Source organism: Vicugna pacos, chromosome 3 (genome assembly GCF_048564905.1).
Source record: "Vicugna pacos chromosome 3, VicPac4, whole genome shotgun sequence".
Lineage (NCBI taxonomy): Eukaryota > Metazoa > Chordata > Mammalia > Artiodactyla > Camelidae > Vicugna > Vicugna pacos.
Window position 1 is genome coordinate 113205205 of NC_132989.1, and position 144179 is coordinate 113349383.

At 47.8% G+C, this 144179-nt stretch overlaps 2 protein-coding genes across 2 annotated transcripts in view; one reads left to right on the top strand and one right to left on the bottom strand.

The window, feature by feature from the left end:
* Positions 1 to 400: 400 nt before the first annotated feature.
* Positions 401 to 60901, top strand: DAP (death associated protein). The gene is made up of 4 exons (XM_072958849.1): positions 401 to 587; positions 12506 to 12602; positions 59052 to 59094; positions 60644 to 60901. Exons 1-4 carry the CDS (start codon positions 533 to 535, stop codon positions 60755 to 60757), a joined length of 309 nt encoding a protein of 102 aa, XP_072814950.1. The 5' UTR covers positions 401 to 532; the 3' UTR covers positions 60758 to 60901.
* A 20966-nt stretch (positions 60902 to 81867) lies between these two features.
* The window catches only part of ANKRD33B (ankyrin repeat domain 33B), a 72494-nt gene continuing 10182 nt past the window's right edge, over positions 81868 to 144179 (bottom strand). Inside the window, exons 2-4 of the mRNA XM_015251329.2 lie at positions 107326 to 107455; positions 91884 to 92024; positions 81868 to 83748 (exon numbers count right to left, since the gene is read on the bottom strand). Coding sequence (XP_015106815.2) covers positions 82919 to 83748; positions 91884 to 92024; positions 107326 to 107455 — 1101 coding nt within the window. The 3' untranslated portion in view covers positions 81868 to 82918. The remainder of the gene's footprint in view (positions 83749 to 91883; positions 92025 to 107325; positions 107456 to 144179) is intronic.

Here is a 144179-nt window from a genome sequence, read left to right on the forward strand (position 1 = left end):
TGGGAGTGGTTCGCGGACGACATACACCAGCCCCCTGGGCGCTCATCTGCGGAGGCTGTTTCCCCACCACTGTCCCCGCCTATCGGGCGGGTTGGTCGAACACCGCCCATGGAGGTGGCACCCTCCTGCGGGGCTTTTTCCAACCTCCTGCGACTGCCTTCGCCAGCTCTTCTAACCGCAAATGCCCCACCCTCACTCCCCTCCCTCCTTCTCCTCCTCCTCCGCCCGCGGCCATGGCTTCCAACGTGGCGTGGCCGACTGCGCATGCTCTGTACACGAGGAGCGCGGGGGCCGGCGCAGCGAGCCGGACGCTGTGAAGCCAACGCGCAGCCGCGGGTGGGCGGGGCCGCGCCACGTAGGCGCGCGGCGGCCACGCCCCCTGCCGGTGGCCGCGGTCGGTTCCCCTGCGCGCGGCCCCGTCGCCCCGCGCGCGCCTCCCTGAGTCCCCGCGATCACGCTCGCGCGCACTTCCCTCGCGGCCCGCGAGCCCGCAGCCGCCGCCGTCCCAGCCCCTGGGAAAGCCGGTCGCGCCATGTCTTCGTCTCCCGAGGGGAAGCTAGAGACGAAAGCCGGACACCCGCCCGCCGGTACTGACTCGTTCCCACTTTCTCTCCTCTCGCGGGTCCCGAGGGCGGGCTCGAACCCGCGGGCACGGGGCGCGGAGCGGGGCGCCGGGCGGGGGAGGCCAGCCAGCCGGCCTGGGACGTGTCCCTTCGTGGGGTCTGGCGAGACCCTTGTCTTCAGAGTCTGTGCAACTTCGCAGCCTGTGGGAGTTGCATGCAGATGAGAATGACTTGAATAAGCCCAGTTGAGCAACTTCCCCGAAAAAGTTTGGCCGGTGAATACTGAGAATGGACAGATGTTTTAGAAAAACGAGTAGTCGAAACAATTAAGAATCAGTGTTTTTAAAGTCATAGTGATGATTAATGGTAGGCTGAGAGCATTTCGTACCGACAGAAGAACCAAAGGAGCGGAAGTCATTTTTATCATTAATCACTCAATATGACTTTCCCCCCCAAGTTTCTTTCGCATCCAGCTGTTCCTCAGAGGTGGCTTTGGCTTTTGTTTTTGCACATCCTAAACTTCTGAGCCATGGGAGTTAAATGCAGGAAAGAGTTATCTTTCTTAGGAAACAAGACTCTGAGCAGCCTTTACGTTCACACCGCGTCCGCGCCTTCCTGAGCGCAGTTCCTGTTTGCTCTTCTGAGTCTGCCCAGGCTGGTGGATGGCCATTTCTCCCTGCCTTTGGAATGAGGATCCATCCATATGGAAGGACACTGGGAGGGAATTCAAAGGTGCCCGGGTTCCAGAATCCGAGTCACTTCAGTCTGTGGGGGTTTTAGGGCTTAATGGCACGTGTTAGGTGCAATCCGCTCAGTCTGCTAATGGCAAAAGCCTCAGCCAAACATGGCTGATTTTTGTGGAACATTTGTGCCCTCTTCTTGTTAGAAAAAGATTCCCTCAGTTTCCATCTGCTGCCGTCCACTGTACGGCACTACTTCTTTGCCTCAACACGGTGCGCAGAGCAGTTCCTTATATATGCTGCATTCCAGAATAGCTAATACTTTCCCCTGGTGAAGCAAACTGTCAACAGCAAGAGAACTGACGGGCAGGAAGACAGAAAAATGGCTAGCTGATGCCTGGGGATTTAAGAGGCATGGGGTTTTAGAAAATCATTCCACTGTAATGGAAAGTAGACTTTGGGACCTCTGTGTTGCATTCATTCAAAATTAAAAAAGAACTTCAAAGGCGTTTCCTTTAATGATAACTCTGATCTTTAATTCCTACCGCTGCGGGTCCACGTCCAGCTTCCTGACCACCGGGGCAGCTTCGCAGGAAGGTACCCCTTGATTACACTGGTGGCGTGGATCACCCGGCGGTGCAGTCTGCATGTGGCTCCCCTGTCCCACGGTCATAAGTGGTATTAGATGTATGTGTTGGAATGATACCAAAACAGAGTGGCAGTAATTAAATTGCACATAGAGACAGCCATAGGGAGATTTTTAAGATTAGAGGTGTAAACTGTATATATGAACTCCCTGGGAGAAGTTTCATGAAGGACTCTGATTTTCTTTGAATTGTAAACATATAGGCTGTGTGAATTACAAATTAAACACCTTATTTATGCACAAGGAGAGAGGAGCCAATGTATTGTGCTGGTGTAGCCGTGAACTTGGATTCAAAGTTTTGAGGCCCATCACTTCTCTAGGGTTCGGTTTTCCTAATCCATGAAATGGGACATTTGGGCCAGATGATCTCTGGGAAAGGAATGGGCAGCCTGTGTGCTGTTACTGTCACCATCCATCAGGACTGGAGCCCACCGGCAGCTAATCCCACATGTAAACTCCTCAGGCACCTTTACGGCAGGTCCTTTAAGCCAGTGGGGCACCAGGAGCTGTTTAAGAAGCTGTCGCTGTCATTCTGCATGCGTTTCCCAAGGCCAGTCACACTTGGCCAGAGTTGGAGGAAAGATCTGGCATCCTGGCCCAGGGGTGCAGGTTAGAAGGAGACCTTTCGTGGCTGTGGGATTTTGTCTCCCAGTAGTACCCCCTCAGGTATGTTTCCCCCAGGATACAGAGGCCCCTGTGTGGAAGCCTTTTTGGGGGGCAGAAAGCTCAGGGCAGTCTTGTTTACCCTGGCATGACCAGAGAGGAGACGGTCTGCAGAGTAACTGTTAAAAAAAAATGAAAAAAGGCAACCACTATGATAAAGGGTAATCATTAAAGATAGCCAAGAGCCCAGCTCATAAATCAAGATAACAGCTTTCAACACTATGAGAATGCTTTCATTAAGTGCCCGAGCTGGGTAATAAAAATGTGTGCTTCAGTCCGCAATCACAAACAATAAAATTCTCCTCCCCGACTCTCTTCATGTTCTTTTGTGTTTTCTCGTTATTGCTGCCTCACCCAGCTGCTCTCCCTGTGCATCCTCACAGCATCCCATTTCCTGTGGCTCTTACCTCCACCTGTCTGCCTCTGTGCTCCTTGCACCCAGGGCTGGGTCAGGTCCTAGTGATGCACAGTGCCTGGCACAAAATACTCAGTATTAGCTCCTGACGTTGTCCAGAGCCTCTTACCACCTCTCACTTCCTCCATAGCACGTGGGGCCTGCAACTTCCCCCTCCCTCTGAGCCGTCTCAGCGTGTGCCAGTGGTGGGGTGGGATCTCACCAGTTCAGGTAGCGTCATCACATGGAAGTCTTGTAAGTAACACTTGCTGAGTGTTACAGTGTGCGGGGCATAGGGAAGGAGACGTAATTTTCCATTTACCCTTCTAGGTTCTTGGCTGAGGACCCCCCCCCATGATAAAAGACAGATTAACAAGAGAAAAACAAGTTTAATAACATAGACACCTCCTGTATACATGGGAGATAACTCAAGAAAAATGAGTAATTTGCAAGCCACCACCTTAAATACCATCTTCAGCTGAAGATGAAAGGTGTTGGGGAGAGGGGGAGCCGGTAATGGGAGGGTACCAGGAAATGCTCAGTCATGCAGGGTAAGGGTTTTATGCAGATGTAAGATTCTCTTGTGATTTCGTCATCTTTCTCTTCCTGGTACAGAGAGAGACATTTACAAACGGAGATTTTTCTGACAAATGTGAATGTTCCTAACAAAAGGGTAACTTCTGCATGTTGAGGTTTTCCTTGAATGCTGTTTCTTAGGTAGTATGTACGCATGTGCAGGGGCGGCACACGCTGCGCCCCTTCGCCGGCCCAGTTCTGGGCACTTGGTTAATTAGTTCGTTTAACTAGCAGTTACCCTGCAGTTGGGAGAAATAGGACAGCACTATTTTTAAAACTGACCAAAGTGTTGGGGGTGTTGCTGACTCCCCCAGGCCAGTGATTTCAGGGGGGCTGGCCTGTGAGGCCTTTGCCTCTTAGAACCTCCTTTTCAAAAGGGGGCTCCACCAGTCACAGGTGCCTCCTCCCAAGGTGTGAGATCAATGGGGCTCTGAATAGCCAGGAAGAAAGGTGACATGCAGAGAATACAGAGTCCCCTCACTGATGAGCGCGCGCTGGTGCCGCCCAGGGTCCGGGTCCCCTGTAAAAGTAACCAAGCCTTGGTGGTGGGGGGTACCGCTCAGTGATAGAGTGCATACATAGTGTGCACGAGGTCCTGGGTTCAATCCCCAGCACCTCCATTAAAAAAAAAAAAAGTAACTAAATCTTAATAATTTGAGACCTAACCACTGCTCTTGGCTACAAAATATCTGCGGAGAAATGGGGTGAGACTGCCTGATGAGAATTCTTGCAGATACAGATTAGCAAAGCTAGCAAGGTTCTGTTCCCTCTAACAGCAGCGCTTCTGATCCAGTGCAGAAGCGGGGATGTCATGACAGGCCGCGCTGTTACTCACTTCTGCCCGCGAACTCTTCTTCAGGAGTTTATGGCGGTGATGGGACCAGCATCTCTTTGTTAAATACATTTTGCTGGCTCTGTTCCCCTCCATTTCCCAGGGGAGCAAAATCATACGGCAGTCAGATTCTCATAAATCCCATCTGTGACAGCTTCGAGCATTACTAATTTTACATATGGTTTTCTTTGAAGGGTAGACTTTCCAGCCCTTCTAGAACTGTCACATGGAAGCATAAACATGATTATACTTATTAGAGTGAAATGGAAAAAGAGACCACTCTGCCTTTCTTTAGTAACTTCAAAATAATTCAGTTCTCTGCTCTGTTAATCAGTCAGGATGCATTTAAAGGGTCGTGGCTGGTACTTCTCCCTGAGTTATCTGTGCTCACAGTATGCAGGCCACTCTCTTGCTAGAAATGGAAGACTGATTTGGGTTTTATTGTATTAACCGTGCAGTCACAGATTTGCTGAGCATGCCCCCCAGTGTCCTCAACCCAGTCACTGATCAACGGTTGAAGATACAGGAGGCAGGTCCACCTTGGCTCCTGACTTGCCAAGAAAAAGAGAGACCCTTTTAGTAGCTGCACTTTTTTCAAAAGCCTCCAGTCAGGGTGGCCCGAGCACCTCTAAGACCCGTTGGATTTCACCTCTGTGCGTTGGTGCTGTGGGTGACGGACGGCTCCGCCCATCCTCTGTGCGTGTCCCGTTTATTTCAGACAGTCCTGGGCTCTCGCGCTTGGCTTTGTGAATCCTCTTCCCCTTCCCAACTTCAGAAATTCCTTTTTGTGTTTGGGGACTGTTCCTTTTTGTATAAAGTCCATATTAGTTACAGTTATATTATGTCATGCTCAGTTTTGTAACAGAGAACCCAGAATCTCAGTGGCTGCACAAGTCATAAGGTTCATTATTTCTCTCCCAGGTGGCCCTCCCACCAGGAAGAATGCAGAGGTCCAGGCCAGGAGACTCTGCCGTCCCCACTGGGTCTCGCTGGGCTAGAACTGGGGTGTTTGTAGGGTTGGTTCCTTTCAGAGGCTCTAGGGGAGTCTGTTTTCTTGCCTCTTCTGGTTCCCGGAGGCGGTGCACGTTCCTCGGGGCGAGGCCCGTCCTCCACGCTCACAGCGGCAGTGGCCGGCAGAGTCTTCCTCACATCAGACACCGTGACCCTGATTCCCCTCCTCTCACAGGGCAGGACCCTCGTGATTATAGGGCCCACCTCGATGATCCGGGCTGATCTCCTTATTTTAAGGTCAGCTGATTAACAGCCTTATGCTGTGACATTAATTCCCCCCTTTCTGCATCCCAGCACCCTCAGGGGCTCGGAGACTAGGGAGTGGACACTGCACTCACAGCCTCTTTGCGCCACGTTTGGCCACGTCGCAGGGAAACGGCCCCCACCCAAGTGCGGGAGAGGCTGGGATTGAGATTGGTGGACACTCTCATTGCTTGCCCCCCAGAGCCAGCTTTCTCTGGACTCCCTCCAGGCAAGGATCCTACTTTCCCTGGCCTTTTTGAAGTCAGCCTCCCTAAACTCAAGGAGTACCCCCGAGGCCCCCTCCTGCACTCCTGGGCTTTGGCCCAGTCACTGTACGTCAGGGCCCTCATCTTGGTCTGGGCACAGTGCGGTCAGTCCTCTGGGTCCCAGCCCGTCAGGGAGTGAAGCTGTGCTGTGCTGAAGGACGGGGCCTGGCCCGTCTAGTCCTGGGCCAGAGCTCCAGATCCCAGGCCAGCACGCCGGGTCTCTGAACCTCTGAACCTCATCTCTTCTGAGTGAATTCAAGTGAATCCCACCTTAACATTTAACAGTCTGTGACTCTAAGCACAGAAGAGCAGGTTCCCGTCATTCTTAGGGATGCAGCCCCCATCCCAGGAGGACGCTTTCTCCCTGCCCTTGGCCCTGGCCCAGGAAGCTGCTCTGCAGAGAGCCTTCAACATCAAATGCACTTTCTTCTCTGACTTACAACCTGCCCCGCAGTTTATCACTTGTGTCTGAAGAGCAGTGATGCTCTGTTTCCTGGAAAGTTAGGCGAGGAAAGGCCTGTGGGCGTGACTGAGGATGCAGGCTGCTGGGTAGGACCCAGCTCTGCGCTCACTAGTCGTGTGATGGGGCCACTGGCTTCCCCTCGTCGTGGGGGTATCTGCCCCAAAGAGTTGCTGGAAAGTGGCACATGGCCAGGGGTTAGAACAGTGCCTGGCTGGTTGCATACGCAGAACAGGCAAATTGGAGGATTATCCAGGACCTGGGGTTCTCTAGAAGCTTCCTTAGATGGTGAGGTACCGACAACAGGCCTGGTGAGGCTCAGCTGGCCAGGGCGGCGGCGCACACGGTGGGCGGGCACGTGGCAGGGTGTGCCACTTACTCCTGGCCAGCCCCACAGGCCTGCATCCCCGCTGTATGCACGCGGGAACTGCGGCCAGGAGGTGGCAAACCACCGAGGACGTGAGCGCTGGAAGGCTCTCGAAGTACTAGGTGCTCGTCGTAAAAAGCCGTTTAGTAAGAGTAGCTGACAGTTGCGCACTTGGGGGCCAGGCCTTGTTGGAGGCGTTGCACGTGGGCTGATTCAGGTAGTCCTCAGAGAGCCCCTGCGGGGACAGCACGGCCACCCCTCACAGACAGAGGGCCCTGAGGCACAGTGCCAGCAGCCTGCCCAGACACACACCACACACACACACAGACATACACACACACAGACACACACAGACATGCACAGACACACACACCACACAGACACACATACACACCCCCCACACACACAGACACACAGATATACACAGACACACACACCATACACACATCTCACACACACACAAAGACATACTGACACACATACCACACAGACACACATACCACATGCACATACCACACAGACATACAGACACACACACACCATATGCACACACCACCCAGACACACAAACATACACACCACACACACACATACAGACACACACACCACATGTACACACCATACAGACATACAGACACACACAACCCACACACAGACACAGACATACAAACAGACACACCACATACACACACACACACACACACCCCCCACACCACACCCAGGGGCAGAGCTGGGATTTGAACCCAGGGATCTGGCTCCAGGACCCCCACTCTTACCGTCTGCTCTTGCCTCCTGCTAAGAGGAAACTTGTTATTCTTTGAATCTGAAGCTCTCATTTGCATCACAAACCACCACAACAAAAACCTGATTTCTTTTCTTACTCATGCCTCTCAGAAAAATACTGACATTTACAAATAATTCTACAAAGATTTCTGCAGGGATAATTCTGCCTTTGTATTTTTTAACAAACGACGAGTTCTAGTGACAGTGAGAAAATCAGTAAATACATGCTGTCACGTTTTTGGCAGCAGGGCAAGTCGCCGTGAGTCTGCCTCAGCCTTGAGTTATTAAGATTATTGCCACTTTTTATTGCTGCATCAGTCACCACACATACTGTGAGCGACTGATGAAGTTAATTGTGTTTGCAAACTAACTGAAGTGCAGTGCGACTGCGGGGTGACCGGGCCTCGGCGTGTGCGCTTCCACAGGGTGGACCCTCTCCCTGCCAGCTTCCGGGGCCTTGAGTATGTTGAACGTCACCTTGGCATTCACTGCCTGTTCTCGGTGTAGAGAGTCAAACAGCACTTTTTACTTGTCGCCAGTTTATAGAAGACACCTGCGAGGTGTTGTTTTAGGGTTTGTGTCTGCCAAACTGAAATGATTCAGAGCTCATTTTTAGACGGGCATCTGTATGGGTCTGCTCCGGCTGCTGGAACAAAACACCGCTGCCTGAGCAGCTGAGACAACAGACACTCACTTTCTCACAGTCCGGAGGCCAGAAGGGCAGGCCCACGGGGCCGGCAGGCTTGGTTTCCCCCAGGGCTCCGTCCTAGGCTTGCAGACGGCCGCCTTCTCTCTGTGTCCCCGCGTGGTCTCTCCTCTGCGCAGTTGCTTCCCTGGTGTCCCTTCCTCTTCTTGTAAGGACTCCAGTCCTGTCACATTAGGGCCCCACCCTAACAGCCTCACTGTAACGTCTTTCAGGGCCCTGTCTCCAAGTCCAATCGTGTTCCTAGGTTCTGGGGGATTAGGGCTTCAACATAGGAATTTGGGGAGACCACCATTCAGCCTGTAACAGCGCCTTCATCAGCTCCTAATGGGCATGGGATGGGGTGGGGTACCTGCGAGGGGGACGAATTAGAACGAAAAATAGCGGGACAGTTCTTCCAGCCTCCTCTATTGGCTAAAAACATTCACAACTCTCTAATCTTGTATTTCAGGAGAGTGAAAATTTATCTTAAATGTATTACAGAATTTTATTTTGTCTCCATTTCTTAAGGCTTGTCAGGCGACATAGTCTGGGAAATCTTGATAACTTATCAGCCACCTGCAAATGGTATTTTTGTTTTCTTCTTAATTTTTTGTTTAATCTGAGCCCAAAGGGAGGGAAATTCCTAGGAGTCATACCCAAAGAAGAAACTAAATGCAGGAGCCTTGGGCCCACGTGAGACAGGACATGACGTGGTGTCTCTTCCTCTTCTCAGAAGAACACCAGCCATGTGGGATTACAGCCACACCCCAACGGCCTCATTTTTTTAATTGCTATTTTTTATTGAAGTGTAGTCGATTTACAATGTTAATTTCAGGTGTACCACAAAGCGATTCAGTTATACAAATGCATACATACATATATATTTTTTCAGATTCTTTTCCATTACAGCTCATTACAAGAAATTGAATATAGTTCCCTGTGCTGTGCAGTAGGTCCTTCTCAATGGCCTCATTTAACCCAAGACCCCAGCTTAAAGCTGGATGGTCATAGCCCAAACCCACGGAGAAAGGGCACAGAAAGAAATGTGCCTGACAACGCGGTGGGATGGTGAGGAAGCCACTCTGTTTCAGCCTGGCTTCTGGCTTGATAACAGAGTCTCCCTGAGAATTTGTAAATGTAGACCGACTTTCCACGGGTGGAGACTTCACACGTGTACTGTCTGCCTATTTTTGTTCTGAGAAATCTGACGTAGAAACGATTTCCAGGTGCTGTTACTCCTGGTTTGACAGAAGCACGTCCAGCATCTTCCCAGAAGGATGCCGCCTGCACCCCACACCCCAGAGTACCCCCACAGATCAAGCCTGAACTGAGGGCAAGCTCACGACCCAGACATGAGCGAGAATCAGCAGAGAAAAACGAATAGTAGGGTGAGACCCCCAAAGACCTCAGATCATAAAGTAATTAGATACACACCTATAAGATAAATATGCCTAAAATGATTAAACATATAAAAGAATTAAAAACACGAGCAATGAGTAAGACTATCAAATAAAGACCAGATGAATCTGAGGAGGGAAAAGCACTAGAAATGAAAAGTAAAATGATTGGAATAAAAATCAATTGATGGGATAAAACAACAGATTTTTGAGAGAATGACTGGACAGGATTACCTTCCCTTCTTTCCAAAGCAGAGTGTCCCCTCCCCACTGAAAAGAAATAGGGGTGGCAGCAGGGAGACTTGAGTCCCAAACCCAGGCTAATAGTGGGTCCTTAAACTCAGTCCTTTAAGTCACATGCCCTCTGCTTTGCCCTTTTCTGATGGGCTGATACTGGGTACCACGGACCGTGCGGCAGGCATCCGCAGCTCCCTGGATTGTCCCAGGGAAACTGAAAGCTAAGAAACCCTAAGTGTTCTTCAGCATCACAAAGAAATTGTCCTGGATTTCGTCATTCAGCAGGATCCAACCAAATTTGGAACACAGAGGATGCGGCCTGACAAGCTGACCGTACTGTGTGGTTGGGGCAGGTCTGTGGCAGAACAGAGTAGCTGCCCTGAAGAGGGAAGATGAGCCATACGTGAGCGCCGCACCACTACCCTGGGGCCAGTAGGTGCAGTTAACATGCTCTACCATCTATCCAGTGCCAGGAAGCTGCCAGGCTCCTCTGTCTTCGTCTGTTCAGCTGCTGTAACGGTGGACCACAAACAGCGTGACTTGTCAACAACAGACATTTATTTCTCACAGTTCTGGAGGCCAGAGGTCCGAGATCAAGGCAGATTCAATATCTGGTGGCGTCCTGCTTCCTGACTCACAGAGGGCTGTGTGCTCTGTGTCCTCGCCAGGCAGGAAGGCAAGGGAGCTCTCTGGGGTTCTCAGGCACAAATCCCATTCCTGAGCACTCCACCCTCGTGACCTAAGCACCTTCCAAGTCCCCACCTCCAAACAGCATCACCTTGGGGGTTAGGAGCCAACAGCCTCTCTTCTCACTTAAACTTGTCCATCTTAGGATGCAGTGCCCATCCTCTTTGGGGGATGAAGCGGCAAGACTCTGAGCAGCTGATGAATCTGGGACCATGTAGCTGAGGACCTGGAGGAACTTGCTGACCCCAGAGCACATGCTGGCGGCTGCCATGTGGGGCTGGCTTTTTAAATATAAGGCCAGCATTGCCAAAGTGTATCCCGTGGAACACTAGAGCCCTAAAGGGTAATTTACTAGCATTACCAGGGGCGGGGAGGTGGGTAGTTCTGTGGTCAGACACACTTGGGAAAGACAGCATGCCCTGTGCCCCATATAAAGCTTACCAGTCACGCTAAAGGCAGAGAGTCTGTCCCGAGGAAACCCATCAATTTGTTCAACCTAGCATTTCCCGCACCTTTTTGGGGTTTTTTTTTCCCCTTGCAAACCATTATTAACATATTAGCTGTTAAGGAAATACAAATCAAACTATAAGAAACCACTTCACACCCATTAGAATAACTAATTTTTAAATTGAAGTATAGTTGGTTTACAGCGTTCTGTTAATTTCTGGTGTACAGCATAGTGATTCAGTTTCACATGTGTATTCCCTTTCATATTCTTTTTCATTACAGACTAGTACAAGGCACTGAACGTAGTTCCCTGTGCTGTACAATGGGACCTTGTGGTTTATTTTATATACATAGTAGTAGAATAACCGTAATGTAAAAGATAGACAAGAACAAGTGTGGGCGAGCATGTGGAGAACTGGAATGGAACAGTGCTGTGACTTTGGAAAGCACTTGGGGATCCCTCAAAAGGGTAAATACGGAGTTACCGTGTGACCCAGCTGCTCCATTCCACGTGTGTACCAAGGAAAGGAAGGTAGCTGTGCCTGTGTCTACACAAAACTTGTACAGACACAGGTTGTTTGTAGCCGTGTTATTCACAGAAGCCCAAAAGTGGAAACAATGCAATTACTCATCAACAGATGAATGGATAATAATGTGGTCTCTCCACGCAGTAGAATATTATTCAGTCATAAAAAGGGATGAAGTAGTAATTGATACTTGTTACAACGTGGGTGGGCTTTGGAAACATTATGCTCAGTGAAAGAAGCCTGTCCCCAAAGCCCGCATGTTTTATGATTCCATTTATGTCAAATGTCCAGAACAGGCAGATCCAGGTGGCTGGTTGCTGGCAGCCAGGAGAGAAGAGGGATTGGAGAGTAAGCCTTGATGCCTGCGTCTGTTTAGGGTGATGAAAATCTTTGAAAATGATTGTAGCAATGGCCATGCGACTCTAAACACACTCAGAACCCTTGAATTGTATGCTCTAAATGGGTGAGTTACATTGCAGGTGAGTTACACGTCAATAAGGCTGTTTTTTAAAACTGAATTAACTGCTGCGGACACGAGGGTTTCACGGCACAGCTTGGGGAAGGCTGCCACCTGAGTGGGCTCTGTGGCTGTGACACAGTGGCTGCCCTGTGTCCCCACGGCTGTGTGGCCCCGTCAGAAGCATCATCGGCATTGAGAAGATGTCACAGGCAGGGATTCAGTGGGCCTTTGTGGCGTCAAGAAGCTGTGCAGAATCGAAACCGAGCAGCCACTCCCTCCGCGTGGTTTACGCGCTGGTTACACGGCTGCTCTTACAGAATATGCTTGAAAGGAGACCCGAGCAACAAGCAAGAGCCTTGGAAAGTTCCTCAGTGGGTCTGGAGTGACAGAGAGTGTTGAGCGCCTCATCATATTGAGCCCCACCCCGGCCCCCTGAACCACACTAACCCTCCGTACTTAGTCATGGTCACTGCTGGCTGATCCAGGCTGGCTGGTGGCGGGGGGTGGGAGGGGGCAACCGAGCACTGCCCTCTGGTGGTTCCCCGTCCACACTGATCTCACCCTGCTCTGTCTTCATTTCAGTGAAAGCCGGTGGGATGCGGATTGTGCAGAAACACCCACATTCTGGAGACACCAAAGAGGAGAAGGACCAGGACGACCAGGAGTGGGAGAGCCCCAGGTGGGAGAGTTCTCGCGAATCTCGAGATGCCTCACAGACGGTTATTCAGTTAAACGATCACCTTTGCTCTCAGCTCTGTGCTTCTGAGAACTCCTGGGCTGTGTGGGGCCCTGTGCTGTGTCCTTTTCCTTTCGTGACCAGTGAGTGTGGGTTCTGTTCCCAGATGGGGGAGAAATAGGGCATCCGGATCACACCCTCTGTTCTGGTAAGTCTGAGCTCATGCCATTGGCCGTGGGCTTCCGCTAGCATATGGAAATCACCTGCAGACCTTTGGAAAGGCCATGCTAGGCAAGTCTCTAGGGTGGGCCTGTTGTTCCGTGCCATCAGGACAGAGAACTTCTGATTTAAATAATGTTCCCAAGCGTTAGGGCTTTCCCAGTTTCAGCCAAACCTAGAACCATGGACGCCACACCCTTATGAGTGACCAAGTGTCCTTCAGTGACATCTCTGCCCCCAGCCCCCTGGGTCCTCGACAGCTCATCTTCTTGCGACAGCAGCATCTCTGTTTACCCCTGTCTTCCCTGGAGGTTCTGATGTCAAGTGTGGCGCAAGGACCCTGATACAAGTCCATTTCCTTCTGCCTTGTCACGCACAAGCATGCAGCACCACGCCTCTCCCTGAACTTACTCGTCCACGTAGAAGAAACTGAACACTACGCTTTCCACCTTGTAACTCGTCCCCAGACAGGTCTCAGCCAGAGGGAAAGAAAGTGGAGAGCAGCCAACCTGTGCTCCTGTATTTCAGTCCAAGCGTCCCGAAGAGCAGGTGGCATTCTCCCCAGTTTACACACGGGAAGCTGAACTCCAAGGACGCTGTACGCTTGCCACGCTGAGCAGGAATTTATACCCAAGTCTGGGGTCCAGAGCAGGCCAGGCTTCCAAAAGCGTTAGTCCCGACAGCAGGCACCCCCGAAGAAGGATGTGCCTGTGCTTGGTGACCCCACATGTCTGCTTACGTATGTGCTGTGCCGTGGAGTGTTTCCTAGGAAACTTTGTGTGGTATTGACAGGGCAGTTTCTTGAGGGGAGGACAAATTGGTGGCGAAGTTTCTGAGTGATGATTGCCCATTTTAAATCATGAGATCAGAAACGTGAAGGTTCAGCCCAAGTTCTGGTTTTAAAAGAAGAAGGCTGTTTAAAGAAAATTCTAGAATTATCTTTCTCGCTGGTTACTTTCACAAAGTTGTGTTTGGCACATAACAGCGTCAGGAATTCTCCTACTGGTCCACAGTCCTGTGTCTGAAAACCTTGGGGCCTGATTGGTTTCAGAATTGAGAAATGTTGATGTTTTAGGAGAACAAACAGGTTTTAGAAGAATAAAATGATACAAATTCCATACAGCGCCTGTAGTGGGGCCTCAGGCAGCCTATTCACGCCAGGGGAGATCCAGTTTAAAAATGTACGGACTCAAATCAGTTCAGGTTAAGTTTTGCCTGCCTAAGAGTTAGAACAAAACTTTTCAGTGTTCAGAACGTTCTTGGATTTGGAACTGAGGATAGGAGCACGTGGCCTGAAGTCATTTCCTCCACTAGGAAACCTGGGGTGTCATTTCCCTTCACATCCTGTGGTTCCTGAAGAAGGAAGAAAAAGGATGAGACCAAAAGGACAGAGAGCCTTGCCTGGAAAAAAAATCCTGGGAAGTTAATGAAACGTGCTTCTCTGCGTGAGTTTAAGTGGAATACAGGACAAATAGCTATTTCCCGGGATGGCACAGTATCAGTACAGTGACACATGATAATTTATTAGTGAGTTTAGAAATAAGGGCAGAACAGCCCATTAGTTTTCTTTCTATTGATTTTTTTCCTCATGAGGTAAAATACAGCATTTATCGAAGATGCACAATTTAAGTAAATATGCCAGAGGATGAATGATTGCAGGGGAAAGGGGAGAGCACCTCGCAGTCTAGATTTGAGCATCTCATCCACTGTGAAGGCTCGTCTGCCCTGGAACCAGGTATTTTGAAGCAAGCCGACCACAGGGCAGGGCTTACGTAACACGCGAGCGAGGGTCTGTTTGTTCCGTGCAGTCAAATTGCTGAAATATGTTCCTTATGGGTGTGTTAGCTCTTGTCCTCTGGACTTCGGCTTCTCTCTACTGCTGTGGGTTAAACCACCTGCCACGCCACTGACAGATGGGGTGAGCCTCTGTGGATTCTGAAGCTATTGGTCTATGTTGCCAATACAACGCCTTCCAAACCCCTGCTCCAGACCTGGCACCCCGTGTAGTAGTCTGTGTCCACCACCACGCACATCTCGTTTCTCTGGTGGGCTCACTGAATAATCATAGTTAATAATTATCACTGATAGTACTACAGAGGGCAGTGAACCTGGTGGCCCTGTTCTGAGTGTTCTGCCCATGTTGATTCATTTGATCCTTGCAAATAACTCTATCCCCATCCCTAGTGCAGAGCAGGTTGTTGATCATTATCCCCATTCCAGATTACTCCTCCCACTTCAACGGCCCAGAGAGGTTAAACGACCTTGCCAAGGACACACAATGAGTGAGTGGCAGAGCCAGCACTCCCGACTGGCAGCTGGGCCCAAGGTCCCCACTCTTAGCCCCTGGGCTGTGTGTGTGTGTGTTTTGTGCTGGGCACTTACTAAGTACTTCACGTCGGGTTTAATGCTTATGCCACCTAAAAGTTGGTGTTATTATGCCCAATATATAGATGAAGAAATCAAGGCGTAATGAGGTTATCTGACACAATGATACATAGCCAGTCGGTGGCCTGGCCAGGATTCAGTCCTGACTCTGTCTTGACTTGGAAGCTCATGTCCTAATAGGCTACAGAAACCCTCTGAATTGACAGAATGTCTTCAGAATCAAGACAGACTATAAATCCAGGTTCCTGTGGAGAATAAACTTGTTGATTCTGGGGTTGCCCGCAGCCTTTTCCATGTTCCTCAAGCTCATATCCCACCCATGCAGTGGGTGGCCTCATTACCATTGACAAGGCTTCAGGCACTGAGCTGGTTTTACTTTACGCACGGAAAGGGCTGTTTGTTTCCAGAATTTGTCAAACATTTAATGCTTTACGTTAATCTCCCTTGGAAATGTCATGGCATGTGACTTCACCATTCACATTACCCTAATCCTACAGTTTTATATTTTTTGATGTTTTGAACCCAGTGTTCTCCAAATAGGAAAATAAATACCTTCTCTCAGATGCTAGTTTCCTCCTTAGATTTGCGTTTGCAAACACTTGGCTTTCCTTCCCGATATTTAGAACTGTGTTTGCATTTACTGACTTACCTCTGGTGGCTTCCTTCCCCAGTCGGAAAATCAAATACTAATTACAGAGAAAATGAACAACTGGAGCATTAAAGAGGTTATTATGTGACCTCATCCCCCCCCCCAAAAGTAAAACACTTTCACTTGTAATTTTTTTTTGCAAATCTTTGTTACTTATTCCCCTTGATCTTGTAATTTTTCAGATATTTAAAAACAATCATTTCTTATGCTGCCAAGTTGTTTTGAGACGCTACATTAAAAAAAAAGAAAAAATGATACCATGGCAGATATTTGAAAATGTTTCCCAAGAATTCTCGTCAAGCTAAATTCTAGCTACCTGTGGTGCTCCATATCCGAGAAGAGTAGCAGGCATTATTATTAGCTAATATCCTCCTGAGTGGCTGCTAGATTCCATCTCAGAACTGACCCAATCAAGGAAAGCTATGATTTTCCTCAGAGCCTTCTGTTGAGCGTGTTAAGGCGAAATGCCCACTTTCATTATATAAAGGACTGTGGTACTGTTTCACCCCAAGATAAGCAGGCAATTCCAGTCATCCAGGATGTGGGAGAGACCCAAAGCGGAGTACACAGAGGAACAGGTGGACCTGATTGTAATATGAATGCTTAATATTACCAACTGAAAGGGGCGTGGCCGGGGTGGGAGAGGGGATGGACCTCACCTAAGTAACTTTGGGAGACAGTGTTTTGACTAGATACTGTAAGACTAAAGACAAAAAAAATCCGAAAACCTATGCATAAGGGCTACACTCCACTTAGTAAATGTTTCTTACAGGGGTTTGGGTTGGCAATTCTGAAATTCCTTTATGTGTATACTAGGACTGAACAAATAAGTAAATATTTTGTGGCTAAGGAGAGTCAAATTTTTCATTGTCAGAGAAAGAGGGTACAAATAGGAAAGGGGGGAGATTAAAATGACCTGCAGTGTTTAATTGGAATTGGAGGTAACAGTATGAATGCATAGTTTTAAATAGATGTATGGATGGATCGAAGATACGTACCAACGTGTACATACATACGAACACAAATACAGGTGGGGGGAGGGTCAGTGTGCTTACCTGTACTTCTAGCTGTGTTCACTGAGCGGGTATTAACCAACTGACACCCACGTAGCCATGAGCACCCCTCGGGCCTGGATCCTGGTTTCTAAGTACCATTCCCCAGTCAAGGGAACCAGGGTTCCTTGGGGAAATGGTTAATTCTAGCATCAAGACAGGAAAAATACTGGCTGAGCCAGGAACAACTTGTAGTGACAGAAGATGAGGGAGTGTTCCTAAAAGGATGGAGTCGTGTCAGAACAATACAGAAGCCAGCCCAGAGGCGCTCCTAATGGCAAAGCTGGAACAATTTGTGCTAAAATAAATAACAAGAGTATAGAGTAAAGTAGATACCCCTGAGTCTATACCGAAATTAATCATTGAATACGTAAGTGAGGGGGAACAGCTCTTCTGTAAAGAAGAGTTCCAATTAATAAATGCATAGGAAGGAGGGAGCTAGAATATCACCAAGAGGCTAACGGCACAGAGACCGTGGTAGACAAGATGCACCTATGGATGTTACAATTTGTGGGTGCAAGTTTAAGGAGAAACAGGATATTTGAATTGCCTCAAAGTATTTTCCCCAGCATATTTATTAATTACAAAACAAAGAGTATCTTTACAGCAGGGACCATGAAAAGGACACTTGTTTACAATATAAAAGCTGAAATCAGAAGGCAGAGCACCATCCTGTCAGACCTCAGACAGGAACCTGTGTATCAGGGATGTTAACATTGATGCTGCTCCGTGCACGTCTGTGAATGACCGTGACCGAGCTGGGAGCATTTGTTTCTCATCAAACTTTCACCTCCTGCTTTCAGGCATCACTGGTACTCTGGCCTAAAACCGTTGTCACTAGACGCCTCCGTGTTTCCCTAGGGCTGCTGTGACAGACACCACAAACGGGGTGGCTTAAAATAACTGAAGTGTATTATCTCACAGATCTGGAGGCTGGAAGTCCAGGATCCAGGTGTCCCCAGGGTTGGTTCCCTCTGAGGCTGTGAGGGAGACTCTGTCCAGGCCTCTCTCTAGTTCCCGCTGGTTTGCGGGCATCTTTGGTGACCCTCAGCGGGCAGATGCGTCACCCTGATCTCTGTCGTCACGGGGCATTCTCCCAGTGTCTCTTCACATCACCGTCCCTCTGTGTGTGTCTGTTTCCATGTCCGAATTTCCCCTTTTCGTAAGGACATCGGTCGTATTTGATTAGGGCCCACCCTAAAAGCTGCATTTTAACTCAGTTACTTCTGTAAGACCCTACTTCCAAAAAAGGTCAAATCCTAAGGTCGGGGTAAGGAGTTCACATATTGGGGGTCGGGGAAAATTCGGTCCCTAACAGATGCCACATCGTAATCCATGGCCATTTTTAATGATTCTCTCAGTTAAAGTGAATTCTTTTTTTTTTTTTAAGTTTAAGGCATACAGCATGATGGTTTGATTTACAAATATTGTGATCGAGTTAATTCTTAAGATAAGACATAGAAAATTGAAAATGTTGAAGTTAAGAGATGGCACAAATTATATGTCTGGGAATTTGTATCTTTAAGCCATTATCTGCATGTTTGAACTTTAATTAAAACCATGTAGTGAACCAATTTCAGCATCATCCTTACCTTCCAACAACATCATCTTTTATATCCAGGCTAGTTGTCAGCCGCCTTTTCAAAGAGATGTAGCCTTTTCCTCAGCGGGTGTGTGGATGCCAGTGGACTGGAGTGCTGAGGGCCGACCGGCTTCCAGCTCCCATGCTGTTTGGGTGGCCCGTGTGGGCAGGCAGGGCCCAGGTCGCGGCGGCAACAGCTGACCTGGGTGCTGGAGTGCGGTGAGCCGCAGACCCCTGCCCTTGGCCAAAGGCAGAGTCTTGATATGGTGGGAGCGCTGAGTGGCAGAGGATGCCCTGGTGACAGGGATAACTTGTCAGCTGCTCGTGGACCCAGATGCCTCCTCCAGGGAAAACCATCCTAAAGGTTCAGTGAGATCCTCAGAATAGAAAGCGTTTGAGACAATTTCAAGGCAGCGTGAAGTAGTCATGGACCTCTGCTCCGTGGCCCTCACTGTCAGGTTTGCCCCCGCGAGGCTCCTAGATCCATGTCCTGAGTCTGTAGGTAGCACAGGGTGTGCACGAAGGGCTACAGCTTGTGCACCAGGAAGGGAGTGGTGAAAGTTTTCATTTCACCTGGGGCCACTGGGGCAACAGAGAAGTTGACAGAGCTCGTGCAGGCCCCCAAGTCCCCACGTGGCAGCCCCCACCTCAAGTCAGCTGGAGCGTGGAAGGGGCTGCGGGGGAGGGGGCCTGTGTCTGTGTCCGGAGTCCACCGTCGCAGGCAGCGCATGTCTCCCCATCATTCTGCGAAGGCTCCGACAAACCCACTCTCATTTCCACCCGGGTCATCGAGGCAGGACTTCCCGCCAGGCTGGCCACCTCCCCACAAGAAGCAGTGAATCCGTTTCCTGGAGTTTCCATAACAAAGTGCCACAGACTGAGTGGTTTACACAACAGAGGTTTATGGTCTGAGTTCTGAGGGCCGGAAGTTTGAGATCAAGGTGTCAGCAGGGCTGTGCCCTCTCTGAAGGCAGTAGGGAAGGATCTGTTCCAGGCCCCCCTCCCACTTTCTCGTCATCCCTTGGCTAATGGAAAGGTAACTTCGGTGTTCCCCTGGCATTCTCCCTGTGTGTGTCTGTGTCCAATTTCCCCTTTTCATAAGGATGCCAGTCGTACCAGGTCAGGGCTCACCATCACGACCTCATCTTAGCTAACTATACAACAACTCTTGTTTCTAAATAAGGCCACATTTTGATGGACTGGGGGTTAGGACATTAACATAGGAAATTGTGTGTATTGGGGAGGGGGGCACAATTCAACCCTTACAAAGCAGGCAGCACCTCATGCCATGAGCATCAGTTGCCAGCTTCCAGCTCCAGTGACAACCCAACAGCAATGGCAGCACAATAGTTTATTCATTGTGGGGCTTCCTTGGCAAATGACTCTTGCTTCTGCGCTGGCATTTACAGTTGCCCAGGTTGAGCACTGCAACAATCTGTCTTCTGGCCAGGTGGCTGCTCTGTACCAGGGGTGTGGCCCCAAACTTTGATTGTGGACCCCATTCCTTTAAAAACTGCTTTTTGCCTGCACCCTCAACATTTGTATATTCTTTTGTAAATTCCACAGACATGTTATGGGACCATTATATAAACTGTAAAATGTAGTAAAATGAATACGGAATGGATATTAATGTTTTGATAAAGGTGAAATGAACGGTATTTTAAATGTCTTGCTAATCGTTGTGACTTTCAATGATCATTAGCTGATATCTCAAGGTCCAAATACCCTTGAGCTGATGTTTCTCATTAATGATTCAGGATGTAAATCTAAATTTCTAATGTCCTTCCCAGTGATTTCGGGTTTTGTGAGGAAGGGTGGCTTCCTGTCAAATCTGATTAGCTCTTCGGTGTTTGTAATGCGGTTCATGAAGTACGTGTACCAGGAGACGTGTGAGCGCTTCTCTTTTATGACGTGTTCACTTGTGCGTGCATTGGTGTTAACTTCAACCTCTGGAGTTTGTTTTGTTTTGTTTTGTTTTGTAGCAGTCTTTTTAAGCCACGTGTCCATTTTATGAGAGTTAGTTTACATTTATTCATTGTACATTTGAACACAGTTCTAAGTACTTGGGATACATCAAAGATAGAACTAGAGCATTTAGTTTGTTACCCTCTTAAGCAGACAGCGCCCTGTATCTGTTCCAAGACACTGGAACAAATGAAGCGGCACAGAGACCTATGGGTGGTGACCCTGCTCCTTCCTCCAGAGCCTTGAGGACCATGAGGCCAGGTGATGGACAGTCTGCCTTGCAGACCGGCAAAACAGTCCACATCATAAATAGTGGTCAAGCTTAATTCGTTTTGTTTTGTTTTGTTTTAGATGAAATATAACTGTGAATAGAATAGACTTGCATGTTTATCTCATTTTCCCGACTACATTGTGGTCTTCTAAAGCACAAGGAACTGTCTTCATCACTGATTCACTTGTGTTGGCTCCTATACCAGATCTCTTGTTGTATGTATATAAATTAAGCACGTCTTCCAAAACCCATGGCTACGTGTATTTTAGGATGATCAGGAGGAGTGCAACTGAGTGCATTTTAAGAAGTTCAGCCCAGAATTGCCCAGTGAACCCAGAGCAGCTTGTGTCGGATGCAGACACTTGGCGTACCAAACGTCAAGGGCAACGGCGTAGCCAGGAACTCAGCGTCATGTAGGAAGGCTCGAGTCTGGCAGGCGGTGATCAGAGCCTTGCGGAGCCGTGGAGGGAGGAAGGGCAGGGGCACCAAGGTGTCTCAGAGGCCTGGCTGGGCTCCATCCGTGTGAGGATGAGAAGGAAACCGCGGAAGGCTCAGCTTCCCTCCAGCGCCTGGTGCTGCTGGTGAGCAGCGTGGAAGCCATATTTGCACAACACCTTGTTCCATAATGGACGCGGAAACCGGGTGTGGTTGACTAGCTTCTGAGCACCCCATTCCTGTTCCCTCTCCCTCCGCAACCTCCTTACCAGACTGCCACCCTCCCCTCCACCCCAGGAAAGTGCCTTTTATCAGCTAGAAAGGGGGAAGAAAAGCAAGGAAGCTCTCAGCTTTCCTGTCCGGACGCAGCCCTGCGCACCTGCACTGGAGTCCGCCTCTTGGAATGGATAACCCTTTTCTTTTCATGCTGTTCCTCGAAGGACTGCACTATTTACCAGGAGTGTTTTCCTACTACGTAAACATATGAACTGAATTTAAATCAACTCTCCAGCAGTTGGAGTTTTTAGAATGCCATATGTAGTAATAACTACATAGAATAGTGCTGCACAGAACAATAACTGCATAGAAATGAGAACCCTTTATTGAGTTTATTACATTACAATTATTTTGCCTGAAATTTTTAAACCATCTATTTAAATAAACTCCACTGACTTCAACTGTGTCAGAATGCATAGCCCTCAGAAAGTACTCAGTGAATCAGTAATAATGAGCTTAGGGTTTGATTCTTTAAAGGAAAAATAGTTAATTAAATAGTTAATTAACTTCTTAATTTGATTACTTCCTATTTCCCAGCTGGGGGAAGAAGTGAACCAGGTAAGGTCAGTGTTGGGGAAGAAAACTCTCCATCCTTCTGGGCATATTCAAATGAGCCCTTGGCTCTCTCCACGGAGGACATTTACTTTGATTTCTGGTTGTGCACATCCTCAGGGGCAGAGATATACTCATTAGTGAGGACTGGAGTCATAAGGATGGGATTATACTCAAGAAATTCTTGTAGAATCATTGGGTTTAGAGCTGGACACACCTGAGAGGTCACCTGCTCCAGTGCTCCAAGTGGGGCTGTTGAAAGGCAAGCTGACAGGTTTTACTGAAGATCTGGGAGAATCTTGATACTAAAAGCAAAACATCCGTTGGGTAGAGAGCCACCAGATTTTTTGTGTTAGAAAGAAACTGTTGCCCACTTGTGGGCAATATATTCAAAAGAGTTGAAAACAGTGTCTCAAAGAATTATTTGCACACTCACGTTCATGGCAGCATTATTCACAATAGCCCAGAGGTGGAAGCAACCCAAATGACCATGAATGGGTGAATGGATAAACAAAACGCAGTCTATGCATACAGCAGAATACCAGGCAACCTTAGAAAGGAAGGAAACCCTGTCACAGGCTACAACATGGATGAATCTTATGCTAAGTGAAGTCAGCCAGTCGCAAAAGGACGGATATTATATGTTTCCACTTATATGAGGTCTCTACAGTAGTCAAATTCAGAGAGAAACAGGACGTAGAATGGTGGTTACCAGGGCCTGGGGGGGAAGCAAAAGTTGTCTGATGGTTTTAGAGTCTCAGTTCTGCAAAATGAAAAGTTTCTGAAGATCTGTTTCACAACATGTAAATAGACGACACTACTGAACTATGCGCTTAAAAATGGTCACGACGTAAATTTGATGTTATGTGTTTTTCACCACAATAAAAAAAAATTGTAAGAAACAAACAGAAGAAGCCCTTGCTGCTGTTGAAAGCAGTTTTGGTGGCTCCTCAAAAAGTAAACCACGGCATTACCCTGTGACCCAGCAATTCTGTTCCTGGGGGTGTTACCAAGAGACTTGAAAACAGGAGTTCAAAAACTTGTACGTGAATGTTTATCACAGCGTTATTCACAACAGCCTAAGTGGGAAAACCCACATGCCATGTGTACTATGAGGTCTACCCACAGAGTAGAATATTATCCAGCCATAAAAAAGAATGAAGGAAGGGGAGTGTTACAGCTCCGGATGAACCTTGAGAACATTACGCTCAGTGAAAGAAGCCAGACACAAAGGGCCGCACATCATTTGATCTCATTTATGTGAGATGTGCAAAGTAAGTGAAGTCAGAGAGAAGATTACTTTACATACAAATTACATATAGCAGATTCCTGGTCGCCAAGGAGCTGCGGAGAATAGGGAGTGACTGCTGAATGCGTAAGGGCTTTTCTTTAGGGATGATGAAAATATTATGAAATTAGATAGAGTTGGTGGTATTAAGAGATATATATTTTTAGATAGTTAAAATGGTGAATTTTATGATGTGTGAATGTTACCACAATTAAAAAAAAGTCCTTAGGCATGAAAAGGTGGAGACCATGGCTGTAATCCATCCAACCCCACATTTTCGTGGCTGGGAAAGCAGATGAGCCCTGTGGTGAATGACTTTGCAGACGGCCTTGGCTGCAATACGGGGGGACATCAGGACACCTCGGGGGGAGGTGGGGAGCGAGGCATTAGTTGGATGCCTTTCACTGCCAGCAGCAGCAAATCCCAGTGCAGAGGGGCCCAGGCAGCAAGGACTCGTACTGTCTCCTGCAAAGAAGTCCCAGGGTAGGTTTGGCTGCAGGTGAGGTGGGTCCCTTGGGCTCTTCCAGGGACATGGCCCTGCACCACTGGCAGCTCTGCCTCCTCCTGGAGCATCTTTTTCCTGGCAGCCAGTTGGCCACACAGGTCCAGGCTTCATTCACATCGTGACATACGGACCCCAGTGGAGGAAATGGGCATCTCTTCTTGTATCTTTTGTAAGAACAAGAAAAGCTTTATCAGAAGCCCTGTAGCAAACTCATTGGCCAGAACTGGGTCACGGGACACTCCCTAACTCATACACTGCAGTTGGAGGTAACGCGGATGCTGTGAATGTTGAAAAGTCAGACGATACCCTAGGTCATGTAAGCCAGGGAGGTCTCCAGGGAGATAGCAGGGAATGAGCAGGTGCCCCAGGTCTACACAGGAGAAGAGTGATGTCCAGAGATGGCAATGGGGCCAAAGTTTTGAACCTCAGTCTACAGCCTGGAGAACAAAGTTTGAACACCACAGCCCAGGGTTGAGGACCCGAGGCAAGTGAGGCTGGCAGCCGGAGGTCAGTGCCTAGACCAGGATCTGAGTTAAGGACTGACCCCTGGCCAAACCCACAGAAAGATTCCCCTCCCAAGGACACCCACAGAATCCCCCTTAAAGCCAGACCCATCCCCAGAGTGCATGTTTGAATGCAGAAGAGGTGTCCATACACATTTAGAACAAAAACTGAGGGATTTGTGAGTTAGGCTAAATCTTCTTCAGAATTATTCCCTGTCGGTACCATCAGAACTGGCCAAAGACCACTGGTTAAGTTCCTAGAGTTGCACCATCCACCATTCTTCTAGTGGATTTTTATGGAACAGAAAGTTATTGTGCCCCAGTAGCCCCAGTATTTTTTATTGAAGTATATTTGATTTACAATGTTGTGTTAGTTTCTGGCATACAGCATAGTGATTCAGTTAGACAAATATCATATGATATCACTTGTATGTGGAATCTAAAAAGGTGATGCAAATGAACTTATTTATTAAACAGAAACAGACTCAGACATAGAAAACAAACTTGCGGTTACCAAAGGGGAAAGGTGGGAGGAATAAATTAGGAGTTTGGGATTGGCAAATACAAACTACTGTATGTAAATGGATAAACAACAAGCACAGATCCCTGTGCTACAGTATCTTGTAATAGCCCCAGTAGTTTTTATAATGGTAGCCTTTAGCTGTTTCCCAGGACATCTAAGTCCTCCATCTCCCTGCTTGTGGCATTTCATTTACATTTTGTTCACCCCGTCTCTGAAAGCGCCTACTGTGTGCCATCCCAGGACACAGCTGTCCATGTCTTCCTAACCCACGAGAGCCACACCCTCATCCATCACCAGGATAATGGAGCACTTCTGCACCACTGTTGATGTGGGGTCACGGCAAAGGGTACACATATCTCTTCAAGATAGTGATTTCAGGGAAGGGGGTGGGAAGGGATAAGTTTGGAAGTTCGAGATTTGCTGATACTGACTAGTATATATAAAATAGATAAATAAGTTTATACTGTATAGCACAGGAAACTATATTCGATATCTTGTAGTAGCTTATGGTGAAAAAGAATATGAAAATGAATATATGTATATTCATGTACGACTGAAGCATTGTTCATGTATGACTGAAACATTATGCTCTACACCAGAAATTGACACAACATTGTAAACTGACTGTACTTCAATTAAAAAACAGAAGATAGTGATTTCATTTCCTTCAGGCATGACCCAGAGGTAAGATTGCTGGATCACATGCTAAAGCTACTTTTAATTGAAGAAGTTTTGTACTGTTTTCCATAGTGGCTGAACCAATTTACATTCTCACCAACCATAGACAAGAATTCCCCTTTCTCGTCATCACTCGTTATCTACCGTTTGTGTTTTGGAAGATAGCCATCCTAAGAGGTGTGAGAGGATCTCTCATTTTGGTTTTGATTTACATTTCCCTGATGATTAAAGATGTCAAGCCCCCTCTTATGTACCCATTGGCCATTTGGATGCCTTCTTTGAAAAAATGTCTGTTCAAGTCCTCTGCCCATTTTAGAATCATGTGTGTGTATATGTGTGTGTGTGTGTGTGTGTATGTGTATATATATATATAGCTATTGAGCTATTGAGCTATATGAGTTTCTTATATTTGGGTATTAACCCTTATCAGATATATGTTTTGCAAAAATTCTCTCTCATTCCATAGGTTACCTTTTCATTCTGTTGGTTGTTTCCTTTGCTGTGTAGAAACTTTTTCGTTTGATGTGGTTCCATTTATTTATCTTTGCTGTTACTGCTTTCACTTTTGGTGTCATATCCAAAAAATTGTTGCCAAGGTCAATGTCAAGGAGATTTTTCCCTATGTTTTCTTCTAGGAGTTTTATATTTTCAGGTATTACATTTAAGTCTTTAATCCATTTCAAGTTAATACTTGTGAGTGGTGTAAGATAAAGGGTACAATTTCATTTTATTGTGTGTGTGTATCCAGTGTTCCCAGCACCATTTAACAAAGAGACTATCCTTTCCCTATTGTATATTCTTGGCTCCCTTGTCAAATATTATTTGACAGTATATGCAGAGTTTTATTTCTGGTCTCTGAATTCTGCTTCATTGGTCTATGTGTCTGTTTTTATGACAGTACCATACTGTTTTAATTACTATGGATTTGTAATATAGTTTATATATATTCAGAGAATGTGATGCCTCCAGTTCTGTTCTTCTTTCTCAGGATTGCTTTTGCAATTCCAGGTCTTATTTGGTTCCATACAAGTTTAGAATTTTTTTTTCTATTTCTGTATAAAATGTCAGTGGACTTTTGATAGGGATAGCATTGACTCTGTGGATCACTTTGGGTAATAGAGACATGTGAATATTAATTCTTCCAGTCCATAAACACAAGATATCTTTCTATTTATTTGTGTCTTCTTCGATTTCTTTCATCAGTGTTTTAGAGATCACAGTGTACAGATCTTTCACCTACTTGGTTAAATTTATTCCTAAATATTTTATTATTTTTGATGCTATTGTAACTGGGATTATTTCTTTTATTTATTTTTCAGATAGTTCATTGTTAGTGTTTAGAAATGTAGCTGCTTTCTGGGTGAGCTGATTTTGTATCCTGCATCTTTACTGAATTCGTTTATTAGTTCTAATAGTTTCTTGGTGGAGCGTTTAGGATTCTCTAAGAGCATATCATCTGTACACAGTTTTACTTCTCCCTTTCCGATGTAGATGCCTGTGATTTCTTCCTCTTGCCTGATTGTTCTGGCGAGGGCTTCCAGTACTGTGTTGAATAGGAGTTTTGAGAGTGGGCATCCTTGTGTTGTTCCTGATCTTAGTGGGAAAGTTTTCAACTTTTCACCATTGAGTATGATGTTAGCTGTGGGTTTGTCCTGGAGATCTGTGGGTACACACACACACACACACACACACACACACACACACATATATACACTGTGGCCAGCTGACTGGTTAGCTGGCAAGTAAGGTAAAATGCAGACCCTTCACAGATTCAGATTTCACAGGAGGGATGGAGGGAGGAGGCATGGATGGTGGTGTGACTTGCCTCCGGGTGCTCAGCCAAGCAGAAGTGGCAACAATCAGGAGAATCCTGGTTTCCCGGGCCACCCCACTCCCCGGCTGACTCCCCCAAGTGACCAAGGAGTAGGCAGAGCCTCTCAAATTTCAAGGCTCTTGCAAATCACCTGGAAATCTTGCCAAAATTTGCAGATGGTCTGGGGTGGGGCCTGAGACTGCATTTCTGCCAGGCGGGGGCTGGGAAGGGAGGGGTGTTCATGTTCCCACCACACTCAGAGTAGTGAGTCCATCCCAGCCTCTGTAATGCTAATGAAGTGTATGCTTCTCAGAAATGTACTGACATTATGTAAAAGGTAGAAAATGTTATATAATTTACCTTTTAGCTGTTCCTAAGTAATTATGACTTCCTAATTAAATAACCACCATATTTATAAGTACTCCAGAGGGGAGGAAGCAGACAGTGTGAGAACTGGCCATAGGGCAGGGCTGAACATTTTCTCTGTGGGACTTGAATCTATTTAGGAAGTATCTGTCACTCAACCTGTTGAGTTTATGATTATGTCTCATCTGAATCAGGCCTTGGGGAATGAAAAATTTAGAAGATTGTTCCAACTATCAAACAAGCAATTCTTCGGTATTGGGAGAGTTTGTTAGCCAAATAAATCCGCCGTTAGACCAGGTGCTTTGTATACTTAGTCTTATTTTGTCTTCACAGCCGACAAGGGAGATGGTGGACCCTTCTTTTATGGATGAGGACATTTGCTCAGAAAGGCTCATGACGTGCCCAAGGTCATCCAGAGAGGCACTGATAGAAGTAGGATTTGAACTCGAATCTTCATAATTCCAAAGACTTGCCGCTCTGCTGTCCAGCCCTTGTATTCTGGCAACCAGCCCTCCTTTCACAAGGAATTGGAGAGGAATTATGGAGGAGAGAGCCTAAATTCTACTTAGAATTGTAAAGTTCAGAGACGTATTTTCAGCCCTAGGATTGTATTGCTAGATACTGGGGTCCATCTAAGCTCATTTAAACGGAAGAGTTTCTGGAATTTTCCTTCTACTCCAACTGTCAACTCAAGCTTTGCTGTTTCACCAGGTTCGTGTCGGAGTAGCTCTGCAGGTGCCTGGGCTCCCTTGGGGGCATGTCTCCCACCGCCACCCCCACCCCTGCTCCCTCAGCCTGAATAATCTGCCATCGCTGCTCCAGCAAGTCATGAAGTCTCTATGACAGGAGCCCCAGAGCCAGGAAACGAACATACACTTAGGAACCGCCCAGCCCCATGTGTGGGAGACACAGAGCACAGGGCTGGGTCCAGCTTTATTTGAGAAGCCATAGATCTGAGATTTCCAAAGTCAGCTGCAAAGAAAGGAAATCAGACCAGAAAAAATACAAATTAGAGGAAGCTGGCGTCAGGGTAAAAACCGATGACTCACGGCCACTAAATTCATTATGATTTGCAGTGGGAAAAAGAAATAAGTCTTAAATGGGAAGGGTGGTGCCACATGGGCCCAAAACAAATACTGCAAAAGAATGGAGGAGTCTGTTTTCATTTCACCAAAGGTTTCAAATGTGATTTTAGATCGAAAACAAATGCAAACCCTTCCCACCCTCAGAAAGGCTGAGCCTACGGGGTAGATTTCTACAAGAAACGCCTTTGTTGCCTTTGCTGGGCCAAAGGGGAGCCTGAAGGGGAGAGAGGCTCAGGTCAGCAAGGATCTACTGACCCCCACCCCACTCCTGGGAAGAGGAAGGAATTCCACCCCAAGTATCTTCCAGCAACCAGAGCTTGTGGCTTTTATTGTGTGGGATGAGAGACACTGAAAACCCAAGCCTGGGGGTGAGCATGAAGTCTCCCTGAGTTAGCGAGTCACATCTCTTAGAGGGCACAGAACCCAGAAAAGAGAAATGCTTCCCCTGGAAGCCTGAGTTTGACCCAACTTAGGCTTTTTTTTCAACTGAAGTACAGTCAGTTACAACGTGTCCATTTCTGGTGTACAGCACAATGTCCCAGTCATGCATATACATGTATATATATATATATATTCGTTACCATATTCTTTTTCATTAAAAGTTACTGCAACATATTGAACATAGTTCCCTGGGCTATACAGCAGAAACTTTTTTTAAAATCTATTTTTATATATAGTGCCTAACATTCATAAATCTCAAACACCCAAATTTATCCCTTCCCACCCCCTGTCCCCAGTAACCATAAGATTGTTTACTATGTCTGCGAGTCTGTTTCTGTTTTATAGATGAGTTCATAGTGTCCTTTTTTTTTTCTTTTTATTTTAGATTCCACATATGAGCGATCTCATATGTTATTTTTCTTTCTCTTTCTGGCTTGCTTCACTTAGAATGATGATCTCTAGGTCCAACTTAGGCATTTTATCTGTTAGTTTATCTGTTGGTCTTTGTAGCTTCCTTTTTTCTTACAGTTACGACCACGAAGTCAAGCAACTTAGGTGCATGTATGTGGTCCTCGAGAGTCAGCCTTCTGTGTCTGCCTGAAATGTGTGGAAAGCAGCTTGGCTCCAGGCTGGGATGGGCTGGCTCCCAGGTGGTCCCAGGTAGAGCGCTAACCTTCAGGGCCCTGTCTCCTCATCTGTAGCATAAGATTAGTAGACCAACCTGCTTCTCTTACAGGACTTTCACAGTAAAAACAGAGTGAGGGAACATGAGTATCTACAAGCTTCGAAGAGAACTAAATAGCACAGTGTGAATTAGTAAGTGGCCTGGTTACGGAGTTCTTACGACATGGCCGGAACGCCACTCGACTCTGGAGGAGATGAGAAAACATGAGTCCATCCTCCAGAAATCTGGGGAGACAGCTCAGTCCCCACTGCGGTCCCTGCATCCCTTGGTGGCAGAGTAATGCCGGGTAGGTGGTGATAAACCATTTCAGCCTTAAACAGGATTAAAGGTGTTGTGCTCTTAAATCTTTTTAAGGTTTTTACTAAAAATTCTTGGATGCCAGTTTTAGGATAGCACAAGGAAACAGACTTGTCTATGCTCGATGGCTCATTGAACAAATCTCTCAAGTTTACTTTTATGCTGTGTGTGTCTTTCTGCACCTGAACAAGGCGCCATTTGTATGTTGGCCTTTCCTCAATAATCTTCCAAATGGACGCCTGGCAGACGCACTCGGAGAGCACTCAGCCCCCTTAAGATGCAGGGCGAGGTGAACGAGCCTCCTTCTCGTGTATCCTGGGGAGCCCTGTCCACACCGCAGGTGTCACGCCTCAGCATTATAATGAGGATGGAGATAATGACATGCAATAAAACACATAGCCAACTCAGAACAAGATTTTTAATGAGACGGGAGCTTGGTTTTACACATTGGTTCTTTACTTTTAGTATCTGGCCCAGAGCTGCAAAACAGTCTCTCCTGGTGAAGTGCTACGTGTTAATTAGTGACTGTAGCATGCTGTCTTTTTCTTTACTAAAGATGCTCCGAACTGTTTTGTTTTCTCTCTTGCCTGGGCATTCTTAATGATCATTCTTACATGTGCCTCCATTTCTCGTCTGTTATTTTTTTTCCAAGCGTTCCTGTGAAATGGGCTTAACAGTAGGATGGCCCAGAGGAGCTAAGTATTGTTTCCAAGGTTCTGCAGCCACTGAATGGTTCTTACAGGGCATTAGAAGGACCCAGGGGGAGGACCTGAGTTGGGCCAGCTAGCTGAGTGACCCTGTGCAAGTCAAATTATTTATAGGCTAGGAGATACACACACACACATAGAAATACAGATATGTGTGTGTTTGTGTGTAAGGGGAACTGAATTAATTTCCATGGTTTTTGACATTCTTATATTCTATTATTTTTGTCTAATGAGCTGTTAATATAGTATCTTCCCTCTTTTGTCATTCAGTTTATTGTCATAATGCCGTTTCAGAAGGAGGAAGCGGTTCGCTTTTTTTCTTCCGTAAACTGCTTCCTCTTTTTAGAGGAGACCACGGTGCCGAGAGCAAGGCAAGGCAGCGATCTGTAAGGCATATCCGCCTATATTTCTTTGGCATTGACATTTCATCAAGGGACCTGACTCTGAAGAATGGCTGTCCCTTCTAAGGGCCTGGACTTGGCGGCGGGGGCGGCCAGGACTGTCAAGACGGGTTAAGAGGATTTTTCGGTACATCAAACACTGAGTGTCCTGCTAGGCAGCTTCTGTGATTGATCATCATTCTGTGGGCTCCTTCCTGACTTCATTCCTTGAAGGGTGGTCAGGAATAGTCATTTTGAGAAGGACTTAGCGTTCAGTGTCAGGCGCTGGGTAGCAGGTGTGAGCAGGGAGGGCTATCACTATCAGTGGCCAAGCATCCTCATTTAGATGCCGACATTGTCCCCCAGATGGTTTTCCTTAGGGCGACCTTCCATTCTCGTGGCATCTGGGCCTGATGGGGTGTGGCAGCCAGCAGCTGAGCCACCTGCCGCAGGGACCATATTGTGTTAGCAGCTGCCTGTAGGAGGGAGGAGAGGTAGAGATGAGACTTCCTCTGGCTGTCCACGGATGTCTAGACGCCAGAGGGTGTTTGCTTGGCACCACTGATGTGTTCCTGAAAAGTTCATCGTAAATCAGATTCCCTGATCAAATGTTCTTCCCTTTCCTGTCATGATGTCAGAGTTTATTCAGCCTTGTTTTCCCACTGACTCTCCGTTGGTGGCACTCCATTTCTGCTTCTGTTCCTCACTTCCTGTGTACCTCTGAAGACTGTGAATGATCAATAAGCAACCCTGGGTTACCATGCTTCCTAAAACTGGCCACAGCTGTCAGAGGAAGGGGCCACGTGGCCATGAGGTGGGCGCTGGGTTGAGTGCTACAGAAATTATAAAAGCAGCCCGGGTTGATCCTTGCATCTCTGCTGGAGAAATTAAAAGCAGTGTTCATCTCTGCTGAATCCAGGCATGCCATATCGTCAAGAGGCTTCTTGTCAGGTCCAATTTGGGATCATAAATTAATTGTTACATGTGACAAGCTGACATGTGAAGAAAGTGATAAATTCCATGGTGAGTTTTCACGGCCCCGGGGCATGGATGATGGACAAGGCAGGAGGGCGTCCCTTCCTGCAGTGGCCTGCCCACCCCTCTCCGTGGCATCGGCAAAACGGCCCTGTTTGCCTAGAAACCTTCATTAACCCACTCCTTTCCCTGATGGTTGTGTTAATTCTTCACATTTTTCTTTTGCTTCCTCCCCAGATAAACTCTTGTGAATTGCTTTCAAGGGGGGCTGTTCACCTAGAAGGGACCGAGCTATTGTTTTATATGGGCCTTTGCCTGGGGCCTCAGGGACTGCCTGTTAAGCAGCCTCCAGGACAGGCAGAGCACTGCCACTGGCCTGAGTGTCTCAAGGTCAGAGGATGTCACTGTGGGGACTCACAGGGTCAGGCGTTTCCTAATGTCCGGTGGGGAGAGTGGAGCGGGCCACAGCCGTGAGACTCGGCCACCTGAGTGTCACCTGGAGGTGGGTGCGAGCATCAGCAGAATGTGGGCTGGGAAGTTACTCCCCGGGGGGTTGGAGCCATTGCCATTACTTCACAGATTCCGTCTAGGACGAGACGCAGCCACATCCTCCTAAGGGCAGACCCAGGACGTCAGACTACGGCATCTAACCCTCTGCGGCACCTGCCCTGTGGGGCCTCCCTTCTCTCCCCTCTAAAAATAGCAGCTCGCCAGCTGTCCGCATGATTCCCCTCACTATGGGTGCGGGGAAGGTCACAGCCACATTGGAGGCTCACCTCTAGGAAGGACCCACATGGGAAACCCCTGCCCTCCTAACACGAGGTCCTGCCATCTGCACACCTGGGTTTCCCGGTTTTCAAATACTTTCAAATTTCTTCCTGTATATTTTTCCTGATTTTGTTTTTGGTTCCTTATAATAAAGGCTTTCTCAACCATGAGAGGTATGAATGCACTTATCAAAATATTTTAAACCATGATATATTTATTTGTTAAAGATTTTATCACCAGCTTTCAAGATAGCTCTGATCCCTGCTCTCACATTGAAGTAGTGATGAATATAAACTGTATTTCAAGGTATTGGTCAACAGCAGTAACAAGATATAAAAGTTACAGGTCCTGCTGATACTGCTATGGCTTGTTGCCTGAATTCATAGTGAAAAGAGAAGGAAAATAAAAATACAGGGTTTGTATTTTGTTTTGTTTTCCCCCAGCCTAGTTCAGGGGGAGCTTGATTTTTATTTCTGTGTCCCTTGAGTTAAAAACCCTTGTCCTCTTGTTGCAGCAAAGTGTGTTACAGCTCAGTGTTACAGCTCAGTTGTGACAGCAACCTGGATCCAGGCGAGAGACCAAGCAGCACTCGGAGGGCTGGAGAACTCAGGTTTATTACGCCAGCGGGCCCAGAGGGGTTAACATTTCAAGCTCTGGACCCCGTCTGTAGGTTTACACACACTTTTATAGGCTACCAGTGTAGACTTTAAAACATTTTGCATCATATGCAAATAAGGTATAACAAAGGTGACTAATTAGGAACAAGCTTTGTGTAAATGGACCAATCAGGAGTGAGAGAAATGGACCAATTATTAGGAGTGAGAAATGGAACGATCAGAAGTTCACTCAGGGAACCAACAGAATCTTAGGGGCAATTCCACTTTCCTAGAATTAAGCCATTTCAGAATTTAAAAAGCTAAATAATGCCGCTGGGCCAGGGAACTGAATGGTGCTGGCAGGAGGGTAGTGGCCCTGCCTGGGGGTCCTGCCGTCTTTTCCATGGGGCTTCCCACCTCGCTCTTAGAGTCATATTATATTAAAACATACATGTCTAAATTTGTATATCCATTTTCCTCTAATTTTCCATCACATCAGACAAGTGTTCAAAGGTCTGGATTTCAGCGTGATTCTCCCGATTCTAAACCCCACATGTACCTTCATTCAATGTGGGAGGGACCCACAGCTTAGAATAAGTGACTGGACAGCAAGTCTGCCTTCCTGCCACTTCTAAGTACCTTCTTCATTTTCAGATATGATGAGAACACACACAACTGTTGAGATTTCCCCTCGCACGATAAGCATTCCATCCGCTCAGCGCTCAGAGGCCTCTGTGCTGTTCTCTGTTCACTGCGCATTACAGTTCGCATGTCTTCCTGCCTTGGTCCTCACCCCAGCCGGGCTCCCTGCCCAGCCTCTCCCCCCAGCTCCGTGGCTCCCCAGAGCACACCAGGCCGGCCCGCGGGCAGCAGGACAGCACCCTAGGGTGTCCGTTCTCCCTCAACCTCTGCAGTGGGGTGGGGTGCAGGGAGCACAGAATTTGGGCCAGAAAACTTGGGTTTCAGCCTCAGCTTTGTGACCTGCTGCCTGAGTGACTGTGGGGGGAAAATTATAATTCTTAGAGCCTGAGCTTTGCGGGGGGAAAGGGGTTGAAGTAACAACCCCTCCCAGGAGGAGAAGACACCAGCTTGGCACAGAGAAGGCCCTCCGTGAACGGCGGCAGCGGCCTTCGCGGGGGCTAAGGGCTTCCTCAGCCGGGACGGCGGGGCTCGCGTGCAGAACGCTGGCCCACAGCTCCCTCGGCCGCGTCGGGGTCTTCGGCTTCCTAGTCTTTGTAACCCGCCACTGGAGGCCTTACCCAGTCTCACTCCATCCAACCTCCCCTGCAGACCCCGCCACGCCCCCTCTTCCATGAATCCAGGCCTGAGCCGAGAGCACCTGGTGCCCATTCTGCCCGCAAACGTTCGCACGGCCGCTCCTCACGTCTGGAAGTTTCTCTCAGCTCACCTTGAGGCCCCACGTGAGCTCCTTTCTCATAAAGCTTCTTGAATTACTGCAGCCCTGGGGACTTCTCCCATCTGAATTCTTTCTCCATGTGTGTCTCTATCACTTCTTGGGCTGCCAGACCAGTGCCACAGGCTGGGTGGCTTCACCATTCTGCCGGCTGGAAGTCCAAGGCCAGGGTGCCGGCAGGGCTGGTTTCTCTTGAGGCCTCTCCTTGCCTGTAGATGGCCGTCTTCTCCCTGTGTCTTCACATGGTCTCCCTCTGTGTATGTCTGTGTCCAGATTCTCTTATAAAGACACCAGTCATACCAGATTAGGGCCCACCCTAACAACCTCATTTTAATTTAATGACCTCTCTAAGACCCTATCTCCAAACAAGGTCACATTCGGAGGTGCTGGGGGTTAGAACTTCAACATATGAATTCGGGGGGCCCAATTCAGCCCCTAACAGCCCCTCATTTAGCACATGATCATCACCTGCCTGGGGTCCTTCCATGGTTGCCTGTGTGCTCTGTTTCCATGGAGATCGCCTCCTCTCCGGGGAGGCATCATCTCTGTCACTCTGCACCCCTGCGGGCACTCGGAGGGCTGTGTGCGAAGGATGTGAACAGGTGTCTCACCCTAAGTCAGCTGGTCACTGTCTAATCAGGCACATACACTCAGAGGCAGGGCCGCGGGGAATGACGACTGAGTGAGGGAGGAGGGAAAGCCCTGTACAAGGTCAGCAGGTTGTAAAGCCAAGAGAGAGAGAGCGCGGAGCTAGCGGAGCTCTCCAGGGTGCAAACGCCTGAGAGGGCAGTGTCCCCAGAGCACCAGTTGCGATGACTCTGTTAGGCGTGTGGTCAACATCCTGCCTTCCTCAAGCCGCAGTGATCGTGAACCTGGTCCCACCGTCTGCAGGGCTGGCTTTTGGCAGAGAACAAACACAGGCCCGGAGCTGTGGCTTGGGAGGTGCAATGAAGGGGCAAGTGTCGTCCAGCCCCCACTGGGTGGGAGGCCATCCGTCCAGCCAGCTGCGAGCTGCAAGTTCCTCTTGGCCCTGCTGATGCCTGGTTCTGCCTGCCCCTAACCTTCCCGCGCGGTGTGTGGAAGGGCAGGGCCCTTTGCTCTCCCCTCGCCCCCAAACCTGGAAGTGTGTACCCCAGAGCAGGATTTGTGGCGTGTTAGACAGTTTCAAATATTTCAAGAGATCAGGTTTTACACTCACTTGTGTTAGGGGCCCAGGCTTGTGAGTTTGGATCCTGGCTCCCCTTCTTACTAGCTGCGTAGCCTTGGGCAGCTTACTAAACCTCTCTGTGCGTCTGTGTCCCCATCTGTAAAGAAGCTGTGATTGATCGTAGGTCTTACCTGACCAGACCCTTGTGAAGATGACATGAGTTAATGCATCTCCAACACCTAGATTAGTTCCTGGCACAGAGTGAGAGAAATATTAGGTCTTATTAGCAGTATGTCCATTGGGACTTTTTACCGCAATCACCTTATCGTCAGAGTCCTAGAGCTAAAAGCAATCCTCTCTCTCTGTAAGTGGATCGATCTGGTTGTTCACGGAACAGGATGCTCAGGGACCACCTGCGCTGGTTCTCGAAGCGGAATGCCGCCCACAGTAAGGGCTGGCAGGAGGCGGGTGCTCAGGGCTGCTTCAGGGGCTGCCACTCGTCTCCTGGGCCTTAGGGCATCTTTGCAGCACTGCGCTGCTTGCTGTAAGTGCCGACGCTGAGTGAAGTTCAAACTCCTCCACCCAGAGTTTTAGAGAGAACTGTGGCTTTCTCGTCCCACCTAATAGTGAATGTTTGAAAAATGCTTTGTTTGGATCTCACACGTTTTTGAGGGCAATTGTACTATTATCCAAATGACGGCAAAATTCCTATTTCCCAAATGCATGTGACTTTGTTATAGTTCCTGGAACAAATGTTCCACCAATGATACCTGGTTCAGCTCTCCTCCCTGACTGAGAATTTCATGATTTCTAGATGTTTCCCAGCATAAAGATTTAGCAAGTTCTTCCAAAGAAAAAAAAGCAGAGCTCAAAGGTATGACTTCATGTGACCATTCAATCTGCATCTGTGCCCTGTCACCTTGCTCATGAAAGGGTATTTCTACATTGCTTGGAAAGGAAGATAGGAGGAAGCCAGAGTCTTAGACCAAAGGGCATTAAAAAGTGCCCATTGTCCAGCAGGTTTTGCACAGACAGCGGGTGCTGATGAGGGCGTTTGGCCCTTAGTGGGAGCACTCCTGTTTCACCACGAGTGACGAGGCGCTTGAGCATCTGTGAGCCAGATACACTGCCTTGCTTGCAGTCAGCAGTGGGGCGGCCAGACTTGTGCATCCAGTGACCCCAGCAGCTGGTGGCTGGAGGCGACTGGCGGTGGTGGAGATAAGTTCCTATTCTAGCCTTCAAGGTACAACACTTTACAAATGGTAAGCTTTTGAACACTGTTGAAACTGCCTTTAATCGGCATCCCAGAGTGTGTCGGTACTGATGGGAGTTCGACCCCAAAGGGTTCCATCTTCAGATGCATTCAGGAAATATCGTTAAATGAAGTTAATCAGGTTTCCTTATGACATCTCAGGGCCGTAATGCACGACTAGGCATTTAAATCTCCGAGTGGCAGAGAGAGACAGCAGTATTTCCAAATGTTAGTTGACCAGGCTTACTCAAATCACGTTACAAGACTAGAGCTGGCGGAACGTATTTGGGGCCACAGTCCTGAGGGCTGTGCCGGTGGCAGGGGTAAGAAGGACAGTTGGCCAGAGAATTTGAGGACCGAGGTTCGTGTCTAGCTCCACTTCCTCTCAGCTCGGGGACCACAGGCGACACGGCCCCCTGTGTCACTGCGCTGTGTGACACACCGCCGTGAGGTGGCTGGAACGTGGCGAGCCAGCTCTGAGACCAGCGGAAGCCTGCAGGTGTGAGTCAGGGTTACCAGCGCAAGTTCTCTGGGCCCGGAAGAGGCTGAGGCGGGCTGCCAACTTGGGAGGAATTCCCTGGCTGCGTTTGTTTTATTCTGCCTCTGCAGAGGTTTGGTTTCAACGCGTGAGTCAGATTTTCGTCTCTATTGATAAATGCATCGAGCTGACCGCAGGTCCTCTGGTCACCCCAGACCAACACTTCTGATTCTTGTCACCCCTTTACAGCTACATGGTCTATTCCAAATAGCTTCACAGCTGTTTGTTGATTCCAAATCCATTTCTCCTTCCTGGTGGTGGAGGGAGCGGCAGCCAGAGCCTTGCAGGAGGCAGTAAGTGGAAAGTGCCCCAGTGTCCCCAGAGTGAGCAAAATGCCCAGTCCGGAGGGCCTGGAAAGCTGCAACGGTTTTCATATTTTCACACTAAAATTCATACGGCGGCAGAAGCTGAACTGATGTGCGGCGATTTATAGTCCATACTCATCCTCCCTCGTGTAACCAGCATACGCTTTGCTGTAGAAAATATTACTGGGTTGACTACGTGGGGGCTGCCCCGGACCCTTCGGGAGTATTCATTACATGTGATTTATGTGCTGTGGTGCCTTTATAATATTTGCAAAGAAAAAGAAAAATGTCTGAATTCTGAAACCTGTCTGGCCCCCAGGGTTTGGGGTGTGAGATCAGGGGCCATAATGGAAACTCTGAGGCACAAAGGCACGTGTGAAGGTGACTGTCACCCACGCTGGCCCAGGGAGTTGAGGAGCAGTCTGCCCTGTTATGGGTTCATCTGAGAGGTTGCCCCACCCTTGTGAATGTCACTGCCACAGGCGAAAAGCCTCATCTGTGCTTCGGAGGCCCTCCCTCTCTCCTTCCTCCCTGCTTCCCTCTTAAAGCCACAGGCCACCAGGGCCTGGCTCCGGGCTGGGTGGTGATGTGCTGGGAGGCACATCACATCGCAGGGCCCTGCTCTCTGCTCCCCCAGGCTCCTCGGGAGGCCAGCCCAGGAGAAGGCTCCCTGAGCCTCCCACACCCCGGCTTCCAGGTAGAGCAGCAGTCGGCACGCATCCCAGGTGCTAGCCACCGCCAGGCTTTTACGAGTCTTGGAAACCTGCTTGCACCAGTCCACTTTGAGTTATCAAATTAACCCTCCCTATTTATAGCGACCTCTTAATAGTTTAATGATTCACTCATCCCTTATGGGTCCTTTAGTGTATTTCTTTTAATTGTTAGAGAAAAGAGGCCTTTTAGAGCTCACTTCACTGGGTTACTCCCTCGGCGATGCTTCCAGAACTCTAAACTAAAATCACACACAACTGTTCCTAAGGTCAGAGTGTCTGACACGCATCAAACTGAGCAGCCTGTCTGGAGGCCGGAGCTTACCTCCCTGCCCGCGTCCAGGGCTGCCACCTGCGGAGACCAGCCAGCTGGCCAGTCTCGTCTCTGAGCCCCAGGGCTCGGGACACTGGTGTTTAGCATCCTACACGTGGGTTACCTGGATGATGAGACAGTCTGGGGACCTACGCATCACTGATGTCACTTCTAAGGGGAAAGAGATCCTCCATCCAAACAAGTGACCGCCTGCTTCTGGGGCTCTCTCTTCTGGGAGGGGCGGGCTGCCGCCCGCAGGGGAGCCGTTCCTCACAGACCCCCTACCTCTCCCATGCTCTTGTGTGAGAAGTGGGAGTCAGCACAAGTAGCCAGATTCCTAACGCTCACTCGTAGTTCCCCAAAGCCGGTGATCAGGTGTGACCGCAGTCAAGGAGAAGTTTCGAAAGGGAGACCTGGGCCCTTCAGGCATCTGAGAATCCAGCTGCAGAAGCAAAATGTGCTAAAACAACAAAAACAACAACAACAAAACCAAAAACCAAACACTGCCCGTGCTGAGGGCTGGAACAGCAGCTGCACGTTTTTATCTTCCCCAAGCTCCAGAGAAAATGCCTTGGACCTCATGGTCCCTCTTCTATTAAATGAAGTCATATTTTATTTTAAAAGACTGGTTTCTTTATAAGGTTGGCTGCCTTTGAGCCCAAGCCTCAGTCTGGTCACCTGTAATTTCTTTGAACCATCCCTGATTTTTAGGGAAATATGGCAAAAGTCATGCGAAGAAACCCAGCCCTCGTTGGCATCTGCAAGGAATTGCCATTTGGAGTTGGGTTTTTTTCCCTGTTAATTCAGACTCTCAAAAACAGTCTGAGTAAGTCAGCGCCTTTGCCTCTCTTCCTTCTGTCCCCACCTAACTCTTCTTACCGTTTAAGACTCAACTCATGGTTCCGTCCCTACTCTCAGTTTGACTTGAGATGATGTGAAGACGCACCTCTTAGCCTGAGCTGTCTCTTAATTGGGAGAGAGACCATGTGCTGGTCTTCAAGATCATCCTGGCAAAAAACTGGAGGAAGAGTCCGTGTGCTCAGGAACTCCAGGTTGTCCCCCCAGCACCCGCAGATCTGGCCGAGCCAGACTGATAGGTGACAAAAAGAAGTCCACGTCTTGAGCCGCTCCTTTGCAAGCCTTTGGGGCTCTGGTGCAAGAGGAGTTTGGTGCATTCCTAAGACATCGGTGCCCCAGACAGCCCCACTGAGTCACCCAGGTTGATTCACTCCCTGCCGCTGCTACAGACCGTGCCTGAGACACTCATCTGGTGCTGACAGCATGCACTGAGCCTCTGTGTGCACCAGGCACTATGTCAGGTTCTGAGAACACAACAAGTTCCCCTTGTCCTTGAAGGGGAGTTAGACAATGCAAGAGCCTACACTGCATTGTGGTAAGTGGGAAGTTCTTATGGGAACGCAGCTGGGAAAGGGTCAGTTCTGGTGGGAGGGACAGGGAAAGCCATGGAAAGATAACATGTGAGCCGCCTTTAAAGCTGGCTTAGTTTAAGGTCATACAGGCAGAAGGAATACCAGCGTTTCTAACACGCACGATGGAACTCCTGAGAGCCCCAGAAATGGTGAGGGTCTTTCTAGAATTCTGTGTCTCGGCTTGGAGTGGCTGTGCAGTGTGTGTAGATTGGTGTGGTTCTGAGAGTGAAAGGAGGTGCTGTTGGTAATTACACTGCGACCTTGGTCTAAACCCCGACTGTCTCAGAGAGTCAGGGACACGTGACCATCTCCGGGACAACTGGGGCCGATTCCGTCTTCCCTCTACTGGTCAGGGAGGAGGCAGGAGGGGCTTGGCTGCTTTTTTTTTTCACTTCTGGAAGAAGATAGGAAGACAAATACAATGCCATCTGCCTCTGCGATCGTTTTTGAAGACTGCAGTGCAGAAAATGTACTGATAGCACTGAGCATTGTGTTAGGACTCTACTGCTACTGAGCCAGAGAGACGCTGCATTTTCCTTTATATTCAGATCAGCACCTTTCTGAGGCAAATGCCAAGAGACAGCAACAAATAGCATCTTGAGCTTAAGAAGAACTCCTCTTTGACTGGGGGTCTCTGTAGGGGATGGAAATTATGTTTAAAACCATGTTTCAAGGCAGGGGAGGGTGGTGGGAGGGTCTAGCTCAGTGGTAGAGCACGTGCTTAGCCTGCACAAGGTCCTGGGTTCAACTCCCAGTACCTCCATTAAAAATAAGTAAATAATTAAATCTAATTACTTCCCCTACCCCCCAATTTTTTTTTAAGCTCATGTTTCAGGTTAGTACTCCCATCCCATCTTCACCTGCTTCTGTGAAAGCAGCAGCCCAGATGCAAATGACTTTTATCTGGGTCCTCGACCACGTGTTTTACGTGGACTCCTGCCCTCCGTTTCCTTGGGAAGGCCCCGAGTGCATCTTGACCATTCCCCCCACACCCGCTGCCCAGCCAACTCCGTGCCCCACCCTTTCCAGGTTGCCTCCTGGATGTCACCAGTCCTTAGGGTCCTTCCCTCTGGTTGCCAAGGTGACAGCTCCATCATTGGACGCATTAACCGAGGTTGTGGGACAATGCAAACCCTCTACACCAGAGTCCATGTGGCCCAGATTTCCTGGAATAGTTCTGATTTCAAATATTCTCTCCCATTGTCCACACGAGAACTTCCACCTATCAGGCCACGTGTTCTAGTTTGGGATAACAAAATGCAGATCGACAGGGTTCACTTACCCGAAACAAGGCTGTGGGTCCACCTGCACGTAGGGCAAGTCTGTCTTGGACCCCAGCCCCCACTGCGGAGCCCAGCACCCAGTGCAGTCAGGCTGCGCTGGTGGCCCTGGGTCTCCATCACCCGGCCCGTGGCTGCACCAGTGGTTGCTCTGTGTTTATTCAGTGCCCGGGCACAGGCACTAGTGGCGGTGAACAGATCCACACACACGGTCCCACCGTGCTTTGAGCATCCGTGCCGCCCTGGGTCCCAACAGTGCCACGTCAAGCTCCCCCACCAGAAGCTGCTCTTCAGCTGAAAGTTGCTCCTCTCCTGACCCTAACGAGAATCCCAGCGGATGTTAAAAAGAAAAAGTGAAAAAGGCTCCCCAGATGCTCCTTTCCCACAGCCGTAGTTTGCATCCCAAATCCTTTACGTCGAGTGCGGGAGTTTTTCTGCTCCTCTGAAATGTGGCCATGCTGTTCTTACACTTTCCATCACTCCCTCGGAACGGGTGAGCCTTCAGTGTGGATTTATTTGCCCCACGACGGTGGAAGGCAGGCTCTGGTGGGTTTGTGTGTTCATGCATGCCACCCCAATGTGAGGCCTATAAAACATGCATTCTCCTTTCATTTCTTAAACATGAAGTTTAAACCCTAATATCTCTAGACACATGTCATGTCCAGCCTGCTGGGAGGTCAGCCCAGGATGTCTCATCCTGGCCGCCCTCTTTGTGGTTGTGGCTATGGGACCGTCTCTCCAGGTGCGACTCGGCTTGACCGGAAATTCCAGGTTACGGCTTGTCCAGTTCTTTCCCCAGAGCCCTGGCCCGGTCCATGTTGTGGTCCCCAAGTGTTGCCTCTGGTTACAGATGACAGCCGTCCTCCAGACACAAGGATGTGCTTCTCTGTTCTAATTTCTATAAGTATAATAACCACCATCCATTCCTTCCTCCCCACTTACGGGAATAAATCTGCTTCAATTTACACATTAACCCAACAACAGCCTCTCCTTGAGCCCCACTCCGTATGCAGCTTGCCTAATGCGTGGCGCTCACCTGAACTTCCCCAAAATCCTGTGAACTCCAGAGGAAGGAATCAGCTCCTCATCCCAATGAGGAAGCTGAGGCTCAGTGCCCCCGGCCTCCTGACCGTCAGTGAGAATGCGTGTTTTCCATCCGCCAGCCACTTTCTCTTCCAGCCCCAGGCGGCTGCCTCGCCACTGTCATCCACATCACTTGTTAATAAACTGGGCGTGCTGAGTACTTCGTTGGTGGCAAAAGTAGATTATCTGGCTGCCCCCATGGAAAGCAAGGTGCCCCAAGGAAGGAGACACCCAAAGGGAAGGGAAGGTGGTGGTGAGAGCTTTGGCTCGGGGTCCGGGGCGGCATGCCTGCTCCTGCTTTTCTGCTCTTAATCTGAAATCTTTATTTGCCAAGTTCAGAGAGATTCTCTGGCTCCCCAGCACACGCTCAGGAGCAGCCCTGGGAGGACTCACATCCCCATTGGAGGATCAGCTTGTCCATAAGGATGTGCTCGGTTTTCTTGTGGTTATCACAGAGACTGGCCACCTTGAACTAAGGAAGATCCTTTTCCAGAAAAATATGAGCTGTTTTCCAGCTGGTAGACCTCACAGGTGTGCCCCGTCAGCCTCCTGATGAAACTCAAGGGGCTGCCTGGGACGGGCTCTCTGATGGCATTTGTCTCCACCTGGCCCTGAACCAGAGCCCTGTCCAATGGGTGCTGGTGGCCTGGAGGAAGGGGGTGATGGTGATGAGAAGCAGGGACAAGTTCCCTCCAGCTCCTGCACAAGCAGGAAACAGGAGGCGCCCCACACATTAACGTAAACACTTCCTCACTTGGGGGCGTGTTTGGTACTTAGAGTGTATATTTATTTACATATATTTCTGTTGAGTGAACAAATAAATGAAACTGATGAGTCAACAAATAAACCTCAGGACCCTGAATGGTGATTTACCCAGACAGTGACCGGGTCAGAGGAGAGGGTCAGAGCTTTAATCGGCACTCAGGGTGCACCTCCCAAACCGCAGTGACTTTGACAGTCTGTCCTGCTGTGCTCCGTGCTATGAGAATATTCTGAAGCGTCGGCTCTAAACATGGGGGTGAGGGTGGGAGCCGGTGGACTGAATGGAAGTCACCCTAACTCACTAGTTGGTTTTCTTAAAAGGAAGCAGAATTAGAGGTGGGTTTGGTTTTCTGTGTACTTGACTTTGCTCCTCTTCTGCTGTTAATTCTGGAAGAGGCACGAGGGCGTGGTGTGACATGAGGAGGGTCCGCAGAGCCAGCGCTTTAATCAGGCAGCAGCTGAGTGTGCAAATCCGGAGGCCGCTGAGGACGGCAGCTTGTCGCTTATCGTGTGCGCCCGCTGCCTGGGGAGCGAGTGATGGCCGCTATCAACTCCCCAGATCCCTCCCTGCCGTGAGTTTGGAGGGTGGATTAAGGATGCAATTAGTGGTGAATCCAGCCACAGAGAAATCCAAAAGCTCTTGTCTATCACTCCATGTACTTGACTTTAACCTGAGCTGTGTTTAGTCCTTCCAGGCCATGTCTTGACTTTTGCAAGAAGCAAAGCTCCCACGGCCGAGAGAGACCAGGCTGATGGTCTCCTGAGAGCAAGCTAATCTGGTCTCTCCTCTTTCATTGCTAGATCCTCGCAGAACCATCCTAATGAGAGTTGGTCCCATGTAAGGTCAGCCCCCTGTACTTCCTACGATGGGAGTAGACCCAGAATAGACGAGTGTTTTGGTGACTATATTTGATTTAATATCAGCGTGCACTTCTTTCTAATGGCAATTCCATTAGTAGTTGTCTTCTCAGGTTTTTCCTACCTACATGGTCATTTTCCTGTTTAAGCCGTAACAACTGTCCTCTAGAAAATACATACTTTGTACTTTGAACCATGAATACCCTCCTCCCTCAAATTATACCATTATGAAACATGACCTGGACCCTGGAGACAGCCAACTAGATCTAATTTCAAGCTATGGACAATCAACACTCTGATTTTTAGCACCTGTCTCATCAGTATTAACTATTCACTGGCACTTCCCTATGCTGAAATTCAAAAGAATGACACTGAAACGAATGTGTTCAGAATCAAAGATGGGATTGTTTTTCAGTGTAAACGCCCCTTCCTGAAGTGAAGCAACATTTAGAATGTGGACTACATACATGATAGTTACACGGAGCGTCTGATGGTTACACAGCGTGTTCCCAGGCTAGGCGGAGAACATTTCCCTGTCGCATGTGAGGAGCTGAGCTGACCGTGAACTGGCACTTCCTCGGAGTACCTGGGAGCCTTTCAAATATCGCCAAATACTGCCTGAGTTAGCATCCACAGAAGCAGCCCGCCTACAGCCAGCGTATTCCGACGGCGTACCTTTGGAGCCAACCAACAGGCAGGTCCCCCTCTCAATGTCTCCTACACTGCCACATGGTGAAACACACAGATTTTTTTTTTTAATTTTAGAACTTAGCCTTTGCTTGTAATAATGATAACCTGTATTTTTTACGGAGTCCAAATGCATTCTGCTTGCCGAATGACAGGCCAATAAATCAGAAGGCGAGGTGCTGGGACAAGGAAGAGCAACTTTATTCAAAAAGTGGGCAAACGAAGAAGAGGGTGGACTCATGTCCTGGAGAACCATCTCCCCCCCCCCCAGTTAGAATTCAGGCTTCTTTTATATTTGGGGGGGGGGCGCTTGTTGCAGACTTCTCGGTGTTAGGATGCTTTGTTCTTGCAGCTGTCCGCGTGGGTCAGGTCATGGTGTCCCTGCAAACCTCCAACAAAACAAATGTTATTTTCTTTACATGAATGCAAAAGGGTTAATACCCTTAAAGGTCAGAGCCTTGAGAATGGGCCCTCCTGTCTATGTCAGGCTCTAGGCAGCACTCTTTTACAAAAGGTGCAGAACCAGCACGACTCAGCCTAGAAAACATAGCACAGGATTAAAGCCAAAAGAACAGATCTAATGTGGAGTCAGACTCGTCCTTTTCTATCACATGTTCTTCCTGGGACAACATGCCTTCCTGGGAAGGTGTGTCTTCCCTGGGACACTGAGCAACACAAAGGGTTTTCCTTGCCCCCCATACCGTTTCAATAGCACAGGATGCTGGGAATGATGTGGGGAGGGCAGACCAGGGTTCAGAATCTTTGGTGCAGGGAGATTTTCTCTCTGTGATGCCCTCAAATCCTTCCCACAGTGCAGCCTGGTGCTTAGAACAAGGAGAAAAAACTTAAGGTGGGTCCTTTGGCATTCTCAGAGAAGCTCTAAGAAGCCCTAAAATTCTCTAGTGAAAGAAAGAAAGAGGGAAAGAGGGAGAAAGGAAGGAAGAAGGAAGGAAAGAAGAAAGAAAAGAATTCTTAAATGACAGTTTAGAAGACAATAGCAACTTCTACACTGTCTTTATCTAGGGAACTAATTGAGTATTCATTACTCCTAAATGTGATTTTGTCAGTGGCGGCAGCATTCTGTCCTAAGCACAGTGTATACATTTTCTCATTTGAACCCCAACCTGTTCTATGAAATAGGGATTGTATCCATTTTACAGGTGGACACTGAGGCTCAAAGAGGCTATTTGTCTCAACTAAGATTTGAACCCAGAGCCGACTGCCTCCAAAGCCCAGTCCGCAAACGCTCCGTTGCCCGGCTTTCCTCTGGGCTTCTGAGTCTTCTCTGAGCTCTGCAGACAGCGGCAGAATCAGGTGAATTTCATACAGATGCCCGGCTCCTCCACACACTGTTGGGAAGCATGGCCAAGTTTCTCTCAAGCGTGGTCAGATTTGGCGACCACTCTGTATCGTGAAATTTCAAATCCGAGAGAAAGTAATCAGGAGCCCAGGAGTGGAGACACACACTGGCCCAGGATGACCCCTATGTTTAAATCCATAAGTAGCAAGCTAATAAGTTCTCATTGTTGGAATTACTGTATTTATCTTCTCTTCTTGCATCCAGTAAAGGGGAGAGAATAAGGTAAGGGCAGCGGGAAGTCGGAGAAGGGGAAGCTGGAGGTGACGCGAGGAGACCGTCCTGTACGTAGAGGGCACTGACTCAGGGACTAGCGTGGCTTTCTGGGAGTATGTGTCTGGAGGGAAGACGGGGTCCCCAGGCCCTGTTAGGGTAGCTTTCACTGTACCTTCTGTGTGTCTGTGGGACACATCATCTACGCAAAGGCCATGCTCGCCTGCACACCCAGTTCTCGGGGCGTCAGCCTTCTCTACAAGCGGTGGTGAGGGGCTGGCATCTGCATCAGCACTTAGCTGAATATCTGTGGGTGGAGCGTCATCTGGGAGTGGTCTTTTTAGAATCCCAGAGAATCTGTCTGCCCTCCCACACGGAGACACAGACCTCAGTCGTCCCTAGGACAGACTCAGAGGAGCAGGCTGGGCTGAGTTTTGCCCTAAAGGCACGGCCCCCTGGGGTCGGCAGCTCTGAGTCTGCGGACGAGAGACGCTGCTCCTTTAAACAAAGGTGGAAACGTGCGCGTTCAGACGTCCTCCCCCAAAGAGCACCTTGGCTCACACCCTTTAACAAGATACTACGAACTCCGTGTGCCAAATCCTGATTATTTTCTCTCTGATTTAGAATTTCATTGAAAGCACTGGAGTTGTGTTTGGTTTCCCTTTAGTCAGACTCACTGGACAAGGACCTGTTCCTTAGGGAGAGGGGACACACTTGTCCTGAGAGGCCAGGAGCCCCTGCCCACCAGGACGGCCAGCTTCCACTGAGCCTGGGCCTGGCGGAGCCGGCCAAGCCTCGCCAGCCCAAGAGCCCCCAGCTGAAAGGACCAGCAGTGCCATCTTGTGGTGGTTCTCGAAGCTCCTGCAATCAGGCCCAGGGAGGGAGGCAACACTGACTGTCACACTCTGAAGAATGACGTACGAAGAAATGTCCGGGTGCAGTCAAGTGAGGTGGGTCCCTCTGGTCACCAGCCACGCTGATTATTATTTCGGTGGGGAGGGTATATCTCAAGTGGTAGAGCGCATGCTTAGCATACACAAAGTCACGGGTTCAATCCCCGGTACCTCCTCAAAAAATAAATAAGTAAACCTGATTTCCTTCCATCTCAAAAAAATTTTTTTAACTCAAAAAATTATTATTTTGGTGTCTAGAAAATTAATAACCCAAATAAGCGACCACCAAACCAAAAAGATATTTCATGAGCTACAGTGGCTGGACAAGATTTGTTTCCCTGCTGTTTACTAGGAAATGTGTTTAAAATCACCCACGAGGGAATATATTTTTCCATAAACTCTATGAAAACACAAAACCACAGGTTTAGAGCAGAGTCAGAACGTAGTCACAGGATCTGCTTCTAGACAGCCTCAAGGCGCTGCGCGTCCTGTCTTGAGGAGGGTCGGCAAGAAGATGGTTTTCCCCAGGAATCTGTCATGGGGTGGTGGGGGGCCAAGCCACCCGACTCCATCACTGTGAGCGGAGAGGGCCTTCGACCCCCTTCACTTCGTGCTGACGGCAGCAGGTGGAACTGTGCCCCTTCCTTCTCACTGTGCTCTGGCATCGTGTCCCTCGCATGACACACGCGTGTGCACACGCTCACACGTGGATCTCAGCCTAAGCCCCGCCTTCTCGGGGTTTGCACTGACTCCCCTCCGTGGAGTACCCCTCCGAGACCCAGTGTGTTAGCTGCTTGTTGGAAAAGGAAGTCGAGACCCTGACGCAGCTCTCTGGGCCTGCGTGTCCAGGGGAGCACCCTCCCTGACTCACAGGGCAGCTCTGACTTCCAGGGAGATTTTTAGGGGCAATCCCTTGCTGAGCACTCATGTGCTTTCTTACCAGGAAGGGAGGGAGCGTCACCTGACGACAGCTCCCAGGTCCTGATGTAGCCTTGATGGCGCGGTGCACCCGCAGGCCGCTGCCAGCACCCCCGTCAGGCTTCTTTCCACACTCACCTCCCGTCCTGTGACCAGGAGCTGGGGATGAAGGAGGAGCGGGTGGTCGCAGACGGAGCCTCTTCCCAGTGGGGCAGCAGCCTCGCTGTAAGCTCACGTGGCCTCGTCACACATGTTCAGCCCTTTCTTCTCATCTTCTTTCTTCTCCTGGGCTGGGAAACCAACAACCAAGCCGTTCTGATGACGTCAGAATAGGAATCAAATAGATTGACAGTCCAGAGAGTTTTCCTTGAAGTCCATGGTTTGGTGACATCTGTTTTGTGTATCACAGACCCTCTTTTTGCTTACTTGGAATTTTCTGTCCCAGATAAGTAGGCTTATTTATTCTATGCAGCAAGGGAAGCTGAAGGTGAGACAACTGAACCAGTTGTGAATTAGTGGAACCGCACAGAGGGGTACATGGGAGGGGCCAGGGAGGTGTCATCATCACCCCAACACCTACCATTTGCTGAGTGCTAAGCCGTGTGGGTATGTACAGTCACCTGGTGAGGGAGAGTCCACTTTCACCCATTTTACAGATAAGGAAACTGAGCCTCAGAAGGTCAGACGCCAGCCCACCAGCCAACCACTGGCAGAGCCAGGATGGTCTGACATCAGAGCCCACAGTCAGGGGCGACCACCTGCCACCTTTCCTCCTGGTTTCCTTCTTAGACGGTGTCCACTGCCTTCTGAACTTGAGGGACAGTTTGAAACCTTCACTGGGCTTTGTTCCTGAAGCTCAGGCGCTGAGCTGTGGGTGGCAGTGGCACCCGTGACCCAACAAAGAGCACCGAGCTGAGCGAGCCTCTGGGCTTGGCCTCCGGGACCGCGGACAAGTTTCAGCCTCTTCCAGCAGCCATCCCTTCACCCATAAAATAGGGATAACACTGCTGAAGAGAATCAGATGAGTTAATAATTTAGGTGGAAGCGCTCTGTACCCTAGTTAAGGACTATAGACATACACGGTAGTTTTCAAGAAAAAAAAACCATTATCAAGTCAGAAAGTAAGTGCTTAGGCAGGTTTGAATACATCATACTGTCTGGTTGAATAAGGATTCTCTGGCTGCATTTAGATTACTTACTTTAAAACTCTGCATTTCTAAGTCATGTACAGAAGCCAGAACCTAAAATCAGAGGCTGCTCCGTGACCCACTTCTCAGCCCTGAAATGAGGGCATCAGGCCAACGCCCTGGGCCACCCTCATTCCTCGTCTGGCTCAGAGCCTTTATCTGCTGTGCAACCATCAGGCAAGTTGCTGAACCTCTCTGATCTACTGTCCCCTCATCTGTAAAACGGGGAGAATAGTTCTACTTCATAGGGTTGAAAGGGTTAGATATAACAATTCTGTGTGAAGCACTGAACTCGGTGCCTGGCCTCGGAGAAGTGATCAGTGAAGAGCAGCTCTTACCACCTAAGATCATTCCCATCCTTCAGAGAAACTAAAGAACAATGCATTGAAAGCTGTGTGTCCCCGTCTTCTGTATAAAAAACGCCCACTGGTATTTTCAGAACGCACTTACGTGAAGAGGAGAAAGCATTTGCAGGAGATGACTTGGTGGACCTCCTTGAACCCAGACCCAAACTGTGAACCTGAAAGCAATTCTGTTGAACAGAACTCTTGGCAATGCCTTGCCACCATTTTGATGACTTGCAATGGGACTGGTGACTTGCCTGTATTCCCTGTCTTACTGATTACTCTGTGCGTGTGTCCTCAGCTCAGAATGCTCCTGCCTGGCAGCCCAGTGACTCCAGTCCCTGTCGGGATGGCTGGGAAGGCACGGGCTGGCCAGCTAAGCGGTTGCTGGATCCTGCACCCACCCCCAGCCCCCACGGCCCCACTTCACAGGAGCCCATTTTTAGAGGAATAAAGAGCCCTGCCCTTTAGGGAGGGTGGAACCCCCTTAGAAAAGGGTTTCTAAGGGCTTAACCCCCTAGGGGTCAAGGAAAGAAGGGAACGCACCCCGTGTAATGACTGGGAAAGCAGGGTTGGTGCAGGACAGCGGGTACCTGTCTCTCTGACCACGTGGCACTGACAGCAGCCCAAGGGAGGCTGGCGGCATTCCGGTTCTTGTCAAGGAGCCCAGAATCACCTCCCCAGGCTGAGCTGCTCTCCGCAGCCCCCAGGAGGAGCAGCATCCGTGTTCTGGGACCAGGAACACGGGTGCTCTGCAGAAGGCTGGGCTGCTTGAGCACACAGAGAGTGCTGGCTGGGGTCCCAGGGAGAACTCGAGAAACTACACCAGATGGAGGTAGGGAGAGAGCCTGAGACCGTGAAGGAATCTGCAGTCATTCCCACTAGTCTGTCCAAGAGGCCTGTGGTCACCTTCCTCAAACATGGAGGGGCTGTCCCACGGAGGGGCCTTAGACTTGGGTTGGGGCCACTGGGTGAAGTGCAGGGAGCCAGAGACTGTGTCACCATGAGGCCACCCTGAGGGCCACGAGTTCTTCGCCTGCAGAGACACAAAGGCATGGGCTGTGGCTGAATTCCACACGAGAGGGAAGCTGGACTAGGTGTCCGTCAGGCTCCATCCAGCCCCGACTCCTGGGACAGTGGATTTCCATGTCTCAGAGCTGAGCAGAAAATGTCACGTTGCCCAGGACCTGCCTGCGCTGACAGTCCTTGTGAAGTCTTAGGACACAAAAAAAGAACGTCAAGTAATCTCAATAATTTTTCTACTGATTAGCTGTTGGATTTTGGATATGTTGAGTTAAATAAAAGAGATTGAAATATATTTCAATAATTGCTGTTTTAGAGTTCAGTGGAGTTTAAAAAATATGAATTCAGTTTTCTCAGCCCTGGGGACTTACATTTTTTTCTTTTTTTTAACATTTTTTATTGATTTATAATCATTTTACAATGTTGTGTCAAATTCCAGTGTTCAGCACAGTTTTTCAGTCATTCATGGACATATACACACTCATTGTCACATTTTTTTCTCTGTGAGTTATCATAACATTTTGTGTATATTTCCCTGTGCTATACAGTGTAATCTTGTTTATCTATTCTACAATTTTGAAATCCCAGTCTACCCCTTCCCACCCTCCACCCCCCTGGTAACCACAAGTCTGTATTCTCTGTCTGTGAGTCTATTTCTGTCCTGTATTTACACTTTGTTTTTGTTTGTTTGTTTTTGTTTTTTAGATTCCACATATGAGCGATCTCATATGGTAGTTTTCTTTCTCTTTCTGGCTTACTTCACTTAGAATGACATTCTCCAGGAGCATCCATGTTGCTGCAAATGGCATTATGTTGTCAGTTTTTATGGCTGAGTAGTATTCCATTGTATAAATATACCACATCTTCTTTATCCAGTCACCTGTTGATGGACATTTAGGCTGTTTCCATGTCTTGGCTATTGTAAATAGTGCTGCTATGAACATTGGGGTGCAGGTGTCATCCTGAAGTAGGGTTCCTCTGGATACAAGCCGAGGAGTGGGATTCCTGGGTCATATGGTAAGCCTATTCCTAGTCTTTTGAGGAATCTCCACACTGTTTTTCATAGTGGCTGCACCCAACTGCATTCCCACCAGCAGTGTAGGAGGGTTCCCCTTTCTCCACAGCCTCTCCAGCATTTGTCATTTTTGGATTTTTGAATGACAGCCATTCTGACTGGTGTGAGGTGATACCTCATTGTAGTTTTGATTTGCATTTCTCTGATAATTAGTGATATTGAACATTTTTTCATGTGCTTTTTGATCATTCGTATGTCTTCCTTGGAGAATTGCTTGTTTAGGTCTTCTGCCCATTTTTGGATTGGGTTGTTTATTTTTTTCTTATTGAGTCGTATGAGCTGCTTATATATTCTGGAGATCAAGCCTTTGTCGGTTTCATTTGCAAAAATTTTCTCCCATTCCGTAGGTTTTCTTCTTGTTTTACTTCTGGTTTCCTTTGCTGTGCAGAAGTTTGTAAGTTTCATTAGGTCCCATTTGTTTATTCTTGCTTTTATTTCTTCTAGGAGAAAATTTTTGAAATGTATGTCAGATAATGTTTTGCCTATGTTTTCCTCTAGGAGGTTTATTGTATCTTGTCTTATGTTTAAGTCTTTAATCCATTTTGAGTTGATTTTTGTATATGGTGTAAGGGAGTGTTCTAGCTTCATTGTTTTACATGCTGCTGTCCGGGACTTACATTTAAAGTCATCAAAACTCAGTCGTGAAGACGCCTGCATGTCACAGGGTCACATGCTTGCTCACTAAGCATTTCTGGTGTCTGTCCTGCCTTCTGCTTTTTCTGAGAATGTCAGTAAGGCATAAACCTTACTCATCAAGGAAATTTAGGAAAATAAAGAATAGGAAACGTTGTTTGTTTGTTTAGGTTTATTTATTTATTTTAATGGAGGTACCAGAGATCTCGCATGTGCTAAGCATGCACTCTACCCCTGAACTATGCCCTCCTTCTCTAAAGAATAGGAAACTTGTTAAGGAAAAATGACCCTGTTATGAATGTGCAGATACACACTACTATATATAAATAGATAAACAACAAGGTCCTACTGTCCAGCACAGGGAACCATATTCGATAGCTTGTAATAGCCTATGATGAAAAAGAATATATATACGTGTAACTGAATCACTATGCTGTACACCAGAAATTAACATAACATTGTAAGTTGACTTAACTTCAATTTTTTTTTAAACCATCAAAAAAAAAAAAAGAATGTGATGTGAACAGGTGAACACTGGAAACCTACGTGCACCAAACACTTGGCAGCTGCACAGGCAAGGTGTGATGAAGCAACGGTTTCTGCTGATGTGTAAGAAGTGTCACCAGGGCTCTGATCCCCACTAATTCCATCCTGCTTGCAGTCCCTCTCAATTTAAAGAAGTATGGTTTTCAGAAACTGGAAAGGCCTGGGGATGCGGGGAGGGCAGGCATGATATTTTTCACTGTCTCTGTTTCCCGAGAGAAAGTCATGTGGCTTCTTCAAAACCACATCTGTCAGAATGATTCTCATCAGATTAAATAAATCCTCAAAGCCGCTATCACAGTTTATAGAATCTTGGAAATGTAGGTTGCGTTTTGCACGGAACCCTAATGGAATTTATAATGCGTGTGTTTTTGCAAACACGGCTTCGAGGGTAGACGCTTTCCCGGGGCTCGCGAATTTATGCTGCCGTAGCTCAAGTTTAGAAAGTGTTTTCACTGTATAAATGTAATGAACAATCGTTTACCAGTTTTAGATGTTCTTAATTGTAGATGGAAAAGGCATTGAGCTCGGGGCCCTTTGGCCAAGCCTGATGAAAACCCACAGCACACACGCACTCTGCCATACCAAGGAAATAATCATTCTCGATTACAACGTGAGAGGCCAGCCTTCTGTCATCTTTTCCCAGGAAGCTGTCATATGTCCTTATAGTCAATTACGGCCTTGTCAGTTTTAGAGGCAAGAAAACTTTGGGAGGAGGAGCTTTATGTCATAAAAACCTTAAATGATTGGTACAGATCGGTATTTATTATTCTTTGCTGCAAGGAAGCTTATTCTTAAAATTAGTTGCTAAATCTAATCACAATGCGATAGCACTTCACACCCATTAGGATGGCTGCTATAAAATAATAATAATAATAACATGTGGTGAAGATGGGGAGAAATTGAACCCTTATGCATTGCTGGAGGGAACCTGCAATGGCAGACCGCCATCAGGGAGTCCTTCTAAAAGATGAGGACAATTATTATGTGACCCGGCAATCCCACTCCTAGAGATCTACCCAAAGAAATGAAGGTGTATTTCCATGTGTCCACATGAGAGCTTACGCACATGTTGCTCATAGTTGTACTATTCATAATCACCAAAAAGTGGAAACAACCCAAGTGTCCATCAGCAGATGAATGGATAAAAGAAATGTAGTCTATCCATATAGTGGAATATTATTCAGCCTTTAAAAAGCAAGTAAATTCTGACATAGGCTACAACATGGATAAACCTTGATGGCATTATGCAAAGTGAAAAAAGCCAGACACAACAGGGCAACTATTGTCTGATTCCACTCATATAAGGTACCTAGATCAGTTCAGTTCTCAGGACAGAAGGAAGACCAGCAGTTAGCAGGGGCTCGGGAAGGGGTAGTGGGGAGTTACTGTTTAATAGGTACAGGGTCTGTTGAGGATGATGAAAAAGTCATGGAAGTGGATAATGGGGATGCTTACATAACATAACAATGCGAATCCATTTAATGGCACTGAATTGCACAATTAAAAATGGTTTAAAAGGTAAACAATTTTTCTAAAAAATTAGTTGCTGAGCTAGCTGGGGAAACTTGGAAGGGAGGGGAGAACCTGGACTCTGTTCATTTACCTGGAGCCGACCACAGCTAACACAGGCCAGAGTCTCCTCTCAGACTGGATAAGACTTTGCACTTACAGCACAATCCTTGAATGTCTGTTTTTTTGTTTGTTTATTTGTTTGTTTGTTTGTTTTAAAAAAGGGAAAAAGTGCAACCTTAAAGCAAGAACCTCTCTTCAGACATGCTGGATCTGCAGGGCTTTTCCTTGTTTATTTCTCACTGGTACCCACGCTGGAGAGCAGAGACTGGCGATAAAGTCTTTGAGGTCATGCCTTTGTCCCCGCCTTGCCCCAGGTTAACTGGACGGAATACACGTTGATAAGATAACTGTGTATGTTTAAGGCACATACCGAAAGGAAAGGTTTGAAAAGAGGATAGTTGAACTTTAACTCTTAATTATTTCATATTTACTTTTTGTTTAATATTTATATTTATGTAAAATTTTCATCTTTATTCCTGTAGTTTTTGGTATTTACCATTTCCATATTCCTTTCCCAAGGGCCTCCCTGGGGTATATGGCCCCCCACGGGGAGACCACTGCTGACGGAACGTTGTCATCTGTTCCCTACTTTCACCCCCAGCCAAGAAGTCATTCATACATTTCAGGTATTGTGTTTCTAAAATCCTGCCCACCTCAAACTGGAGTAGCCACGTTGTACAGAATACACAAACCATAAAGCATCTGGTTTACAAAGCAAGCCTGCATCCGACTCGCCTCCACCCGTCACCCCAACTGTTATTAGCAGCATATTTCTTTCCTTTGGGTCAACATGTTCTTCGCTGATAGACTCTCCCTTTAGAAGCAGAATCCAACACACTGTCAAAACTTAACAGCTTAAGTAATGAGGTGTCGAAGTGCAGGGGTGAGACCAGGGGTGAGAGGGAGAGAGGTGAACCGGGGGAGGGGGCACCATCTTGCTGCGCCCCGGGGACCCTTCGGTTCTGCACCCACAGACCCTGGTCACCCCTTAGGGAATGAGCCAGGACTAGGGGGGAGGAGTCACTCTTATTTCAGGGATCTCCTTTGGTCCCCAGAGTGTCCATGGTCATGACGGGACAGGTCCTTGGGAGGCTCACTGGCGGGGAGACGCTGAAGTGGGCGCCAGGCAAGTAAACACTGTACCCAGCGGATGATTCCAGATGTGAGGCGGTTCCTTCACGTGCATTTTTGAACACTTGGGCTGGAGCTGCATCGTTATATCTTATCAAAGTCATTCATACACATACTTCCTGAGATGCATTCGAATCAGGGCCTAAAACACCGGTGTTAACGCAGGAGACACCCAGGATCTAACTTGGATGGAAAAAGCCGGAGTGTGGATGGTTAACTCTCGGACCAATGAGACCAGGGCGGCCATCAGGTTGGAGGAGGGACTCAGTGATGGGGCTCTTGGGTCTGAGGACCCCTCCTCGTGCCCAGGGGAGCGGGTACGGGAACAGACTCCTGATAACCAGCTTCCCAGGAGCCTCGGGGCAAGGGCGCGGTCCCGCGGGGACTGGGCGTCCGGGGGGCCCCGCAGGCTGGCGCTCTGCTGGGACCCGCTCATCACTCAGCAGCCTGACGCCGCACCTCCAGGAGCTGATGGACTGATTCGGCTGTGATTTTCTCACAGTCCAGTTCTGTGCAGAAATGTGTGTTTGTGAATCTTATACACATAGTAATATAGAATTACACGCGATTTTAACTTTTTTTTTTTGGTCTGCTTTTCAACAATGAGTGTATACATAGAGAGAGAGAGAGAGAGAGAATATATATTTATACCTGTAAAGACCCAAGCTTCCCCGGCCACCCAAGGGGCTCACTTTGGAGCGAGGGGGCGACTCTCCTCCGCTGTGTGTTTATTCTGATTAGATTCACTCTGTGTGGGTGACTTTCTCATCGCGTGCTTGCTGGGGAGAGGGGGCTGTCTCTATTTCTGCCTTTCAGAGCCTTGACTCAGGTACAAAACCAGTAAAAACTGGAGATGACTGAAGCCATCAGCAGTCTCGGTACCGAAAGGTGGCTGTGCTTTATCAGAAGGCGATGCTGCATAGTTAGTTATCAGAATGGAACCATCCCCACTCCACGCTCTCCCTAGATTTTTAAAGGAACATTCAAAACTTAAGAAAAATTTGTGCTGCCATTTTCATATTCCTTCCCCAAAACACTTAGAAAATGTTAGAATCCAGAGCACGGTTCTCAAGCTTAGGTTGTGATACCCTTGGCGGTGAATACCCTGGGGGCAGAGTTCGTGGTGATTTGGAACCATCAGGGCAGGATGTGCTTAGATTCCAATGAATCCAAACGTACTGCATCAGAGACTTACACTTGAGCCGAATTTATTCTTCCCTGACTGGCTACTGATCCCATAGTCAAGTCATATTTGTAATCAAAGGAAAGGGAAGGGAAGGGAAGGGGAGGGAAGGGAAGGGAAGGGAAGGGAGGGGAGGGGAGGGGAGGGGAGGGAGAAAAAAAAACACCAACCCAGTTAACCACACAACAAAAGCTAAATAAAACAAAACCAACGTCATGTAGGGAACATTTCTGTGCTGCTTAGTAAGACTTGAAATTTCTTAGCCTCATGGAGTAACAGAAATTACTTGGGGGAATTCTGGGTGGTTTTGCCTTACTTTCTGGGATGTAAACAGTAAACATTCTGAATATTTGGACTTTTGCCTGTAGCAAAACAAAGCGGAGACAGTGATTTCCTTTAAGGGACCCCCTGCAGCGGAGCAGAGCAGAGCAGCAGAGCTGGTGGGAGGCGGGCTGAGCAGCTCCTAGGACGTCTGCCCACAAGACCAGCCTTCAGCAAAACTGGCCACTCTTGGGAGCTGCCCACATCACGCTCTCGCCGCTGGCTGGCTGGCCTTGCATTGATCTACTGCTCCCAGGTCCCCTTGCCCCTGGCCAAGGTATCTCAAAGGTGTACACACCTATGTACCACCCGGAACTGTGTTCTGATATTTTTAAACTATGACATGTGCAGCCATTTTCTTAACTGCATAGAAGAGTATGTAATAACGTGGAAGTATGCCCACCAGACCCTAAGTGCAGAAAGCAGACTACCAAACAAGGTGACTCTCTGGTAAGAAAAAAAAAAAGAAATTTAATAAGAAAGCAAGTAAGTCTGTCTATCTATAGAAAGGAAGACTGGAAGGAGAACTCATGTGTTAACAGTGATTACCTCCTCGAGGTGGAACTACAAGTGATTTTAACATGCTCGGCTTGTCCGCTTTTTAGCAATGCCCATGTATTGCTTTGGTCCTATGTTCCATCCCATCCATATTGGTGACGGTGGGGGCCAGCTCAGTATGATGAAAGAAGCTAAGAAATGGCAGTAGCTTCACAAGGACTGTACGTTTTTTAACACGTGGGGTCCCTTAGGGGCCAGGAGCTTTGCACCGGCTCTGGGATCTCACCCATTAGAAGCTTCCAGAAGCCGTGAATTCTGCAAAGACTCTGGAAGAGGAACCCCTCAGCCTACAGGACAGGAAGCTCCTTGGTTGGAGTCTCTGCGTCCGTCCAGCGTGACCCTGCTCCTTCCCTGCTTCAGAAAGCGCTGATGTCCACCATCTGTTGAAACCGAAACTATTGGACTTGCCCATAGTTACAGTTTAAGAATTAACAAAAAAAAAAAAAAATAGAAAGAGCTTTCCAGCGACTTGCTTGTTGCCTGCACAGTCGGTCTCTCTCTTGGCCGGAGCTCAGCCTCAGGAGGAGGAGGACCCCCAAGCGTCCTGAGCCCAGCGGCCAGCGGGTCGTTGTGATGAAGAAGGTTGCTTCCCGCTTCCCCCTCCCCTCGGAGAGTCCTTGTTTGTCCCACTGCCCTGAAGCCAGTCTCCACATTCGTGTCGCCTGCCTCGTTCCTCTTCTGTGAGTCGTGATGTTCAAGGTCTTTTCCCTTCTTGTCTTCCAGTCCTCCTAAACCGACCGTGTTCATCTCCGGTGTCATCGCCCGGGTAAGAGCCGTTTCAGCAAATCGGGGCCTCAGCACGCGACCTCCTGGTTCCTCCTGTCCTTGTTCACTCGTCCACCCAGGGTCCAGGGGTCTCTTAGTTGTCCCATGTCTGTGGACGGTGCTTCTGTGGTCGGGGGTGGACGGGACGGTGGTGACACGGAGCCCGCAGCATGAGCTAGTGCTGCCTGGCCCTCCTGCATCCTCACCCGCCTCCCTTCTCTTTAGACTCAGCCAGGACCGCCAGACTATCCCTGGGCCAGACTATCCCCGGGCCAGACTATCCACGGGCCAGACTATCCCCGGGCCAGACTATCTCCCGGGCCTGAGGGCTTCTGGGTGATCTGTGAGCTGAGGATGTTTTTACATTTTTAAATAAGACTTATATGGAGTGATATGTGAAAATCACATGAAATTCACATTTCAGTGTCTGTGAATAGGGTTTTCGTGGCACACAGCCATGCCGTTCGTGGATGTAGCATCTGTGGCCGCTTTCAGGCTGTACTAGCGGAACCCAATAGTTGAGCAAAGAGTAATGACCTGAAAAGCCTGAAATGTTTACTCCCTGGCCCACTACAGAAAAGAGTTGCTGACCCCTGGACTAAACTCATGAGTTTTGGTCACATTCTTTGTCTTTCAAGAGCCCCGCCTTCTGGTGAGACCGAGCATTTTTTTGTAACTACAGACCTCCCCTCAGCAAACCCCCGTTTTGGGAGTAGCACACTTACTCCATCCACAGCTCTGCGGCTCACAGCCCACTCGAGCCCTTAGCATATGACTTGTACAGAAAATGCTGTTTTTGGGGACAGCTCATCACAGCCATCCAGAGACCCTGAGACAGACAGGTGGCACATCTACTACATGCGATGAAAGTAAATGCCAACACAAGTCCAAGGTCACCCCAGGCCAGTTGGCTCAGCCAAGAGCTCACCATGGCTCTCACCTGCCCTGGGATGGCCTGGGCTCCAGCCCCTTCACACACGCACACAAGAAGCCAATTCCTTCCTGAGAAACAGCCAGGTACCTTCTCCGACACTCAGTGGATTGATTCTGGCTAATCTCACAGCATCCAGCCCCTGCCCTGTGTGTTTCCTCCCCAACCAGTGCCCTGGCCCCACCTGCAGCAGTGGCAGCAAATCTGAATTTAAGACCCTGAATTTGGTTCTGTCTTGCCCCCCCAATTCAAAAGATCACAGGAACAGTTTTAACAGGAAAAAAAAAGCTACCCAACACCCAACTCAGCTCTGAGTGAGTCGTATGGTGACCTGATCCCATTGGCGTGGGGGCAGAGACAGTGAGCTTTCTCCCCTTCTGGAAGGTATGTGGGTCACACTGCCACATTAAGTTCCCCAGAGAGCTTGAGGACCCCCACAGTCCCACGAGATGGGCTGCTACCTGTAGACTGGTTCCCTTCTCCGTCACTGCCCACGGTACCCGCCCCCGGTGTCCGCTGCCCCACAGGGAAGCCAGGGGGTGCAGGGTTTGGGGCTTGCTCATGTGCTCACCCAGCTGCTCATGGCTGATGAGTCCATAATTTCCGTGTCTCCCAACAGGGTGACAAAGACTTCCCCCCGGCAGCTGCCCAGGTGGCTCATCAGAAGCCCCATGCCTCCATGGACAAGCATTCTTCTCCGAGAACCCAGCACATCCAGCAGCCTCGCAAGTGACCGGCGAGGACCCGGCGCCCTCACCAGCCATGCCTCAGTACCCCGACACTCGGTAGTTCCCCGGCAAAGAGAACTGGAATTTTCTTCAAAACGTTGCTCCATTGGGAAATCTAAGTCAAAACAAAGTGCCCCTTCCTTTGCCTTAAATGTCCATATCTAAATCAGAATCAGGCCCCAACCCTTGTTTCCAGGGAGTCCTGGCTGGTGTCCTTTGAGGATCATTGTGACCCTGCACGTGCCACTAGCAGAACTTGGAAAGACCTGCGTGAAATGAAGTTGTTCAGAGTTTAGCTTCAGTTCTGGTTCATCAGTTGCCCTGCCAGTGGTCTCAAAAACAGGCAGGCTCAAATTTGGGAGGGTTAGAATGAGGTCAGGGGAAAGCTCAGTCATCTCATGCTTTTTAGTAAAAGGACCTCGTGGGGAGAGAGGTGAAGGCATTAATCACAGAAAGTCTGAGTGGGGAAGACTTTTGAAACAGGCAACAGCATCCCTGAACCTCCCTCCCTTGTGTGACGAGGGATCACAGCACAGGGTGACGACAGGTACTCCGGGGAAAGCCAAAGAAAAGCTCCCAGCTTTGAAACGGCTCTTTTATTCCAGGAGTCCTCTTGCTGAAAAATTTGCCCAAAGGGAGGACTGCCAGAATGAGATCTCTCAGTGCGGGTCCCAAGTCCCGCACTGCCCTGCCATCCAGACAGACTTGCCGGGAAATCACGGCAAACCTGCATTTTTCAGTCATCACCTCTAGAGCTGCCTTGGAGTTCTGGGAGTGATCGCTGACCAGGTGGAGGAGTAGACACACTGCCAGTTCTGGAACCCGAGAGCAAGAGCGCTGAGCGTTTATGGAAAGACAGGTGAAAATCCACCCTTTGTCTCCCTAGGGAAAAGCAGAAACACCACATACCATTTGAAAGCATATTTGTCTGTCAGTCCGAGTGTCTGGAATTCCCCCTGCCCGAGGGCACACTTGCCTGCGCCCACTGTCATTTGGGCACCACAGCTGTCCTGCGCGCTCTGCCTGTGCTTCCTGCCCAGAGCCGCGCTAGACTGCTTGCCGGCTCACGGCTATCCAGTGCCCGGCTATTCTGAAAAGCCAAAGGGCTCTTTTACTCAAATGTTCAAATCGCCCAGAGCAGGTGCTTTGGGAGAGGGTACGGCCCAACTGCCCAGCTCACCAGCATGGCGTTTGCCGCAGGTCGGCAGTGTGAGCAGCCCGCACCTAGCTGACCCACCTCGCGCCCTTCCCTGTGGGCAAAGCCGGCACTGCTTCATATTCTAAAGATGAGGTTTGATTTCCCATCTCCTTGACTTGAAGAAGCTCGGGTCTCACCCTCAAGGCACCGTGTAGTCACACCCTGTATTTCTTAATTGCTGAGATATTGCTGTAGACGGAGGCTGGCTTTTGGTGATGCAAACTGGGTGGGCAGCCGGCATCTCACAAGGATGCTGAGAGAGGGCGGCGCTAGGTCAGGTCTGCGGACTGTTGCACCCTCCGCTGCAGAGGTGAAGACGCATCCTTGACACTCTTCAGTGTTGCAGCCAGGAGCGCCGTGCTGTTTCCCAAGGTGCATTTTTCATGTCCCTTCAGCTACATCTGGTGTGTGTCTAGCTCACTAGAAAGCAAAATGTTCTCCTGAATGAGTTTGTCAGTCATTAACTTCAAGAATAATAATGATTATAATAAAGCTCCTGCATTTCTTCTCATGGTTTGTTTCTTCTTATATTTCAGAGTTTCTCCTTCTCATTTCACTAGGGTTGCCAGATGCTTTCAGTAGAAATATGAACATGCAAAAATGAGGCGTATTTTCACAAATTGTTTCCCAGACACAAAGCCGAACTATTGGACACCTGGCACCTCGAGTCTAATCGTCTGCTATCAAATGTCACAACATGGAGACGCTTAATGCAGGTGATTAAAATGTAGTCCTTGGGCCCAGCAGCTGGCCCTGCGCTGGGAAGGCCCCCGGGAGCAGACTAAGACGGCGTTGTTACTCGGAAGCCCAGGGTGGCTGCGAGCAGCGTCTGATGAATAGGACACTCATCCAATTTACCCAAAGTGCTCCTGTAACCCTTATGAGCAGAATGAGGAAATAATCTCAATTATCAAGCCTCGAGATCCAGAATCAGACCACAGATTTGAACTGGGAGGGCCCCCTGAGGTGTGCTCACCCCAGGAGGACCTGGTGCAGCCCTGGGGCTTTGAATAGAGCGGGGGTCCAGGTGTGGCCGGAAACTGCGTGTCTCAACAACCCTGGCCCTTCCTTAGCCCTTGGTGTCACCTCCGGATGCTACTGTTGGTACTCATGTATCCATCTCCATTGAGGACAGAATGAGGATCTTGCTCACTTAATGCCACTTGGTAGAGATTCATCCTCGGTACATTAATGCTGGTGAATAGAAATGCTAAAGATGCAAAAAACGTGGAGCAGAACTGCCGCCCAGGGCTCCCCCATTGTTACTAACGTCGCTGTCACCTGCACAAGTCTCCTACTGCTGCCACAGCAGAACACCACTCATGGGGTGGCTTAAAACAAGGGAGATGTGTTACCTCATGGCTCCAGAGTCTAGAGGTTCACAGTGACGGTGTCGGCAGGGCCATGCACCCTCGAGGGCCCAAGGTGATAGTCATTCTCTGCTTCTTCCTGCTTTTGGCAGCTGCGGTTAGTGCTCAGAGACCTCTGGTTTCTTGCAACATAAATCCAGTCTCTGCTTCTGTTGTTACATGCTCGCCTTCCTGCGTATCTGCGTCCAAATCTCTTCTTGTAAGGACAACAGTCATTAGACTAGGGTCCACCCAGATCCAGCATGACCTCATCCTAATAAATTAAATCTGCAAGGACCCTCTTTCCAAATCAGTTCATATGCAGAGATATTAGGGCTTAGGACTTGAGCATATCTTCTTGGGGGACACTCTTCAACCCAGGACATCAACCAGATACTGAAAATTCAGAAACCTCACTCCCAGGTCACACCATTTGAATGGCTGTTCATTTGGTAAATTGCTTTTCTGAGTAAACTTTACCGTGACAGCACTTCACCCACCGCAGATTTTATAACAGTGCTGCTGACCACGGAGCGGTGAAAACCTGTGTGCAGTGGGGCAGGGAGGAGAGTGAGGCAGAGGTGTGAAGAGATGGGTGTCTGCGGGCTGCAGGGGGCCGTCCACCCTCCGGTTCCAGGAGGTCCCAATTGCGCTTATCCTCAGGTCCGAGTCAAGTGTTTCTAGAGCCCACATCTTGTCTTCTGTAAGACTGCTCCATGGGCAGTGGTCATCCCATTTTACAGAGAGGAAGACTGAAGCTCGGTGCCCAGGGACAAAAGTCACTGTTAGCAAAGGTTCGTCCAGGGAAGATGTACAAGTGGCCAATAAGCACCTGAGAAGATGCTTGATATCACACATCCCCAGAGACATGCCAATCAAAATCCCAGTGAGATACCACTTCACACCCACAAAGGCAACTAGAATCAAAAAGTCAAATAATAAGCAGCGTTGATGGGCACGGGGAGAAATCCAAACCCTCAGACAGTGCCTCATGCAGAGAATGTAAAATGGGGCAGCCACTGGGGAAACAGTTTGGTCGCTCCTCAAACAATTAAACAGAGAGTTCTCACATGACCCAGAACATCTATTCCTAGCTATCTACTTGAAAGAAATGAAAGCATGTCTATACAAAAACTTGTACACAGATGTTTAGGGCAGCATTATACTTGATAGCCAAAAAGTAGAAACAACCCAAAGATGTCCATCCACCAAAGAAAGAATAAACAAAATACATATGCACACACAAAATGTGATACAATGGGATATTATTTGGCCATTAAAAGGAATGCAGCACTAATATATAGTACAACACGAATGAACCTGGAAAACATGCTCAGCGAATTAAGCCAGCCATGAAAAGACCACATATTATATGATTCCATTTATATGAAATGTTCAGAATAGGGAAATATCTAGAGGCAATGGGTTTTCAGGACTGGTGGGGGGGCAGGGAGGGTGGGGGGTGACAGCTAAAGGAAAGAGGGTATCTTTTTGAGATAATGGAATGTTCTAAAATCAACTGAGAGGATGCTCACACTAGACCCGTGGAATGGTTCACTTTAAATGGGAGCCACACAAAAGGCACCGGCTGGAGCAGTTTCACCAGTAACTGTAAGGTGGTGAGGGGGCACTTGAGGAAGGTTGTGGGGTGGTGGACATCGCACGGGGGCAAGCTCCCACCTGCTCAGTTCAAACCTCGACCTTGCTAGAGCCAGAAGTTCCTTAATTAGCGTCTCTGGACCTAAGTTCCCCACCTGTCTAATTGGGCCATCACGTAAGTTTTGTAAGGATGAAAAGAAATTGTGGGCATTACTCTCCTGGTTAATGTAATATCAGTATCAACAGAACAGGGATTCCAACCTGGACAGCATGCTGGGAGGGTGCAGAGATATTTGGCTGGCAGGGAGAGAAGATTCCAGAAAGGGATGGTTGGTGCAATGCCAATCTAGACTGTGTGCAGGAGCAACAGCGAGGAAGCAGAGAGGAGGCAGGAGGCCTGGTTAGTGGGCAGTGTACAGGGATGGGCATCCTGAGGACCCAAAAGACCCCTAGAGACCACATGGGACCCAGAGGTCAAGGCTGGCTTTTGCCCCTGGCTCCTGCAAAAAATTGTACACGAATGTTTGGACTCAAGTGACCCCAGTACAAAGCCTAGCCCTTGAATGTTTTCAGCAGGAAATCCCTTCATAACTTACAAGTGTTATCGGATGGATTCCAGCCTCATGAGCTTGTGGAGAGGAACACATCGTCTTCCTGTGCCTCTACCTCATCCAGCTGCTGCCCCTAGAGCCCTGAGCCCTGTGTCGTCCCCCCCCCCCCCGCCCCCATCGCCTGAGAAGCAGACACCTTCTGGCCAAACCCCTGCTGTGTCACGTGTGAGGCCCTCCACTGCCCTGGCCAGACCTGGGGAGACCAGTCCCTTTTCAGAACGTCCCCTCCTGGTGGGATGAGAAGCCCTGAGACCTTTCTTCCCTGCGTCCAGGGAGAAAGACAGAGGCTGAATTAGAACTTGTGCTGGTCCCCAGGCCCACGCTTGTAGCATCAATGCCTGTCCGTTTCTGGGGACCGCCCTAGCTCCACTCCTCAAACCAGTCAGCCCCAGTGAAGCTACGCCGGCCGGCAGCGCAGCCCAGGAGTAAGTGTGGCCCTCAAAGTCCACGTCCCACCTGGTACCTGCAGGACTTGGGCAGCTGGACTTTGCTCTCTGGGCTCAGCTTCCTCACCACCAAGAGGACCCCTTGGGAACCTCCCCGATGGGGCTGTGTGGGCACTCAGGCGATGTTAATTTGTCATCATTACTGAGGTTGCTGTTAATTTATGATTCAGGTCCAGAAACACCATGAGATTCCACCCAATTAAGGCAAATGCCAGGAAGAGGCTAAGGAGCGGGTGCAGAGAAAACCAGGCGCTGAGAGGAGCTTTTTGGGCACGCTTGTAGGTTACGCTCGCCAACGCTGCCTCAAGTGTGCGCAAGCGCACGCCAGCCGGGAAAAGCCTGTGCCCGAACTTGGTCTCGGTTGTTCCACAAGTTGGGTGCGGACGCTGTGAGCGCATGTGTGCATGGGAGCAAAGCTGCTGGTGTGACAGGCCCACATGACGCGGGGGGCACCGCCTGGCCCCGATAGGCACCGGGCTCCGGCACCTGCAGGAAGGGCAGGGTTGGGGGAAGGGGCTGGGGAGAAGAGAATTACTGCCAGACCCAGCGTGTTTTTAATTAATGAATTATTTTTAAAACGTCTATCTCCTGCCTCGGCAGCCTGTGATGTTCTTCTGCTGTTCTGAGGCTTTTTTCTAACTTCACAGCTGCCGTGCTGGTTAAATGCTTCTTTTCGCAAACCCCAAAGTCAACTTTTTTCCCCCAAGACTTGGCAACCTGCTGGCCTCTGTAGCATAAAGACAAAAAAAAAAAAAACACAAAACAAAAAAACCCAAGCATTTCCTAACCCTCCCAGGAGGCGTCTACAACCATATGTTCCAGAAGAATGGAGTGGGGATGAGTGGGTGGTGGTGGTGAACCATGAAATTTGGAATTCTTGAAATATCCTTAGTACTTGTATTAACTGGGGTTCTCAGAGAAAAAGAACCAGCAGGAGAAAGATGATGGATAGCTAGTTAGCTGGACAAATAGATAGATAACATGGATATAAAGAAATACGTAGCCGATAGATTAAATAGATAGATAGACAGATAGATAGAGATATTTGCTTTAAATTCCTTAAACAAACAGAAATTCCTGGCCCAGTGATTATGGAGGTTGGCAAGTCCAAAATCTTCAGGTGGGCCAGCAGGCTGGAGAGCCAGAGAAGAGCCCACACAGGTCAAGTCTAATAAGCTGCCCGCTGGCAGAATTCTGTCTTCTTTTGCGTTCTCTTCAGGCCTTCAACTGATTGAATGAGGCCCACCCATGTTACAGAAGATAGTCCGCTTCACTCAAATTCCACTGATTTACATGTAAATCTCAATCAGAAACACCCTCACAGAAACATCCAGAATAATGTTTGACCAAATATCTAAGCACCATGGCCCAGCCAACTTGACACATAAAATGGACCATCTCGAGAGTTTGTTGAAGTTCACTTTTCTTGGGATCCTCAGAGCATCTTGGATCTGTTTTCACTACGACCACGTTGAAGCATCTGCACGCCTTCACAACATTCTGTCTAACATTTAACTTGCTCTTCCAAACAGACATCCTGAAATTCAATTAAGGGCAGGCATGACAAGAGAAAATAATTTTTCCCTCATCCTCCCCTTTAATCCTAAACATTATTATAAGTCCAACTGCCATGCTTTCAAAAAAAAAAAATCCAATTTGTCAACTGGAAAGGACCCAACATGATCTGGTATAATGAACCGATATAATCTGGAGGATTTGGGACTCTACCCAGGAGCCCTGAATGAGGTTTTTTTTTAAATCACATTTCAGCATTGTCATTCTGTGCTGCCGTGGGTCACCTAAAAGAAAGAGTTTGACACTTGGTAGCACAGGGCTCAGCTTCTGCACAAGTTCCCAGAAACCTGTTTGTGTCGTTCTTTAAATAGAGATGCATTGAGAGCATGAAATGTGCCTAGAGCATCAGTAACGATCTTCATTATCTCTAGGGCCGTGGTTTTCACTGGGGGCAACGGTAGCTCCGGAGAACGCTGGGCAATGTCTGAAGATGGCTTTGGTTATCACACCCGAGGATTACAGAGGAAGCGGGGGACACTAGTGAGCAGAGGCCAGGGATGCTGATAAAAACCCCATCATGCACAGGACAGCCCCACAACAAAGAATTATCCAGACCAAAACGTCAGCAGTACCGAAGCTGAGGGACCTTCATGGTCCTGGCCTTACAGTAATGCAATGAAACAATTAAAGGCAAATTTCCCTCATCTTGGAATCTTGAAAAAAAAATTATATGTATGTCAGTGACAAGGGCACGTTCAGTAGAAGCAGCTACAGTCGCTCAAGCTTGTGTGTGCTTTTCAGTCCCTGGAGCAGAAAAGAGCAAATTGCTACGATGCAGATTTGCTCCCGGATACAATGGAAAATTTTAGATAAAGCAAGCCTTTTCCTTCAGGGAGAGCGTGCAACGCTCTGCGGCTTAAGGGTTGTTTTCTCAGTCACCGATACAAAGAAGTGCCAAGATAAACGTCCCTCGTGGCTTCTGCAGCAAACTCACCTAGGACGGGTGGGACGGCACGGGCTTTTGGCTCAGCTACTTAAATATTCTCCAAAGATCTGGTGGGTGGACAGAGCTCGATGGTAGAGCGCATACTCAGCGTGCATGAGGTCCTGGGTTCATTCTCCAGTTCCTCCATTAAAAAAAAAGAAAAAGAAAAAGAAAGAAAAAAAAAAAGAAGAAGATCTAGAAACTTCTCTCCAAACGATTGCAGCCTGTTTTCCCAAATGGACCATGTGTCTCAAGCTGATTAACCTCAGAGTCATCAGTACACGTGACTGGAACAGGATGAGTCTTAACCCATCCGAAAGTGCTGCTTTCAGGAGAAGAGGGAAACGTGAGCGATTCTGCAGGGGAGCAGCTAAACCTGATGTAGGGGGAGGGGGAACTCGTGTAGGTAACGATCGCCTTCAGCCCGGGACTTAGCCTAGTCTTGTATCGCGGTCTCCTAGCATAGCCCCCACCCCGCAGCCCCTGCACAAATCCTTTCTTTATCTCAGAAAGACGAAGGCTACTGTGAATTCTTGGGGAATGTGGCCATTTCTTACCTCTGGAGCTTACCCATAACTCCGCACTACTGAGATTGTAGACGTGGACTGCTGGCATCCTTTACGTCTCTCGGGACTGAAAATGTTCCAAGACTTGGTTCTACTTTTAGCTGCAACGTGGACCCCTAGATTATGGCACAAGGTATATGAAAAATAAATTTCATCACAGAGATGGAACAACAGCTTGCAAAAGTCACGAGCTTTATCACACAATTCTCTATCTCGGGTACCAATGATGCTCCCACCTCTGTCCATCAGTTGGCCAGAAACTTTCAGGTTCAGTCACTTCCAAAAAGCACTACTTGTCGGGGTACCGTCACTAGCAGCGGAGGCCACGTGTGGCTACAGAAGTCACTCAGTGTGAATAAGCAGCTCTTTCAGCTGAGTTAAGACTCATCCTGTTCCAGTCACCACAATGCACAAGCGTCAGATGTCTCAAAGCAGAACCAGGAAGGCTATGAGGGTGTTTGTAGCTCTTGAATCTTCTCAGTCTAGCTGCAATTTGGAAACCAGATCACTGTGGGTGGACACCCATCCTCACCTCATGGGACCGGAGTGAGAAGCGTACATCCTGAAAAGTGCCAGCTCTCAGCCAAGTACAAACTGGACCTACGAAGGTAGATTTCAGGAGCAGAAAGGATCTCTGAACAAAAACAACAGTAACCCAAAAAACAAAACAAAACATAAACAAAATCTAAGAAACAGTGCTTGGGGTAACCACAGTCAGATTTCCATAAAGTACAGTAAGGGCATCCCCTCAAATTACGTGTAATGTCAAGCCCTGTATCTTTAACAGCCCTAAGATGGTGCTAAGCCCATCACTCCAGTTAACATAACTAAGAAATTCCTTCATATACTTATTGTTTGGGTTTCACAGCTAAAGGTTTTTCTGCCTTAATACTAATTTTTTTCAAGTTAATAGGTTACGTTATTTAACAATTCCCATAGAGTCTCTTAATGTATCAAAAGCTTCCCCCCTCCAAAAAAGTTTTCCTTGGAAATGAGGGAAATACCAAGGTTATTAACGTGCAGGCACAAAACTGCAGTGTCTAAGAAAGAGAAGTGGCATTAGGTCGATACACAGAGTATTTTCTTCAAGGACAATTGGATAACCTGAACACAAGACAGCAATGATAAACGGGTATTTGTTAATTAACACTTGGTTTAAACTATCTAAACTTAACCAGAGTTACTATTTTTCATGAATCACAAAAGCATCCAAGTAGAGAGATCACCTACAGGAAGAGATTTTGACCCTAAATCACCATCATCACCACCATCACCGCCACTGTCATCCTCCTCCTCACACTTATTGAGCGCTTCCTAGGTACCAGGCACTTATAGCAAGTCTACTTGGTAGATGTTGATATTATTACTGTTACACAGATGAGGAAACTACGGCTTAGTATGATAAAATAACTTAGTTTACACAGCTAGGAGGTAGCAATGCTAAGATCAATCTGATGCCAAGTTCTATGCTTTTCACCACCAATTTTTTTTACTTTTTACTGAAGTATAGTTGATGCACAGTAATGTTATAGAAGTTATAGGTGTACAGTATAGTGACTCACAATTTTTATAGGTTACACCCCACTTACGGTTATTATAAAATATTGGTTCTATTCCCCATGTTGTACAATACATCTTTGTGGCTTATTTTATACCTAATAGTTTGTACCTCTTAATCCCCTACCCATATATTGCTCCTCCCCGCTTCCCTCTCCCTATTGGTGACCACGTTTGTTCTCTGCATCTGTGAGTCTGCTTCTTTTGTGTTATATTCACTAGTATTTTTTAAGATTCAGCACATAAGTCATATCATACAGTATTTGTCTTTCTCAGTCTGACATATTTCATGCAGCATAACACCCTCCAAGTCCATCCATGTTGCTGCAAATGACAAAATTTCATTCTTTCTTATGGCTGAAGAGTATTCCATTACATATACCACAGTTTCTTTATCCAGTCATCTGTTGATGGACACTTAGATTGCCTCTACATCTTGGCAATTGTAAATAATACTGTTATGAGCATGCAGTGCATGTACCTTTTCAAATGAATGGGTTTTTTTTTTTCAGATATATACTCAGGAGTAGGATTGCTGGGTCATATGGTAATTCTGTTTTTAGTTTTTGATAAACCTCCATACTAGTTTCCACAGTGGCTGCACCAATTTACATTCCCACCAACAGTGTACAAGGGTTCCCTTTTCTCCACATCCTCCCCAACACTTGTTATTTGTGTTCTTTTTGATGATGGCCATTCTGACTGGTGTGAGGTGATACCTCATTCACCACCTTCTTGAAAGACCAGAACACTCCACTGTCATTTCCACACTCAATTCATCCCGTACCCATCTAATTCTCACCCCCACCCTCTGACCACCCAGGCCGTCTCTGGTGTCCTCTGTCTCCTCAGAGAAGAGGTCAGATGTCCCTCTGCTTACACGGCTCCTGTCAACCAGCAGACGTCATCCCAGGTGGGGCAGGGCCCCCAGAGCTGGAGGAACAGTCAAGTCCTCAGGCTGTCAAATGCTGGTTGGCACCTCAGAGATGTCTAAGTCTTGCTCTCAGGATGGGTAACCCTAGGAGACATTTGAAACCCATTCCTCTCGAAGGTCTTTACTGGGCCAGATTACAAAAGGGGAGAAATCCTGAAGGACTAGATTGCACTTTCACTGCATGGAAACACAGTTCTAAGTTCTCCTCTCAGAAGGCCTGAGGATGGACTCTTAGCCAGTCTTCATTTAGGCTCTGGGGAGAAATGTATCGTTTATCCTAGGGGCTACCCTTCTTCCTTCTTCCATGGTTGGAAAGATCTTGACCAAGCTGGTCTGGGACACGGTCCCAGGCACTGAGGACACCACAGCAGCTAAGCCAAGTACAGAGCATAGAGTCCACCAACCATGTTGGTAGTGCGGCCCTAGGGGCCAGGAGCTGAGGTCACCTCTCCACCTGTTTGGAGACTCTGCATGGTCCAAGGCCAGAACTGCGGCTCACACGGGGCCCAGGGCTCAAGGGCTTGGGCCTGATTCTTCCAGGGGGGATGTTAGAACTCGGAAGGCTTTTAAAACACACGTCTCTCCTCACCCCACTGCAGACCATAGTATGCTGATCTACCTTCCATTGAGAATCACTAGGGTTCTTGAGAGACATTCCTGATCAACTGGAGGGCATGGAGGCAGAGAAGAGATAGAGAATCTCTGAGGACTGTCAATCAAGGCAATGAACACAGAGTATGTGGTCAGAGTGGCCCCCAGCATCTCTCTGCCCAGGACTGGCAGGGGTGGGCAGCGCTCATACAGAGACCCATCTTCTGTAAGGAAATGACTCACACTGCCAGCATCACAAAGAAAACATGTAACAGAGCCAGGGGCAGACCTTTGTCTGTCTGTCTCCAAAGACCTGTCCCCACACAGCTTAGAATATGCATATTGTCATTCGGTTTAATTAAGCAAGCCAGCCATCTTCTTCCCCATATGCTTTTCTGGGAGAAGAGCCAGGCTGGTCTAATAAAGCAGAGTATTTTCCACATTGCTGTTTCTACCAAGCTGATTTAACTGGTTTTCACTGTCGTATAACATCCTTCTAGTCAACACCAGCACCCTCATCAACAGGGTCTAATCAGTGTGTCCTGAGAGGCGCTTCGTAGCCGGGAAGCAGCTGGTGGCAGGTCAGTTCCTCGACTCCTGGGCGGGTGAAGTGGGGGTGTGGATGGTGGGCTGCCCCAGGGTGTTTCGAGCTTCCTTCAGGTCCTGCTCATCTACAAAGCCTGGGCCCCCGGAGTGACCTCCAGAGACGCACACAGAGAGCAGCATAGACGGCAGCACAGCCCAGACAGGGGGAGGGGAGCTCTGAAGCCTTCTAACCTTGAGGGACTGGGAAGGCACAGGGGGCAGGGGGATGGGGATGGTAACGACAGGACACCAGTGGTCATCGAGGTGGGAGGGCTGATGCCTGAGTGTCGGGGAGAGGGCAGAGTTTGGGTGGATGCACTCCCAGGCTCCCGGCATCTCTGACTCAGTAGTCTGGTGGTGATGCAGGTTGAGTTGTGTCCCCCGAAAGGAGTTGCTGAAGTCCTGACTTCGGGTACCTTTAACATGGCCTTATTCAGAAATAGGGTCTTTGCACATGAAATTCAGTTAACACAAGGCCGTGCTGAATTCGGGTGGGTGCTAATGCAATGACCGGTGACCTTATAAACGGAGGGAAATATGGACACAGACGCACAAGAGGAGGCGGGCCGTGTGGTAGTGGAGGCAGGTAGGCGAGCGGAGGCTGCCACAAGTTAAGGAACGCCGAGGACCACTGGCCACCGCCAGCTGCTGTATTAGTCAGGGACTGGTCCTCCCCTGGAGCTTCCAGAGGGAGCTTGGCCCTGCTGACACCATGATTTCGAACTTCTGGCCTCCCCATCTGCGAGGCAATACATTTCTCTCCCTTGAAGCCATCCAAGTTTGTGGTAATTTGTTCTAGCGATCACAGGACACTAATACAGGTATGACCCGGGAAGGTGTATTTCTGACAGTTTTCCAAGCGCTGCTGCTGCTGGTCCTGGGGAGTGGCCCTTTGGGCATCACTGCTTTATGCAACTGCAGAGGTCCGTCTTGACTTGAGGAGAACATGAGGGGTGCCCAGATATCTTAAGGGCCCCCTGGCCTGAGTCCAGGACCAGAAGTGTGTTGAGTTAGAGAAACAGCAGTGGGAGGGAAGGAGAGTGATTGCTTCTCAGCCCCCCAAACTGTGACCTCTCACCCCACAGAAGGCATCATGCACTTCAACCAAGGGCTGCCCCTTCCAGTGGGGTTTGGTCAGGGAGGACATCACGTCCGCATCTTTCAGTGACCACTCAGGTTGGAAGGTAACAGCTGGTCATCCCACCCCCAGGGACAGGGGTGAAGTGGCCCTGGGATGGCTCAGGGCTCCCAGCCAAGGGACTCCTTTGCCCAGGGAGTGAGGACCTTTTGCAACCCTTTCCACTCTCAGGTGACAGCTTCCCCACCACAGTCCATGTCCCCGAGCCCTCCTGTCTCTGGTGGCCCAGAGAGGGGCTTTTCTGGTCTAGCTTCTCAGGTAGGCTCCTGGCACTAATAAAGCCGCTTTTTCCAGTAAGAGCTCATGAAAAGTTGACATCATATTCTTGCTGCTCCCTGATTCCTTGATTTTGTGTTTCGAATAATGCTTTTGAAATAGCAAGGTGGATTTGGGTGTGCTTGATATACTTAAATTTTTTAATCCAGAAAAATGTGTTAACATTTTGTTAGGTTTTTGCTGTTTTTTTAAGTGAGCACAGTAGTGAGCTCAGACAGGCCGACCGGGAGATGCGGGATGGGCAGAGGTGGCCGCCCCATGCCTGTGATCGGTCAGCCTGCTGCAGGGACAGTCTGCCCGCCCTGGGACTGGGACCTCTGGGTCGAGCTGACTACTGACCTGAGCAATCTGCACATCAAAGGTTGTTCTGTCAGCCGACCTGGGATTTCCAGCCGCCTTTTATGTCCCTAGCTGGAACCCAGTCCGGTCAGTGCTCAGCATCAAGGAAAGCAGCAAGAGTGACCTGCTGGGAGCCAGTGACTATGTGAAGGGCGTTTGTGAGGGGCAACCAGGGCTGCACACAGAAGCCTCGAGGTTTCAGGGGTGACGACATTCTTGACCACACGGCTGCCCAGTGCAGAGGCTGGCGGACAGCTGAGCATCCGGGGAACGCACTGCCTGAGGACCATCACCTTAGACCCTCATGGAGCGAGAAGCAGGGTCAGTCAGGAGAATAAAGGCAGCAAAACCACTTGCCTCCCTTTTCCTGTCAGTCCTCTGCTAGCTTAATAAGGACTGCCCCTTGTATGTTACCTTCCCGCCATCTGCTCCTTCACAAACCACAAATACAAATAACCTCCAATAAGACTCTTGGCCCAGAACAAAGCTTTATCTAAAACTGGGCTTCCTATTTATGTCCTTCCTTAATAATTATGATTTTGGGGTGAGTAGAATTTAATGAGGATTATGGTTTTTAATGCGTTAGACTTTAGATTTCCCAAAGGCAGAGTAGAAGTTCCCAAATAAATAGGAGCTGCTTGGTTTTGGGTCCCATCAAAAATAGCCTAAGTGATGAATTGGGCACGAATGTCTTTTTTTGAGCTAAAAAGAAAAGTACCCACAAATCATTAGATGAAACTGTAGAAGAAAAACGTTGCTGGTTTGGGGTAGGAAAAGCTTTCTTCATTAAAAAAAAATGCAAATATAAAGTAAGAAGTTTGGCAAGTTTGACTAAATGATAATTTAAAGCTTTTATACCAGATACCTCAAAGATTAGTGATACAACGTGAGGAAAAGAGACACAGCGTGTGTCAAAGACCTGTGACCTGAAATGCATAGCAAACTACAAACCAGCAAAAAAAGACACCAAAAAGTAAAATCCTTTAAAAATGAGAAACAAATAAAAATAAATTTTAAAACAGGAAATAAAAACTCAAGTGAGATTCCACTTTTAACCGGCAGGTTGGCCAACATTAGGCTGTCTGACAAACAGCAGGTTGTTCTGTTGGCCGACCTGGGACTTCCAGCTGCCTTTCATGTCCCTGGCTGGAACCGTGGCTGCAAACCTGTTGCTGCAGGCAGGAAGTGGCCTTTTTTGTCCACTGCCAGAGGGAAATACTCAGCAGCCTTTGAAAAGGGCAACACAGCAGTGACTACTGAAATTAAAACGCATCTTCCCTTCCATCCAGCAAGTCCCACCTCTACACGCCTGTCTTGGGGAAGCATTCACTAGTGTATACGCATGTATACAGTTGGGTAAGTTCAAGTGGTAACTTGCAAGTGGTAAGAACTGGAAACAGTGTTAACAGTCCATAACAGTCCATCGGGAGGAGATGCTTTAATGAACCAGGGTGCAGCTCTCCAGAGAAACGCTGCACAGCAATCAACGAGAACGGAGGGTGAGACTGTAGACAACACCATCTCACCTGTGTACACACGAAGGGGAGAAGACATCTAAAGTACATTTCTAGAAAGACACAAACAGCATCTGAGGGACTGGCCCGGGAGAGGGTGGGTCACTTTTCATCTTTTACGGTGTTTGGTGTATTTCTCCTGTGTTGCAGCATTACTTTTTTTTTAGCTGTGAAAAGAATATGAAACTAATTGTTAAGCTCTTTGAAAAGCTTTTCAAGGACATGTCTGGAGTAAAGAAAAGAAACTAAAGAACAACATTTATCCTGTAGCACTTAGGTAAAAAGAATACATGGAGAAACAAAACTAAATGTCTTTCTATAGACACATGTAAATAAATGTGCGGAGACACAGCTGAAGGAAGCTTCCCTCCCAACGGGTACTTCTGAGCAGGAGGAGACTGTAACAAGATTATTGTAACCTGTGGGAAGTATTCAAGGGTAACTCATGAATTTAAAAGTCTTACCTTTGAGGCAGGAGAGGGTATAGCTCAAGTACTAAAGTGCATGCTCAGCATGTACAGGGTCCTGGGTTCAATCCCCAGTCCCTCTTCTAAAACTAACTAAATAAATAAACCTAATTACCTACCCACCCGCAACAACAAAAAGATAAACAAACAAAAAAGGACAAAAATCTTACCTTTGAGAAATAGAAGCAGATCAGATAAAGCACACATCTATTTTGATCAAAATAAGTAACATTAAAAATATTGGTGTATTTCACTTATCATTTTTCTAATTTACACACACTTAGGTTTATTTAAATACCACACACCATTGTACCATAAGAATGTTTATGTCACAAGTGATTTTTAATTCTGTAGCCACAATTTCCCCACATTTTTACATTCACACATCTTTTTTTCTCTACTTTTTAAACTTTAGATACAGAGTTTGTTAGGAGTTAAAAGGGAAAGACACATTCTTTCTGCTGAATAATATATCATATTTAACTTAAAGATGATTAACCTTTTGGATATCAAGGATTGAAACTGCTGGGAGTCATTTATTTCTAGGTCCCCAAATAGCCCTGAGGTCTAAATAGGAAAATATCTTTTATAAACTGTAACAAAACTCTCACCTCAAAATAAAGCACTTTGAAATTTACACAATTATATCCTTATTCAACATTTTTGTAATATCCAGAAGCCTATGGGACTTTTAGAAATGTCAATGAAAATAGCTTTACATTCAGAAAATAGAGCTTATTCCCGCACGTCATAAACTGGTACCTGGCACCTGTGCAGAGTCCATTCAATTCTTAACCTGTCACAAAGTCACCCTCGTTAAAAACATACATCCTCAGACACCTGGTATATGCCAGGCAGAACAAGGATTCACATAAAAAAAAAAAAAATTCCAGTGAGATCAGCTTGACCTGTTCATTTGAATGGGGCCTGTTATTCAAATTCCTTAGGGTGGCCCAAAGGCTCACGGGGTTACTGGTAACACCCCCAGGTTTACAGCATCTTTTTCTGGTTTTCATCCAGTTCAACAGATGAAACCAGTTCATGCAGTTCCAGCTTCTAGAACTTCTGCTCAAAAACTGGTGTTAAAGTGCTTCAATGCGACCTCCCAAAATTTCATAAAGCATCACACCAACACAGGCCGCGCTGTGCCTGCGGGTCCTGGCTGCATTTGGTTTCACTCCTACATTTTCTTCAAAACCAATATAAAGGTGTCACATGATGATGAACCAATTTCTCTCAAAAACCAGGTTGTGTTCACTTTGATGAATTACAGTATCTGATACTTTGGCAGACTTGGGGGACATCCCGGTGCCTCTTCAGGGTAAAATGCTGATTCTGTGCTTAGCCTGGCACCAAACTACGAGAGATTCAGCTCTCACCCTGTGGCCAGGGGCTGAATGCCTGGTGGGGCTCCCCGAGCCGAGAGTCCACCCCGGACTCGGCCACTCCACCCCAAGGATGTGCCATCAGCAGCACAGAGGTGGCCCAGCTGGATGGAAATGGTGGTCCCACAGGAGCCGCCTGGGCCAACAACACCTTGCAACAAGAAGACCTGGGTTGGGACACACTGGCTGTGTTACACGTCACACTGGACGGAGGGCTCCCAGTGGGTCTTGGGCTGGTCCATCCTTCAGTACACGCCATCCAAGCAGGTCACACCTGACATCACCTGGGAGACACAGCAGCAGTCACTTTTGTGAGCACAAAACCTGGACTTCCAGTTTGTGTGTGTGTGTGTGGGCACGTGTGTGTCCGTGCACACTCACATCACATCACACACATCCGCTCGCCGCCGAGGGCTGTCAGAGCGCTGCAGGGTGTCAGCCTGATCTCCCCCTGGCTCGGGGGAGGAGCTCGTGCACGCGGCACTGACATTCAATCGAGTCCCTTGAAAACTAGCTCAATCAAACCAGGCAGTGGTGGGCTTTTTTTTTTTTTTTTTGCTCCGCCCCCCATTTCTTTCAAAAAACCTCCAGAGGAATTTTTTAGTTGCTCATTTTAAATGTTAATGAAGAAACATGTGAATTCAAGGACACAGAAATGAGGAGCTGACTCAAGAGGTACAGAGACGCTGGAAACAAGTTTTCAATCATTGAGAGACACAACGCTGAGAGGATGGCTGTCAGCGTTTCAGGAAGAGCTGTTTTGTTGGAAGTTCTTTATGGCAACAGCACCCCCGCTGCCACAAGGAGGTACCCGAGGTCAGCTGTGGTCGTGAGCAGGACTTTGTGGTTTTATAAGTGTCGGTGGTGAGGGTTCTTCTGCCTTTTCCTCCCCAGAAGACCGTGGTCCAGCGGGCAGCTGCCTGGCTCAAAGGGGCCCAGCAGGAACCTGCTGTTGAGGAAACAAAAACCAGACACACGGACCAGGGCTCTAAGGGGTCCTGTGTGCAGGGCACCCACAGCCCCGGGCAGAGCCCAGTTACTCACAACAGGACAAAAAGGCTCTCGAGCAAATGCTTGGACGGCATGTTAGGATTTCCGCAAATACTGTAAGAAAGAAAAAGTGCCAGCGCTTCATCCTAGAAAAGACTGATGGTGACTAGGAGCTTGCAACAGTCCCTGATAAATCCCAGCAGTGCCGGGAACAACAGTCCGGCATTAGGATGGGAAATGAGCGAGCGTGAGTCTTCAGGGGAACCTGCGGGTAGGAACACCCGACAGACGTCAGGGCTGGACCTCGTCTCACAGAGCAAACTGGGGAAATTATGAGAAGCCGGTCTTGATGTAGTGTGTGCAGATGAGGGTGGGGACAGTGCTCCTGCCGGAGGCTGCACGAGACAAATCATACCTACTGCTGAGTCTTGGCTCATTTATTCACCTTTTCTTCATGATAACTCGGTACCCATGGTTCTTCCCTGGAGACAGCTGGCTTTGCATCCACTTCAGGACTGGTGTCTGGCCCCACCTCACGGGATTCAGTTTCACAGAAAACGGCCTCAACTCTGCTCTGACAGGGGACTCCCAGAGACCTGGTCGCCCACTGACACTGCAGAAGGAGGTGGGCAGGGGCAGCCCGGATGGCACTCCGCATCCATGAGTCCCATTTGCCCACGGACATCGTGAACTCTCTCCCTCCTTCTCTGCAGCAGGAGCGAGTCTCAGGAGTGCCCGAAGTTGAGATGACGAAGGACTGCAATTTCTGATTGTACTTCTGAGGTATCTGGTGCTGCCAGGAGCCTGTGGGCAGGCACTTCAGAAGAAGTCATGAACATCCATAATCGTATGGGTTGCGTTTCTCCAGTGGAGCCAAAGACCTGGAAAGTTTATGGCCTCTGAACACTGAGGTCCTTCCAGAGTGACTTTCTCCCAGTTTTTCCCTCATCCCTCCCAGCAAGGAGCTCGGTGCTGGGCTGACTGGGGAACATGAGATTCACAGAAGCAAGCAGAAAGCACTGTCACCGCATAAGATGCTCCACAGGCTCAGACAGGGAGCAACCAGTTCTCGAGGCAAAAGCGATGAAGAGTCTACCTGCGTGTCACAGTCACCTCTACTTACAGAGAGGCAAATTTTTGTTTTTAAATACAAGGGTTCATATCCACAAGAGGTAACTGAGAGGTTCAGGAGTGACTTCACATCCACTCCAAAGCCATTTCAGCTGCCGGAGTCCTGGGCTTCCAATAGTCAAATCTCAATGTGAGGGGTAGTTCCCAGGTATCACCCTGGCAAAGAGCAGCACTGACACTGTCTTAGAAATAGTTCTTCTGTCCAGTTTAATCATAACTCACTCAAATGCTAAAAAATATTAAAATAGACATCGACTCTCCCCCCTAACTCTGTTTATATATAAATCCCTGAGAAGGTACCTGTCAACTTGAAATTCACTATTTACAGTTAATAAACGTCAGGAGAGCAAGCAGACACCAGAGCCCCCCGCTCTGTACAGCGGAGCCGTGATGTCATTGGTCAGGAGAGCAAACTGAGCCTCCCTCCCTAAAAGAAAAAAAATGGGGGTGGGGCGAGGTAGGGGGACTGTGCCAAAATTCTACACAGAAGCAGCTGGAGAAATCTGCCGTCCGTCCACCCTTGGGGGTTTGGAGGACATAACGGGACAATCCAACATGGACACTGTTGATCTCCCTTGATTGCCTTCCTTTTCTGCCCTTTTCAAACCTCAGAGTAGTGGAGCCAGGGATGATCAAGGCATTTAGCCAAATCTGGAGCAGAAAATAGGCAGAAAAAAAGGAAAGGAAAGGAAAGGAAAGGAAAGGAAAGGAAAGGAAAGGAAAGGAAAGGAAAGGAAAGGAAAGGAAAGGAAAGGAAAGGAAAGGGAAAAGAAAAGAAAAAAAGAAAAGAAAAGAAAAGAAATGAAATGAAATGAAAGAGCAAGCAAGTGAGGAGGAAAGGAGACAGAAGGGACAGTAGGGACCATATGTGGTGACAGAGCTGAGGGGACACGTGGAGAGAAGGAGGTCACCACCCATCAGTGCCCCTGTCTGTCACCGGCACTGGAGGAGAGGGGACAGGGAGTGACCCCTTAATGAGAAAAATACAGCCAGCCATTCAAAGCAATGAGGGTGTATCAACACAAAAAATATCTCAAAGGACTGAACTGCCAGGGAGACAAGGGGTGTTTCTCTCCATCTCAGGGACCAGCTCTCATCTCACCCAAGAGTTCTTGGCCAACCCCTACTCATAGGCAAGTGGGTAATTCACAGCCAACTGACTGATACCAGTGATGCTCAGAGTGGGTCCTGCCCTTTGTGCCACTCTTCTTGTGTCTTTCTGGGATGAGGGAGGAACTCACTAAAATCTGGCTTTAAAAGCTGTGTTATCATCACAACCTGTCTCCCAACAGGCTGGGTGCAGCCTGCCAGCCAGTTTATTGAGGTTTTTGGAGAGATGAGTGTGAGACACTCAACACCTGTGGGTGGGAGGAGAGGAGGGGAGGCTGGCGCCACCCACCCACATCACAAGACGGGCTGGCACTCGTCACCACGTGGCCAGGGAGCACGATTTTCCCTGCGAATCCAGGGTTATAATAAACAGCTTCCAAATCAGTCTATAATATTTTAAGTCTATGGCTTCCAAGGAGGATAATATTTAAATAAAGTGCTGTTGGTAGTGCATATATGACAGATACTCTACAGCCCAGATGGGCAGAGATTCATTAGAATTTCTCAGTGCTTTGGAGATAAAAGGTAGGGACAGAAAACTCCCTCGGAGAGCACAGGGCCCAGGGCAAATCACACATGTGCGCTGCGAAAGTCCCACACCTTGGGAATTCTGCAAAGCCTGCGTGAGGGTGAAATGAACATCAAAGGCAGTCATCAAAGGGAAGTAAAAGCACTTCCACACCAGGGGTTCCTTTGGAACTGAGTCTCGAGGAGGAAACAACCAAGCTCACTCCAGGAGAATCTGCCTGAAACATGTTTGCTTAATATTCAATTCTAAGCCCCCACCCCCTAAGAATTTACCCCCACCCCCTAGTTCAGTAGTTTGCAGAACTCCGGGTTTCTTATTCTTCTTGCATCTTTTTTACATTTTGAGATATCTGAATTCAATTTACCTACATGTATATATGACTTAATTTTATTATTCCTAATAATTCATTAAATTTACCCCCATTTTATTAAACAAGTTTTTTTCTCTTTGTCTATTCTTGAATGTGTTCAAGACTTTGTATCCAGTTTATCAAAAGTCCCCTGCTTAAAATGAACTTAATTCTAGCAATAAATATGTGCTTCTCTTTGCACTGTTTCATACTTTGATGATTGGCTTTTCTTCATTATTACCACTATATGGACAAGAGAGCTTAAAAACTAAGATCCAAGGAAATCTGATTCTTCTACCTTACTTGATCATTTTTCTGTAAAAGTAAACTGCCTCCATCAGGCAGAAATAAACATTCAGCATCACTTAATCAAATTCAGAACATGCAGTGCTCATGGGCACCCACAATGAGATGAAAAGGCAGAGACCAAAACAAACAGCAAAAAGGGGGGAGAGTGTCACAAATTTTGTGCAAAATCAGAGATATTACAACTAATTATTGCTAGAAACGGTATTTTAAACAAAAGGTCTTCAGGCAAATGTGTTAAAAACCATCTTAAATACACTGGTAAAATGCTGTAAATCTGGTTGTGATTAAAAATACAAAATTACGCAGAAAATGTTCTTTTGATAAACTGCTCCTAAAATTTTCTTAATTAAGGTTCTAAAGGTAGACTTTCAGGCAAAATGCCCACTAGGTGTACTGATGCTAGCCGAACTGATTTTACGCAGACTGATTTGTGTTTATGCCCAGTTCATTCTTGGTGCGGCCCAACAGACAGGAACCGGTTTCTGGGCCCCTGAAGGAGCCTGTGGGCGCAGGGGTGCGCGGCGAGTGAAAGGCAAGCCCGGGGCGGGGGGCGCCCGGAGGCGCATCCTTCCCGGGACGGAGCCGCACGGCCTCCCCGCCGCCGCCTCTGGGGCTCCGGGCAGCAGCACCTCCGCGGCGGGGTGGGCGTCCTGCCTCCCCGCGCCGGACGCACCTTCCGGGCGGCTGCCCCGCTCACGTCCTTCTCCTCCAGGACGGTGTCCGCTTCTCCTTCTGCGCCGCCGCCAGCCGCTGCTTCTCCGCTTCTTCCGCCTTCCTTTTCTCCTCCTTGGCCTCCTTGTACCGCCACTTGGGGAGTTGCAGGTGGGCGCTGTCCTTGGTGCTGCCCCTCGCCGCCCTCTCGGGCTGGAAGGTGGGCGCGGGCGCCTTGCTGATGCGCACTTTGGGGATGACCACGCCCGGCCGCACGCTGCTCCGCCGAAGCAGCTGCAGGGGCAGGAGGCTGGCCCTCCGCGGGGCAGCTGGCAGCTGGGGAGACGGGAGGCTGGCTCTGGGGGTCTCCTCTCTGGAGACCCCCGCCGCCGGGGAGGTCCGGAATGGTTGCTCGGTGCCATCAGCCTTGTCCCTTTCCTGAGCTTGCGTGTCCGGGTCCCCCCGCGCCGCCAGGATTTCCTGAACCGCCAGCCGCCTTTTTCCCACACAGGGGGGGTCCTCGGGGCACACGGTCTGGCAAACAATGGCCACGGCGGGGTTGTAGAGGCTCGTGGTCATCCTGACCATGTGGTCCATAACCCCTCCATCCTCCAGGCCTTGGCGCGAGCGGGAGGTCAGCGCAGACCGCACAAATTCGGTGAGCCTCTGCAAGCAGTTTTTGGAGCCCGGAGGCTTCGGACCCGCCTCGAGGGGCAGTGGCAGCTCTGGTTTGTACTTTTCCCCAAACTGCTCCGCGCAGGGTCGCTCCAGCAGCCTCTGGAAGACACGGACGGCTTCGAACCGTCCTGTGAAAGCCGCCCACTCCTGGGATGTCATCCCGCGGCGGGAGTCCCTGGCCTGGACGTCTGCCCCTGAAAACCACAGAGCAGAGACAGGAATGGATGGATGCAATGAAGATATTTTCCTTCCACAGGCAGAAAACGAAAGTCAATGAAATGGATCAAAGGCAAAACTTCCAAAACCTAGCAACCTCCTCCACCCTGGAACTGTGCCACCAGGATGAACCCACATCTGACAGTCACCTCACATGTGTTTACTGTTATAACACAACCTACCTATAAGAGCTCCACTTAATGGTTTATCTTTCCTAAATATAACCACCTAAACTCAGCACCTAAACCGTGGGATTTTTTTTTTTAATAGAGATAAGATTTCTTGGCTTTTCAGCAATGGAGTGATGGCCAGACCACAAAGGTACTTTGTAGCACTTGGCTGATGCTACTAAAATGTTCTAAAAATACTAACAGTAACTGTCACTGGCAAAGCACTTGGTGTCTCACTTATTTATCATCTCCCGTTTTCCTCCGAGATGTGTTGTAAGGACAGCTATGGTTCTTATTTTGCAAGAAATGTGTGGTCCTTCACTTTTCGTGCTGGTGGTTAGTTGGTCATGAGTCTGTCATCTTTACCAGACTATGGGCTTCTCCAGGACAGAGGCACATCTTAGTCATCTTTGCTTCCTTAACACATATCATTCTGGCTGGTAGAGGCGTGCATTTAATAAAAGTTTATTACAGAATAGATGGTAGTCACAGTGGAGGAAGGGATGGCTTGAGGCCCCAAAGCTGGTAAGAGTGAAGTCCTCACCTTGGGTCTCCTGGCCCTCAGCACCCACACACTTCCCACCTCCCTGCAGGGGGCCTCTTCCTCTATGACAGTTTTCTGTGTCAACATGGCCAGGGTCTAGTACTCGGGGATTTAACCAAACTCTAATCTGGCCGACAGTGAAGGTATTTTGTAGATACACTTAGCATCCATAAGCAGTTGACTTTTTTTTTTAAACATTTTATTGTGGTATGGTTCCTGTAAACTACATATTTCAGATGGACAATTTGATGAATTTTCATAGATATACACACCCATGAAACCACCACCACAATCAAGCTAGCTAACATTTCCATCACTCCCCACAACGAGGAGATTATCACCAAAAACATGAGCTGTATCCAACCAGCTGAGGGCCTTAGGAGCCAAAGCTGAGCTTTCCTGGAGAAGAAAGAATTCAGCCTCAAGACAGCAGCATCCGCTGCTGCCCACGTTTCCAGCCCACTGGCTGGTCCTACAGATTCCAGGCTTACCCACCCCCCAAATCACGTGAGCCAGTTCCCTCAGATAACTCTCTTAGTATGTGCCTCCCATTGGTTCTGACTTTTGGAAAACTGACTCCTACATCCTCACAGTCTCCCTTACAAGAGTCGTTTCCTTCATAAATCTCCCCCGCACCACCCCCTACCCTCTCCTAACATTGCAAAGGAAAACTTCAGCCCAGCCTGACGAAATGTCCGTACGTTTCAGCGTGGCAGTAAAATAGAAATTAATAAGGAACCGCTGTTCAGTTCATCCTGGTCCAATCTCAGCCCCATCTACAGTTAAAAATCATTCAGGATTTCAAGTCCCACTGGTCATACTTCCACTGGCAAAGCAACGTGGGGAAGCAGGGCAATTAGCTAGTCTGCAAATTCCAGAGGGCCAAGCCCGGCAGAGGCTTCTGCATTTACATCCCGCTCAGCCCTGGGTGTGATGACTGGTGAGAACGTGCTGAACCAGGGGAGGGGAGTGGGGGGGCTCAGGCTTCCCTGCCCCGCAGCCCCCAGTGGCCCCATGGCCCAGGCAGACCCACAGCTCACCTGAGTTCACCTGGTAATGCTCTTAATTCTGTGACACATTAAAGAACAGCCATCTTAGGAGAATAGTAATTATTTGGAACTGGAAATCAGGATGGAACTCATTAGCTAGAGGACAATTTATAAACTGACTAAAAGGGAAAGGGGGCAGTAAAAATGTCATTGCAAAAAATAGATGACACATTAAACCTTAATTAATTGCATGTCACTTAAAAAGGAACAAACTGCAAAATTAAAATCTTAATGAACATGGCTTGAAAGAGACATTTTTCAAATGCTAATGGAAAACTAAAGGAACAGCTGTCAAAAGTTTAGCGTGCCTCTTCCTTTCCAAAACAACCTCGGAAAATACAGAGACTCTAAGGAACAAAGGCTGTTCTGACTGTAATGCGGCCCGAGAATCTGAGTCAGGATATAAATAAGGGGTTCACTTCCTTAAGAAATTACCGTTAAGGGTAATATGAAAGGCCTGGACACAGTCATTAAATCATGAAAGACAAGCGCCAATGGTTAGCACTTCATACACATACCTTTCAGAGAACATGGAGCATCTCTAAAAGGCCAGCGTACACGTCTTCTGCCCATGAGATGGCTGGCATCCTCACCCCCCCTCCCTCTGTTGTTTCACCCAGGGCTCCAGCCACACAGACAAGAGCTGGGCTCCTGCCAGTGAGTCCACTTGCTGCCATGCTCAGCGCTGTGAGCCGTCTGCACAGAATCCTCTGTTTCACGCAGGGTGCAGTTCTAGGCAATGCACCCTGACAGGTCTAATCCTGAGTTCCACAGTCTCGGCACTGCGGACATTTAGGGCCAGATCACCATTTGCTGTGGGGGCTGTCCTGTGCACTGGGGGACTTCCAGTGGCACCCCTGGTCTCTGCACACTAGATGCCAGTAGCACGTGACCAGCTGTGACAGTCAAAAATGTCCCCGGGGAACCACACACATCTCCACCCCAGTAAGGATTATTCATCTAATCTGCATGACTTGCCATCTTGTTCCCTGCTTTCCCAGCCTCCCTTACAGCTGGTCAGCGAGCCCCAAAGAGAAGGCTGCTGCATCCTGATCAAAGGGACCGATGTTGGCGATCATGAGGTGACCAGTCAACAAGCTGGAAGGTGGGGAGTCAGAGAGGGGCATGTGGGAAGCTGGGTAGACAAGAGGAAGAAACCTGGGTCTGTGGTGTCCTCATGGAATCTGGGGTCAGGTCTTCACGGTGACTGCCAGCCTCAAGACTCCTAGCGAGCTGAGACAAATAGACAGGTGATTATATTCTTTAAGCCACTGCCAAGTCAAGGTTTCTGTTACTGGAAGCAGAAAGCATTCTAAATTCTATCACTCATTCATAGGGTGCTCCCCCCAAGAGTCAAGGCCGGGTCCACGCAGGACCAGCTGGAGGCAGGCAGAGCCCCGGATGCATCACTTCCTTTCCTATTTCTCTGCAAGCCCTCACCCCACCCGGCTTACCTGCCCTTCCAAGCCCAGCTCTGGTCCCTCCCTTTCCCGCCAAGAGGCCTTCCCGGTCACACAGGACCCCTGTGGTCGACTGGTCCTTGCAGGCCTCCTGTGCCACCTCTGGCCTGTATTTTGGGCATGTGGGGTATATCTACTACTTCTAGCCCCACCCACACCACCCCCAGGCATTCCAGTCTTTCCCAGGGTCTCAGCCAGGCTGACTCCCACTTGCCCGCAGGGTAACGGGCTACTGAGCTCACTGTAGTTAGTTTTCCAGAATTCCTGGTCTTGCTTCCTCATCCCTCGCCGGCTTCCCAGCATTGCTTTCCAGAACGACTCCTTGCCCCTAGTCTGGTCTCAGAGTTTGCCTTCATGGGGCCCAGGCTAAGACAGTGCCCTCAGTAGGATGGAATGCCTGCCTCTGAGCCCTTTCTCTGCCTAATAACTTAAAACTATTCCAACATGGCGAATTCTCAGGTCACAGGAAATTCATGTTTTCTTTTATAAACAGAAAGAAACCTCTGGAGTGATACCATATCCTTGGGGCTTTCCAGAAACACACAGTCAGGGCTTGCCTTGGACAAGGATGACCACACAGTCAGCAGTGGGGGTGCCTCTGCTCTGTTCATTACACAAGCCGCTTACACCTTCTTTTCTGTCTGCTTTGTTCCCCGAAATCACGGGGAGATTCAGGGTCTCTGTTTGCTCGTTTGCTTCCCAAATGTGGCAGCACGCACACCACACTTCAGGTTGGGAAGCCAGCTCTCTTGAGCCAGTGTGAAATCTCCCAACCTTCTCTGAGTTCTGCTTCCCTTCAGAGGAAATCTCATCCACACAGCTTCTCAGAGCCACTTTATTTTAAATAGACTTTGGGATGTTAATATTCCACTGAATTAACAAGCCTCTGCAGCTCTCCCGCTGCAACCCCGCACCCTTGTGACTTTTACCAGCAGAGTCGACATTATCCCTTGTGAAGCCAAAAACCAAAGAGCCAGTAAGTCAACCTTTCAGAACCTGGTTTTAGTTTTATTCAAAGCCTAAGCTCTGGTAATTCTAACATTGTTCTGTCCTGCCTGACAAGGTTAGAGAAGAGCTGATAAGCACATATAGATTACGAGCTATTGGAAAATCTATAGATTTTAGGAGGGCATCCAACTCAACAACTCATCGTCCCTAAAAGGAAATGGTTCTTGCTGACCATAATGAAATCGCGACTCGGAAATCCAACCCAGGTGCAGAAATACACTCAGGTACAGAAGAATACTGCACTTGAAAAAAAAAAAAGAGAGGAGACGGTGATACAGATTTTACCCTAAGCATTAATATGTTATCATGCTGTGCCTTTTGATTTAGAATGACCACGGGATGACACTCTGTGACTTGCTCTCATAGTACCTTTCTCAAGTGGACGTAAAAGAAATTTCCAAAAGAAATGCCCAGATTTGGGGATCTTTACAGGCTTTAGTTTTTCTTAATATTGATATATTCAAATGGAAATAAGACTTCAAAACATTGTTTAATGTTTTTATTAAATTGTTTAAATATGTCAGGTGTCCTTATTGCTATGTACCACGCCCAGGGAAGACATTCACTCACATGTTGTTTTTTTCTTTTAAAACATCTACACATCTACTGAGAAAGGAGAATGTAATGCACTTTCCTGGGAAAAAGTATAAGCTAAGGCAATAGTAGAAAATGAAAATATTCTACGAGCTGGACAAGGACAGCCTGAGTGGGCAGCTCAAAAGCCGCCTGAGAGAGGTGTCAGATTTCTGTTCTGAGAAGGAATACGGAACAAGCTGGAAGGAGGGCTGCGTGTGAGAGGGACGGGTTCGCTTTGCACTTCTTCCATTGTTTCCCGTCTCCATTAGTTACATCCGCGGTTTTCAGCAGGAGGCGACTTTCCCACCAGGGGACGCTCTACATCGTGTGGAGATATTTTTGGTGGTCAAAACTGGGGGGTGCTACGTCACCTAGCGGGCAGAGTTCAGGGGTTCTGCTAAACACCCTACGAGCCCCCGGAAGAATTATCTGCCCCCAGACGCCAGCAGTGCCAGGATTAAGAAACCTCACCTTACACGTTTGCTATCCCCCTTGAGAAACATCTCATCACAGGATATTTTTCAAAGGGAAAAACATACCATAGGTTTTCGTTCACATAATAATCATTGAACACCGAAATCCCCCCGTAACAATAATGAGAACAACACTGACTGAGCGCTCCCTCCACACCAGGCACGCGTCCGAGGGCCACACACCCGTGAACCCATTCAGCCCCCGGCCTGACCTCCTGCGCGAGCTACTGACATTCACCGCATTTCAGAGAAGAGGGGCGCAGCCCAAGCAGGAGGGGACTGGCCCGGGGTACAGAGAGGCTGAGTGGAGGAGCTGGAGTTTGAGACCAGGGGTCCTGATTTCCAAGTTGGTTGTATGTGTCCTTCTGCTCTGACCACGTGCAGCTCAGGGATGGCCGCCCAGGGTCTGCACTCGTGTGGGTACTTCTAGGCTTTGCTGGGGTTGTGCTCACAGAGGAGGACACAGAGGAGGGAGGGCATAGAAAACCTAATGCCAAATTTGTTACCCAAATAACTGAGTGGGGAGAAAACCCGTTAGCACTGGACGCTGCCCCTAAGCAGTGAGACCACCTCTTGTGAGATCTGAAAGGTGGTTCTGTGATCCTGTAAAGGCCTGAAACCCCCACCAGACCAGGGAAAAGAATGACAGCAAACCCTGCGCGCTTCCAGAGTGACTGGAAGGCCACTGGCCTAGAAACAGAAGGGTTCGTAATTCAGGTTCTCGGGGGAAAACGCCTGGATTGACATCGTAAGTTTTGGTTGTAAAAGTAAATTGCTAAAGATCTACACTCAATTATAATGAGATCCAGAAGCAGCAAAAGCAGGGGAAGCGCCTCTCAGACATAAAAGCGGCAGAATCCCCTAGTCGGGAGGCACCGCCCCTCACTGATGCTGCTGATTCAGGACCCGCGGGGCCTCAACTCCCCGGAAACTGGCACCCGCTTTAAAGAAAATGACACCATCACTGAGTCAACAGCACAATCAATAGGACTAATTTTAATGAAGATCTTTTTTTATTCCCAAGAAGGTTTTCCTCTTCGAAGCCTCCATCTTCGCTTACTGAATTTGTTTTTCTTACAGCATCCCCTGACGCCCTCCAGTTAAAGCAGGAGAGAAAAACAACCCAACGCAGGCTGTGAATCCTATATCCTGATCTAATCAAAAGTGAAAGGACAGATGGCCTCAGACTAGGGGACACGACTCACTGGCGGGTGTCAAAACCCCGTCATGAACAAAGAGTAAAGACTGAGAAACTTTCGGGGACCGGAAAAGACTGGGGACATGGGACAACTAAATGTGGGAGCCAGGCTGTGATGCTGGAACAGAAAGGGGGCACTAATGGAAGAACTGATGAAATCTGAATAAAGCCTGGGGTTTACTGACTAGTCGTGTGTAGCTTCGGCCTCTGGGTAAGATGTTAACACAGGGCGCTGAGTGAGGGCTGAGTGCGTGCTCTCTCTACGGTTCTGTCATTTTTCCATATACCTGAAGTTATTCCAAAATAGATTTTGTTTTAAATAGAAGATTCTATTTTTAATAAAATAAATTTTATTTAAAAAAAAGCAGCAGCAGCAAGTTGCCTAAACAGAACTGTTGGTCTAGACTGATGCCTGGAAGAATTTTAATTCTGTCCTCAAGATACTGAGATGGGGGAATGCCACCCCTCTGGGAGCACATAGAATGCCTGCACCCAGCGCCAAGAACAAAACCAAAATAAATTAAGGTAATGAAATTAAATACTGTGACATCAGCATCTCCCACTGAGTGAGACTGAGGGGTTAGATGCTCCCGCAGCGCCCAGCCCTTCACGTACGCTTCCGCGTTTAATTCTCAGAATAACTCAAGAAGGTTGTGCTGGAAAGATGATCACTGATTCCACTTCAGAGTGAAAGAGAAAAACTAGAGAACAGTCGCGGGCAATTCAGCTTCATAATCCATTCACTCTGTCAAGCCCCAGAGAGTTTACAAAGTGGTGTCGTGGTTCATCCTCAGGGCGGTGGGAAGAAGTCACTGCCCCCATTTCACAGATAAGGACAGGGAGGCTCAGAGAAGGAAGGGCTTCCTCCAAGATAAGGAGGCCGCAAAGGGCAAAGGGGGGCTGCAGCCCCAGAATGTTCCACTCGGTGACGCAGTGCAGAAGGAAACGGCCACGCATTGAGACTGAGACCCCTATTCCACGAGTCCCCCTGCCATCCCGGCTTATGATTAACTTCTCTACCCAAAACTGTAATCCTTTTGTTGTTCCCCAACCCCTGTTCCCTCAGGACTGATGGGTATCAAAGAAAAAGGGGGACTGAAACCTAGCAGGACCCTCCCAGGTACAAAAGCCCCTCCGTGTCCCCTGTTTCTTTTTTGTAGAAAAAAGGCTTTATTCAGTGTCCTAGACCTTCTCAAAGCTTCAAAGAGCAGCCTGGAGAGTTAATGGCTAGCACCAGTCACAGGACTCCTGGTCCCTCCGGAAGGGGCAGGCGTAACACTCTGACGCACATCTTTGACTTGTTCTACTTTGCCCACCTTCAACAGGACCGTCTTCCACTCAGAGCCAAGACCAGACCACACAGTTCTGAAGAAGAACAAATACGGGCAGGAGGATGAGGAAGAAGCCCACAGGGGACAAGGAGGGCTGTCCTGTGGGGTGACCAGTGCTGCGACCTCCCACCCACCCTGGAAACAGGTGCTTTCGCTTTTGTTTGTTTCAGCGCGAATGATGACAGCCATACACTAGGCTGGTTCTAGGGGGTGATGCCTCCCTTCGACACACATTCATTCCTTAAAGGAGCAAACCCGGCACTTCCCGGGACCGCAGGGCCATGCGGGACAGGTGGGGGCATACCTGCTAGCATCAGGGCTCGGATGCACTCTGTTCGGCCCTGCATGGCGGCTTTCATCAGGGCCGTGAACCCAAAATCATTCCTCCTTTCAAGGTCAAGGCCGGGGAAATAGTTCAACAAGTAGTTGGTGATGGTGACGTGTCCTGCGAAGAGAATTGCACACGTGCATTAACCACACTCCACAAACAGCGCGCCTTCCAGAGAGGCCTTCCTGCTGAGAGAGAGAGAAATGTTGCATGGCCAAACCGGGGCCAACCTGTCTGGGGGCGGGGCGAATGTGTTTGCTTCTCAGGCTGCAAGAAGTAATTCTCATGAGTGCAGGAAACACAGGCCCACCCCGGCCATGGTGTGGCTGCCTCCGGTTCTTTTTTGTTCCCTCTGCCAACCCACTTGGAAACCCAGCTGTCCTGTCAACCTGTTACAGAGGGAACGTGGTGGGCAAGGATGCTACAGGGATGGCATGTGATAATGCAGAGCTAGCCCCATGCAGACACTGCCTGGTCAGGGGTGTGGTCCTGGATGCTGTCAGCTCCCTGGAGATGCCAATGCAAGCAGGTGCAAAACGGGAAATGAAACCCGGAGTCATTCCCCGAAACTCTGGGGCTTCAGAGATTCAGGGAGGAGAAAAGACATCATCTCATCATAATAGCAACACGGTATGCCAGTGCATGCTGCCACCCTGCTACTTACCTCTCTCTCTCTCTCTCTCACACACACACACACACATACACACACACACACACAGAGGCAGGGAACACAGGCAGCGTGACTACCCAGACCCTCAGCCATAAACCCAAGCAGTTAAGAACAGTCATTTGAGAATACGGATTCCTCCCCTTCATCACCTTGCACTTCCAAAAGGGCCTGACTTTCTGCTCATCCCCAGAGGCTTTTCAAAAAGCCCATGTGCTCTTAGACAGCAGTGACTAAGGAGAACACATGTGAGAGCAGTGTTCCCAGATTCTCCAGCCTCGCCCATGCAAAACCGAAATGGAGCAGAGAGCTCCTCCCACAGAAGGCCCTGGGCCACGGGAAGAGGCTCCTGGGTCAATTATCCACGCTGCCCGAGGCCCACTGGCCACACTGCTCAAGTCCTCATGTGAAATGACACGCCACCCTCCCCTTAGACCCTTCAGTCCCTCAGAGGAGGGTTCTGCCCCCGGCATTGCTGACACCCAGAGCCGCACTGTTCCTTGTCGTAGGGCTGTCCTGGGCACCGCAGGACAGACAGCAGCACCTCTGGGCGCCATCCACCAGATGCCGGCAGCTACTGTGCCCTCCCTCCCTCCCTCCCGGGTCTGACAACCAAAAGCACCTCCAGACATTGCTGAGTGTCCCCTGTGGGCGTGGAATCACTGCTGTTGAAACCATGGAGCTGGAGGCTCAGATCTCACTGTTTCGGGACCAGGAGGGGAGAGGGAGCTCCCCTGCTTCCCTGTACCCTGGCCCCTGCACCCTCCAGCCTGCCTCCTGGCTGCCTTCTCCATCCTGACCCCTCTCGTGGTGGCTAACACACCCTTTAGGGTCTTAGCAACCTGCAGAAGTTCTCTCCTGAGCCCGGCTGGAGGGCCTGGCTGCCCAGTCTCCATCCTCATATGCTGAGGATACAGCTCCAAACTCCGCCCCCCAACCCCTACCCTGTGCACGTGCCTTGGAAACACCCACAGTCGGGGGTGCTGGTGCGGAGCTGGTGGACAGTTCATTGCACTCCCTGCTCCCCGCAGGGAGGCCTCTGCCCCACAGGGAAGCCAGGGTCCCTAAGGCTCCTTTCCCAGCTGGTCTCGGGAAGGGTGCTGGGTGCGATGTGAGACGTGGCAGAGGAGGTGAGGCCTCCTCCAGAGGGCGGGGAGCCCCGAGACACGAGGGGCCTCCCAAGGCTCGGCCACCTTGCTCTGCAGACTGGCCGAGGGAGCCGAGGCCCTCAGCACAGCATCCAGTGTCTCGGAGAATCCCCTCCCTGCTGCAGCGATGCCTCCTGGGCCTTCGATCCCCTTCCTGCCGGTGCCATGCATGCCCCACCTTAAGTCCTCCCAGGGTGAGGGCTGTCCTCTCATCACACTCTGGCGAGACGACCATCAGGCAGGGACCCAAATTCCCTCCTTGCATGGCACCCAGACACCACCCAGCAAAACTGCATCTTTCTCATCAACTTCCAAGTTACAAATAAGTGATAAAAATTAGCATGTGGACTCTTCCAGAAGCAGTGTCATCTGCTCATCACAGACCTCAGCCCATCTCCTAAACTCACCGCAAAAATTCAAAGCTACACAAACATGTAGCTTTCTCACTTTCTGAGAGAAGCACTGACTCATGTGATTGTGTTGCGGGGTTAACAAGCCAGACACAAATGGGTGTGACCCTCTGGCCCCATGACCCACAGGTTTGAGCAGCAGCTGATGCATTTTGACTCATTCACATCACTTTGCCTTCTGCTGTCATCTACAGCCCCCCCTCCCCCCGTAGCCGGATGTTAGCTGTGGGGCCCCAGAGCCGCTTATCTGCTCTAATCCGTGTGTGTGTTGTGGGCTGGGTGGGGGTGGGGCTTTCATTTTGGGCTCATCATCCAGCTAAACACTTTGTGGCATCTGTCACTTAGATCAAGCCAGGGTCATGGTGCAACGCATCGCAATTCTTTTAGAGCCGTTTCTTTACAATCGTGAAGGAGCGTGTCCTTCGCAATTTTCAGCAGGATTTCCTCTGCACTGACATGTCCTAAACACTGCGAAGAGGTGGGAGACGAAAGTTGACAATCCACAAAGCTAACAGCCCATTATACAGATCAGTCCCGCATCTTACGTTGAGGTCAGAAAAACCAGCATGCAGCCCACCCATCCTGACTACTCTGACCGCCGGCTTGAGCTGTCAGTGACCCACGGAAGCATCCTCGGCACCACTGTCTTTCCCAGGATGACAGAATAATACCGCTTATTCTGCAGACGACCTCGTTCAACAGAAATGAAGAGTGGACCCAACGCTGCTAAGAATGAATAGGTATTAACCTTTCTTCTTAAAAACCGTGACAATTAACCAAAATGAGCCTTCCTTTTCTTTAGTGAGACAGCTAGCTAGCTGGATGACAGATCCTAGAGAGAACATAGCCTTCCTCGTGTAACAGAACCCAAACGTGCCGCATTCTGAAATCTAGCTTGACTCTAGTCCAATTTTGACCTTATGGAATAGGATTTGGCTCCTGAAGTCCTCAGAGTGGACTTAAAGAGTGGGCTGACCATACTGAGCCCCCAAACACCCACCCCAACCCCATGAGCCGTAACCTGCCTAAGAGAAGGGCACAAGTGACCCAGGGAATCAGTTAACTCTTGATGAACTAGCTTCCGTGTGGTAATTCCATGGCAGTGTAAATGGAGAACTCAGTACTTCAGAGAGTTGGCCCTGAGAACTCCCAAGTTCAAGTTCCCAACCCACCACTTAAAATCTGGATGACCCTAAGAAGGTAAGTCAACTGCACTGAGTCTCTACTGACTCATCTGGAAAATGGGGGATAATATCAACCTCACCACTGTGGAAATGACAGGAGATAGGGGTTGTATAAAAAGTGCCTGATGGACAAATCTCCCGGCAGAAAAATTTCAAGGAATTTAGGTGTGTGCTCTACTCCCAAGGAGATGAAACACAGCAACTTGCTCCTTAACTCTGGGCTGTGCACAGAGACCCCCCCCCCCTCCAAAGAGCGGACCGGAGGAAGGAGGGAGACGGGAGTCATCTTACAGCAGAGAAGCCTGGCCAGCACGACCTCAGCCCGGTGGTCCAGGCCCACAGGGATAAGGCAGGCCCACAGCATGTGTTGGTAATGATTCTCTGCTCGATCAAACTTTAGCTGGGCTCCTGAATTCCTCCCAGGCCCATCTATGCACTTCCTGGTAAAATCTCATTTTAGCAAGAACCCAGCTCATAAGTCAGTTTAACCGGAACACTCCACCCGTGGTATCTGATCAGTTCCTCACCCTCCACCATCCCCCAGATGATATCTGATCACCCTGGCCTGTCTTCAGCAAGAATCCTGTTAGGTCGCTTCGGCCAGAATCTCCCTGATGTTTCCTCTTAGTAATTTTCCATCCACAGACCCCTACCCTGCCCGTTGGCTATAAATCCCCACTGGCCCTTGCTGTATTCAGAGTTGAGCCCAGTCTCTCTCATCCACTGCCAAGTCCCATTGCGATGGTCCTTATACCGATGGAAACGATTCTGAATCAAGTCTGCCTTACCATCTGTAACAGGTGTCATTGGATATTCTTTTTATTTTAACAAAATCCTTCATATGATGTCAGAAGAGTGGTCCTTTCCTCTGTGGTCCTCCTTTGAAAAACCTGTAACTCCAGTCTAATTATCAAAAAAATGAGACACACACAAATTGAGGTAGACACCCCACAGACTACCTGACAAGTTTTCCCCAAAAGTCTGAGAAACTGTCACAGCCAAGAGGAGCTAAGGGGACATGACAACTCAACATCACGTGGGATCCTAGCTGGGATGGTGGAACAGAAGAGAGACATTGGGAAAAAACCGAGGAGGCCCAAATCAAAAACGGACCTGAGTTAATATTAAAAATGCATCAGTGTGGGTTGGTTTGTTTTGTCAAATGTATCCTCCAAATATAAGACCCTAACCACAGGGGAAGCCCGGCGTGGGGAACACAGGGATTCTGTGCACAGTCTTTGCAGTTTGTAAGTCTGAACTGTTCTAAAACTGAAAGTGTATTTCACGAAAGGAGGCTCAGGGTCACTCGACAAGAGTGAAGCAGAGGGACAATAATTCTCAGCTGGCTGCCGGGGGTGGAGCCTCTCCACGCCATCCACAAACCTCACCAGTGGTGCAGGAAGCTCACCAGGAGGCTGTGGTGGGCACAGACGATGGCGGCTGGACGCCAGGATGGACCCTGGGAAGGCCAGGTGGATGGGAGGAGATGCTGACACAAAGCACTCATAAACAGACAGGCCTCGGTGACTGCCTGACTGAGCCAAGTAACAGACAGAGAAAACGATGACTCCTGGTACCACCATAGCCCCAGGGTTCTGGCTTCGCTTTGGATGGTCAGTGGCATTTTCTCTAAGAGCCGACGCGGGTAGAAACCCATGCTAGCCACGCTTGACTACCTATCCATCTACCTATGTTACCAAAGCCAAGGAAAGCACCCTTTGGTTAATTGTCATGGTTTTCAAGAAAAAAGGTTAATGTCTATGCATTCTTAGAAGCCTCAGGTCCACCCTTGATTTCCACTGAGTCACTCTCCTCCAAACCCCACGTGGGAAATTTCAAACTTTCCCACCCTTAAGTCACCCAGCTCACAGCAAATCCCTCTCCCAGGAGATGACGCAACTCCCTCTTCACAGACAGAACTGAAACCGCAAGAAGGGAACCCCCTCAACTTTCCCCCATCACCCCCCACAGTCACCCACACCCATGCTAGTGAAAAGGAAGGTGACTCCTCTCCTATTTAAAGACGCTCATCTCTGCTCACCCTCCGGGGCTTTAAAGCCATTCCCCGTGACTTCTGAGGAATGTATTTGTGCTACAAACTACTTCCTCTTTCTTTTCAACCTCTCCCATCACATTATATTCGTGGTCTAAATTCTTCCCCTTGCCCTTTGCCATGCGACCTCAAAGTCCTGCAAGAAGAACGCTGGCCAATGGGACGTCTGCAGGCAGAAGGTTGACACACACTCACTCGGCGGGACTCCTTCCGACACTGGTGCCTCAGCTATCTGCCTAAGAACGTGCCCGGGCTGGCACGCTGGTCCCAAGAAGAGGGTGAGGACACACAGAGCAGAGCTGCCACGGCTGGAGGGCCCCGCTCACCCCAGACACGTGAGCGGAGGCCATCTCGGTCAGCTGGTCCCCAGCCCAGCCACAGATACATCAACTAGAAACATTTTAAACTAGAGTTTGGGAGCTACTGTGCAGCAAGAGGCTGGTAGCTGTGCTCAAGGGCCACCCATCTTAAAATAAACATGACTGTCAGTCCACTTGGGCTGCTGTAAACTACTGCCACTGACTGGGTGGCTTGAACAACAAACATTTATTTCTCACAGTTCTGGAGGTTGGGGAGTTCAAGGTCAAGGTGTCAGCAGATTCAGTGTCTGGTGAGCATCAACTTCCTGGTTCATAGACAGCTGTCTTCTCACTGCGTCCTCACAAGGTGGAGGGTGATGGAACCCTCTGGAGGCTCTTTTACAAGAGCACTAATTCTATTCATGAGGGCTCCACCCTCGTGACCTATTTACCTCCCCAAAGCCCCACCTCCTCATATCATCACTTGGGGTTTGGGAGTCAACATCTGATTCGAAGGGGTGGGGGAACGTAAACATTCAGTCCATTGCATGACCAACAAGAATCCCCGTGGACCTGTCTTTGCGTTCCAGCCACCGGCCATCAGTCAATTGACTCCTTTTCAGTCTAACTTCCAGACTCATCCACTCTCACTCTTGCTACTTACACCCCCGCCCCACACACAGTCTCCTGAAACCGTCTTCCATCTGACCCAGTGACTGCCTCGTGGCAAAATTCAATGGCTACTAGTCAGCTCTCATCTTACTAGACATCTCCATAGCATTTCCCACTTGTCTGTCCCACCCTTTTGGAAATACTCTCTGCAGATATCTGGCTAGTCCGTCCTTCTGAGTTTCTTCCGATCTCTCTGGCCACTCTTCAGTTTTCTTTGTGAGGTCCCCTGTTCTCTCCTTCCAGAAATGCCGCTGTTCCTCAGATGTGTGACTACGCCATCTCATCCCATCCACTCTCCCGTGGTGACCCCATCTACTCTCACAGATCTGGGAATCGCCCTAAAATTTCCAGATCACTTATCTCCAGCTCAGTCTCTCTTCCTGACTTTCTTATCTAAGTATCAGTCTACTGGCTATTTCATCTTGGGCAACCCACCGTCAACTCAAACTCAACACATCAAATCCAAAGCATGGTCCTTCCAAACCCATTCCTCCTGCCCACATTCTTTATTCAGTGATGAACACCCACCAGTCACCAGGGTACCCAAGCCAGAAATCTGGGCTTTCTCTTCAGCCTTCCCTCATCTCCTCCCCATCCAAGTATCAGTGAATTCTGCCAAGACCACTTGGTAAATATTTTCCATACCTGTCCATGATTCTTCATCCCCACTTCCACCCCAGAGCTGGGCCACCACATCCTTACTGGGGTCCACCCCTCTCCTAAATGTCCTCCCTGGTCCCACTTCTGCCCTTCCATTCATTCTTCAAGCTATCCGCAAGAAACTCTTCTGACCAACACAGCTACTACCTAAAATCCTTCATGGTTACCACATTTTATGTAAGTCTCAACTCTTTACCAGCTATCTCCTTTTTATCTGGCCTTGCTCTTTGAAGGGTAGCAGAATATGCCACTCCAAAACATGCCACTTTGACATAAAAATTATTTTGAGCTGAAGGCAACTGAAAAAAGCAGATGCAAGAAAAGCTCCCTCCCCATTTGCTTAAAAGCAAGACAAACATCCTTTTTCTTTTTATTCTACCCCAGTTTTATCGAGGTATAATTAACACAGAGCATTGTGTAAGATTAAGGTGTACAACATAATGATTTGAGTTACGTGTATTTTGAAATAGTACCACAGTAAGTTTAAACATCCATCATCTCATATAGCTACCCAAAGAAATAATGGTTGTTGTTCTTTGTGATGAAAACTCTTCAAACTGCTTTTGTTTATCCTGTCATTTCTCCACAAATTCATTGTTCTTTATGGAAGATGACATTTAAGCCAGAGTTCTAAGCCACCTCCTTGAGTTACTGTTTTTCCCACATGTCCCCCATGTTTACATGAGGTACAGGTGTTTATAAACGTCTGGTTTTCTCGTTAGTCTGTTACTACAGGGGTCTCAGTTGGGAACCAGAAGGGTAGAAGGAAGGTTATTTTTCCTCCCCAACATCTGCTTTCCACCCTCAGCTCCTGCACCAATGCCCTTCTGGTCTACTCTGTAATCACACAACTCTCTTTTTAATTTGCCCAAGCGGCAAGCTTTCTGGGATCATCTGGTGGCCTCTGCACAACCTAGTCCCATTCTCCTTCCTTGACTTTCTACCCAGCTACCTGACGAGCCACCCCTTCCAACGCAGATCTGCCCTCCACGCCTGGACTAGGCACCTGGACCGTGATGCCGCACGGTCCACATTTCTGTGTGCCCGTGGATCCCCACAGCCACCACAACCCTCACGACCCTTGTTCGTAAGTCCAAAACTTCCAACTGACTGCAACCTCAATAATTACATAGTAAGTAAAAAGACTGAAGGATTCTTATTTCTCCCCTGAAAAAAGTTCACTTATCAAAAAGGTTGCTAATTATCAAGCCATAACCCGCATTATCTAAGATGGCACAGCCATCACAATTATTAATTACTGATTCATTCAACATGTAACTGGGTACCAATTACGCGCTAAAAATCTAAGGAAACAGACAATCAACCCAAGCTGCTCTAAAAATGGGAAAATGTTACAGAATTAGGGTTGTCTCAAGACCTGATTTTTCTGACACCGGGTACACAAAGTGTAGTTCTCCAAAGCAGGCCAGTAGAGGGAACTGTTGATTGGAAATAACAAATCCCACTAGCGCTGCAGAAGAAAACAGATTCTCCCCGTCCAGGAGAGGGGGGACGTGCAGATGGGGAGGGGGGTGTGTCCAGCAGGCCGTCCTCTCTCTGATGGAGGAGCAGGGCTAGCTGCCTTGGAGGAGGTGGCACTGCTGTGCTTAGCCAGAAAGACTCCGAAAACTGCAGTTTCCAAGAAAAGGCAAGGCTAGGAAACCTCAGAGATTTGCCAAGTTCTAATTTATTTGAAACAGTAGAAACCTGGTAAAAGAAAAACACCTCTTGAAAAACCATAAACCTCACAGTGAAGTCAGACTGAAATCCTGGCCGGGTGGAGTAATAATAAAATAAGACGAACAGTGGGGAGTGTTTATCTCCGGCTCAGGCCACGTCATACATTCTCTTCTGAAGTGGGACCCTCTCCAAATCCTCCACGAGCCGGGACTCGTCTGGGCAGCCTGCGCCCGCCAGCCACCCCTGGGAGCCTGACTGCCACTTCGTCCCCAGCAGCAAGTGGCGTGAATAATGCCAGGCTGGTTCTCAGGGCACCTCCTCCGCATTTTTAAAGATAAGTTCAAGGAATAGCAAGTTTCAAGGCTGCACCAGAGGTTACTTGGCACGAACCAACTTGATATTATCACCAGTTCAAAAGGACCCCTGCCGTGTGCTGAGTGCACCTCGCTGCTGCCGTTCTGTTAAAGAAGAACTAGAGATGGAGAGAGTAAGCACGTAATGGCCATCCCTGGCCTTGTAATTCATTGCTTTGGTTATCTTGCTTTCTACTTTACTTTTGTTAGGGGACGTATGAGAGCGGCTGAAATCACCAGCTAAATGAGATTCAGGGATTAACTGAGGCTTTAGTTTCTTACAGTCTCTCCATTGTAAAGGCCGAGTTCAGATTTGGCTGTATCTCGATTATGCATAAGTCCCTGGGAGGCTAGGCTTTTTAGAGAACACCCCACAGGCAGATCAAGGCATTTGCATTCAAATTTACACTCACAAGTGCGGAGGGGGCCTTGTAGAAAGCCCTGCTGGGCAGCTGCAGTATCAAATGATACACATACGTGGTCGCTTTACAGTTTTTCTTTAACCACACAGATTCTGCAGGGTCCGATTCTGACTCGACCAAGTCAGCTGAGGTCACTCCACCGCCCTGGCCAGCAACTTGTTTGGGCTCGAGGCGGGACGTGTGACACAACCCCGGCAGATGTAAACAAATCTGTGCTGGAGGCTTCTGGAAATGTTTTCCCATCTTAGAAAATAACACAGGAAGGGATTTGCTCGTCCTGCCTGGCACCTCCTGCGTTGTAACTTGAAGCCACGGTGCTTGGAGCTGCCAGGCCATCTCGGGATCATGTGGGAAAGAAAGGTCAAGAGCATTTCTGAGAAGCTCAGAACACGACAAGGCCACGCAATGAAGCACCCCTCCCCTGCCAGCTGTCGCCTTCAGACAGGTCATGTTGCAAGAAGAGGCAGCTTTCTCACTGTTGAAGCCTGTTTTGTTGGGTATTCAGGAAACTGCACCCAAAAGCATCATGAGAGATCCTGGGCTCCAATAAAATCAGGGAAACACAACAGCAAGTACTAAGAAAAGTCAACTTTGAGTTGACAAACACTGAAAAAAGCCCTTTACCCAAACAAGAACACCCTTGAGAACATAGTGGGAAGTGTAAATTGGTACCCGCTTTTCCTAAGAGCCATTTGGCAGGGGCTACAAAAATGTGCACATTTAAAGTGTGCGTGTCCTTTGATGGAGCAACTGAGTTCTGAGAATCTGTCCGTGCATTTCGCGCTTTCCTTCTCTGCCCTGCTTTCGGCCCTGGAGGCTGACCTCACCAACCGCCCCTGCCGGGCTCCTCAGGCCCGAAGGCTCAGGGGGGCTCAGCAGGGCCGGTGAGGAGGGGAGAGGGTGTGTGCCTGCGCCTCCACATCCATCTCCCACCCCTGGGGCTGCGGCTCGGGTGTCCCAGGTCCCCTGGGTGCCCTCCGCTGGGCTCTCACCCCAAGGCCCACCCCTTAGCTCTGCCCTGACCTCCACTCACAGTCCCCCGGCCAACTCCTCAGTCTAGCCCTCTGGGTGCACCTGTCGCTGCACCAGGATGCTGATGGGTGCACCCTGTTCAGAAACGTGCCCCCCAGACACAAACGTCTTGACGACAGTGTTGTCTCTAACAGGCTCATTCAGAAACTTGCAGGCACTGGACTTTCAATTTGGGAGACAGAATTCTTGCCTGCCCTGTAGACCCAGCACTGAGCATGGCCCTTGGACATGAAGTGACTACTGGATAAATATTTTTTCTAAAAGAGGACCTTGTACAGAAATATGAGCCACAGTTGATTGAACTGCCTCAGTTACGGGACGCGTGGCAGGGGGTGCGTGCCGTGAACACACCACCGCTCAGCGGTGCCGCTGCAGGAACCGGGTACACCGCGCGTGCTCCGGGCTGCACAGAAAAGCCTCCTAGAGCTACTGCGTGAAGAAGTTAAAATCACAGTCTCTACAGATTTATCCCATTCATGTAAATAAAAGGTGCGTGAACACTCTGTGTCTGAAAATAAGAGAGTGAGGTCAGGGACGGTAACCAGCTGGAACGTGGTCAATGGACAGACAATTAGGGAGAGTGAAAAGGGACGTTTCTTCTTCTTTCTCACTGATACCTCTGTAGTGATTTTTCACGGTAAGCACAGATTGCTAGACATCTTTGAGAATTAAGAAATCATCAAATAAATAAAACTGTTCATGGAATTGGATGAAAATGGGACATCATTTGATTCTACCAGCTAAAAGCCCAAACATCCTCTCTTTGGTTAAAATAGTACATAAAGGCTCAGTCACTTCCCTTTATTCTCACTGTGATTTAGTGATGGGTCTGTGTCCCTCTGACGACATCTCACCCGGGTCCATGAACCACCCCTGCCCTCAGCTCTCATGCCTGCTGAGAGGCCACCTGCCACCGCCCTGCACAGGAACCTCTAAGGGCTCAGTTCTCAGAGCGAGGCCCCCAGGCCAGCAGCCCAGCATCAGCTGGGAGCTCACTGAAGCGAGCATCCTGAGCACAAGCCCCGAACCCCGTCACCCAGACCCTGGGGGCCGGGCCCAGCAAGCTGCATGCCGCCCAGATCGGGGCTGAAACATGGGCCACCCGCCTGCGGGTGACGGCGACTCCACCTGCGCCCGAGCAGGACCCCAGGGGGCCTTGCCAGGACAGACCGTGCCCCACCCCACTCACCCCCCCACGCCCTCCACCTGCCTGCTTGTAGAAAAGCTTTAGCCAACTGCAAAGAAGAATTTAATCAGAGAATCGAGAGAAGTTCAGAAACCAAAGAAAACAGTCAAGCAAGACAAAACAGCAATAGTTTAGCCATTAAACAAAGTCAAAGACCTTCTCAAGAGCTAAAGATAATATTCTGAGCCACGTCCTTTGAGCTGTTTTGCAGACACTGAGACCCCCACCAGGTAGAAGAAGGTAGCTGTGTGCTGCCCACAAGCACGCAGACCCCAGAATCAAAAAGTTGATGATGCTGACTCGCGATGACCTCACCACCAACCAATCAGAAGACTGTCCCTGGGCTGATCACAGACCCCACAAGCCCCTCCCACACCCTGTCTGTAAAAGCCTTTCCCTGAAGGCCGTGGGGGAGTTTGGTTCTTTTGAGCACCAGCTGCCTGGACTCCTGGCCGGGCGCCTGCAATAAATGCCACACCTCCCCTCACCACACCCTGGGGTCAGCAGTTGTGAAGCGGGCATAGGGTTTCCCTTTAGGTGTAAATCTAATCTTAGGTCTAATCTATACTTCCTGGTACCCCAGGAAGAAAAAAAAAAACAAGGCAGACGCAATGTTCAAAGAGATAACAGGAAAGTGTCCTTTAAAACAAAAATATGACTAACGTTAAGTCAAACAGCCACAGAGAGAAGGAACTGACACGTATGACAGCGTTGGTTTGAGGTTTTTTGGTTGTTGGTTGGTCGGGTTCTTTTCACCGTTAAGGATGCAGGGCGGGAGGGGGAAGGCAGGAGATCTTTACACGTGTAAGAAATATCAGGATATCAACAAAGACAAAAATCATGCTGGACTCTGCACTTGTTACCTGGACTGTTCTTCTGCAACATGAAATGAAATGGCAGGGGGGTAGGCAAAAAACAAGTTGTTTTTTTTTTCATTGTGAATACAAAATAAAAACATTATCAATGAGGCAAGAATTCAGAAAGCACTTCTCGGGTATTAAACCACAAGTACTGTCCTTACATATGCAAAGAGCTCTGGCAAATCAGTAAGGCAAGTCACCTCTTCTTCTCATAGTTTCATACTCTAGTATGACACGCAGGCTCTTGTCCAGGCCATGCACCTGCTGCCCAGGAACGCCTGGTAACAAGCATCTGCATTCTGGCAGGGACTGATGTCGGTGCTCCACACTCTCCACCTGCCATGGAGACCTCTTCACTTAGATGTCTCAGCATTTCAAAGGCCTGAGGACCAAATGAAGGTGATGTTTCTCTAACCACCATCCTGTGGTGTCTATCCCTTTGAACTGGCATCATTCCCTGACCAGCAGGCTGAAAGCCATTCCAGACCCACCTCTCCTCCATCGCCCACATCACAACCACCGGGACCTGTGCTTTCGGCCACTGGTGTCTTGCTCCTCTCTGCAACTGCCCCTGTGCGCACCAGTGTCATCTCTCCCGTCACTACACACCCACCTCATGTCACTCAAATGCATCCCCTCGTGTTGTATCTACACCCTTCGTGACCTGGTCCCTGCCTCCTCCTGGGGCCACCTCTCCCCCATCCCAGACACATGCAGTCCTTGGTCATTGCTAAGATATGCGGGGCTCCCTCTTGGTCCCGTGGCTTTGCAGCGCGCCGGCTGGAACGGCCCACCTTTGACTTCAGGACCCAGCACAAGCCCCTCCTCCACGATCCCTGTCCCAAACCACCAGGCTAGATGGGGTGCTCTCACCCTGAAGCTCCCAGCGCACTCTCCATCAGGGCCCATCAGAGGCTATTTAGCTGGAGAATCACCCAAAGGAAGAGCTGCCCTTCACTTCCCCACCCCGGTCCCGGCCAGCGGGAGGCAATGAGTGATGAGGGTACGATCACTGGACGCCTCTCATGATATCCTTTTACGCTTCTGCTGTTCAGGACATTGTACACTACACCGGGGCTTTCCAAGCCTGAGGGGCCTCCACGGAGGGGAAGCTCCACGCCCTGAAACCTGACGGGGTGGACATGTGTAAGCACAGCCCCGACACCTGGCAAAGTGTGGGGGTTCCCCACCTTAGGCACCTCAAGTGAAAAGCAGGTGTGAACAGACTGCTTCCCATTCCGGGGGTGAAACTGCCAGACGCTGGCGTCTCTGGTTTCTCTGCGTTCCCCAGTCAGTCCGCCACGCTGGCTTTGACACAGGAGCCTGTGATGCAAGACGGGACAGGGAGGTCCCCTTCGGCGGCCGTGGCAGAAGTTCCCTTTCCAGAATCAACATGCAGTGTGATTTGGGGCTTTTTCTGCAGCTTCCCCGGCCCTGAGTCCGAGTCTCAACCACTCTCAACAACATCGTCATGTGTCCCCACATTCCCTGAATAAACAAGCACCTTTTCTACCACATTCAGTCGGAAGCAGCTTCTTTCCTGGACACTGAGAAGCAGCGCGATACAGCAGATGTGCCCTGGAAAGCCAGGAATTCTGAAAGCGGTCAGTTACAAACGCGGTTCATCCCACGGTTACAAATGAAATGTGGCTCTGAAGGGATGAGCAAAGTTTCGTGCTTGACTCAAAGTCTGTCTGACATCAATTCTAGAAGAGGACTGGGGAGAACAGTGCGGCTGGCGATGCCGGTGGAAGGACCACCTCTGGAAGTGACCGTCTTTGGCGGAAGGACACCGTATTTACAAGGTGTTCTCACTAACGGCCCCACCTTGTTACACTGATACATGCTCAGCAAGAAGCCCCTGGTTTTTCTTTACATCCCCAAGCAAAACGCAAGGTTACCTTGTAACTATGTCCACTTTCATACATTAAGTGTCACTAGTGTCCCTTCCACTCACTGAGGAGTCCACCAGCAACTTCCCGATCCCCGGTCTCTAGAGGAGGTGCCAGCAGAGGCTGGGTTTCCAGTGCAGCTTCATGTTCGAAGACTTGGGGCAGTTCCAGAGCTAGTTCTGCCGCACCCTGCGTCCTGCACTGGTAGGTAACCTGCACTGTGAGGAGAGAACAAACCCGACCCCATATCGGGTCTATTCCTTTAGCTCTAGCCCTGTGCCCCGTGGCCTGGGCTCAGTCACACTGGCTGTGCGTCTTTTGTAAAAGAATGTTGCCTGCAGCCTGAGATCTACAGGAGAGCACATTCTCAAAGCTCTGACCTATGAGGGTATAACCCTTTTCCATTCATGTGGAGAACAAACAGTAGCACCTGTCTTGGAGGCTTATAGAAACATAGTGACCAAGTTTACATGCACAGCTGCAAGAACAAAGGATTCTGGCACCAAGAAGTTTGCAACAACCAGCCACACCCCTTCCCCTTTTAGCAGAAAAGTAGCCTGAATTCTAACTTTGGGACACTAGTCCACCATCTTCTTGGGCTGCTGGCTTTCTGAATAAAGTCCCTATTCTTTGCCCCAACAACTCTCGATTTACTGGCTTGCTGTGTGGTAAGTGGTGTGAGGTTGGACTTGGTAACACACTGTCCCAAACACACGAAGAGAATGTGCACCTACCATCAGCCCTTTTCCTGTCCCTCTTGGCAGTAAAGCACGGCTCCTGATCTATTCCATCCCTCACACACTAACTCAGGCACTGAGATCAGGCGCAGCCCCCCACCCCCAACTGCCTGGCAGCCCCGCTCGGCCTTGGCTCGGGGAGGGAAGGGAAGCTGGGTCTTACCTGCCTGTGCAGCTGTGATTAGGGCCGTGTTCCCCTCGCTGTCCTGCCAGTTGACGTCAACATGGGGGCACTCTGCTAAGACCACCACGGTGTCCACAAAGCCGTGGTAGCAGGCGACAATAAGGCCAGTCTAGAAATGAAGAGGGAAGCAGGTCAGAGAGGCAGAGCCGAGCGTCACCACCACAGACCCCGGGTGCACACCCTGCCCCCAGGGGAGGACAAGCAGGGCTGAGGAGGTGTGGAGCCAGGCCCGGGTCTCAGCCGCAGGTTAGAGCAGGCCAGCCACGGCTCGTTCTCAAATGCATGCTTGAAACAGAGCAGGACCCTGTGGGACCCTCTCTGGTACAAATCCTTTCTGTGTCCCCCACTTCTTGTTTGTAGGAAATGGGCTGCAATCAGCCTCCTTGACTTCCCTGAGTTCCAACGTGCAGATTCAAACAGCTGCTGATCAGGGATGGGAGGGAAGGCAGAGACAGAATAGTGCAGAGATGGGGCAGGGTCCTGGTTCCACCTCAAGGAACCAGTATCTTTGAGATCTTCTATAGGAACCAAGGCCCCACCCAGGTGGAGGATGGCAACTTCAGACTGACCGCAAGATTCCTGGGGCGCCGCCCTGTTCCCGCACCACCGACCATAAAAATCAGAAGAAAGTCACACACGGTGCGGCCTTCCCCCACACGTTGCCTATAAAAATGTCTCCCTGGAAACCATCGGGGAGTTTGGAGTATTTGAGCACGGGCTGCCTGCTCTCTTTGCTCGGCACTGCAGTAAACCTTTCTCTGCTCCAAACACCAACGTTTCGGTTTGTTTGGCCTCACTGTGCATCGAGCACAGGAACTTGTGTTCGGTAACAGGCTGAATGCTGGGGAGGCCTGTGTCTGGAAACAAAGACCCTGCCCTCAGGGCGCTTACATTCTATTTTAACGGGAGGGAAAAGCGTCAACTACAGACCTAAGATGTAGGTGCTGGAATGTGTTAAAAGTTAAACCCAGGCCAGGGAGTTTGTGAGCACCTCAGGGGCCTTGTGCTTCAGTCTCAAAATAGGTGCTGGGATGGGCTCACTGAGAAAGAGGCACTGGGCAAAGATGGGAGGAGGTGGGGGAAGGTGCCAGCAGACAAGGAAGGGAAAGGCGCAGGCAGAGGGCTGTGCCCGGCCACCCCGGGACTGGCCAGGAGGCCTGTGGGCTGCAGCAGAGGGAGCCGGGCAGCCTCGGTGGTCAAGGCAGGACTGGGGTTTGCTCTGAGTGAGATGAGGGCTTTGTGAGCAGTCCGCTGTCAATTATCTGCATCAATTCTGGCTGCTGGTAGGAAGCAGGGAGACCAGGTGTGGTGGGTGGGGGAGTGGAGGGTCCCCATTTCCTGGAACACAGCTCCTAAAACCCTTAGAAATCAGTTTTTTGTGTGCTAATGAGATGACTCGTGGTGGAAGCTGGTGCTAGGTGGCTTCCAGATGGGGGCTGGTCTCTAGGAAAACCAACCTTGAGATTAGAAGGTTGGCTCTTTCAGCTCCAAGCACCAGCCTCCCCAGTGCCATCCCTGGGGTGGGGAGGAGAGGGCTGAAAACTGAGTTCAATCACTAATGGCCAATGATGTAACAGTCAGAGCAAATCATGTCTACCTAATGAAACCTCAAAAAAAAAAAAAAAAAGCCCTGAACCACGGGGTTCCGAGAGCTCCTGGCTTGGGGAACACCTGGAGGCACTAGGAGGGCTGAGTCCGGGGAGAGAGAATGGAAGCCCCGCGCCCCTCCCCACGCCTGGCCCCGTGCAGCCCTTCCCTCTGGCTGCTCCCGAGCTGCAGCCTTTGCAGTAAACCAGGATAGGAAGTAAAGCGCTCTCCAGAGATGTGTGCGTCTTTCTAGCAAATTGCTGAATTGGAGGGGGAGCTGCAGGAACCCCCAGATTTAGGGCCGGTTGGTCAGAAGGTGACTCCTGGGTCCTGTGGCTGGCATCTGAAGTGAGGGCAGTGTTGTGGGACTGAGCCCTTCACTTGAGGGGTTCTATGCTGACTCTAGATAGTGTCAGAATTGAACTGAATGGTTGGACACCCTGCTGGAGTCGCAGAGAATGGGAGAGCTGGTGTGGAAAAACGACACATATCAGGTGTCAAAGAAAATCCACACGCCTGACATCAGAAGAGAAGACACCACAGGGGACTCCTGCAGATGCCAGGCAGGTGACGGCGGCGTCATCTGTGCACCAGTGACACTGAGCCAGACTCTGTGGGGCCCTCCTGGGTAGAAATCCTTTCCATGTCCCCCTCCATCTACTTTTTCTTTCTTTTTTTTTTTTTTTTGATGGGGGGTGGGAGGAGGCAATTAGGTTTGTTTGTTTGTTTGTTTACCATGGAGATCCTGGGAATTGAACCCAGGACTTTGTGCATGCGCTCCACCCCTGAGCTATACCCTCCCCTCTCCAATTTCTTGTTTGTAGGAAATAGGCTTCATTTAGCCTCCTTCATCTTCCCTGGGTTCAAGAGTCAAACATTTGCTTAACAGGGAAGGGAGGAAATGCAGAAACAAAGGAGGAGCAAGTCAAGAAACAACAGTGCAGCATGGGGCAGGGTCCTGGCTCCTCCTCAAGGAATAGACTTAACAATACCTTTGAGTTCTTCTACAGGAACTAAGGCCCCCACCCAGGCGGATGACGGTAACTTCAGGCTGAGCACAAGATTCCTGGAGCACCGCCCTGTTACCTCACCACCAGCCAATCAGAAGAACGTCGGCACACAGTGGAAAATTCCAATTCCTTCCCCAGACGATTAACTGCAATTAACTTCTCCTTTCTCCCTTTAAGAAATTTCATGATCTAGCAGAATCTTTGGAGTTGGTTCTTGGACATGAGTCTACCTTCTCCCCAGACTGCCGTCCTCCTGTATAACAAACAGTACTCGTCTCTTGAGTACTGGCCTTGGAGCAGCGAGCAGCCAAACCTGAGTTCGGTAACACCAAAAATCAAGACAAGAACCTGACGTGCCAGCACCCGGATCAAAGATTTCTAGCCTCCAGGACTGTGGGAAATACATTTCTGTTGTTAAGCTACCCATTTTTAATTTTTTTTTCACAGCAGCCCAAGCTGATTAAGACACCTCGTAACAAAGGGACCAGTGAGATCCTAAAATTCAGAGTAAGAATTCGAGATCCAGAGTTAATGATCAAGTGACTCTGAGCTCTGCCAGCTGCACCCACCAGCACATGGGGTTGCCAAGCTTAAGCCTAGGGCAATCCCACAGTGGCCCAGCTATATTTTTAACAGATTTTTAATAGGAATGTAATTTTCATGGAATGAGGAGAGGGCATGGGCAACCTTGCCTGCCTATCTCAATAAGGCTCCTAGTTGCCGTCTCAAAACATTAAATCTCAAATATTAGAATTTTCAAAGTTTTAGAGATTGATTTTTTTAACACTGATATTCATAGGGCAGCACAATGAACTGTATAAATTCTGTGACTATAATAAAGGCTATTTAATATACTCCAGCTTGTGCATTCTTCAAAATAGGTCATTCTATCTATAGAATGCAATGTTTTGCAATAATTCAGTTTCAAAGAGAAAAGAGCATGGAGTCATCAGCCCAGGCAGACTCTACTTAGAAGCGTTCAGTTTCTCTGATAACCAGAGTTCACTGCCATCAACGCCGTCATCCTCCCAGCTAACTTGACAACAAATGGTCTGGAAAACTTGTGATTCCACCTGGTAAATGCCAAAATCTCATTTTGAACTTCTTTGGATGACAGTATTTCTCAAATATTCTACAATTTCCTGACTTACAGATAAGGCATGTTGTACAAAATGCAGCCGCTTCGTTTTTACATAATTTCATGAGAGGCTCATATTTATTACAGAAAAAAATCCAAAAACATAGACTAGAAAAAAAAATTATAGCCCAAACACACAATCGCACACACACATTTTTCTTTAAACCAAAACAGAGTTCTGTATAGCACAGGGAGCTATATTCAATATTTTGTAGCAACCTATAATGCAAAAGAATGTGAAAACGAATATACGTATGTATATGGATGACTGAAACACGATGCTGCACACCAGAAAATGACACAACATTGTAAACTGACTCTACTTTGACAACAATGGCAACAAAACAGGACTGTTTGCTGTATGTCAGGAACATATCAGCAACATCTCTTCATACCAATGAAAGCACTTGCGTTTCAACATTTCCAACAGCTACGGGGCACTATACATACGGCAGAACCTTAGTTATTTAATGCATCCTACTCCTGGGCACTGAGATTATTTCCCACTTTTCTCTATTAGGAGTAAAACCTGCAATTAAAATTCCTAGACCTGAGGCTGTGTGCATATAATTTCTCATTTTCTTAGGGGACATTCTCAGAAATAGTATTTCTGGATTAGAGGAAAAAGTTCTTTTGAAATCTTTTAACACATACTGCAAACCTGCCCTTTCTAAGGACATCCGCCTTCGCCAGTCCTGTCATCCAACCTTCAGTTACGGATTCTGGGTTAAAAGGAGGAACTCCCATGGGCAGGTAATACGGGGTGCTCTCCAGGGCTCCTGAAGTCACTGGCTCTTGATTCAGCTCTCTCTTCGGAATCAGCCTCACCCCCTCTCCTTCCTACCCCAGCCACTACGGGGGGTCTGTTCTAGAACCAAAGCCCTGCTCCCAGCCCCTAAGATAAGCTTTCCCCAAATGTGCAGTGGGCCCCTTCTGATAGTGGCTTAAGAAAGTTTAGCATAACCTTGGGTCAGAAATGATATTATCACGAAAAAAAACAGACAAAGAAATGTGAGGGCTCAGGATAAAATGGTATTGAACACAGAAGTCGCAGCTCTAGTCTGCACAGAGACTTACATTACTAATAGAAATCATTACTTTCATCGCCTGTTTTCTCAGAATTTGCTCCAAATGTCTGACATTTTTATTTTAAACCAGTGTGTAGCTATAACTTAAACTCCATTTGAACCGGAGCACTGGGGGGGCTCAGGAAGCTGGGAAGGGAGGTACAATCTTTGGCAACCCTTGACCACGGCTTTTCAAGACCATTCAACAAAAGACTTGTCACAAAGGAAAATACTGTCCACCTGCCGAACCGGCAGGAACCTGCTGGCACGTGGTCCCCTGCAGCCACAGATGACTTATTTTTAAAATCACAAGCAAAGCATTCATGAGAATAAAATATTGTTATTATTTTTAAAGTAAGATCCATCTTAATTTTTTGTTTGTTTTACTTTCTTTATTCTTTGAAGGTTTGGATGACTTTGCACCTAAACTTGAATGTGTCCTATGACTTTTATAGGTTAACGTTTTGATTTTTTAAATTAATTAAGTAACTAATTAACTTTACGGAGGTATTGAGGATTGAACCCAGGACCCTGCACATGCTAAACACATGCTCTACCACTGAGCAATACCCCCACCCCAATGAGAATAAAATATTATTATTAAGGGCAAAAAAATGTAAGCTACCTACAAGTGGAAACACCCATTGTGGAGGTCAGGGAGAAACTCTTGACCCTCAAAATACATCCCTAATTTCGAAGCCTGCACTCAGTAGAAAAGTCAGAGCAACAATGACAACAAAAAAAAAGCTGAGATGTTTCTGCTTAAAAATGTAAGCATGTGTACATCCAAAAACAAAGATAAACAAACTAAAATCCCACCCCCTGCAGGACAAAAGGAAATATCACACCAGGATTCTAACAATATCATTTATTATATTAACAGATTAAAGGGGGTGGGGGAGAGAAAGACGATCATCTTCTAAGTGTGTTAAACCTTTCAATATACACACACACACACACACACACACACACAAATGCGTAGAAAACATCTAGAAGGATTACATAAAAATATTAAGAGTAGCATCCTCTGGAGAAGAAAGGGGAATAGAGGTGTGGGATGGTTAATCTTATCTGTCCCCAGATATGTGGTTAAGCATTATTCTAGATGTTTCTGTGAAGTTTTTTTTGGGGGGGGGATAAGATTAACATTTAAATCAGTAGACGCTGAATAAACTAGATTACCCACGATGGTGTGGGTGGGCCTCGTCCAATCAGTTAAAGGCTTGAAGAGAAAAAGACTGATCTCTCCCAAGCAAGACGAAATTCTGCTTTTGGACTTGAACTACCATTCTCCCTTGGGTCTCCAGCCTGCCAGTCACCCTGCAGGTTTTGGCTTTGGCAAGCTTCCACAACTGTGTGAACCAATTCCTTAAAATAATTCCTCTCCATCCCTCCTCATACATACAGTTATAGATATAAAGATATGAAAAGATCTCACAGCATATATAGCTGCATCTATCTATATCAAAATGTGTGTATTTTTCTGTCTATGAATATCTCCGTCTATCTGCAGATACACACACACACACACACACACACACACACTCTCTCTCTCTCTCTCTCTCTCTCTCTCTCCTGGTTCTGGATCTCTGGAGACCCCTGATTAATACAGAGTAAGTGGGAAAGAACACTTCAGAGAACTAATTTCACTTTTCATTCTATCTGTTTTTTGTACAGTTTAAATTCTTTAAAACAAAGCAACATTTGTGAGGAACCTAAAACACGATTTTATTGTACAGTGGGAAACAAGTACATGCAAACACGGTGTTTACATGAATAACAGTCTCATGAGGAAATACAGTTTTATAATAACAACTGTAAACAACTATAGAAAAGAACCGTCTTTGAAGAGGGGAGAGGGAAAGTGGACAGAAAAAACAGGAGCTGACAAACAGCCAAGGGAGAGACTAAGGCAGCAAGATAAACATACGAACCCCACAGGCAGATGGCACAATAACAGAGTAATTCCCCATCACACAGAACAAACGAGACATCACCCATACCCGACTACACGAACAAATTCTACCATTTGTAGTATAATTTTTAAAGTTCAGAGCCAAGAGACTTCAGTTACTTGAAAATCCAGTTTCTACAAAACGCCTTTCTCCATGATAATACCACCAACAGGAGCAGGAGAAAGATGATGTGGTTTTATGAAAGAACTTAAGAATTGCGGTCCTCTAAAGATACACTACATTTCTAAAAAGCTACCATGTGTTACCACGATCATGGGCATAATTTGTTGGGTAAACGTATTAGGCATTATTTCATTAATCTCATTTATGATTAAGAACCATGACAAGGAAGGAAATCCAGGATGGAAATTTGATCTTTGTTCGTCACTCCCAGGTCCTCAGCTCTAAGAACATAGCCGAGCTGACATCTACTTGTTGAATAAATGAATGAGTACTAGGTCTTCAGTAAACAGTTTCTTCCTAGACGGTAAATGGATTTGAGTGTTGCACTCCCATGTTCAAAGGTGAGGGTGTGGCCAGGGCCCCACGGACAGCAGGCAGTGTCCACCCGCCGGGCACACACACTGACAGGCATCGCGCCTGCAGAGCTGGAAGGCAAAGAGCCCAGCAAGGACAATCACAGAAACACTGGCAAACAATTCTCACCAAAACCATCACTTGGTAAACATGGCATTGGTCTTCTGTATCTCCGAAAACATTTGCAGATGTGTGTGACAGGGCGTTTCACTCTGTCTGAGAATTGTTTCCAGGTCCCTTGAGCCGAGTTTACAATTGGGATAGCTAATGAGGTCGAAGGAAGAGGGTCTTGATAGGAGGTTATCAGCAAAGTCCAGACTCTCAGGAGAAGGACTGTTTGTGAGCCTGGAAATTTGTCCTGTCTGACAAACATTATAAAACAGCTGCTAGGCCGGCCTTCTGAAACTAAAGCTACAGCAAAGTTTTCCTTCGTTAACTTTAGTGTATTCTCTCTTTCTTTTTTTTCTGAATTTTTCGTCTGTTTGTTTTTTGGTGTTGGGGAGGGTAATTCGGTTTATTTACTTATTTATTTTTAATGGAGGTACTGGGGATTGAACCCAGGACCTTAGGCATGCTAGGCATGCGCTCTACCACTGAGCTATACCCTCCCCACTCCTTTGTTAACTTAAAGGCAAATTAATATCAGAGCCCAAGAAAAGAATATTCCCCTTGGGAGTGAAGATGGGAATTCATGACAAAAAGAAATCGTAGTATTTGGGTACAGCAAATACAATGGCATAAGAGGGCTGAGGTCCCCATGAGGGACTGGCTTCCCTGTTCAGCCTCACCTGGCGATCCAGACACACAGACCAGAGCCCACAGAAGTCTGACTCAGATTTTCCATTCTGACAGTCTTCTGAAAACACCTTCTTGCCAACTATTCTCCCAACGAGATTTCAAAGAGGAGGGGTATCTTATAAATGCCTTAACAATTCTAATTTCCCCTGATAGCAGTTCATTATTTCAACACAGTCAAGAAAATTGGTGGGTGGGCTACAAGCCTAGCTCCACAGGCAGGAATCCTTTCCACGGCCGTAACATGGAATGAGCGTGTAAGAGGGCACCCCTGCAGGATGGGGAATCCTAACACAGCAGCTTGCGGGGAAGCCCAACCTTGCTGGTCTTAAATTCTTCACTGAGTTGTGAAAGGGTGATGTGAAGGCACATCCTTCCCGACTGAGTCTTAGAGCTGCTGAAAGAACTCAACAACAAAGCCCCAGCAGCAAACTTCCTCTCTGAAGTGTCTCCCCAGCCATTCAGATTTGCATGCAGCTCACGTGATGTGACATCTCTTTCCCTTTAAATACACACACAAGACTACCTAGGTGTGATTTTTAGTGTCTGGAGCTGGGTTACTCTCTGTGATGTGCTGTTAGAAGTCTGGAGGGTAAAGGGCTGGTGCAGAGGGGTGGGGAGTGGGTGTGACCACCTGTCCAGCAGGCAGGTCCCCGCGGGGTCATCCCACTGCAGGGTGTGGTCCCACAACCTCTCAGTAGCTCACAGTAACAAACCCTATGCAGTATCCCACGCGTTGTTCCTGCAACAGATACTTGCCAAGGGCCGACCTGTGCGGGGCCCAGCTCGACACTGGAGAATGCAGGTGAACCGAACAGGCACAGCCCCGAATAACCTGCCAGCGCTGGACCACGGCTCTTCACGCGCCGTTCTGCGGCTAGCGCGCATGCGTGATATTGCGAACAAATTCCAGCATTGAGAAAAAACAGAAAGTAACGTAAGGAACACCCATCTCATCGGCTACACGAACAACGGCTAACATTTTGTCATAACTGCTTCAGGGTTCTGAAATCAACATTCCAGGAGGAATTCCCTTTAGCAGCTTTCCTCCCCAGAGGCAACCATTATTAGGTGATGATGTGATTTTGTTTTCGAATTTTTAGCTCGCATGCATATATCCATATATAAGACATTAAATATAGAGTACTATTTTGTATTTTAAATATTTATGAAAAATAATATTTTCATGTACATATGAGCCTGAAACTTGATTTACTCAGTGCTGGATGTGCGATCTACCCAAATATTGGGCAAGTATCCTTGACTAGCACAGTACATCGCATGTGGGTCCCTCACAAGTCATTTATTGCTTGAATTTATAGACATTGAAGTTGTTTCCAAAGTCCCCCAGCTCTAAATATGGAGCCCTGGAGTGAAAACCTTGATCTGTATCTCCTGGTGTGCCTCGGCTGGAGCAACCTTGGAATCTGCACCTGGAAGTCAGGGTTTCTAGATCACAGAAATACTTTCTTTTGAAACGATGGCTCTTGAGTGTGAGGGGCAGTCCCGTGTATTGTAGGATGTTTCAGCTGCATCCCGGGCCTCCACTCACTAAATGCCAGTAGCATCCTTCACCCCCGTTGTGACAACCCAAAATGTCTCCAGGTACTGCCAAATGCCCCCTGGGGGGCAAAATCGCCCCCAGGCAAGAACCCTCACCCAAAGTGTACTAGCTGGGGGTAGCACATGTGCCCAAATGGTCTCCAAAGTGATTGCAACTACTTAGACGTCACCATCGGTGTATGAAAGCTACAATTCTCTTCTTTCTCACCAATACCCAATACTGTGAGTAAATCCCGACTTTCAGTCTTCTCCAGTCGGATGGGTACACACTGCTGTTGTGTTTTTAATTTGCATTCCCCCAACTGGCAGTCAGATTGAAGATCTTATACAATAAGTGTACTGGTCACCCACATTTCTTCCTCCATGAGTGATTTATTTATGTCTTCTGCCTATTTCCTGTTGGTTTCTTTTCCTCATTGATCAGGTTGAGTCCTTTATACACTTGCGGTCAGCACCATTCAACAGACACACCACAAATGTAAGCCACCTGTTTACTTTTAGCTTTTCTGGTGGCCACATTAGGAGTCGTTACCTCAACAATGTCAAGCTTTAAATAAGATGGACTCACAGAGAGTCTAGCAGAAAAGCAAGTAGTTGGCAGCTCCCCACCTAGTGTGTTCTGCAGCCCCAGGCAACCCTTACGATTCCTCAAAAACGTCCCTGTGGGCATTTCTCCGGTCTTTTCCACCAGTGCTGCTGTTGGCACGTAGAGGAGACGTACTCGCCCAAGTATGTGATGGACCATGAGGAGCTGGTGAAGGGACACAACAAAAGAGCAAGGACAATCCGGTTGTACAAAGCGCTAGAGTGTTCCCACATTAACTGCCTCTCCCTCCGCATAGGAGAATTGCCTTTACCGACTCTGAAGAGTGGCTCTGGACTCTCTGATTGGCTTTGGGTAATGAAACGTAAGCACACTGGCATGTTTCACTTCCGGGCAGATGTGTTAAGAGACGGAGCCGGATCTGCCCACATTCCCTTGTCCTCTGCTTTGTTTGACTCTCCTTGAAGCTCAGAGCTGGGTCTCTCTCGGCCTGGGTCTGTGAGGTCGTGGAGCACAGAGCCCCACCAGCGCCTCCAGCTGACCCCCAGGAGCATGAATGAATAAGCAGAACTTTGTTATTTTAAACCCCAGAGAGTTGGGGCTGTACGTAAACACAGCAAACATACCTTACCCAAACATAACTCATATATATAGCATGCATAGGAGCCTATGTTTGCAAATGTGTCAAGGATTACTATTCATTTTTTCCCTTGGGAAGAGCTGTCCTTTAAGATTATGTTTTTGCTACTTGATTGAACCTAAAATGTACTGTTGTTTATAAAATGATGGGGTTAGGCGTTTACGATTATCTTTTTAATTTCTTTCTTAGCCTGAAAAATTAGAATTTGGCATTTGTCATGCCGCATATTCCAAAAGCATCTTACATGAGGCCAGTCCGCCACCCTGGGAACCACTGTTCCGTGGGTACCATTTAGTGCCTGAGTGTGGTGCCACCCAGGGATTCTGAACGCTAACAAGTCCCCGTGGTTGGGTTCTTCCCAGTGCCAGCCGTTGTGACTACCCCTGCCTCGGTTTCCTTGCCTCCAAGCCTTGGCACCGGCAGTGGCCTCTGCCTGAAGCGCCCTCGCTCCCACCCCACCACCCCCATCGCCCACAGCCTCTCTGTCACACAGCTGACCCTTCCGCATCTCTTGCTTCCAGCCTTTTTCTACCCGTTTTCTGAGGCTCTCATGGGGCTGCCTTGCACACTCCACTGCTCACTGGAAGGTGAGCTCAAAGTGGAGAGGGATCACATGTTTTAACTTTTCCCCAGTGCTCGACATCTGCAAGACACTCAGAAAGCATTTACTGAATGAACAAAATGCCCCTGAGATGTGTCAGTACCTCCTCCCTCGAGCGAGTACTCAACTTACTCTGAACCGAGGCACTGACACATGGTGACATGGCTCCGCGTTTTTTATCTTACTTCCACCTTCAAGTAAGGAAATGACTTGAGGTCCCAAGAAAACCTCAAAGAAGACAGTTCCCTTTAATGTGGTGAGCATCACTCTAGGCTGGTGCTGCCAGATCTGGGGCTGAATGATACAGACAGGAAGCCAACAGCCAAACTCAAAGAAAACGCCACATTCCCCAAGAATTCCACAGCGAGGATTCATTTTAGGGGCACTGAAAGTACATCAAGGGACCTGCAACTGCAAAAAGCCTGGAAACCGCCCAAATATGCGTCAAGAGATGACTGGCTAGTTAGACCCGCCGTCTGGCACTACGTCAGCCCCAGTAGGAATGAGGTTAAAATGCATGTGCTGATGTGGCAAGATCGTCACAGGGTAGCATTATGTCAAAAACTGGTAACAGCCACAGGTCAGAAGACGGTACATTCGGCCCTTCATACTCACAGGTTCCACAACCCCAGATTTAACCAACTGCAGATGGGAAATACTTGGGGAAAAAAATTCCAGAAAGTTCCAAAAGCAAAACTAGATTTGCCATGTCCTGGCAACTATTTATGTAATATTTACATTGAATTAAGTATTATAAGTAACCTAGAGATGATTTAACGTATAAAGAAAGATCCCATAGGTAATATGCAAATACTGCACCATTTTATATAAGGAACTTGAGCATCTGTGCATTTGGGTATGGGGGTCGGGGGTCCTGGAACCAATCCCCCTCAGATATCAATGGACAACTGTATATGATATGATCTCTCTTTGTGTGAACTTCTTAGATATGTGTGTGGCTCCTGCAGTGGTGTTGTTCATGAAAGATCTTTTACTTTTCTGAAAGAAGATATAAGAAATTTAATTGGCCATCTTCAATCCACATACTGTGAGCGAGGGGCCTTTAAAGCAGGATTCTTTTTTTTTTTCTTTTGAATCTGTTTCAGTGTCCTTTCAAGACACACATATCTTTTCATTATACAAATAAAGTGATATTGGCAGTGGGGTTACAGGTGATCCTTACTTTTTGTTCATGCTTTCCTGCTTTAAATACAGAAATGCCTAGTAAGTTGCTTTAAATAAAGAAATAAAACAAACATTACTAAAGATAAAATGTATAAAGGTGTATCAGGAGAATTCTTTCAGCAGCAGGGCTCATCTTTAGATTAGGAGTGGATAAAATTAAGGTTGTCATAACTCAAAACAATCCCCCATAGACTAAATTTTGCATAAAATATGAATTTTGCATAGAATGTGAATAGTTATTATTACCACTGCAAACCTCTTGTTTGGGTTTCTAACTTTAGATAGTTAATGATATGAGGAAACTATTTTGTTCAGCAATCGTCTCTCCTGAAATCCAGTTTTATATACATCTTGCCAAGTAAGTCTAATTCTAATTTTATACACTCCTAATCCAAAGGCTGTGTATCTCAGAATCGCGTCTAATTTCCCCAAGTCATTACTGGCTGTGTTTGTCACACAGCCACCTTACAAGCATTCAGTATTGGAAAGCCACACCGTTAACTAACAGTTGGTCTGAAGTTAGCACTTGGCAGTAATATGTTCCGCTCAGCACTTACTCACTTAACCTTTCTGAAGTTAAGCTTGGGATTTTCACAACAGATACGCAAAGCTCAACAGAGAACTTACAAGAGAAAGAACAGTAGGAAGAGCAAAATACACAGAAAACTGAATGAACAGAAACCGCCCTCTCCGATGAGCAAGAGCCCCCGCAGTGGTGTGCTGCCCCCGCAAGAAGCGGGGACTTCTCTGCACACGAGGGAAGCGGTCCTCCAGCCCCGGTCAAGCCTTCCGATTATACAGCCCCAGCGGACATCTGACGGCAACCTCATGAGAGACCTTGGCTCAAAACTGCCCAGCCAAGTTGGTCCTGAATTCCTGAGCCTCAGAAACCATGAAAGAAAATAAATACTAACCATCTTCTAAGCTACTATATTTTGGGGTGACGTCAGAAAGCGTCAGATAAATACTACAAACACCAGCAAGTCCCAAGGATGCACTATCCAAAATCTAACCGCAACCTTCTGCGCCCCACACATCTTAATAACAACTTACGTTAATAAACTGATCCTGGGAACTGGATCCTTGGATTCAGGTTGAACACATGCTTATACAAAGAAATATGTAATTAAATAAAATGTACTAGTATTTCACTAATAACCAACCGTTGAGATCTACCAGTTAGTTTACTAGTTACAGTGAGATAGAATTCATGCTACAAACCAACAAGAAAATGTCCCCTCTGGGCTTAAGTCAGGACTCATTATATTCTCAGAAGACAATGAGAACAATGCTACTTTTTCCTTTTTTCAAAGATGTTCTCCTTTTGAAGTTAAAAAAAAAAGAAAGAACATGTTTTATCATATAATTTTATATGTTACCAAACATAAAGAATTTCAGTCATAAGGAAGGCTTAAATTATAATATAAAATTAAGTATATATTTTATATTATATATATATAGTGTATGTGTGTGTGTGTGTATATATATATATATATATATACACACTTTAATAAACTAGTCTGTAAAATTATGTATCAACAATGCATGAAAAGAAACTAGAAAGAAATGCACCAAGGTTTCAGTAGTGATTGATTCTGGATAATGACAGTATAGGTGACTTCTTTTTCTTTATACTTTTCTGTAATAAAAAGTCCCATTTTTTTCCAACCCTGAACTTACTTCTGTGTAAGAATCAGAAAATGTAAAAATTTTAAGAAAAGGAAAATTCTGATAAGCTCCCCAGTCTCCTGCTCCTTCAACTGCAAAAGCAGTCACTGGCAAGTTCGTAGGCTGGGAGGAAACAGCACGAAGCAAGAGAAAGCTGCGGCTTGCCCTTTTCTGGAAAGAACTGGAGAGAGTTTAAATAAATCTACTATCAAGCAAGCAATCAGTAAATGAAAACGAGTCAGACCTCTTAGGATCTGTAGGTTGTGATCAGCTTTACGAACTTCTTGCAAAAACACTCCATAAAATTTCAAGAAAAGAATCCAAATTGTCTATGACATCGGCCTCAAAGAATTGAAATCCCTGTTATTTAACCTACTCTGCCAAGTGTTTCTCACTCCAAAGCTCCCGCCCTGCCTTTCTGCTGTGGGCTTTCAGACAACAGCATGTTCTACTCGTAATAAACAAAACTCTCCTTTTTTCAAGGCAATTTTTCAGATATTAGGTCTGTAATGTACAAACACTGGTTTGGGTTACACAGAAAGCAGGGTCAGCCCAGGCCACTCAAAGTGGGAGTCCCTGGACCAGCAGCAGGTACCTGGGAGCCTGGGACAGATGCAGAACGTTGGGCTCCAGCCCAGACCTAGTGGATCAGAGCCTGTATTGTCACAAGCCCACAGCAGGTCTACAGAACGTAACGTGTGAGGACCACCAGGATGCAGGCTGGGGCTCTCAGATGGATAGTGGTGGTGGCCGTCACTACACCTGGGAGCCTCGGGTACAGACTTCTCAGTCACCTCTTCGGGGATGCCAGAAACAGAGCTCAGCTTGCTTTTCTGGTTCCTTTTCATTTTGATTGTATCAAATTCTCACCCAGTCCTAGCCCAGGTGCCAAGAGCATCCTGTCAAATGCCGCCCGACTGGTCTTGTCTGCCCCCTGCTCCCTGATCCTTCCCCCTGAGTCATTCCTGGTCCCACCAGGCAGGCCTCTTGTCCTGGGTTGGGATGGAGAGGGCCACAGAGAGAAGGTGAGATCACAAGATTTGGGGGTTTGTGTTCTTCCTACAATGTGTAACAGAACAAATGCAATGGAAAGCAGGCTCCCGGGGGAGGGGGTCACACTGTTTTCAGAACTCCTCCGTCAACCATTCGGTCGCCATCCAGCAAGCCGGTACTGCTGGTCTACAGGTACCTGGGCTGGGCGTTGAGAAGACAAAGATGAACTTTGAAATCAGACAGTCCTACCCCTTAGGAAATTCAGTCTGAGGAAAGAGACAGGAAAGCCAACAATGATCAGGAGCCCTGCCCCAGGGACGGGAGGGCAGAGGACTGGAAACAGGTCCAGGCTGGGGGAAAAGCCAGCACGCACCCAGCTGGGCCTTTCAGCCAAAGGCAGGGAGCCCAGGGTGCCAGGGAGGATGGGGTAGTGGTCCAGGTGTCTGACAAGCACGTACCAGGGCTGGGAGCTGACGACTTGTGGACAAGGGAGGAAGTCACAAGTAGATTCACCCACTGCCCACAGAGGAGGTGACAGGTCAGAAAGTCACGAGGGTTGACATGGAGGGCTAAGGAGTCTGAATTGGGGCTGAAGATAGCAGAGAACCACTCAAGGTCTTAAGCAGGGGGCGTCATGATCAGATTTTCTTTCTAAAACCTCCCGTTCAGGTGGGAGGAGGGGTGGAAGGGGAGAGCCTCCCCATTTCTTCTTTCTATTTCCAAAATATTCGTTAAATATGTGCCCTCCCCACTCGCCTTTTTAAACTGATTTGGCAACTCCTTTGTAATGTAAGAAGTGACTGAAACTGACATCTGTCTGTCTGACTCATAGCTGTCAGGGCGGACGGCTTCAACAGAACATTCTGGGCTTAGGGATGTCTGTTCTCCAGGTGTTCACTCATATCTTCTAACTTGATTTTTTTTAATGTAAAAATTTAAATTATAACCTTTCCAAATGTGAAGGTTCTTGATACCATTAGTCATCAGGGAAAGGCAAATTAAACCCACACTGAGATACCTCCATACACCCACGAGGATGACTAAAATTAAAAAGACTGACAATACCCAATGCTGGCGAGGGTGTGGGACTCCCAGCAGATGGGAGTGTAAAACAGAACAACCATGTCGGAAAACTGGCAGTTTCTAATAAAATGCATCACGTGCCGACCTTATGATCCAGCAATTCCACTCACAGGTATGTTCTCAAGAGAAATAAAGTCATATCCACCTGTGTGCAAGAATGTTGATGGAAGCTTGAAATTGCAAACAACCCAAATATTCATCACCAGGGGACTGGATAAGCACGCTCTGCTATGCTCAACCTTAGAAATACGACTCAGCAACCAAAAAGCAACCAGTTGATACAGGCAACAATACCAACAGATCTCATTACATGGAATGAAATAAGAGAGACACAAAAAAGTACGTGCTGTCTGATTCCACTCAATGAAATCCAAGGACAGGCAGAATTGCTCTGTGGTGATAAAAAAACAGTGAAGGGGATTTTACACGAGAGGAACTTCTAGGGTAGTGAAGTTATGCATTCCTCTGTGTGCAAACTGTATCTCAATAAAGTAACAATAACATAAAACAATGGCCAAAGACATACAAACGGCCCAAACCACAATGAGACACCACGCGACATCCTAGAAGCCTATTCGGATGGCTATAATTTAAAAAAAGAAAAAAGAAAAAGAAGGTAAGTGTTGGAAAGGCTGTGGAGAAATTAGAACCCTTGGGCACTGCTGATAGGAATACAAATAGTGCAGAAAACAGTTTGGTCATTACTCAGAAAGCTAAACATAGAATTATCATAATGACTCGGCAATTCCACCCCGAGGTACACACCCGAAGGAATTTAAAGCAGGGACTCAAACAGGTACTTGTACAGCCATGTTCACTGCGACGTTATTCACAGTAGTCAATAGTTAGGAACAACCTGTGCCCATTAACAGGTGAGAGGATACACAAAATGGGGTACCTCCATATAATGGACTATTATTCCTTTAAAATAAGTAATTAAATTCTGATACCATGCTACAGTATGGATGGTCCTTGAAGACCTTATGCTAAGACACAAAAGGATGCATATTGTATGAGTCCCTTTACGTGAAATATCCAGAATAGACAAACTCAGAGAGACAGAAAGTAGATTAGAGGCTATCAAAACTAGGGGGAGGAGGACATGAGGAGTTATTGCTTAATGCTTATAGGGTTTCTGTTTGGGGCGATGACAATGTTTTGAAAATAAATAGCAGGGACAGTTGCACCAGATTATGAATGTAAGTCATGCCACGGAATTGTAAGCTGGGTACAATGGTTAAAGCAGGGAGTTTTATGTTATATATTTTATGCATGAAATTTTTTTCATAATGGGATATGCCAAAAAACATTTAGTTCTAGAGCTTAAATGGACAAATTACATGGTGTATGAATTACACCTCAACAAAACTGTTAAAAATGGGGGAGAAAAGAGAAAAGAAAGCAACTTGGTGATACACACAATGTGAATAGACCTCAAAACCATTATGTGTTGCATGGACGGAGCCTGGCTCCAGAGCACACACTGTGGGATGCCACTGACGTGCCAGTGCTGGCGAAACTGTCCGGTGGTGACAGAAATCTGATCACCGGTTGCCTCTGATGGGCAGGGCCTGGGCAGAAGGGCGGAGAGGAAATTTAGGATGGTGATGCAAATGTTCTTTGTCTTGGGGTGTGGAGGTGGGGGGACAGTGACTGCACAAACGCATGAATTGGTCAAAAGTCATCCAGCTGTCCATTTAGAATTTGCATACTGTACTAAATTAAATTATACCTCAATAAACAGCTCTTGCCATAAAATACGGTTAAAAGCAACAAGGCATGGATAGTGCTGGGAAGGGCGTGGAAGAGCAGGACCGGAGGTGGGAAACCCACTTGCAGCCACCCATCAGTTGCCCAGGTGGAGAGAACTCCACTGAGTCAGGCAGGGGCCTCCAGGGGCTGAGAGGGAAACAACCCCGAAGTGATCGGGCAGGAGTGACAGGTGGGTGTGGGAGGTGAAAAAGGAGGGGTGATTGGCTTCTGACCTGGGGGCCCTAAGAAAATTTCAAAGTCATCTTCCAAAAAAAGAAACAGCAAGAAAACCCAGTCTTCTTGGCAAACAAAGGAGGACCCAGAAATCTGACGTCAGTTAAGAGAAGAATCACACATGTACGCAAGAGATATGCAACTTGAATCAAGGGTTCGTAGTAGAAAGTGTAGTTAATTTCAAAGGGTACTGGTGCATATGAAGTCGTTTCATTGGTTTGTTTTGGTTTGCTTTTTTTTTCTGGCCGGGAGCAGTTTGTCTGACTCTTATGACAAAAACAATCTGTTCCCTCAGGTACATGCAAAACAGGATCACCTCTAGCCCCTTCCATGAGTCAGTGAGTACAGTTCCTCTGGTGGCAGGGAACAGATTTGGGGACCCTCTTCTGCCCTGGCACCTCCATCGCCTCTGGCCTGGGTTCCTACCGCACACCTGCCCATTCAGTAAGAAGGTAAAAAATGAACAATGGTGGGGGAGGGTCTAGCTCGGTGGTAGAGCGCGTGCTTAGCATGCACGAGGTCCTGGGTTCAATCCCCAGCACCTCCATTAAACATGAATAAACCTAATTACCTCTACCCTCCAACAAAAAAAAAAAACAATGGACAGATTTCCCGGGTCATAATCATCCATCATCCAGATGGTGGTAGCTAGAAAAGACAGGACAAAATATCCAGTTGGGGTACAGGGATGAGCCCAGAAAGGTGGCATTGCATCGCAGGCACTGATGAACCTCTGAGGATTCCTTTCATCTCCGGAGGGGCCGTCAGTGACCCACCCCCGCCGACCACAACCTCAGCACACCCCGCCCTCCAGACCCCTTTTTCTGAGAACAAGTCTTGCTCCCCTCAGGGGTCTGAGCCACCAGTTCTCTCCCTCACCCACCTACTAACTGCCTGCTGTGGGTCCCCCAAAATAGATGTGCCCCAGTTCTAACCCCTGGTACCTGTGAACATGACCTTGTTTGGAAATACAGTCTTTGCAGATGGAATTTGGTTAAGAAACTTGAGATGAGGTCATCCTGGAGATGTGAGACACAGACACACAGAAGGGGAAGCCGGGCAAGGACGGAGGCAGAGACTGGAGTGATGCGGCCACCAGCCAAGAACACCCGGAGCCAGCAGAGGCTGCAAGAGGCAAGGAAGGACCCTCCCCTCGGGTCTTCGGAGGGAGCATGAACCTGCTGTCTCCTTTTTTAAGTTGAAGTTTAGTCGATTTACCATATTGTGTTCATTTCTGGTGTACAGCATAGTGATTCAGTTATATATATATGTATGTGTGTATATATATATATATATATATATATATATATATATAAAATGTTTTTTCATTATAGGCTATTACAAGATATTGAATATATTTCCCTGGGCTCTACAGTAGGACCTTGTTTATCTATTTTACATATAGTAGTTTGTATTTGCTAATCCCAAACTCCCACATAACCCTCCCCCTCAAAACTGCTATCACTTTGATTCTGGATTTCTAGACTTCAGATCTGTGAGAGGATAAATTTCTGTTGTTTAAATCACCAAATTTGTGATAATTTGTTATGACAAATAGGAAACTGATACATCGACACTCCAGCACCACACTCGCCCTGCATCCTCCGAGCATCTCCCCGACCCAACCATCCCCCTTCAGTCCGGCTCAGAATGATACCCGGGGGTCCAGCCTCTCTCACCTACAAGGGTGGCAGAAGCCCACATCAGATCACCTGCCTCCTGGTCTGACTCCTCTCCATCCTCCATACTCCTGTGTTCTACCTGCTCAGAAATGTCCATTCCTGCAAGTCTCTAGTCACCCTCAGAAGGAAAAGCCCAGAGATGGCCCCTGCCCCCATCCCCAGCCTGAGCGGGGCAACGTGTCAGAGGCACCTTTATGGTAAACGCAGGCATTGTTTGGTGCATTTGCAAAAATAAGATCTAATCACACAGTGCAGTAAAATACACACAATGCCTGGTAATTTGCCTAGCTTTTTTATTCCTCCAGCCACCGCTAACCTCAGCTTTTAATAAACAGAAAAAAACATGGCTGATTAGGGAAATGAACAGAACAAACACTCTGCAAAGAGAGCTTTGCGATGTGAACGTTGCTGCTTCAAACAGTCTGATTGCAAAAGAAACAAAGCGTCTGGGCCACTGACACCAGCCCAGCGCATCGCTCATCAGCAACAGGGAGCGCCCGGCCTAAGCTTATGGTTCTGAGCAGGCTGGTCAGCTTGCAGCCCGCTTACCACTCCAGGTTCCTAGGTCCCTGTTAAGGAGACCTTTACAGTTACAAGAACGAATTACCCACAGGAATGTGGTGCTGGGGCGTGTAACACACCTGTAAGTCACAAACCAATGAACTGCTGCCACCACTCTCCTGGTTTCCCATCTTTTACTCAGAGTGACATGTGCCTTTGGTCTTTCCAAAACCAGCAACACATCAGCTGATCAAATGCTCCCAACACATATCTGTAACATTTTTTCATTGTTGTCTCAACCAACTTTACTATTTAGAGCAGCTTTAGATTCACAGCAAAATGAGTGGAAAGTACAGAGATTTCCTCACCTGCAAAATTTTAATACCTGAAACGATGTCCAGGGAAAATGTCTTATGCTACTTACAAATTTCAACTGAGCAGCTATAAAAGCTAAGACTGGCCTGAAAAAAAAAAACATATGGGTTAATAGCTACAAGAAAGAAACAAAAAATAAGTCTAGAGTAAATATACGCCATTTAAAAAAATTCCTTAGAAAGATGGTCAGAGCATACGAGTTGATGCTTCAACTAACAAGAGTTACATTGTTAGTCATACAAACGTTACTTGTTTCCAATTGTTAGAACCAATCAACAGATAAAGTCAAGATACACCTAAGCATAATTCCAGATTAGATGTGGAAATGTTATTAATTTTGTCAACAGAAATACAATGAGGACACAATAAAAGGGGGTCCGGCATGTCCCTCCCTAACAGAGAAGTCTAGAAAGACTGACTAGAGCTGATTCAAAAGAAACCAAGGTGGAAATAAAATATATGCTTAATGTAGGTGCCTGACAATTAGCTTTTTCAACTGTAATATAAGTGCCTGACACTCAGCTTCTGACAGCTGGGGCATCTGTTTCAAAGACATCCATCTCAAATAAACACACGGCCAGTGGTTCAACTACAAAAAGAGGCAGGCGGCCCCATGCGAGTTTTCCTTTTTAGAAACCTCCAGGTGACCTAGATGGCTGACCCCTGGACCGACTGCTTCCCCTCCTGCACTTTAACTCCCACTCTTTTAAGTTCACCAATAAATTCACCCAAAGAAAACCTGGGCCCCTGCCAGTGAAGGCAGAACCCCAGGTGTTCTCATTCTCTTTCTCTCTCTCTCTCTCCCCCTCTCTCCCCCATCCCCAGGCCTCTGCTGTGTGGCCCCAGGCATGCCACGTATCCTACAAGTCCTATAAGCAACAAAGCTTCTCTTTTCAAAGTTTCCTGATGGTTGTTGCCAGAGTGCGTCTAGCAGTCATACTAAGAACCACGAGGGCTGGTCCAGGCACAATACTGGCCCTGGTGGGGAAGTGTCTGCGGAGGAAGCCACAGGTAGTATGGGGCGAGGCGAGTGCCCCGGGCGTTCCTAGCCTGTAGCATCACTAACCATAAGCTGAGAACGCACAAAACAATAAGGCGTTAGAACCATCAATATGAAAAGTGATGGGTGGATGTGTCTGACTGGCGAGGGGATGTGGGGGAGTAGCGCGCATCAGCAAAAACTCTGTCTGTCATTGCAGGGGGTCTATGGCAATGTCACAAACGGATAATTCAAGACGCCCATGATGAGTAAGTTGCACATCCGCAGGGAGCGGCCGCCAGAAGGAACGGAGTGGGAATGGTTGTCGGTCCTGGGAAGCAGACAGGAGAGGAGAGGGCCTGGGGGAGCTGCTGCGGCTGTTCACACAAGGCCATCTGCAAGATCTTCTTTTCTACCATGTCCGTGCACAGCTTTAACAAAAATGAGGGAAGAGGATCAAAAGGCAGAAATGTCCGGTTATGGAATAAATGAGCCACGGGGACGTAATGTACAGCACGGTGACCAGTTAACAGTACTGTATTTTATATGTGAAAGTTGCTAAAAAATCTTACAAGTTCCCATCACAAGAAAAAATATTTGTGTGCATGTGCGGTGATGGATGTTAGCTGGACTTATTGTGGTGATCATGTCAAAATACAGCCGTCCCCTGGTATCCTCAGGGAACTGGATCCAAGACACCCACGGATACTAAAATCAACAGACTCTCAAGGCTCTTATATAAGATGGCATAGTGTTTGCATATAACCTACACACACAAACCTGTATACTTTAAATCATCACTAGATTACTTATAATACCTAATACAATGGAAGCTCTGTGAGTGGCTATAAATGTAGTGTAAATGCTATGTAAACAGTTGCCAGCTGGTAGCAAATTCAAGTTTTCCTTTTTAGAACTTTCTGGAATTTTTTTCCTTTTTTTTTTAAATGGAGGTACTCGGGATTGAACCCAGGATCGCATGTATGCTAAGCATGTGCTCTACCATGGAGATAAACCCACTCCTTGCTTTCCCAATATTTTTGATCCGTGGTTGGTTGACTGTGGATGTGGGAGTCGTGGATACAGAGGGGCAAATATTTAATCATTATGTTGTACACCTAAAACTAATATAATGTTATATGTCAATTATACCTCAATTTTTTTAAATGGAAAGAGGAAAACAAAATACTAAGAAGAACTTTTAAGAAATACATTTATGGAAAAAAATTAAGCAGATGGTCCAAAATAATACCTTTTTCTTTAAAGGTCAAGGTGTATTTAAGGAATAATCTGGAAAATGGATGGATTAGTTAACCAACACTGTTGGAAAAGTTGATTATTAAGCAGGAAAAATACACATATATACATCATATATCAAGATACAGATCAAAAAGACAAAAAAAGAGCAAAAGTAAATATATACATACATACATTTTAAAACTGTTCACTGAGACAAGGAAGGGTTTTACTAGCATAGCAATGAATAAAGTAATAAATAAAAATATTACTGTACATGAAAACATAACTTCCATTTACATAAAAAACCATAAGCAAAATTAGAAGGAAATTTAAAAACAGCAACCAAATTAATGACATATACAGGGTTATTTAAACATCCACAGAAATGTGTTAAATATCAGCATGAGTGTACCAACAGCCCAGCACCTTAAATGGATAAAGAAAAGAAAAATCACTAGTAAGCAAAGTGAAATATTAATGAGACAGTACGTACTTAACAAAAAAGAGTGTATTTCAGATATTCACAGAAGATGGATTACTCAGTTAATGGTGTTGGACAAATGGCCTAGCCATATGGGAAAAAAAATCAGGTTGGATCTTTATCTCATGTCCTATGCCAAAATGAATCATTAAACATACAACCATTAAAACACTGGAAGAAAATTTAGATAACTCTTTCTTTCTTTTTTTTTTCTTTCTTTCTTTCTTTCCTTCCTTTTTTTTTTTTTTTTCAGAGTTATGTTTTATTCGGTGGACAATCCTGAGGATTAGAACCCCTTCGAGCCTGGGATGATAGCCTCCCAGATCGCTCTGAGGGACTGCTCCAAAGAGGTCGGAGAGGAGCTAGGATATATAGGAGCTCTACAACAAAGACCAGGTAGTTGGAACAATAAAAGATTACTTGTTAACTAAAGAAAACCAGATATCTCAAATTAAAGAATTTAGCGCTTTTCTATGTATGGGAGGGAGCAAACATTTGGGCTCACTGAATTCATTCCTTTGACAATAGATAACTATTTCTATAAACTTGGCTTTAAAAAAGCATTGTGAAGCATGAGAGCAAAGCCAGAAACCATAAAGAAAAAAAATAGATAAATCTGACTAAACCAAAATCTATACCTTGTCAGCAAAACAGTATAAAGAAAGTGAAAAGGAAAATGACAGGAACTTTCACTTTCAGCTGTGAAAAGCTGGGTTCAATCAGACCCACTCTTCCACTTCCAGAGAACAAGTAAGACTGAATAATTTTTTTTAATCTATCTGGAAGCATCAGACTTCCAAGACAGCCAAGATTTCCAGGCCCAGTGTCCCAGAAAGAAGGGGAAGGCCCTGAGATAAGCCTCCATTCCATTTTTCCCATCATGGTATTTGCTGATTCATGAGGCTGAGAGACTGAGAAACCAAGCAGAGAGTGGCAGCTATGATCGGACACAGAGTTGATCTCATCTCAGAGGTTACGGAGGCAGTACTGGAGTTCATGGCCTGCCAAGGATGACAGGACTGTTAAATATGCCACATCTTCTGCAGGAATCCTAAAGGGCTAGGCCTAAAGTAACATAACCCCAAGGCTGACCAGACCTTGCCAAGACCCACCTAACCTACTATCATCAGCCCCACTCTGGCTGCCAGAAACAAATTAAATCCTGTCTGGAGAAAGATAACACCATCTAGAGCTACTTCAGTTTTGCATATACAGTGTCTATTATTCAAAAAAAATTTTTTTCCAGGCATATCAGAAGACAGGACCAAGAGAAAAACAGACACAAGAAAACATCTCCTCACAACATTGTAAAATGATTATAAATCAATAAAAAATGTTGAAAAAGAAAAAAGAAAACATCTCCAAGAGATACAGATATTGGAGTTTGAAACTGTAATTCACATGTAATAGAAAACAGTGACACAAGGGGAATTTAGCAGAAAACTGGAATCTATAAAGAATCAAGTAAAATTTTTAGAAATAAAATAAATAAAACTGAAATTCGGAATTTTAAAAGGAGCTAAGTAGCAGATTAAGGTAAAGAGAGAATTAGTGAACTGGAAGATGAGTTAACCAAAAAGGCCAGGACAAGGAAAAGAGGATGGAAAAGGGGGAGGGGGAAGAGAGAGAAAGATATGGAGCATACTAGGGGAGGTTTAATATATGAGACTATGGAGTCACAGAACGTGAACAAAAGAGAATAGAACAAAATGATATTTGAAAAGACTGTGGCAGAGAATTTGCCCAAACTGACAAAAGATATCAAGCCATAAATTCGAGACTTTCTATAAACCAAATAAGATTTTAAAAATAAACGCAAACTGAAAAAACAGTATGGAACACATGTTAGACAAAGAATACTACCTTTAGCCTATTTTAAAAGTTCTTAGAACTCAGGAAGAAGAGACAGACTAATCAAAAAGGAAATGAAAAAGGGTATGAAGAAGTAAATCAAAGAAAAAAGGAACCAACAACAAGTTTCTACTGTGTAGCACTGGGAACCATATTCAGTATCTTGCAGTAACCTATAATGAAAAAGAATACGAAAACAAATATGCGTATGTAACTGTATGACTGAAACATTATGCTGCACACTAGAAATTGACACAACATTGTAAACTGACTATACTTCCATTAAAAAAAGAAAGAAACCTAAAAGGCTAGTAAACATGTTACATGAAACATGTTTTAACCTCACTAATCATCAAAGATGCACATATTAAAATGAGGTATCACTTTTTGACCATGAGTTAGAAAAGATTAGAAAGTGAAAATAATTAGCTTTGGCAAAGTGGAAGGAAAGGCATTCTCATATCTTGCTAGTGAGCATATGCTGGTTCACCCTTCCTAGACAGCAATTTGCTACCAGGTACTACATCAGTGAGGATAAGTCAGGTTGTGTGGCAGTAACAAGCAATCCCCAAATCTCAATGGCTTATGACAAATGTCTCCTTTCCCACATGACATGTGCATTGCACGTGGGCAACAGTTCTCTCCCATTTTGTTTTCCCTTCAGCTGGAATATTACAAGTCTCATCACAGAGGGAAAAGAGGGTGTGACAAATCATATGCTGGGTTTTAAAAATCATGACGAAAGTTACACAGGTCACTTCTCAACTGAATTTGCCAGAGCAAGTGGCACAGCCAAGCATGATGCTACAGAGAGCAAAAGTCTACTCCTGCTCCAAGGAAAGACAGAATTATTTGTGAAAATAATAGGACATCACGACGTGGATCCAAACTCAAGACCCAACAATTTCCTTAGAAAACAATTAGATCGATGTGCAAAGATATCAATGATGCACTGCTCATAAATGACAAACTAGAAATAACCTCAGTGTCCACTGGAAAGTTACAGGTTAAAAAAATGAAAATATCCAAAAAACAGAATATATAGCAGTAATTAAAAACAATGATGTCTGTGTGCTGACAGGAAAACATGTCTTCAACAAGTTGCTAAGGAAAAAATGTAGACTACTTATATCGCATTATAAAAAATGACTCTGAAGTTATACCGAAAAAAAAGAATTATCTCTAGTTCAGTGATTTTCGTATTTGGCATTTTGCCTTTCTATGTTATCTGAATATTTACAATAAGCATGTATGGCTTTTAATGTTTCAAAGACCAATAAGCCATTTCACCATTTTTAATAATTAACGTGTCACATGAAGAAGATACGGCTAAACACGCAGTTTCCAGCCCTGCTGGTGGAAGGAGGAATCAGTACAATCTCCTAGAAAGCGAGACGGCCTTTGAAAGACTCATACTCCTCAACCTGGTAATATACCTTCTAAGAGCTGACCTAACAGGGGATGCCCCTCGTGCCAGGAAGAGACACACTAAGACATTCATTCATCAGAGCATTATTTATACAGCAAAATCTCAGAAACCGACAAAATGCCCCCAAATGACAAAATCAATGATGATGGGTAATGAAATGACTTTTGAAAATCAAGATTCTAAAATACTTTACACCTAGAAATGAGCTCAGAGTATGCTTGTAAGTGAAAAAAGCAGGCTCCAAAAACTGTACTTAAAAGATAAACTTTGGTGATAGACAGACAGATCATATCAATGCTAACTTCATGGTCTCCAGGTACCACTAGTATAGGTCACTTGTTTTCATTTCCTTCTTTCTTTGTTTCTTTTTTTCATTTTCTACACCTACGTATTTCTATCGGAGGTAGCAAAAAAATCTAATAAATACTACTGTTCAATGTCACAGTAAAGGAGAAAGGATCAGAGGGGGAAATGATCATTCACAGAGAAGAATCAAGCTCTATCCAGGAGAGCTTTTGCAGACCACGGAAACCAGAAACACCTGCCACAGTGAAAATTCCATGTCCCCCAACTTCATTGCCCCTTGAAATTCAGATAGCAAAAGATTCTCCTCACCTCTTAGCCAAGCACACAGTGTGACTGGGAGCCAGGAACACATGAATAAGGTCCTGGTAAATGTGAATGTATTGGAAAAGGCCCGCATTTTGCCATGAAAAGATGTTTCCGTGTTTGAATCTGCTCTAACTACAGGAGACCAATAGCAATTAACTTCCTCAGTGATGCATTAAGACAACAGACACACACAAGCTAAGCATGAAAAGACTGAAGGCGAGAGCCATCCTGTTGGCCTAATGTTGTTACGAACTGGATGGAAAATAGAGATTAGAAAGCATTACACACACACACACACACACAGGGTCACAGGGACCCCCACACATGGTGTCTTCACAGTGTATCAGATTTTTTTTTCTCTTTTTTCTTTATGAGGGAGAGGTAATCGGGTTTATTTATTTATATTTGGAGGAGGTACTGGGGATTGAACCCAGGCCCCCATGCATGCTAAGCATGCACTCTGCCACTTGAGCTACACCCTCCCCTTTCAGCATATCAGATTTAAACAATGACTTCCAACCAGGCAGAGTGCTGCTGGCTGTCGGGGAAGCACTAGCCCTTTCCTTCTCCTTCATGTGCAGCTGCATGCATTATTTCCTCCCGTCACATCACAGAAAAAAGAGATACCGCTGACCCTCCCACCGGAGTCTGAGCCGCACGGGCCCACTTGCGCGCGTACTCTTTTCAATTGACATAATACCTGTACTTTCACTTTAACAGATCTTTAAATTAACAAAGTGTGGGGGAAAGTTTCTGTTCGATCAGTGATCACAACTTGTGGAAGCAAAAGAACTGGGACTGGAGTCCTCTCTCCAGGCTGTTTCAGCCGCCTGCCCTCAGGTGAGTCATCCATCAGTTCCTGCGTTTTGGAGGCAGACAGCAGCACGCGGATTTTCAGCTGCTCAGTGGGGTGGAGCTGCAACCCCGCATTGCTCGAAGATCAGCTGTACCTCTCAGCTCGGTACTGACCGGAGCTGATGGAAAACGCGTAAGACTCACGTTGCCATCTGTCAGTTCCTTGAGGACGGAGCCCCCAGGACATGTCCCTCTCTGGGCCTCCAGGCTCCAGTGGAAAGCCTGGTGCAGAAAAGGCATTGGGGAGGTCTGGGAAGGATGGAGGATGGATGGGTGAGTCTGTGCAGGCGAGGAAGGAGGTGGGTGGGCCTGGCAGTGCTAGGAGGTGCTCAGAGGTGCAGTCCTGTATCTCTGATCCCAGAACCACGTCTCTCTCGGCTTGATATGCTTCCCATTTAGTGCCCTTAACCGTGCCCTCCATGGAAACCCCTCAAACCCCACAGCCCAGCACCTCCTCTTCCAAGGGGGCACCCAGCACACCTGTTAGGCAGGGAGGCCTCTTGGCAGCCAGGCAGGGGTGGGTGACAGAGGAAGCCACCAGCCCCACAAGAGATGGTTTCTAGTTTTACGGGTCTCCTTTCACGAGAGCGAAGCCTCCCGCTCCACAGTGTCCGGGGACCTCATTTTCCAAAGCTGTGTGCATCTATGAAACACCTGATTCAGTTACATGAATACTGAAAAGACCTCAGTCCAGTTAAGTACAACGGAAGAGGTAAGCTCACCACACCAGTCCTTCAAACCTCCAGCCTGGAACCCTCTGTCCTCTTGAAAGAGCACCGACTTGCAGGGACACACGACTACAACGCTCACTTCTGAGAGGAAGGGTCTTTTTCCTTCTGCTCTAACTCGTTGCCCAGGCCAGTCCTTCTGTCTCTGGGTGGTCACCACCAGTCACTTCTGACCTCTTCTCCTGACGGCTCCCCCGCTTCAGTCTGCACTAGCCCCTCTGGCCCCCTGGCTGTTCCAGAACATTCCAGGCACTTCTACCTCAGAGCCTTTGTTCCTCCTGCTCTATCTGCCTGGACCACTTGTCCCTCAGACAGCCAGAGAGTGAGACTTTCATTTCCACAGTGTCTGTACTCGAAGGCCCCCTCCTCAGTGCGGAGGGACCTGCCCCGCGTAACCCACGCCCAGCCTGCTCCCCTGCGTCTCCTCCCCAGAAGCCCGCGAGCGCCATCTCAGTGGACTTTCCATCTTTTTCAGCACTCTGGTCCCTAGAAGAGTGCCCGGTGCAGGGCACACACTTTTGGTGATATTTCTTTTTAAAGGAGGAACTACAGCTCAGGGTCTGCTTGTTCTCTTAGTAGAGTGCGCAGCACACGGTCTCGCTGGGCACGCAATTGTCATCTCTGGCTGCTCATAATCCTCGTTATCAATTAAATGTCTACTGAGTGTGTGGTGCCGCCTCCAAGGTCCTCCTGGCTCTGCATAAAGGTGGAACGATCATCATGAAAGGCAGACTCAGTGAAATTTGGAGCAGATGCGTCATGCCTCTTGGGGCGAATCTCCTCCTATTACACTTTTAAAAGCACTACTTGTCCAATTTTGAGTGTTTCTCAAGAGGAAAATACAGTCAAATGTTAAGATTCTGACAACAAACACTCCAAATAAGAAACTGAGAAGTGTTTACAGTGCTGGGAATTCTAATTATAGACTTCTCTCACTTTATGGCATCGGAGCATCTCGGAGGAGCTGGCACATACAATTTTCCTGCTACACCATGTAAATTCTTTTTAAAAAAACACCTGACAGAACTTTTAGTGAGAAGAGGCAGAATAGAGTCACCAGGCTTGCCAGATACCCAGCTCCTTCGACAACCTCAGGAAGTTGTCCATGTAAGAAGGCAGGCGCTCATGGCCACAACTCGAGCAATTTTGCTGCCTTATTCTCTATTTCAGTAATCTTCAACCAGGGAGTGGTTTTGTACCTGCTCCCTCCCCACAGGGGACATTTGGCAACATCTGAAGACATTTTTGGTTGTCACGCTGGGGCAGGGCAGGGCAGGGCAGGGCAGGGCGGGTGAGCTACTGGCAGCTCAAGGGTGGAGGCCAGGAATGCTGCTCAGCATCCTGCAATGCACAGGACCGCCCACAACAAAGAATGATCCAGCCCCAAATGTCAGGAGCGCCAGGCCTGAGAAGTCTCACACAGTGAAGGCCATTTATGAGACGCCCACAGCTAACATCATAATCGGGTTAAAACTGAAAGCCTGTCCTCTAACTTCTGATGCGAGGCCAGGAGGACTGCTTTCTCCGCATCTATTCAACACAGTACTGGAAGCACTAGCCAGAGCGCTCAGACACGAAAAAGACATAAAAGGCATCCAGATCATAAAGGAAGAAGTAGAACTATCTCTGTTTGCAAATGGCATGATCCTATATATAGAAAACCCTAAAGACTCCACCAACAAACTGTTAGAATAAAGCCCAGTAAAGTTGCGGGATGCAAAACCAACATGCAAAAGTCAGTTGTACTTCTTTACACCAACCAAGATTTATTTTGAAAGGAAATCAAGAAACAATCCCATTTACAATAGCACCAAAAAGAGTAAAGTACTTAGGCATAAATTTAACCAAGGAGGCAAGGATCTGTACACTGAAAACTATAAAACATGGGTGAAAGAAATTGAAGACACAAATAAATGGAAAGATATCTTGAGTCTTTCCAATCATGGACTGGAAGAATGACCATCATTAAAATGTCCATGATACCCAAAGTGATACACAGATTCAGCACAATCTCTAGCAAACTTCCAATGGCATTTTTCACAGAAATAGAAAAAAACGATCCTAAAATCCATATGGAACCACAAAAGACCCCAAATAGCCAAAGTAATCTTAAGAAAGAAGAACAAAGTTGAAAGCATCACACTTCCTGATTTCAAATTATATTACAAAGCTATAGTAATCAAAACAGTATCATATGGGCACAAAAAGAGACACATAGATCAACAGAACAGAATAGAGAACCCCCAAATAAACCCAACCATGTATGGTCCACGAATTTTAGACAAAGACATTGAGAATACACAGTGGACAAAGGATCGTCTCTTCAGCAAATGGTACTGGGGAAACTGTATCCATCTGTACAAGAATGAATCCTTATCTTACCCCTTCCACAAAATCAACTCAAAATGATTAATGACTTAAGTGTTTAAGCCCTGAAACTGTATTTTTAAGTCTTTTCAAATCAAGGGTGGGTAACTGGCATGATGTTGAGGACATTCCTTTCCTCACAGAGCTCATCAGGCTCAGAGAGAGAACATCAACCAATTGTTATAAAACAAAGCAGGAAGAACAGAGTTTCAAAAACGAGTTGCAAACTGTGATGAGGTTCCAAGGTCAGAAAGAAGGCATCCGGCGAGGGACACGGGAGTTCACAGGGAAGGTGACATCTGAGACAGCTCTGCAGTAGAGAGAGAGGAACAGGGTATGTTCCAGTGCCAAGTGAAAACACAGAGCCCCAGGTTCAAAATCCTTAAGAATTTCAAGACAGCAGCAGCAGAGCAGCACACACCACACACTGAGGACCCCTTCAAGCACAGAGCCCTGGGGCTGCACGAGTTACACACCCACAAAAGCCTCAGCAGCAGAAACAATGCCGAAGAGTTGGGGGGTGGAGGGGTTAGCGATGGACTGTGCTTCGAACACATAAAGTAGGAGATGCTCGGAGGTCGGCGGGAGAAACCCTGCAGTCAATCTTGAAGACAAGCCTGTCGCTCAGGAGAGTTGTCGAGAGCTGGCATCAGCTATACAAGCCTGGGCTGGGAGGGCCTCTGCCAGCAGGTAAAATTCCCAAGGAGGAATGCATGAGTCAGGATTCTGCAGAGACAGAACCAACAGGGGATACAGACACAAAGAGATGTATTTTAAGGAATTGGTTCACATGATCTTGGGGGCTGGCAGACTGGAAACTCAGGCAGGAGCTGATGCTGCAGTCTTTTTTTCTTTTTCCTTTTTAAAATTTTTTTTGGAGGCGGTAATTAGGTTGTTGTTTTTTTTTTTTTTTAATGGAGGTACGAGATTGAACCCAAAACCTTGTGCATGCTAAGCATACCCTCCCCACTGATGCTGCAATCTTGAGGCAGAATTCCTTCTCCAGGAAACCTGATTTTGCTCTTAAAGCCTTCAAGTGATTGGATGAGGCCCACCTGGATTATCAGTGGTAATCTTGAGTTACAGTCAACTGACTCTAGCTTTAACCACATGCACAAAACACTCTGACAGCACTAGATCAGTGTGGCTGAACAGCGAGGTGTTCTAGCCGAACCAAGCTAATGCTCAAAAATAACCGCCACAGGGAGCAAAGAGGGATAAGCAGGTTGAAAGAGCGTCAGGACAAAGGGAAACCAGACAGTGCCCCCAGGGGAGACCAGGAAGTGGACAGTGTGCAGGAAACCCACGGAGTCCCAGGAGGTGGCTTCAGTGGGCGTGGTCCCAGCTGCAGGGAATTGATGTTCTCACCCCAGGTCAGGCCGCTGTCAAAATCATGCAGCCAGCTGTTTTCCACCACAGGCACCTGGCTGAGAGGTGAGGCTCTGTGTACCGATCCTGCGCCTGGAACAGCCTGCCGTCCCCGCCTCCACCCACTCTGGGGAGGGGCTGTCAGTTTCTGACTCTGACAATAGTGCCCAAAATGCTGGGGAGGGTTCAGGGAGCCCTGTCAAGGCCATGAACAGCTCCAGTGGGTGAACTGGGAGGGAAGAAATCAGAGCTCAAGAAGGTAAGGTCAAGACCCAGAAATGGGTGCTTTCACGACACCCAACAATGAAGCTGCAGACTGAGTGCTGGGGCAGCCAGAGAAGCTGCAGGAACAGAGTGAGCGAGGGCAGAACAGGCCCCGCGGGGAGGCTGAGCCCCGGGCGCCGGGCGGGCACCGCCAGCCCCACACACCCCCGGCCTTGGGAAGCAGAGGATTTTAGGAGCCTGCAGGCAAGTGGGTTTCAGCTTTGTCTGACTTGGAGTTTGGGGGTTTGTTTTTGTTTTTGATGACAGAAGAGATCCAAAGATGTTGTAAGAAGAAGGGAAAGAACCAGCAGAGAGGGAGAGGTGGAAAAGGCGGTGAGAGGTGACAATGGCCAGGGGCTGGGTCAGGGGAGAATGGGGGCGAAACCCACTCGGGGAGGGGTTTGCGCTCAGAGGGGCAGGGATGGAGGTGACAGACAATCCATCCACGGCCTTTACTGGGCACTTCCCAAGTCCCCTGCCCCGGACACCCAGTCAAGGTCAAAACCAGGCTGGCCCTGCCCTCAACATGGCTGTCACCCTCTGAGGCAGGAGCAAAAAAGGTTGGGAGGGGAGCCAGACAAGACTGAGGACACCAACCTCCATCCTCTTCTCCAGCTAGAAAGCCAGGCCGCGCGAGGTGGGAGGGAAAGCCCCCAGGTTGAGTTGACAGAAACATTAAACGGGAGATGTCAATGTGGTCACCAGCGGGACTGCTGAACAGAGTCGGACCCCACCCCAGAGCTTCCAAGGTGCTGCGGACACTGCTGGACAGGGGATACGCTGTGAGGACCTCAGCGACAGGTCAGCAAGCCCAGGTGGAGGCGAGCAAGAGGGCCGCTCGGCCCAAGCTCACCGGGAAATGGGTCAAGTTTGGGGCTTTGCATACTTCTTTAAAAATGTAATTTATTTCTTTTTTTTTTTTTAATGGAGTTACTGGGGGTAGAACCCAGGACCTCATGCATGCTAAGCACATGCTCTGCCACTGAGCTGTACCCTCCTACCCAAAAACGTAATTTCTTATCACACATCATAATTTATAGGAAACTTATGGTTATAAGACCCTTGAAGACTGACCCCATGTCACTTTGTTTGGCAGGCACTTCCTGCGGTGATGTGAAGTTGTGTTCTTCTACTGAGAAAAATGTCAAGGTATAGTTCATCTTTCATAAAAACTCTTTTATAAATAATGTAAACAAAGAAAGTAGATTAGTGGTTGCTTGGGCTGGGGGGGCAGGGGACGGCGGGGTGACAGCAAGGCTTCTTTCTGAGGTGATGACAGTGTTCTGAAACGGACCGTGGCGACGCCTACATGTATCTGAATATACAGAAAACCACTGAACTGTACACTTTAAACGGGTGAATTGTAAAGCATGTGAATTATACATCAATACTACTTCTTTTTTCTTAAACAATCAATTTTTTCCATTTCCTTTTCAGATTACTTTCTTTTATTTTGCACTTTGGAGATTTCCCACCACTTAGAACTTGAAAGCCTCAGTTTTCTTTAAAAATTTTTCTATTCCTAGGCACCTTGGGACTACTTAATTTTTAATTGTTTAATTGTATTCATTTAAACTTTGGTTTTAAATCACAGAATAGCAGAATTCCCTATTTTTAGATATGGTGATCATCTATATATAAACCCATCTGACTTTCCACATAGAGACTCTGGAATTTTTTGAGTGAAAGTCATGTACATATAATTCCATTCAAATATTGAAAAACTACATACCTCTTCTGCAGGTGGAAAGGTACTTTAAGTGCATTTTTAAAATTATTCCTTCGACATTTGTTATGTTCTGCTACAGACTAAACGTGTCCCCCAAAATTCATATGCTGAAATCCTCACCCCCAGGTGTGATGGTACCAGCCGGTGATTAGGTCCTGAGGGTGGATGAGGGTCCTTATAAAGAGAGCCCTCGGAGCTCCCTCCCCCATTCTGTCTGGCGAGGACACGGAGAAAAGACAGCGGTCTGTTAACCAGGAATTGCGCCCTCACCAAACACTGAATCCGCAGGGCCCTGACCTCGGACTTGAGGGACATTGTTGCTTCTAAGCCGCCCAGTCTGCAGTGTCCTGTCACAGCAGCCCAAAGGGACCAAAACACATCTTAATAGCAAACATTCAGGAATTTCCATTTCTTTGGGAAAAGTCTTTTTCCTTCTTACACTGACTTTTTTTCCTAAAGTACTCATGTCATTGATAAGGAAACACGGCCTCCATGTATTTGCTAAAACACTTACATTGAAATCAAGGCATTTGCAGACTGATAGACGGAACTTGCTAGATGTAAACAAAAACTTGGTAAGTTTCTAGTTACTTTCAAAGACCCCTCAATTGAATTCACATTAGGTAATTTAAAAAAAATAACTGAATAGTATTCTTGGACCCAATAGTGTCATTAGTAGAATCACTGTTAAGTCACTGCCTTTAATAAATGAAATAAGATTTTGCGGGCTTTTTTTTTTAAGTTAACTCAATACACTTGCAGCTCATGTTAAACAGACCCAAAGGATTTAGATTTGTTTACACCAAACGACATTTTTAAACAATTAATTCGATTAAAAATAAATTCACCATAGGTTCCCTGGTGCACTTTAAGTAACTGAACTTTTAAAGAAATGTGTTTACTCTGCTTTCCATGTGTGGCCGTGGAGACAGTCCGCCCCCACCCACTGCAGGCCCTCCCGCGATGGGCCCTCCCCAGTCGAGGGCTCTCCTGTCTCCCAAAAACCTGCCTAGAAGATGCGTCAGTCCCGGGTCCCCTTGGGTGGCAGCTCTCTCATGTGATAGGAGAACTCAGCCTAAGCAGCTACGTTTGGGCAAAAACTTCCCTCCCAGTGGATGTGCCCCAGATCCTGTAACTTAGCACAACAGCACTCCTCCAAAGCAGGGTTTCCAGATTCTGCTAAAGGAGGAATTCTGTGGTCTGTGGGCCTTTCTGCTTCTCTGAGGTGACACTTTGTGTGTGGCCCCGACACAGGAGCGGCTCTCCTAGGTAGGGGGACCCACCGTCCCAGTCTGCCAGGGGCACAGGGGAGGGCCAGTAGGTACCTCCCATCCATCACAGAGCATGGAGGGTGAGCCTGGGGACCTCAGAGGTGGCCTGTTCTAGCCATACCCCCCAACAGAGGAGGACATGCGGTGACATGACACACCAAAGCCACTCCTTCCCGGCTCCACGGTGCCTCCTGTGTCCCTTTCCACTGCGGATGAGCAGGCCCCGCAAAGACCTGGATTCTCTGAAGCGGAGGCTCAGCGGGGAGATGCATCTCCCAGAAACACGGCATTACTGTAAGTGGAATTCATTTCCTAGAAACCCGCCCATCGCCTAAGGCCAGGGAAAGAAAGCCTGACGCACAGCTCCTAAACTGTCCCGGGGCTCTGTCCCCGCTGCTATTTGTAGCACAGGACTTTTGTTTTCATATACAAAAGCTGGAAGGCCTGAAAGGAAGCAATACACCCTGATCCTCCTGATAGGAGTGGGGAGGCCAGGCCCTTTGGGAGGCCTGGCGTGATGCCGTGGAGGAGAAGCAGAAATGGAAGGGAACTTCAGGAACCCCCTGCGGCTGCTTGTTCACAGCAGAACATCAGGATAGAATCAGGCCTGAAAGTCCCGGGATGCAGGAGGGCTCCCCCATCCCAACCCCGGGGGCTCTTTGCACTAACTGGTAGTCACGGGAAGTGCTGGGGAAAGAAAGAGGGCGTGTGCCGACCCCTTGGCATAGTAGCCATCCCTGCCCCCTTTGG

Bases quoted from the DNA above. Each gene is read 5' to 3' on its own strand.
- DAP (XM_072958849.1), top strand. From the start codon at position 533: ATGTCTTCGTCTCCCGAGGGGAAGCTAGAGACGAAAGCCGGACACCCG. The intron at 588-12,505 runs GTACTGACTCGT...TCTTCATTTCAG, and splicing joins AGCCGGACACCCGCCCGCCG to TGAAAGCCGGTGGGATGCGG. The intron at 12,603-59,051 runs GTGGGAGAGTTC...CTTGTCTTCCAG, and splicing joins CAGGAGTGGGAGAGCCCCAG to TCCTCCTAAACCGACCGTGT.